Below are 144,179 nucleotides of genomic sequence, written 5' to 3'. Positions count from 1 at the left end.
CATAATACATTCATTGGCTCATGCCGAGAAGATAGATACCAATTTTGCCATATTTTGCAAACCTATCTGTGCTCCATCTTGTTATTTGTTAAAAATCTACTTTTTCAAACTCATCCTAGACCGTTTGTCCGATTTTCACCAAAATTGATCCGTATCGTCTTCAGACCATGCTGACAAATAGTTATGGATTTCGGATTGATAGACAAAACAGTTTTCATATACCACTGCAACAGAGTTGAGCCATGATGCAAAAATTACTCTTGAGGCTGTATCTCTGCAATGCTTTGACATATTGACACCAAACTTTGCATGTGTCATTGTCATCTCAATCTGACTAAACCACATCAGTTTCGTAACAGTGACACCTATTGGTCGAAAGTGATAAACCATTAAACCATTATTATTGACTGTATTTAAAATTTGACTGCTATTTTGCCTAAAATCAACTTAATAGGTCCTTAATGGCTCATTGTTGCAGTTGGCTTGAGACTTCCAGCCATGCTGGCATGTCTTGTCTTCTTCTTTGCGCTTGGCCCCGATAATGGCTGCTTGCAGCTATATTTATTATTAGGGGCCAAGCACCGAAGGTGCGGAGGCACCTATTGAAATTGTTAGTGTTCCTATTATTATTATTCTGCTTCTTCTTCTTCTTCTTCTTTTTCTTTTTCTTCCGCCATAGGAGTCTCTGGCAGCCCATAGAACCGTATGGTAAAAAGTTGTGAAATTTGGCACACTCATAGAGGCCAGTCTGAGCTGTCACTATAGCAAATTTGGTGCCTCTAACTCAATCCCTCTAGCGCCACCACCTGTCCAAAGTTTCACTCATATTTATGCTTATAACTTTTGACCCCTAAGGGCTAGAAACAAAATTCTTTTTTCATCGGATTCCTTGGCTCAAGCCGATTCGATTTCACCCTATGATGTCATTTTCCGGTATGCAAATTTTCCCGCCATTTTGAATTTTCTGAAAAACCTACTTTTTCGAACTCCTCCTAGGCCGTTGCTCTGATTTTCACGAAAATTGAAACAGATCATCTTCATAGCATGCTGACAGAAAGTTATGGAATTTAAGTTGATTCGTCCAATCGTTTTCAATAAACGCACAAACAAATTTTACGTAGAGGTTGCAAAAACACACTAAAGGCTATATCTCCACAACGCTTTATCGTATTCAAACCAAACTTGGTACATGTCATCACAAGCATGACCTGAAGCAACATGCAGCGTTTCGGCGCAGCGCCACCTACTGGTCCGGAGATACGAAAAATGCATATTTTGGCTTATAACTTCTGAACCGTTTATCCAAAAATCATAAAATTGGTCTCATTAGATTCAGGGCGTCATGCCGAGTCGACTGATATCCAATTTTACCATGTCGGCCATTTTGGATGTCGGCCATTTTGAATTATGTGCAAAAATGCTGTATTTTATGAACGCATGAACGGATTGTTACGAAACTTGGTATGGGTCATCACCACGATGCCCTGAAGTAGCCTGAGAAGTTTCGAAACAGCGCCACCTAGTGGATAATTCTTTTTTTTCAAACGCTTATAACTTTGGGTGTGAGTGAAAAATTTTGATGGGAGTAGCTTTTTTGGGCTCCTGAATCCTTGCCGAGTCCAACGATACAAGACATGCCCAGTTTCGGCATATGGTTTGCGCAGCGTTGTAATTTAGCGCTTAAAAAACATTTGCTGATATCTTCAAAACCGCTAGTCCGATCGAGACGAAACCAGCCTCAGAAGTTCGGAAACATAGGTCGATAGCTATACGCTAATGCCCAAATGTCAAAATATTGATAGTAAGGGGTAGTAAAATCCAATCAAAGTCAGGTGTCAGTCATTTTTTACGTGTTTTTTCATATAAATGTCTATAACTCCAAAACAAAATGAAATATTTTCACCAAACTTGACACACATATGTATGGGCTCACTACGAGGACACATAAAAAAATTGGTGGGATTGTGCCTCTTGGTGGCGCTATAATAAAACAAAACATGAAATTCCCATTGACTTCAATGCAGTATTACGGTTTAAAATGCTAATGCTATAATTTAAGAATGCACTAGTGTATCATTACAAAACTCGGTATGTGTCTTCCGCTCTATGTCCCGAAGATATTCAAAAAGTTTCGGGGCAGCGCCACCTTGTGGTCAAAAGTTGTAATAAAATGTACAAAAATGCTAATAACTTTTGATTAAATTAGCCTATTGTAATGAGACTGGTCATAATACATTCATTGGCTCATGCCGAGAAGATAGATACCAATTTTGCCATATTTTGCAAACATATCTGTGCTCCATCTTGTTATTTGTTAAAAATCTACTTTTTCAAACTCATCCTAGACCGTTTGTCCGATTTTCACCAAAATTGATCCGTATCGTCTTCAGACCATGCTGACAAATACTTATGGATTTCGGATTGATAGACAAAACAGTTTTCATATACCACTGCAACAGAGTTGAGCCATGATGCAAAAATTACTCTTGAGGCTGTATCTCTGCAATGCTTTGACATATTGACACCAAACTTTGCATGTGTCATTGTCATCTCAATCTGACTAAACCACATCAGTTTCGTAACAGTGACACCTATTGGTCGAAAGTGATAAACCATTAAACCATTATTATTGACTGTATTTAAAATTTGACTGCTATTTTGCCTAAAATCAACTTAATAGGTCCTTAATGGCTCATTGTTGCAGTTGGCTTGAGACTTCCAGCCATGCTGGCATGTCTTGTCTTCTTCTTTGCGCTTGGCCCCGATAATGGCTGCTTGCAGCTATATTTAGGGGCCAAGCACCGAAGGTGCGGAGGCACCTATTGAAATTGTTAGTGTTCCTATTATTATTCTGCTTCTTCTTCTTTTTCCGCCATAGGAGTCTCTGGCAGCCCATAGAACCGTATGGTAAAAAGTTGTGAAATTTGGCACACTCATAGAGGCCAGTCTGAGCTGTCACTATAGCAAATTTGGTGCCTCTAACTCAATCCCTCTAGCGCCACCACCTGTCCAAAGTTTCACTCATATTTATGCTTATAACTTTTGACCCCTAAGGGCTAGAAACAAAATTCTTTTTTCATCGGATTCCTTGGCTCAAGCCGATTCGATTTCACCCTATGATGTCATTTTCCGGTATGCAAATTTTCCCGCCATTTTGAATTTTCTGAAAAACCTACTTTTTCGAACTCCTCCTAGGCCGTTGCTCCGATTTTCACGAAAATTGAAACAGATCATCTTCAGAGCATGTTGACAAAAAGTTATGGAATTCAAGTTGATTCGTCCAATCGTTTTCAATAAACGCACAAACAAATTTTACGTGGAGGTTGCAAAAACACACTAAAGGCTATATCTCCGCAACGCTTTATCGTATTCAAACCAACCTTGGTACATGTCATCACAAGCATGACTTGAAGCAACATGCAGCGTTTCGGCGCAGCGCCACCTACCTGTCCGGAGATATGAAAAATGCCTATTTTGGCTTATAACTTCTGAACCGTTTATCCAAAAATCATAAAATTGGTCTCATTAGATTCAGGGCGTCATGCCGAGTCGACTGATATCCAATTTTACCATGTCGGCCATTTTGGATGTCGGCCATTTTGAATTATGTGCAAAAATGCTGTATTTTATGAACGCATGAACAGATTGTTATGAAACTTGGTATGGGTCATCACCACGATGCCCTGAAGTAGCCTGAGAAGTTTCGAAACAGCGCCACCTAGTGGAGAATTTTTTTTTTCAAACGCTTATAACTTTGGGTGTGGTTGACATATTTTGATGGGAGTGTGTTTTTTGGTCTCCTGAATCCTTGCCGACTCCAACGATACCAGACTTGCCAGGTTTCGGCATATGGTTTGCGCAGAGTTGTAATTTAGTGCTTAAAAAACATTTGCTGATATCTTCGAAACCGCTAGTCCGATCGAGACGAAACCAGCCTCAGAAGTTCGGAAACATAGGTCGATAGCTATACGCTAATGCCAAAATCTCAAAATATTGATAGTAAGGGGTAGTAAAATCCAATCAAAGTCAGGTGTCAGTCCTTTTTTACGTGTTTTTTCATATAAATGTCTATAACTCCAAAACAAAATGAGATATTTTCACCAAACTTGACACACATATGTATGGGCTCACTATGAGGACACATAAAAAAATTGGTGGGATTGTGCCTCTTGGTGGCGCTATAATAAAACAAAACATGAAATTCCCATTGACTTCAATGCAGTATTACGGTTTAAAATGCTAATGCTATAATTTAAGAATGCATTAGCGTATCGTTACAAAACTCGGTATGTGTCTTCCGCTCCATGTCCCGAAGATACTCAAAAAGTTTCGGGGCAGCGCCACCTTGTGGTCAAAAGTTGTAATAAAATGTACAGAAATGCGAATAACTTTTGATTAAATTAACCCATTGTAATGAAACTGGTCATAATACAGTCAATGGCTCATGCCGAGAACATGGATACCAATTGTGCCATATTTTGCAAACCTATCTGTCCTCCGTCTTGTTATTTGTTAAAAACCTACTTTTTCAAACTCATCCTAGACCGTTTGTCCGATTTTCACCAAAATTGATCCGTATCGTCTTCAGACCATGCTGACAAATAGTTATGGATTTCGGATTGATAGACAAAACAGTTTTCATATACCACTGCAACAGAGTTGAGCCATGATGCAAAAATGACTCTTGAGGCTGTATCTCTGCAATGCTTTGACATATTGACACCAAACTTTGCATGTGTCATTGTCATCTCAATCTGACTAAACCACATCAGTTTCGTAACAGTGACACCTATTGGTCGAAAGTGATAAACCATTAAACCATTATTATTGACTGTATTTAAAATTTGACTGCTATTTTGCCTAAAATCAACTTAATAGGTCCTTAATGGCTCATTGTTGCAGTTGGCTTGAGACTTCCAGCCATGCTGGCATGTCTTGTCTTCTTCTTTGCGCTTGGCCCCGATAATGGCTGCTTGCAGCTATATTTAGGGGCCAAGCACCGAAGGTGCGGAGGCACCTATTGAAACCGTTGTCGCATTTTCTTCTTCCGCCATGGAGGTCTATGGCAGCCCATAGAACCGTTTGCGGGAAAGTTGTAACGATTGGACATTCTGATAGAGGGTAGTCCCAACATTAAATACACCAATTTTGGTGTCTCCAACTCAATCCCTCTAGCGCCACCACCTGTCCAAAGTTGCACTCATGTTTATGCTAATAACTTTTGAACCTTAAGGGCTAGAAACAAAATTCTTGTTTCCTCAGATTTCTGAGCTCCTGCCAATCCGAAAGCACCCTATGACGTCATTTCCGACATTATATGTGTCCCGCCATTTTGAATTTCCCCAAAATCCTACTTTTGCGAACTCGTCCTAGACTGTTCGTCCGATTTGCACGAAAATTGAACCAGATCATCTTCAGCCAGTGTCGACAAAAAGTTATGGAATTCAAGTTGATTCGTCAAATCTTTTCCGTTAAACGCGCAAACAAATTGTACGTAGCGCTTGCGAAAACAGACGTATGGCTGTATCTCCGCAACGCTTTATCGTATTCAGACCAAACTTGGTACATGTCGGCACAAGCATGTCTTGAGGCAACCTGCTGCGTTTCGGCGCAGCGCCACCTACTGGCCCGGAGATAGGAAAAATGGCTATTTTTGCTTTTTTTTGCTGAACCGTTTGCCCAAAAATCACAAAAGTGGTCTCGTCAGATTCGAGACGTCATGCCGAGTCGACTGATGTCCAATTTTACCATGTCGGCCATTTTGGCTGTCGGCCATCTTGAATTATGTGCCAAAATGCTGTATTTTATGAACGCATGAACGGATTGTTACGAAACTCGGCATGGGTCATCACCACGATGCCCTGAAGTAGCCTGAGAAGTTTCGAAACAGCGCCACCTAGTTGAGATTTTTTTTTAAAAGTGCTTATAACTTTGGGTGTGGTTGACTTATTTTCACGGGACTCATCTCCTTAGACTCCTGAATCGTTGCCGAGTCCAACGATACCACACTTGCCAGGTTTCGGCGTATGGTTTGTGCACCGTTGTAATTTAGCGCTTTAAGAAAATTAGCCGATATCTTCGAAACCACTGGTCCGATCGAGACGAAACCAGCGTCAGAAGTTCGGAAACATAGGTCGCTAGGCACAGTCGTGAGGCCAAATCTCAACATTTTGATAGTAAGGGGTAGTAAAATCCAATCAAAGTCAGGCGTCAGGCTGAAACCCTATTGGAACTGTTCATTTCCCCATGATGCATCATTTTCCAGCTAAAACTGCTCGGGCAGACCAAACCGTAAGTCGTAGAGACTTGAAACTTTCAGGGCTGGTAGTACTCACAACCACTGCAGACGTCACCGAAGCCCGCCCCGATCGGCCTGACGGGGGCGCTACAGCGATCAAAAGTACGAAACGGCGACCAAAAGTACGAAACGGCTCATAACTCCTCAACCGTAAGGCTTAGCCTCGAGTGTCTTATATTGCTGGAATCCTTGGCTCGAGACGGACAAAATGCATGCCCCGGATTGGCTCGGAATAGTGGGAAAAAATTCGGGTATTTTGGGTTTTTTGCAAAACCTACTTTTGCCAACTAGTCCTAGGTTTTTGGCCCAACCGGAACCAAACCAGCGCAGCGAGATTCTCTGGAGTCTAATTGTCAAAAGCCATTTAAAAAAAACGGAAATTTGGGTTCCTGGACCCTAAAGGCAGCCAAAACGTTGGAAGGGGGAGTAGCCCCTTTTACTAAATTGGCTAAAACTCGTGAACGGAATGAGGTATTTTCACCAAACTCAGCACGCCTATGTAAGAGCTCATTCTGTTGCCAAGTAAAAACAGGACGTGGGGACCGGCCACTTGGTGGCGCTATAATGGTTAAAAAGGGGTCAAAATGATGTATTTCTATGGAAAATCCCATTAAAGGCCTGAAAGCGGCCCTCTTCCTGCCTGATTGGCATACAGCTTTACGAAATCACGCGTGCGCATGCGTCACGTGACCCTAAAGAGGCTTGCAGACTTTTATGGCTGCCGGGGCGCTTTAACTGTTAAATTGGTGAAAACAAATGCCCTATTATTATCCTATGCAAATTGACATTTAAATGACTAAAAATTGCCTGCTCTGCGCAGAACTTCACCAAATCGGCTGGGCATGTGCGCCGCATTATTGTAAAGACGCGTGCAAACTTTGGCGGAGATCGGGCCCTCCAACTGTTAAACTGGTGAAAAACAAATGCCCTATATTATCCTATGCAAAATGACATTTAAATGACTAAAAATTGCCTGCTCTGCGCAGAACTTCACCAAATCGGCTGGGCATGTGCGCCGCATTATTGTAAAGACGCGTGCAAACTTTGGCGGAGATCGGGCCCTCCAACTGTTAAACTGGTGAAAAACAAATGCCCTATATTATCCTATGCAAAATGACATTTAAATGACTAAAAATTGCCTGCTTTGCGCAGAACTTCACCAAATCGGCTGAGCATGTGCGCCGCATTATTGTAAAGACGCGTGCAAACTTTGGCGGAGATCGGGCCATCAGTAGAGGCATACCAGTTTAAAAGGTAAAAAAATAAATTAAAAAAACACCCCATTTTCATGATAAATGAGCTGAAAATGCAAAATTTGACCTTTGACCTCTGCGATGCACATGTCACCAGGCTTGATAAAGTTTTAGCAACCAGCAGCTCAAAACTCAAGTGCTCAAACCCTATGGTCTATTTTTTATAGGCCTTTTTATACCCTTTTTATTGCCTTTTTATTAGGGGCCAAGCACCGAAGGTGCGGAGGCACCTATTGAAACCGTTGTCGCATTTTCTTCTTCCGCCATGGAGGTCTATGGCAGCCCATAGAACCGTTTGCGGGAAAGTTGTAACGATTGGACATTCTGATAGAGGGCAGTCCCAACATTAAATACACCAATTTTGGTGTCTCCAACTCAATCCCTCTAGCGCCACCACCTGTCCAAAGTTGCACTCATGTTTATGCTAATAACTTTTGAACCTTAAGGGCTAGAAACAAAATTCTTGTTTCCTCAGATTTCTGAGCTCCTGCCAATCCGAAAGCACCCTATGACGTCATTTCCGACATTATATGTGTCCCGCCATTTTGAATTTCCCCAAAATCCTACTTTTGCGAACTCGTCCTAGACTGTTCGTCCGATTTGCACGAAAATTGAACCAGATCATCTTCAGCCAGTGTCGACAAAAAGTTATGGAATTCAAGTTGATTCGTCAAATCTTTTCCGTTAAACGCGCAAACAAATTGTACGTAGCGCTTGCGAAAACAGACGTATGGCTGTATCTCCGCAACGCTTTATCGTATTCAGACCAAACTTGGTACATGTCGGCACAAGCATGTCTTGAGGCAACCTGCTGCGTTTCGGCGCAGCGCCACCTACTGGCCCGGAGATAGGAAAAATGGCTATTTTTGCTTTTTTTTGCTGAACCGTTTGCCCAAAAATCACAAAAGTGGTCTCGTCAGATTCGAGACGTCATGCCGAGTCGACTGATGTCCAATTTTACCATGTCGGCCATTTTGGCTGTCGGCCATCTTGAATTATGTGCCAAAATGCTGTATTTTATGAACGCATGAACGGATTGTTACGAAACTCGGCATGGGTCATCACCACGATGCCCTGAAGTAGCCTGAGAAGTTTTGAAACAGCGCCACCTAGTTGAGATTTTTTTTTAAAAGTGCTTATAACTTTGGGTGTGGTTGACTTATTTTCACGGGACTCATCTCCTTAGACTCCTGAATCGTTGCCGAGTCCAACGATACCACACTTGCCAGGTTTCGGCGTATGGTTTGTGCACCGTTGTAATTTAGCGCTTTAAGAAAATTAGCCGATATCTTCGAAACCACTGGTCCGATCGAGACGAAACCAGCGTCAGAAGTTCGGAAACATAGGTCGCTAGGCACAGTCGTGAGGCCAAATCTCAACATTTTGATAGTAAGGGGTAGTAAAATCCAATCAAAGTCAGGCGTCAGGCTGAAACCCTATTGGAACTGTTCATTTCCCCATGATGCATCATTTTCCAGCTAAAACTGCTCGGGCAGACCAAACCGTAAGTCGTAGAGACTTGAAACTTTCAGGGCTGGTAGTACTCACAACCACTGCAGACGTCACCGAAGCCCGCCCCGATCGGCCTGACGGGGGCGCTACAGCGATCAAAAGTACGAAACGGCGACCAAAAGTACGAAACGGCTCATAACTCCTCAACCGTAAGGCTTAGCCTCGAGTGTCTTATATTGCTGGAATCCTTGGCTCGAGACGGACAAAATGCATGCCCCGGATTGGCTCGGAATAGTGGGAAAAAATTCGGGTATTTTGGGTTTTTTGCAAAACCTACTTTTGCCAACTAGTCCTAGGTTTTTGGCCCAACCGGAACCAAACCAGCGCAGCGAGATTCTCTGGAGTCTAATTGTCAAAAGCCATTTAAAAAAAACGGAAATTTGGGTTCCTGGACCCTAAAGGCAGCCAAAACGTTGGAAGGGGGAGTAGCCCCTTTTACTAAATTGGCTAAAACTCGTGAACGGAATGAGGTATTTTCACCAAACTCAGCACGCCTATGTAAGAGCTCATTCTGTTGCCAAGTAAAAACAGGACGTGGGGACCGGCCACTTGGTGGCGCTATAATGGTTAAAAAGGGGTCAAAATGATGTATTTCTATGGAAAATCCCATTAAAGGCCTGAAAGCGGCCCTCTTCCTGCCTGATTGGCATACAGCTTTACGAAATCACGCGTGCGCATGCGTCACGTGACCCTAAAGAGGCTTGCAGACTTTTATGGCTGCCGGGGCGCTTTAACTGTTAAATTGGTGAAAACAAATGCCCTATTATTATCCTATGCAAATTGACATTTAAATGACTAAAAATTGCCTGCTCTGCGCAGAACTTCACCAAATCGGCTGGGCATGTGCGCCGCATTATTGTAAAGACGCGTGCAAACTTTGGCGGAGATCGGGCCCTCCAACTGTTAAACTGGTGAAAAACAAATGCCCTATATTATCCTATGCAAAATGACATTTAAATGACTAAAAATTGCCTGCTCTGCGCAGAACTTCACCAAATCGGCTGGGCATGTGCGCCGCATTATTGTAAAGACGCGTGCAAACTTTGGCGGAGATCGGGCCCTCCAACTGTTAAACTGGTGAAAAACAAATGCCCTATATTATCCTATGCAAAATGACATTTAAATGACTAAAAATTGCCTGCTTTGCGCAGAACTTCACCAAATCGGCTGAGCATGTGCGCCGCATTATTGTAAAGACGCGTGCAAACTTTGGCGGAGATCGGGCCATCAGTAGAGGCATACCAGTTTAAAAGGTAAAAAAATAAATTAAAAAAACACCCCATTTTCATGATAAATGAGCTGAAAATGCAAAATTTGACCTTTGACCTCTGCGATGCACATGTCACCAGGCTTGATAAAGTTTTAGCAACCAGCAGCTCAAAACTCAAGTGCTCAAACCCTATGGTCTATTTTTTATAGGCCTTTTTATACCCTTTTTATTGCCTTTTTATTAGGGGCCAAGCACCGAAGGTGCGGAGGCACCTATTGAAACCGTTGTCGCATTTTCTTCTTCCGCCATGGAGGTCTATGGCAGCCCATAGAACCGTTTGCGGGAAAGTTGTAACGATTGGACATTCTGATAGAGGGCAGTCCCAACATTAAATACACCAATTTTGGTGTCTCCAACTCAATCCCTCTAGCGCCACCACCTGTCCAAAGTTGCACTCATGTTTATGCTAATAACTTTTGAACCTTAAGGGCTAGAAACAAAATTCTTGTTTCCTCAGATTTCTGAGCTCCTGCCAATCCGAAAGCACCCTATGACGTCATTTCCGACATTATATGTGTCCCGCCATTTTGAATTTCCCCAAAATCCTACTTTTGCGAACTCGTCCTAGACTGTTCGTCCGATTTGCACGAAAATTGAACCAGATCATCTTCAGCCAGTGTCGACAAAAAGTTATGGAATTCAAGTTGATTCGTCAAATCTTTTCCGTTAAACGCGCAAACAAATTGTACGTAGCGCTTGCGAAAACAGACGTATGGCTGTATCTCCGCAACGCTTTATCGTATTCAGACCAAACTTGGTACATGTCGGCACAAGCATGTCTTGAGGCAACCTGCTGCGTTTCGGCGCAGCGCCACCTACTGGCCCGGAGATAGGAAAAATGGCTATTTTTGCTTTTTTTTGCTGAACCGTTTGCCCAAAAATCACAAAAGTGGTCTCGTCAGATTCGAGACGTCATGCCGAGTCGACTGATGTCCAATTTTACCATGTCGGCCATTTTGGCTGTCGGCCATCTTGAATTATGTGCCAAAATGCTGTATTTTATGAACGCATGAACGGATTGTTACGAAACTCGGCATGGGTCATCACCACGATGCCCTGAAGTAGCCTGAGAAGTTTCGAAACAGCGCCACCTAGTTGAGATTTTTTTTTAAAAGTGCTTATAACTTTGGGTGTGGTTGACTTATTTTCACGGGACTCATCTCCTTAGACTCCTGAATCGTTGCCGAGTCCAACGATACCACACTTGCCAGGTTTCGGCGTATGGTTTGTGCACCGTTGTAATTTAGCGCTTTAAGAAAATTAGCCGATATCTTCGAAACCACTGGTCCGATCGAGACGAAACCAGCGCCAGAAGTTCGGAAACATAGGTCGCTAGGCACAGTCGTGAGGCCAAATCTCAACATTTTGATAGTAAGGGGTAGTAAAATCCAATCAAAGTCAGGCGTCAGGCTGAAACCCTATTGGAACTGTTCATTTCCCCATGATGCATCATTTTCCAGCTAAAACTGCTCGGGCAGACCAAACCGTAAGTCGTAGAGACTTGAAACTTTCAGGGCTGGTAGTACTCACAACCACTGCAGACGTCACCGAAGCCCGCCCCGATCGGCCTGACGGGGGCGCTACAGCGATCAAAAGTACGAAACGGCGACCAAAAGTACGAAACGGCTCATAACTCCTCAACCGTAAGGCTTAGCCTCGAGTGTCTTATATTGCTGGAATCCTTGGCTCGAGACGGACAAAATGCATATCTCGGATTTGCTCGCCCTTCAGGCGCCAATTTCGAGATATTTTAGGTTTTTTGTAAAACCTACTTTTGCAAATTACTCCCAGCTTATTTGACTGATCGGAACCAAACCACTGCAGAAATGTTCTCTGGAGAGAGACTATCAATAATTATCAAAAAAATTAAAACATTTTGATTTATGGTTGCTAAGGGGAGCCAAAATGTTTGATGTGACCGGGACCTTATTTAATAAAATGGCTATAACTTGTGAACAGAACGAGATATTTCCACAAAATTAAGGTCACGTGTGAGTGAGATCAGTCTGAGATCACATGAAAAAAATCGCAACGATTGATCACTTGGTGGCGCTATAACAGGGGAAAAACTCATGAAACTGGCAATATACGCACCCAAACATTAGTCAGATGAAAATGGGCATTCATTGTCTTTATCCTTGGTGCCATGATAGTCTATGAGGACAATGGCGTATCACAAACAAAGCATACTTCATTGGCGCAATGCCCTGAAGGAGCCTGAGAATTTTCAAGCCAGTGTTTTTCACAGTATTCACCTCATTAGACTCCTGAATCCTTGCCGAGTCCAATAATACCAAACATTCCTGATTTCACCTTATGGTTTGTAAAAAGGTGTACTTTAGCACCTAAAAAACCTTTGCGAATGTAGGAAACAGTTAGTCCAATTAAAACAAAACCACAATAGGAAATTCTGAATACTTACATAGGTCAATAGCTAAACAATAATGACCAAAACAAAGCCAAAATTTTGGAGGAAAAAAAAAATCCAATCAATGCAGCCCATGCTCTCAAATATATTTTGCTATAACTTTAAAAGAAAATTAGATATTTACAACAAATTTGACATATATTTATGGACCCCTTTGAGGACACCTAAAAAAGCTATGATATTATATTTTTCCTTATTTAATTTACCCATGAATGCTCTTTCCCATCTATGATCTAAGTTTATTTGTTTATTTGGATCCCCATTAGCCAATACCTAGGCAGTGACTACTCTTCCTGAGGTCCCAAAAAGTAAAAAATACAAAACTACATTGAAGCTGCAAGAGGAATAAAAGGGTCCTCGCAACTGTGCCACCACTACCTTGTGGTTGTAGGAACACAGAGCACGGTGGGCAATATGAATTTAAGTATATAAAAATAGGAGGACTATATCAATCATTTGTATTTGCCACACTTCCTGCTACTGGGCTGTACTCTGATCAGAGGGTGGACCTGTGCCAGGACATGACCAATGCATCCCTGAAATGTCTGAAGAGAGTTTGTCAATTAAACTCTGCCCTGTAAATGCAGACTCGAAAAGACATCCTTATAAACCTGTCTCCGGCACGACAACTCCAATCTATCAAATGATCTTACGAATATCTATTTATCTAATATGACTTCTGAACTGTAATGTTGCCAGTTTAAAAGGTAAAAAATAATCATACACTGTTATACGCAAAATAATAATCATACACTGTTTGTTCGTCGGCCAGAGGAGAACTGGCACCCCGACTTAGCCTGGTTTCTCCCAAGATTTTTTTATCTCCATCCTGGCCCTGAAGGAATTTTGGTTCCTTGCCACCGTTGCCTTTGGCTTGGCTTGCTCAGTTGGGGACACCTTAATTTCAACTATATTACTGATCTGCCCGCATTGACACTACATGATAATTGAAATTAGCTGGATAACATCACCATTTTCAACAGAGCAGTTGTACAAAATCTGTTGCATTATTTTCCTGTTAAAACTGTGAAGCTGCTTTGAAACTGGACTTGTTAAAAGTGCTATATAAATAAAGGCGACTTGACCAGCTAGTGGCACTATGAATAACTAAAATTTTGCCGAAACATCAGACTTTGTCAGGATACCACGGACATGTTCAACAAAACTCAAGATCTTTGAAATTTAACATCATTAAGTCTATTAACTATTAGACTGACCAAATATGATGTTGTTTTGGTTCAATCTTAATTAGTAGTTAATCACAATTTACTCTTGCCCACAGGTGACAATATAACTGACTAAAAATTGACATGTAGACCACCATCAGTGCTCGGGCCCTAATTAAATCCACAACAATAAAATGAAACATACAAATCCCATTAAATGTCCCTTCCTTTTAAAACTCATTTTACTTCTTAAAATATGTAATATCTAATAGTAGTTCATTCTATATTTTCATTCCGATCGAGACGAAACCAGCGCCGGAAGTTCGGAAACATAGGTCGATAGCTATACACTAATTCCCAAATGTCAAAATATTGATAGTAAGGGGTAGTAAAATCCAATCAAAGTCAGGTGTCAGTCATTTTTTACGTGTTTTTTTCATACAACTGTTTATAACTCCAAAACAAAATGAGATATTTTCACCAAATTGGACAAACATATGTATGGGCTCACTCTGAGGACATATAAAAAATGGTGGGATTCTGCCTCTTGGTGGCGCTATAATAGAACAAAACATGAAATTCCCATTGACTTCAATGCGGTATTAGGGTATAAAATGCATATGCTATACTTTACGAATGCATTAGTGTATAATTACAAAACTCGGTATGTGTCTTCCGCTCTATGTCCTGAAGGTACTCAAAAAGTTTTCGGGCAACGCCACCTTGTTGTCAAAAGTTGTAATAAAGTGTACAAAAATGCTAATAACTTTTGATTAAATTAGCCTATTGCAATGAGACTGGTTATAAATCATTCTATGGCTCATGCCGAGAACATAGATAATAATAATAATAATAATAGATTTTATTTATAATGCACTTTTCATTCCGAAGAATCTCAAAGTGCAACAAGGGGGGGGGGGGGGGGGGGGAATAACAACAGAAAATGAATAACAAGTAAAAATATAAAATACTACAAACAATCAACCAACACAGAAAACAGAACAGAAAACAGAGCTGATGGTGAACAGAAACAGAGCTGATGGTGAACAGAAACAGAGCTGATGGTGGAAGTCTCTGTTAGCTCCGCAGCACACTGTGGGCCACTCCATGTTTTACATTTCTCCCAGCGGCAGTGTCCTGATGACATCGGCGAGGCAGGACAGCTGAAGACCAGATGATTGGTCTTCATGACGATTCAAACGATGGGGATCGCCGCAGCACCATGAAGGAGGCAGAACATTTTTTCGGGCACTTCTGTGGACACACCGGGGTCGGCGCAGAAGTCCAAGCCGCTCCACGGCCGCAATGCAGGACGGAACAGCGGCGCAGCCGAGAAGCGGAACATCCCAACATCATGCCGGACGCCGATGACGATGGCCCAGATGAAGCTAGCCCGGTGCAAACTTCAGCCACCATGCAGCTTAAGCCCAAGGGAGACCACCAGTGAGCAGTCGCGGCGAGAAAGTGAAACATCAAATGTCCACCAAACCAGAACCAACCAACCGCAGCAATTCAAACGTAAACATTAGAAGCGGTGGAAAACGGCGAAACGAGGAACAACGTCCTCTCAGTGGCTGCCAGCAATCAGCAACAGTCCCAATTGTAGCTCTGACTGTTAGACTAGTCACAAACATAAGGAAATAAAATAAAATCTAAATCTAATAGTACATTAACATGATCATTTGTGGGTGGAGAAGCGGCGAACAGACGACGCCAGCGTCCTCTCCCCCACGTTGCCTAGCCACGTTGCCATAGATACCAATTTTTCCCATATTTGGCAAACCTCTCTCCCCTCTATCTTGTTATTGGTTAAAAACCTACTTTTTCAAACTCGTCCTAGACCGTTTGTCCAATTTTCACCTAAATTAAATCGTATCGTCTTCAGACCATGTGAACAAATAATTATGGATTTCGTGTTGATAGACAAAACAGTTGTCATATACCACAGCAACGCAGTTGTGCTCTGATGCAAAAATTACTCTTGAGGCTGTATCTCTGGAATGCTTTGACATATTGACACCAAACTTTGCATGTGTCATTGTCTCCTCAATCTGACTACACCACATCAGTTTAGTAACAGTGCCACCTATTGGTCGAAAATGATAAACCATTAAATCATTATTATTGACTGTATTTAAAATTGTACTGCTTTTTTGCCTAAAATCAACTTAATAATTCTTTAATGGCTCATTGTTGCAGTTGGTTTGACAATTCCAGCCATGCTGGCATGTCTTGTCTTCTTCTTTGCGCTTGGCCCCGACAATTGCTGCTTGCAGCTATATTTCTGCTTCTTCTTCTTCTTCTTCTTCCGCCATAGGAGTCTCTGGCAGCCCATAGAACCGTATGGTAAAAAGTTGTGAAATTTGGCACACTCATAGAGGCCAGTCTGAGCTGTCACTATAGCAAATTTGGTGCCTCTAACTCAATCCCTCTAGCGCCACCACCTGTCCAAAGTTTCACTCATATTTATGCTTATAACTTTTGACCCCTAAGGGCTAGAAACAAAATTCTTTTTTCATCGGATTCCTTGGCTCAAGCCGATTCGATTTCACCCTATGATGTCATTTTCCGGTATGCAAATTTTCCCGCCATTTAGAATTTTCTGAAAAACCTACTTTTTCGAACTCCTCCTAGGCCGTTGCTCCGATTTTCACGAAAATTGAAACAGATCATCTTCAGAGCATGTTGACAAAAAGTTATGGAATTCAAGTTGATTCGTCCAATCGTTTTCAATAAACGCACAAACAAATTTTACGTGGAGGTTGCAAAAACACACTAAAGGCTATATCTCCGCAACGCTTTATCGTATTCAAACCAACCTTGGTACATGTCATCACAAGCATGACTTGAAGCAACATGCAGCGTTTCGGCGCAGCGCCACCTACCTGTCCGGAGATACGAAAAATGCCTATTTTGGCTTATAACTTCTGAACCGTTTATCCAAAAATCATAAAATTGGTCTCATTAGATTCAGGGCGTCATGGCGAGTCGACTGATATCCAATTTTACCATGTCGGCCATTTTGGATGTCGGCCATTTTGAATTATGTGCAAAAATGCTGTATTTTATGAACGCATGAACAGATTGTTATGAAACTTGGTATGGGTCATCACCACGATGCCCTGAAGTAGCCTGAGAAGTTTCGAAACAGCGCCACCTAGTGGAGAATTTTTTTTTTCAAACGCTTATAACTTTGGGTGTGGTTGACATATTTTGATGGGAGTGTGTTTTTTGGTCTCCTGAATCCTTGCCGACTCCAACGATACCAGACTTGCCAGGTTTCGGCATATGGTTTGCGCAGAGTTGTAATTTAGTGCTTAAAAAACATTTGCTGATATCTTCGAAACCGCTAGTCCGATCGAGACGAAACCAGCCTCAGAAGTTCGGAAACATAGGTCGATAGCTATACGCTAATGCCCAAATCTCAAAATATTGATAGTAAGGGGTAGTAAAATCCAATCAAAGTCAGGTGTCAGTCCTTTTTTACGTGTTTTTTCATATAAATGTCTATAACTCCAAAACAAAATGAGATATTTTCACCAAACTTGACACACATATGTATGGGCTCACTATGAGGACACATAAAAAAATTGGTGGGATTGTGCCTCTTGGTGGCGCTATAATAAAACAAAACATGAAATTCCCATTGACTTCAATGCAGTATTATGGTTTAAAATGCTAATGCTATAATTTAAGAATGCATTAGCGTATCGTTACAAAACTCGGTATGTGTCTTCCGCTCCATGTCCTGAAGATACTCAAAAAGTTTCGGGGTAGCGCCACCTTGTGGTCAAAAGTTGTAATAAAATGTACAGAAATGCGAATAACTTTTGATTAAATTAACCCATTGTAATGAAACTGGTCATAATACAGTCAATGGCTCATGCCGAGAACATGGATACCAATTGTGCCATATTTTGCAAACCTATCTGTCCTCCGTCTTGTTATTTGTTAAAAACCTACTTTTTCAAACTCATCCTAGACCGTTTGTCCGATTTTCACCAAAATTGATCCGTATCGTCTTCAGACCATGCTGACAAATACTTATGGATTTCGGATTGATAGACAAAACAGTTTTCATATACCACTGCAACAGAGTTGAGCCATGATGCAAAAATGACTCTTGAGGCTGTATCTCTGCAATGCTTTGACATATTGACACCAAACTTTGCATGTGTCATTGTCATCTCAATCTGACTAAACCACATCAGTTTCGTAACAGTGACACCTATTGGTCGAAAGTGATAAACCATTAAACCATTATTATTGACTGTATTTAAAATTTGACCGCTATTTTGCCTAAAATCAACTTAATAGGTCCTTAATGGCTCATTGTTGCAGTTGGCTTGAGACTTCCAGCCATGCTGGCATGTCTTGTCTTCTTCTTTGCGCTTGGCCCCGATAATGGCTGCTTGTTATTATTCTGCTTCTTCTTCTTCTTCTTCTTCCGCCATAGGAGTCTCTGGCAGCCCATAGAACCGTATGGTAAAAAGTTGTGAAATTTGGCACACTCATAGAGGCCAGTCTGAGCTGTCACTATAGCAAATTTGGTGCCTCTAACTCAATCCCTCTAGCGCCACCACCTGTCCAAAGTTTCACTCATATTTATGCTTATAACTTTTGACCCCTAAGGGCTAGAAACAAAATTCTTTTTTCATCGGATTCCTTGGCTCAAGCCGATTCGATTTCACCCTATGATGTCATTTTCCGGTATGCAAATTTTCCCGCCATTTAGAATTTTCTGAAAAACCTACTTTTTCGAACTCCTCCTAGGCCGTTGCTCCGATTTTCACGAAAATTGAAACAGATCATCTTCAGAGCATGTTGACAAAAAGTTATGGAATTCAAGTTGATTCGTCCAATCGTTTTCAATAAACGCACAAACAAATTTTACGTGGAGGTTGCAAAAACACACTAAAGGCTATATCTCCGCAACGCTTTATCGTATTCAAACCAACCTTGGTACATGTCATCACAAGCATGACTTGAAGCAACATGCAGCGTTTCGGCGCAGCGCCACCTACCTGTCCGGAGATACGAAAAATGCCTATTTTGGCTTATAACTTCTGAACCGTTTATCCAAAAATCATAAAATTGGTCTCATTAGATTCAGGGCGTCATGCCGAGTCGACTGATATCCAATTTTACCATGTCGGCCATTTTGGATGTCGGCCATTTTGAATTATGTGCAAAAATGCTGTATTTTATGAACGCATGAACAGATTGTTATGAAACTTGGTATGGGTCATCACCACGATGCCCTGAAGTAGCCTGAGAAGTTTCGAAACAGCGCCACCTAGTGGAGAATTTTTTTTTTCAAACGCTTATAACTTTGGGTGTGGTTGACATATTTTGATGGGAGTGTGTTTTTTGGTCTCCTGAATCCTTGCCGACTCCAACGATACCAGACTTGCCAGGTTTCGGCATATGGTTTGCGCAGAGTTGTAATTTAGTGCTTAAAAAACATTTGCTGATATCTTCGAAACCGCTAGTCCGATCGAGACGAAACCAGCCTCAGAAGTTCGGAAACATAGGTCGATAGCTATACGCTAATGCCCAAATCTCAAAATATTGATAGTAAGGGGTAGTAAAATCCAATCAAAGTCAGGTGTCAGTCATTTTTTACGTGTTTTTTCATATAAATGTCTATAACTCCAAAACAAAATGAAATATTTTCACCAAACTTGACACACATATGTATGGGCTCACTACGAGGACACATAAAAAAATTGGTGGGATTGTGCCTCTTGGTGGCGCTATAATAAAACAAAACATGAAATTCCCATTGACTTCAATGCAGTATTACGGTTTAAAATGCTAATGCTATAATTTAAGAATGCACTAGTGTATCATTACAAAACTCGGTATGTGTCTTCCGCTCTATGTCCCGAAGATATTCAAAAAGTTTCGGGGCAGCGCCACCTTGTGGTCAAAAGTTGTAATAAAATGTACAAAAATGCTAATAACTTTTGATTAAATAAGCCTATTGTAATGAGACTGGTCATAATACATTCATTGGCTCATGCCGAGAAGATAGATACCAATTTTGCCATATTTTGCAAACATATCTGTGCTCCATCTTGTTATTTGTTAAAAATCTACTTTTTCAAACTCATCCTAGACCGTTTGTCCGATTTTCACCAAAATTGATCCGTATCGTCTTCAGACCATGCTGACAAATAGTTATGGATTTCGGATTGATAGACAAAACAGTTTTCATATACCACTGCAACAGAGTTGAGCCATGATGCAAAAATGACTCTTGAGGCTGTATCTCTGCAATGCTTTGACATATTGACACCAAACTTTGCATGTGTCATTGTCATCTCAATCTGACTAAACCACATCAGTTTCGTAACAGTGACACCTATTGGTCGAAAGTGATAAACCATTAAACCATTATTATTGACTGTATTTAAAATTTGACTGCTATTTTGCCTAAAATCAACTTAATAGGTCCTTAATGGCTCATTGTTGCAGTTGGCTTGAGACTTCCAGCCATGCTGGCATGTCTTGTCTTCTTCTTTGCGCTTGGCCCCGATAATGGCTGCTTGCAGCTATATTTAGGGGCCAAGCACCGAAGGTGCGGAGGCACCTATTGAAATTGTTAGTGTTCCTATTATTAGGGGCCAAGCACCGAAGGTGCGGAGGCACCTATTGAAATCGTTAGTGTTCCTATTATTATTATTCTGCTTCTTCTTCTTCCGCCATAGGAGTCTCTGGCAGCCCATAGAACCGTATGGTAAAAAGTTGTGAAATTTGGCACACTCATAGAGGCCAGTCTGAGCTGTCACTATAGCAAATTTGGTGCCTCTAACTCAATCCCTCTAGCGCCACCACCTGTCCAAAGTTTCACTCATATTTATGCTTATAACTTTTGACCCCTAAGGGCTAGAAACAAAATTCTTTTTTCATCGGATTCCTTGGCTCAAGCCGATTCGATTTCACCCTATGATGTCATTTTCCGGTATGCAAATTTTCCCGCCATTTTGAATTTTCTGAAAAACCTACTTTTTCGAACTCCTCCTAGGCCGTTGCTCCGATTTTCACGAAAATTGAAACAGATCATCTTCAGAGCATGTTGACAAAAAGTTATGGAATTCAAGTTGATTCGTCCAATCGTTTTCAATAAACGCACAAACAAATTTTACGTGGAGGTTGCAAAAACACACTAAAGGCTATATCTCCGCAACGCTTTATCGTATTCAAACCAACCTTGGTACATGTCATCACAAGCATGACTTGAAGCAACATGCAGCGTTTCGGCGCAGCGCCACCTACCTGTCCGGAGATACGAAAAATGCCTATTTTGGCTTATAACTTCTGAACCGTTTATCCAAAAATCATAAAATTGGTCTCATTAGATTCAGGGCGTCATGCCGAGTCGACTGATATCCAATTTTACCATGTCGGCCATTTTGGATGTCGGCCATTTTGAATTATGTGCAAAAATGCTGTATTTTATGAACGCATGAACAGATTGTTATGAAACTTGGTATGGGTCATCACCACGATGCCCTGAAGTAGCCTGAGAAGTTTCGAAACAGCGCCACCTAGTGGAGAATTTTTTTTTTCAAACGCTTATAACTTTGGGTGTGGTTGACATATTTTGATGGGAGTGTGTTTTTTGGTCTCCTGAATCCTTGCCGACTCCAACGATACCAGACTTGCCAGGTTTCGGCATATGGTTTGCGCAGAGTTGTAATTTAGTGCTTAAAAAACATTTGCTGATATCTTCGAAACCGCTAGTCCGATCGAGACGAAACCAGCCTCAGAAGTTCGGAAACATAGGTCGATAGCTATACGCTAATGCCCAAATCTCAAAATATTGATAGTAAGGGGTAGTAAAATCCAATCAAAGTCAGGTGTCAGTCCTTTTTTACGTGTTTTTTCATATAAATGTCTATAACTCCAAAACAAAATGAGATATTTTCACCAAACTTGACACACATATGTATGGGCTCACTACGAGGACACATAAAAAAATTGGTGGGATTGTGCCTCTTGGTGGCGCTATAATAAAACAAAACATGAAATTCCCATTGACTTCAATGCAGTATTACGGTTTAAAATGCTAATGCTATAATTTAAGAATGCACTAGTGTATCATTACAAAACTCGGTATGTGTCTTCCACTCTATGTCCCGAAGATATTCAAAAAGTTTCGGGGCAGCGGCACCTTGTGGTCAAAAGTTGTAATAAAATGTACAAAAATGCTAATAACTTTTGATTAAATTAGCCTATTGTAATGAGACTGGTCATAATACATTCATTGGCTCATGCCGAGAAGATAGATACCAATTTTGCCATATTTTGCAAACATATCTGTGCTCCATCTTGTTATTTGTTAAAAATCTACTTTTTCAAACTCATCCTAGACCGTTTGTCCGATTTTCACCAAAATTGATCCGTATCGTCTTCAGACCATGCTGACAAATAGTTATGGATTTCGGATTGATAGACAAAACAGTTTTCATATACCACTGCAACAGAGTTGAGCCATGATGCAAAAATTACTCTTGAGGCTGTATCTCTGCAATGCTTTGACATATTGACACCAAACTTTGCATGTGTCATTGTCATCTCAATCTGACTAAACCACATCAGTTTCGTAACAGTGACACCTATTGGTCGAAAGTGATAAACCATTAAACCATTATTATTGACTGTATTTAAAATTTGACTGCTATTTTGCCTAAAATCAACTTAATAGGTCCTTAATGGCTCATTGTTGCAGTTGGCTTGAGACTTCCAGCCATGCTGGCATGTCTTGTCTTCTTCTTTGCGCTTGGCCCCGATAATGGCTGCTTGCAGCTATATTTATTATTCTGCTTCTTCTTCTTCTTCTTCTTTTTCCGCCATAGGAGTCTCTGGCAGCCCATAGAACCGTATGGTAAAAAGTTGTGAAATTTGGCACACTCATAGAGGCCAGTCTGAGCTGTCACTATAGCAAATTTGGTGCCTCTAACTCAATCCCTCTAGCGCCACCACCTGTCCAAAGTTTCACTCATATTTATGCTTATAACTTTTGACCCCTAAGGGCTAGAAACAAAATTCTTTTTTCATCGGATTCCTTGGCTCAAGCCGATTCGATTTCACCCTATGATGTCATTTTCCGGTATGCAAATTTTCCCGCCATTTTGAATTTTCTGAAAAACCTACTTTTTCGAACTCCTCCTAGGCCGTTGCTCCGATTTTCACGAAAATTGAAACAGATCATCTTCAGAGCATGTTGACAAAAAGTTATGGAACTCAAGTTGATTCGTCCAATCGTTTTCAATAAACGCACAAACAAATTTTACGTGGAGGTTGCAAAAACACACTAAAGGCTATATCTCCGCAACGCTTTATCGTATTCAAACCAACCTTGGTACATGTCATCACAAGCATGACTTGAAGCAACATGCAGCGTTTCGGCGCAGCGCCACCTACCTGTCCGGAGATACGAAAAATGCCTATTTTGGCTTATAACTTCTGAACCGTTTATCCAAAAATCATAAAATTGGTCTCATTAGATTCAGGGCGTCATGCCGAGTCGACTGATATCCAATTTTACCATGTCGGCCATTTTGGATGTCGGCCATTTTGAATTATGTGCAAAAATGCTGTATTTTATGAACGCATGAACAGATTGTTATGAAACTTGGTATGGGTCATCACCACGATGCCCTGAAGTAGCCTGAGAAGTTTCGAAACAGCGCCACCTAGTGGAGAATTTTTTTTTTCAAACGCTTATAACTTTGGGTGTGGTTGACATATTTTGATGGGAGTGTGTTTTTTGGTCTCCTGAATCCTTGCCGACTCCAACGATACCAGACTTGCCAGGTTTCGGCATATGGTTTGCGCAGAGTTGTAATTTAGTGCTTAAAAAACATTTGCTGATATCTTCGAAACCGCTAGTCCGATCGAGACGAAACCAGCCTCAGAAGTTCGGAAACATAGGTCGATAGCTATACGCTAATGCCCAAATCTCAAAATATTGATAGTAAGGGGTAGTAAAATCCAATCAAAGTCAGGTGTCAGTCATTTTTTACGTGTTTTTTCATATAAATGTCTATAACTCCAAAACAAAATGAAATATTTTCACCAAACTTGACACACATATGTATGGGCTCACTACGAGGACACATAAAAAAATTGGTGGGATTGTGCCTCTTGGTGGCGCTATAATAAAACAAAACATGAAATTCCCATTGACTTCAATGCAGTATTACGGTTTAAAATGCTAATGCTATAATTTAAGAATGCACTAGTGTATCATTACAAAACTCGGTATGTGTCTTCCGCTCTATGTCCCGAAGATATTCAAAAAGTTTCGGGGCAGCGCCACCTTGTGGTCAAAAGTTGTAATAAAATGTACAAAAATGCTAATATCTTTTGATTAAATTAGCCTATTGTAATGAGACTGGTCATAATACATTCATTGGCTCATGCCGAGAAGATAGATACCAATTTTGCCATATTTTGCAAACATATCTGTGCTCCATCTTGTTATTTGTTAAAAATCTACTTTTTCAAACTCATCCTAGACCGTTTGTCCGATTTTCACCAAAATTGATCCGTATCGTCTTCAGACCATGCTGACAAATAGTTATGGATTTCGGATTGATAGACAAAACAGTTTTCATATACCACTGCAACAGAGTTGAGCCATGATGCAAAAATTACTCTTGAGGCTGTATCTCTGCAATGCTTTGACATATTGACACCAAACTTTGCATGTGTCATTGTCATCTCAATCTGACTAAACCACATCAGTTTCGTAACAGTGACACCTATTGGTCGAAAGTGATAAACCATTAAACCATTATTATTGACTGTATTTAAAATTTGACTGCTATTTTGCCTAAAATCAACTTAATAGGTCCTTAATGGCTCATTGTTGCAGTTGGCTTGAGACTTCCAGCCATGCTGGCATGTCTTGTCTTCTTCTTTGCGCTTGGCCCCGATAATGGCTGCTTGCAGCTATATTTATTATTCTTCTTCTTCCGCCATAGGAGTCTCTGGCAGCCCATAGAACCGTATGGTAAAAAGTTGTGAAATTTGGCACACTCATAGAGGCCAGTCTGAGCTGTCACTATAGCAAATTTGGTGCCTCTAACTCAATCCCTCTAGCGCCACCACCTGTCCAAAGTTTCACTCATATTTATGCTTATAACTTTTGACCCCTAAGGGCTAGAAACAAAATTCTTTTTTCATCGGATTCCTTGGCTCAAGCCGATTCGATTTCACCCTATGATGTCATTTTCCGGTATGCAAATTTTCCCGCCATTTTGAATTTTCTGAAAAACCTACTTTTTCGAACTCCTCCTAGGCCGTTGCTCCGATTTTCACGAAAATTGAAACAGATCATCTTCAGAGCATGTTGACAAAAAGTTATGGAATTCAAGTTGATTCGTCCAATCGTTTTCAATAAACGCACAAACAAATTTTACGTGGAGGTTGCAAAAACACACTAAAGGCTATATCTCCGCAACGCTTTATCGTATTCAAACCAACCTTGGTACATGTCATCACAAGCATGACTTGAAGCAACATGCAGCGTTTCGGCGCAGCGCCACCTACCTGTCCGGAGATACGAAAAATGCCTATTTTGGCTTATAACTTCTGAACCGTTTATCCAAAAATCATAAAATTGGTCTCATTAGATTCAGGGCGTCATGCCGAGTCGACTGATATCCAATTTTACCATGTCGGCCATTTTGGATGTCGGCCATTTTGAATTATGTGCAAAAATGCTGTATTTTATGAACGCATGAACAGATTGTTACGAAACTTGGTATGGGTCATCACCACGATGCCCTGAAGTAGCCTGAGAAGTTTCGAAACAGCGCCACCTAGTGGAGAATTTTTTTTTTCAAACGCTTATAACTTTGGGTGTGGTTGACATATTTTGATGGGAGTGTGTTTTTTGGTCGCCTGAATCCTTGCCGACTCCAACGATACCAGACTTGCCAGGTTTCGGCATATGGTTTGCGCAGAGTTGTAATTTAGTGCTTAAAAAACATTTGCTGATATCTTCGAAACCGCTAGTCCGATCGAGACGAAACCAGCCTCAGAAGTTCGGAAACATAGGTCGATAGCTATACGCTAATGCCCAAATCTCAAAATATTGATAGTAAGGGGTAGTAAAATCCAATCAAAGTCAGGTGTCAGTCATTTTTTACGTGTTTTTTCATATAAATGTCTATAACTCCAAAACAAAATGAAATATTTTCACCAAACTTGACACACATATGTATGGGCTCACTACGAGGACACATAAAAAAATTGGTGGGATTGTGCCTCTTGGTGGCGCTATAATAAAACAAAACATGAAATTCCCATTGACTTCAATGCAGTATTACGGTTTAAAATGCTAATGCTATAATTTAAGAATGCACTAGTGTATCGTTACAAAACTCGGTATGTGTCTTCCGCTCTATGTCCCGAAGATATTCAAAAAGTTTCGGGGCAGCGCCACCTTGTGGTCAAAAGTTGTAATAAAATGTACAAAAATGCTAATAACTTTTGATTAAATTAGCCTATTGTAATGAGACTGGTCATAATACATTCATTGGCTCATGCCGAGAAGATAGATACCAATTTTGCCATATTTTGCAAACATATCTGTGCTCCATCTTGTTATTTGTTAAAAATCTACTTTTTCAAACTCATCCTAGACCGTTTGTCCGATTTTCACCAAAATTGATCCGTATCGTCTTCAGACCATGCTGACAAATAGTTATGGATTTCGGATTGATAGACAAAACAGTTTTCATATACCACTGCAACAGAGTTGAGCCATGATGCAAAAATGACTCTTGAGGCTGTATCTCTGCAATGCTTTGACATATTGACACCAAACTTTGCATGTGTCATTGTCATCTCAATCTGACTAAACCACATCAGTTTCGTAACAGTGACACCTATTGGTCGAAAGTGATAAACCATTAAACCATTATTATTGACTGTATTTAAAATTTGACTGCTATTTTGCCTAAAATCAACTTAATAGGTCCTTAATGGCTCATTGTTGCAGTTGGCTTGAGACTTCCAGCCATGCTGGCATGTCTTGTCTTCTTCTTTGCGCTTGGCCCCGATAATGGCTGCTTGCAGCTATATTTATTATTCTGCTTCTTCCGCCATAGGAGTCTCTGGCAGCCCATAGAACCGTATGGTAAAAAGTTGTGAAATTTGGCACACTCATAGAGGCCAGTCTGAGCTGTCACTATAGCAAATTTGGTGCCTCTAACTCAATCCCTCTAGCGCCACCACCTGTCCAAAGTTTCACTCATATTTATGCTTATAACTTTTGACCCCTAAGGGCTAGAAACAAAATTCTTTTTTCATCGGATTCCTTGGCTCAAGCCGATTCGATTTCACCCTATGATGTCATTTTCCGGTATGCAAATTTTCCCGCCATTTTGAATTTTCTGAAAAACCTACTTTTTCGAACTCCTCCTAGGCCGTTGCTCCGATTTTCACGAAAATTGAAACAGATCATCTTCAGAGCATGTTGACAAAAAGTTATGGAATTCAAGTTGATTCGTCCAATCGTTTTCAATAAACGCACAAACAAATTTTACGTGGAGGTTGCAAAAACACACTAAAGGCTATATCTCCGCAACGCTTTATCGTATTCAAACCAACCTTGGTACATGTCATCACAAGCATGACTTGAAGCAACATGCAGCGTTTCGGCGCAGCGCCACCTACCTGTCCGGAGATACGAAAAATGCCTATTTTGGCTTATAACTTCTGAACCGTTTATCCAAAAATCATAAAATTGGTCTCATTAGATTCAGGGCGTCATGCCGAGTCGACTGATATCCAATTTTACCATGTCGGCCATTTTGGATGTCGGCCATTTTGAATTATGTGCAAAAATGCTGTATTTTATGAACGCATGAACGGATTGTTATGAAACTTGGTATGGGTCATCACCACGATGCCCTGAAGTAGCCTGAGAAGTTTCGAAACAGCGCCACCTAGTGGAGAATTTTTTTTTTCAAACGCTTATAACTTTGGGTGTGGTTGACATATTTTGATGGGAGTGTGTTTTTTGGTCTCCTGAATCCTTGCCGACTCCAACGATACCAGACTTGCCAGGTTTCGGCATATGGTTTGCGCAGAGTTGTAATTTAGTGCTTAAAAAACATTTGCTGATATCTTCGAAACCGCTAGTCCGATCGAGACGAAACCAGCCTCAGAAGTTCGGAAACATAGGTCGATAGCTATACGCTAATGCCCAAATCTCAAAATATTGATAGTAAGGGGTAGTAAAATCCAATCAAAGTCAGGTGTCAGTCATTTTTTACGTGTTTTTTCATATAAATGTCTATAACTCCAAAACAAAATGAAATATTTTCACCAAACTTGACACACATATGTATGGGCTCACTACGAGGACACATAAAAAAATTGGTGGGATTGTGCCTCTTGGTGGCGCTATAATAAAACAAAACATGAAATTCCCATTGACTTCAATGCAGTATTACGGTTTAAAATGCTAATGCTATAATTTAAGAATGCACTAGTGTATCATTACAAAACTCGGTATGTGTCTTCCGCTCTATGTCCGGAAGATATTCAAAAAGTTTCGGGGCAGCGCCACCTTGTGGTCAAAAGTTGTAATAAAATGTACAAAAATGCTAATAACTTTTGATTAAATTAGCCTATTGTAATGAGACTGGTCATAATACATTCATTGGCTCATGCCGAGAAGATAGATACCAATTTTGCCATATTTTGCAAACATATCTGTGCTCCATCTTGTTATTTGTTAAAAATCTACTTTTTCAAACTCATCCTAGACCGTTTGTCCGATTTTCACCAAAATTGATCCGTATCGTCTTCAGACCATGCTGACAAATACTTATGGATTTCGGATTGATAGACAAAACAGTTTTCATATACCACTGCAACAGAGTTGAGCCATGATGCAAAAATTACTCTTGAGGCTGTATCTCTGCAATGCTTTGACATATTGACACCAAACTTTGCATGTGTCATTGTCATCTCAATCTGACTAAACCACATCAGTTTCGTAACAGTGACACCTATTGGTCGAAAGTGATAAACCATTAAACCATTATTATTGACTGTATTTAAAATTTGACTGCTATTTTGCCTAAAATCAACTTAATAGGTCCTTAATGGCTCATTGTTGCAGTTGGCTTGAGACTTCCAGCCATGCTGGCATGTCTTGTCTTCTTCTTTGCGCTTGGCCCCGATAATGGCTGCTTGCAGCTATATTTAATTATAATTCTGTAGAGCCGTGTTTCGTCGTGCGATGACTTAAGGATGAAGCACACAATCGTTTTGGGCCTGGTGTCTATAAAAGCTTTTCTTTGACTAACAAGGACGTTTTCAGCTCTGAAACTTAAAGGATAATCTTATATTGCCATGACCTTTTATATATCTTAAGCTCAAGGAAAGGTTGATTTCTCAATTCATCACCCCTTTAAATATACATAGATTTATAAGAAAATAGAATGTGCGTCAGATCTTAAAGTGACAGCAGCCTATTAAACCCGCTGCTGTGATGTCTGTCGTTAATGCTAATCACAGAAAAAAATACTTACTGAAAATCACTCACTGCTCTTGAACGAATAACATTTGTAGCTTTAATATGGATTTATTTATATTTGATTTATAATTTCTGCAGTGAAGACTCTTTCACATTTAAGAAGTTTTGACAACTTTATTCCATTTCTGTATATTTTCTACCTGTTAGACCAATCTGAAAATATTAAGAAAACCCTGAAATTCCTAGCACAATTTACAAGGTTACACGGGTCAAAAAACAATGAAAACAATAACTTGTTGTGCATTATGACAGGGCAAGTAAAAATCTGAACTGGTCTGACTGGGCCAATAGAAAAAAATTGAGCCCTGATATACTGAAGGGCACAGCTAAATGTGACATTTTATTATAATGGGTTTATGTGTTGTTGTTTTAAGTTCACTTCAATTAAAAGTTATTACATTATTTAGTTGTTTCTATGTTAATTTGGAGATTAAATTAATCTATTTAAAATAAATTCAAATTTTGATGATCATGAAACCATCAAATAGACGTCTGAGCGACATGTGTGGTATCAGGAAAGCATTGCATAAAGCATTGTTTTCCCAACAGACACACAACTAAACTCACACTATTTTCAAATGCTGCACTGCTAGATTCAGTGTCTGGTGCAATCGCTGGGCCATTGAACATTTTCCTCCCCCTCGTGCTCTCCATACTCTCTTTCTTTATAGTGACATATTGATCAGACATAATGGGGGGTGGGGGGTGGAGTTGTGGTCACTAGGGTCAGCGCCATGGCTAGACTCCCTTACCCCTACGCATGACCCCCACCCCCTCCCAACATGTCCTCGCTGACCCCAAGCTCCCCCTTTCCAGACTGACCACTGATCAGCCTCAGCCACCACATCCATCTGACATTGGCAGCTGAGTATATGGATAGAATGACAGTCGATAGTCAATGCAGGACATGTTGGGGAGGGTGGGGGAGGATCCAAGTCGATCAAAGGATGAATGAGGGAGACTGTAACATAGTACAAGGGTTGAAAAAATGTCATCGCTTACCTTTATTTGTTTTCCTTCTGTAGAAATTTAATAGAAAATAGTTAGAAAAAAATGCTCAAAAAATTCAGTTAAGCTTGTTCAATGAACAAATGCTCCACAGCAAAAATGGCTGCCCACTGCTTCGGATATGTGTGTGTGTGTGTGTGTGTGTGTGTGTGTGTGTTCACTACAGCTTCTAATGTGTGTGCAATAACACGGGTTAAACGCAGAGGACAATTTCTGAGTATGGGTTACCATACTTGGCCTGTACGTGTCACAATTAGTTTAGGCCAATACAACAAGACTAAAACAAGTTAATTTAAAAAGAATGTTTTGCTAAATATTCTTGTGTTAGATAACAATAGCATGTTAGAATGAAAAAGACAGTTGCATTCATTGCTATATGTAACGAGATGAGCAAGTAAGTAGCAACTGATATCATTATGTACGTCTTAGTACATACTACACTCTAAAAAATGCTGGGTTAAAAACAACCCAAGTTGGGTTGAAAATGCACCGACCCAACAATTGGGTTGTTTTAACCCAGTGGTTGAGTTGTTTTAACCCAGTGGTTGGGTTAAATGTTGCTTAGGACAACCCAATTGCTGGGTAAGAACAACTCAACCATTGGGTTAAAACAACCCAATTGTTGGGTCGGTGCATTTTCAACCCAACTTGGGTTGTTTTTAACCCAGCATTTTTTTAGAGTGTACTAAGTATAATTATCTGGTTGCTCAATGAGTGAAGCAACAAACATCCTGAAGATGTTTCTTCAGCACAATGGTAACGACAAAACCTCAAAAGAATCAAAACTCTTCAAAGGATTCATCAGAAGTGAGCATTAAACATTAACAAGAATTTCTCTTTACTGAAAAATACATTTCAATTTTAATTTTAACATTTCCTCTTCTTATGCAGTCTTCTGGAAAGCATGCTAGGAACTACAGATCAACTGCTCAGTTAACTGTCAACAAAAATGATTGTAGTCCCAACGAATGATTTACAAATTTACTCAAAATAATGAAATTGTGACAAAATGTTACTTTAGCTCATTTTACTAAATAACTTGAACACGCAGCATTTTTTGTTGTATTTGCACTGGAAGCTTCAGCACCAAGAAAAATTCCTTGTGTGTGAAAGCACACTTTGCAATAAAGCTCTTTCTTATTCTGATTCTGTTTCTGAAGTCAATTAGCCTGGGAAAACCCAAATAACTTCCGACAAATTTAGATTTGCTCTGAAAGTAGTCTGGCAAAAAGCCCATTTAAGCCCACACTGTAAAAAAAAAAAAAAAGTCTCCAATTGAAACATTTTTAGTGACTGATCACATCAAAATGTTTCAGTTGGACCGAATTGAAATTCTATGAACTGATACAATTTAATTCACAAAAATTAAATTCGGCCAACTGAAAATTTTCGATGTGATCAGTTACTTGAAAATTTTCAGTTGGAATTTTTTTGACGACAGCACAGTGGCGGTGAAGCAGATTTTGTACATTACAAAGATGGATGTTGCCGTGGAATATCACTCGTTTGAATCAGCTATCGCGTCTGTTTTAAGCATTTTAAACTTTTCCTTTTCATTAAAACCCGAGCAAAGAGCAACACTCAGCTACCAGATGTGGATTACACCGGCTACTTTGATGGGGAGGATGATCATGTGCTAACACCACCCAGCAGCTCTGGATCTGGCCTTTCTGTACTTACTTCCTCACACTAGATCTGTAGTCATGTAAAAATTGTAAAGATTTGTAAATAAATAACCAGCGTAACTATGCTCAAGTCTTAACATGTTCTAACACATCTGAAATTACTGAATTTGAATAAAGTTTGTGAGACAACTTTCCAAAGACTCATCAATATTACTTTATTTTCAAAATATTGTAAATTGCGTTCTAATCGCAATACAAATGCCTTACAACGGGGGCAAATGCGATCAGAGCTTGATGTTTTCTGTTCGACTGTCAATCCGAGATGTTTCAGTCGGTCTGAGATGCTATTAGGTTTTTCCAAAATTTGCAAAAATGTTGATGGCAGTGGACACCAGCTATTACCATATTTTTTTTACAACAACGACAAAAGTCGTCAGAAGCCATTGCAACATCTTTCTTGAAATCACAAACAGACCCTGCATCCCAATTCACATACTATCCATACTAAATATAGTATAGAATTAGTATGTCCCAAATCATGTTGAAAAGGGTATTCCAAAGATACCCGGATGGTTTACTATTTCCAGTCAGAATTTGAAGTACAGATTGACGCACAATGACTGATATTGCTTACAAACAAGGAAAAAAGTGTTAAGCTACAAATATGACGGATGTGCGAGTCCAGCGGTTAAGTAGAGAGGTTTAGATTAAAGGCTTGAGTGATCAATTATCAGTATTTAACCTGACTAAAAGATGTTTATTCCATGTTATCCACATTATATTTCACCTGCAGCAGCATTGCGAACTTTTGTAATGAAACATTTGACCATTAACTTTTAAATGCATCAAGTATATTTAAACTGCAAACACATGAGGAGTCTCTGCATTAAAGACCCACACATGGCAAATCAACGTGCGGCTACATTTCTCTCCGATACGGTAGGAAATTAAACTTTGATTTGAACTGTAACAATGATTGACAGGGCAGTTTTAAACGGTGACGGGAAGCATACAAATAAGCGACAGAGTCCATTATAGATGACAAAGTAGTATGTCCCAAAGCCCGCATTCTCTTCTTCTACACACTCTAAAGTGCATACTTTTTCTTCAAAAAAAGAGTACATACTTTTAGGTCGTAGTATACGTAGGCGAATTGGGACGCAGTATCTCAGATGTTTCTCCGTCGCTCTGCATACGTCATCTCCATTGGTTTTAGGTCTATCCAATTGCGCCCAGAGGCATGTGAGCGACATCCGTTGGTGACGTCCCTTTAGAAATGATTTGCCTATAATGCTTTGTCTTTAACCAGGCTAGAAGTCCATAGTTTTGGATATTACTTTTGTGTTACCTAAAAAGAAAGAATGCCCCACAGGTTTGTAACAACATGAGGGCGAGTAAAGGATGACAGACTTTTCCTTTTTGGCTGAACTATATCTAAAATATTGTATTAGCTATTTTAGTGTAATGGGTTAATGGAAAAACATTGCTTTTGACAACTGAGAAGCAAGAATCCATGAAATATAAAGGCAAAACAAATGCATACGAGTAACAATTTTCAATCTCCCTCATCATTTAGCCCAGTAAAAAGCAAACAAGAGCACAGCGACCCTACCTGAAAAACATGGTGGGCTTTCACTCCATTGCTTTCCACTGCCTACAGTTATCTCAGTTCAGTGAGCTTGAAGGCAATAAAACAGGCCAGAGACAGTACTTTAAAAGCACTGGGACGTAGCAGTGGTGTGTCTGAGCTGAGTGTGTCTTGTACACTGTTAGAAATGCTCCTCCATTTTGGCAATCAAGCCAATGTCTGGGTCCCTGTGGACACCCTGATGGACAGACAGAGTGCTTCAGTACATTATGAGGATTGAGGCACATCAGATACCGCTGCCGAGGCTAAAGCAACATCCTCCTACCAGCTGAAAATCTTTAGTGATTGGATAACAGCGGTGTGATAATGCTAAATGACCATTTCAATATACAACAGTAAGAGTCATTCATAACAGTGGAGAAGTTAAAAGGGGATCGTTAGGATTTCAGGTGGTTCAGCCTTTGCCTGAAGCAAGCCATAGGTCTTCTCTCATTAATTCTCGTCTCGAGTGACATGCAATATTTCTGTTAGGCAGTTTGTAAATGCACCCTAATGACATTATTATTTCAACATTGACTGTAGCGGGGTTAAGTTACACACAGATAAGCCCCTGCAGTCTGCTACTGTTATGTTATTAGAAACGTCTTCGAATGGGCTCCTACACTTTCATTAGTGCATCTTAAGTGCTTTTCATCATTAAGTGTGTACCATCCTTTACTTTCATTATTTGGCCTTTTACTGAAAATATGATCTTGTCTAGTTTGACATGAATGGGTCAGCGCTTTATTGCAGGAGAACTGCACGATCAGAATGAACAATCCTGTCCATGAGCTGAGATACCAATCAGAAAAAGAGACAAATGCTGCTCCGTGAGCCAGTGAATCAATACCAACCATCTTAGAAAGGACTGCATGGGGGAGCGAGCGAACGACTAATGGAGGAAGACAAGCCAGAGAGAGGAAGAGTAAAGAGATTAATGTAAAAGAGGATTTCCCTTGAAAATGAATCAAAGTCGGTCACTGGAACAGAAGGTCAAATGTAGTGGGATTAATGGAGATAATTAACCCAACTCTTTTTAAAATGAACTCTTTTTAAAAGGCAGCAAAGATATTATTGGTTAATTTCAAACAAACTATTATGCTCATAAATAAAAAAATACAGTAAGACTGTAATGTTGTTTAACATTATTACAATTACTATATTAAAGGTGTCATGAACTGGCTTTTTTATACTGTTGTCTGAGGTCAACTAATGACGTTGGTTTTGTGGTTTTGACATTCAAAAACATCATAACTAATAAGTAATAGGCTATTTTCTACACTGGTTTTGAGGCTCTCTCCAAAAGGCTGGGTTCTGATGGGCGTGCCGCACTGGAGACTTGGAAGTAAACGCCTACGGCTAGGATTGGATAAGATTTGCATATTAAATGAGCTTCAGCTCCGCTGTCATATCTATGCCCGTCAGTTCAGTTCACATGAGGGAGGGATTGTTTTGAAAGCGGCAACCGGAATGATTAAATTACGTCTTTATCAAACAAACACAATGATTTATTTCTCATCCACCCGCGATTGATTGGACTATTATTTTTGTATTACATAGCCCGCACGATTGTTTGATATAAGCACGAACCGTGCACACACACACACACACACACACACACACACACACACACACACACACACACACACACACACACACACACACACACACACACACACACACACACACACACACACACACACACACACACACACACACGTGCGTGCGCCCGCGCCCTTCAAACGTCATGTCGAGAGAGAGAGAATAGCACAGAACAAGAAAGGAATATTACTAGATGCATTGGCCTGTCGACAGGCTTTCGTTTTGGTAGCTTGTCTGGAAACACACAGCCCTGGGACGTTGGCCTTTGCGAGCCTTGGCCCAATGTGCTATATGTTCTGTTAGACACGATTCGATGAGTCGGGGGCGATGGGCGGGGCTACTGTATTAAACGTGCTTTTTATTCTGTAGAGGCGGTGTTTCGTCAGTCGACGACGTCAAGATGCGAACACGATCGTTTTCTGGGCCTGGTGTCTATAAAAGCTTTTCTTTAAATAACAGAAACTGAAAACTTAGCTCAGAAACGTACAGGATAATCTTATATTACCATGACCTTTTATATATCAAAAGCTCAAGGGAAAGTTGATTTCTTAATTCATCACCCCTTTTAATGTAATTTATTCATGTGATTTCAAAGCTGTCAAAATTGTCAGCATCATTACTGCAGTCTTCAGTGGCACAGAAGTATAATATGTAGTAGTTTTTTTTGTGGCAAGACAAGCAGCTTTTTAGATACTTAAACTTTCAAAATGTTAACTGGAGCATTAGTGCAGTCACATTATGATTAGGCTGCAACATTTTGGTTTAGTGCTAGTACAAAACGATCCAAAGGTAGTCAGGTGATGTCACACTCGTGAGACCCAAAGTGCATTATGGGTGGAGCTGCCATTTGTAAACAAGGTATCAACTGCTATTAATGCTGGGGTGTTTTCTTTTGCTGGAGAGTTGTGTATTTGATTAATTTATTTTCAGTGATAAAACAGTACGTTCTTGTGTGATATACTGTAATAGTAAGTCTCATGACAGAAAGGGTCAAAAGATAAACACTGGGAAATGTTTTTTTTAGCTTTCCCACTTTGAAGAAAGGACATGCACACAATGTATTAGACATAACAACGGAGGCGTCGGATGACCTGGGTTGCAGCAGTGCAACGCAAAAACATCATGTAATATAATAATGTAATGTAATATATAATAAAATATACTAATAAATTCTACATACATCGATTTACTTCCGTAATGTCAGACAGTTTGTGTCATGATTATAACTTGTTTTTTTGGAACAATGTTTTATTGTGTTAGGCATTGTGGTTTATATAATTGATTAAATAATGGAAAAATGCTTGACAATTATTTTAAAACTTAGTATTAAATAATTTAAAATATTCCTACTCGCTGCACGCTCAAACTAAACAAACCATCCTTAACCATTAAAGGTGCACTATGTAGTATGTTTGCTGTAAAATATCCAAAAACCACTAGGCCAGTGTTATATATTTTTTTCAGTTGAGTACTTACAATATCCCAAATGTTTCCAACTATTTGTAAATTGTGAAAAAAATGCTATTTTAACCAAGGAGCTGAGACATCTGAGCATATTGTCTGAGGGACTTTCCTGTCAATTACATCATATCTGCGTTACCCTCGGTTTCTGTTTTTTTCTGCAAAAGCCCTTTACTCTTAGCAGTGTGAACAAGTGTCATATTATTCGCTGAGAGGACGCACAGAGTAACATCATAACATAATTTTCAACACACAAAAATATATCTAATATGATAAACAAAGCTACGTTACCTCATACTCATGAGTTGTGACCGAGTCATGACCGGAAAAGCGGAAATAGTGCCAGCGACTGTGTCCCGTCATAATAAAAGTCCCGCTGCTTGCGAGGCATCTGTTGTTCATCTCATTAACAATCACTCCAGCAGCCTTGCTCAGCTCCACAACACTCGGTCCTGCTCTGCTTCATACTAAAGTAATGTTAATGTACCGCATCCATGAACATGATTTCTGCCAGAGTCCTAGCACGATTCGTTTCCACCGGCTGTGAGGCGTCATCAAACTACACCTTGGTTTTGAATAGCCCTCTAGGGACAGAAAAGTTGCATAGTTTACATTTAATTAATTAACTTATACAGGTCGTTCTCAAAAAAATTGCATATTGTGATAAAGTTCATTATTTTCCATAATGTAATGATAAAAATTAAACTTTCATATATGTTAGATTCATTGCACACCAACTGAAATATTTCAGGTATTTTATTGTTTTAATACTGATGATTTTGGCATACAGCTCATGAAAACCCAAAATTCCTGTCTCAGAAAAATAGCACATTCCAGCCGACCAATAAAAGAAAAGTGTTTTTAATACAAAAAAGTCAACCTTCAAATAATTATGTTCAGTTATGCACTCAATACTTGGTCGGGAAACCTTTTGCAGAAATGACTGCTTCAATGCGGCGTGGCATGTGATCAGCCTGTGGCACTGCTGAGGTGTTATGGAGGCCCAGGATGCTTCGATAGCGGCCTTAAGCTCATCCAGAGTGTTGGGTCTTGCGTCTCTCAACTTTCTCTTCACAATATCCCACAGATTCTCTATGGGGTTCAGGTCGGGAGAGTTGGCAGGCCAATTGAGCACAGTAATACCATGGTCAGTAAACCATTTACCAGTGGTTTTTGCACTGTGAGCAGGTGCCAGGTCGTGCTGAAAAACCAAATCTTCATCTCCATAAAGCTTTTCAGCAGATGGAAGCATGAAGTGCTCCAAAATCTCCTGATAGCTAGCTGCATTGACCCTGCCCTTGATAAAACACAGTGGACCAACACCAGCAGCTGACATGGCACCCCAGACCATCACTGACTGTGGGTACTTGACACTGGACTTCAGGCTTTTTGGCATTTCCTTCTCCCCAGTCTTCCTCCAGACTCTGGCACCTTGATTTCTGAATGACATGCAAAATTTGCTTTCATCCGAAAAAAGTACTTTGGACCACTGAGCAACAGTCCAGTGCTGCTTCTCTGTAGCCCAAAACCTGGGGAATGCGGCACCTGTAGCCCATTTCCTGCACACGCCTGTGCACGGTGGCTCTGGACGTTTCTACTCCAGACTCAGTCCGCTGCTTCCACAGGTCCCCCAAGGTCTGGAATCGGTCCTTCTCCACAATCTTCCTCAGGGTCCGGTCACCTCTTCTCATTGTGCAGTGTTTTTTGCCACACTTTTCCTTCGCACAGAGGTGCCTTGATACAGCACTCTGGGAACAGCCTATTCGTTCAGAATTTTTTCTATGTCTTACCCTCTCGCTTGAGGGTGTCAATGATGGCCTTCTGGACAGCAGTCAGGTCGGCAGTCTTACCCATGATTGCGGTTTTGAGTAATGAACCAGGCTGGGAGTTTTTAAAAGCCTCAGGAATCTTTTTCAGGTGTTTAGAGTTAATTAGTTGATTCATATTATTAGGTTAATAGCTCGTTTAGAGAACCTTTTCATGATATGCTAATTTTTTGAGATAGGAATTTTGGGTTTTCATGAACTATATGCCAAAATCATCAGTATTAAAACAATAAAAGACCTGAAGTATTTCAGTTGGTGTGCAATGAATCTAAAATATATGAAAGTTTAATTTTTATCATTACATTATGGAAAATAATGAACTTTATCACAATATGCTAATTTTTTTGAGAACCTGTTTACCAGTAGTTAGCATGACACCATTACAGCGAACCCACCTTTGCTGATACTCTGTTGCCGCAGTTCTTCGGTAAATAAATCCTGTTCAGCCATTGGTGAAATGTCCGTGGGCTTCAAGAGATTTATAGTTTTTAAATTATTTACTGGTATTTGCTCTTATACACTAAAATATAGCTGACATTGTCGAGGTATGAGGATAGTAGCCTAATGCGGAGTCGCTCCAACTTTCTTCAGTCAGCTTGCATCTATGTTCTGAGTGGATAACAATTTCTCCAAATAACGGCATTTTTCTAGCTTATTTTTCTCGCGGTGCTTTTCCTTCAATGTTCTTCTGCTTCTCCCGTTATGCGAGTTATTGAACGATATCTACTATTATAATCTCTTCGATAAGAGTAGTGTTACCTCAAAAAATGACGCCGTGGTGACGTCACACACAACAAACCCAAGTTATGCAGGGTTATTGAAAGCACATCCAGTTGCATCTAAACGACAAAAATTTTAGAGAACTTGGATTTTTTTTAAACCAAAAGGGTTGAAAAGGGGTAACAAGTTGGTATTGCCATATAAAATAATAAAAAAAAGTGTTCCAAGGGACCTAGTAGTATGTACTTGTGAGAAATGAGCCGTCATTCCACAAGGGGGAGTAACACTGATTTAAGAGTTTAATGGGTATATATATATATATATATATATATATATATATATATATATATATATATATATATATATATATATATATATATATATATATAATAACATTTGAAAGTGTTTTTAGAAAGGAAGTTAAATTTCTATTTATTTATTATTAATTTAAAGGTGATTGTGAGATGCTGAATAAATTATCTCCAGATAGTATCTGTTCTTACATTTAAAAAAAAAAAAAAAATATAGATGACCACAATGTAAATAAGCATTTGGCTTTCTTGCGTATTTTATCCTTGACAGCTTTGTTGTTTGAACAATCTGTATACAATATATTTCTTGTCTAATTAAACAACCAAACACATGATCCTTCAGAAAATATTTCTAATGCTGATTTGCTTCCCAATAAACATGTTTTTATTATCATCAATGTTTAAAAGAGTTGTATGAATAGAAATTTCAAAAGAACAGCATTTATTTGAAATATTTATTTTTGTAAATATTAGTCTATCTATCTATCTATCTATCTATCTATCTATCTATCTATCTATCTATCTATCTGCATTGCTACCTTTATTGCAAAATATAGCAAACATAAGTAAACAAAAGATATCGTTTAAAGAAAACTTTGACAGAAATTTGACAGAGATATCTTTGATCAGTTTATGTAGTGTTGTGCTGTTGTGTCATTGTAAAACAAGGCCAGGCATCACTGCAGATGTTTTAATGTACTTATTTGCACAACTTTAGCAGTAACAGACAAAATTATAATGCTGCTTCCATAAACACCTTATCATAATGATTTCCACTAACATATCTTATTTTCATTTCTTATCAACAGCTTATTCTTGAAAGCATGATCACTAGGGTCATTTTTGAGATAACACAAAGTTAACACGTTCACAAAAAAGTCTTTATTATCTATGTTGTGTTGCTTTCTTTTCCTATAACAGATATGGCCATGTCTTTTTGTATACTACCTAATTCATTGCTGTCATCTTCCATCACCACAGCTTTCCATGATTCCTGATGAAGCTTTTCGTTCATTTCAGTTATCTGGGGTGATGGGGGGACTGTTGCCACCAAAGCAGGAGGAAGATGTTTGAACTCCTCCTCATTTATATCAAAATCCTTCATTTTATTTTCAAGCACCCACCAGCGTCCCGCAAATCCCACATCCAGCACACGTTTGGGCAGCTCTGTCCAGGGCACAGAGATTGCTGAACAATGTGCCTCATACAGGCTGGATTCAGAGTTGTAGTCTGTGTAATAAGTCAAAGAGGCAATGCCCAAACTGACATAGCGCAGTTTGCCCTCATTTCGCAGTTTCACAAGGCTCTGGACGTGGCCATCTGAGGTGGCACTGCGTATCCATGGTGACAGGAGAGCCAGCCGGTTAGAGGTTACTAGCAGGCTGGTCTCAAAGGAGTCATCATCTGGGTTGGTGTAAAAACAGGCGTACATTCCTCCCAGAAGACCCAGGTACACTGAAGCTTTGACAGGTCGCTCCCTGGCCCCCAAAACTGCCTCACGACAAGCCTCCTTATAATCGCTTAAAAGGCTACGGCACCATACACCTGGAAACAGTGAAAATAGCAGAACTTTTTCCCTACTGACACATACGTAAAACATGCACTAAAAAAAACATGCAGTACGGAAGCATCTTCATCACGTGCAATTAAAAAAATTGTTAGCAAACTAATACACAGTTCTATTTGTGTATATACAATTAACATGCCTGCACTGCAGTAATTTCTATGATTAACGTAACTAAAATAAATGTAACGTTACTTGCGTGACTGACCACCTAAAGGTAATATGAACTCTACTTATGTGGGAAGCAAAAAAGAAAACCGTAACGTTAGTCTTACCTGCGCGACTGTTAATGAGTCTTTGCCATCTTGTGCCCTTGGTTGTCACCGTGGCTGCTGTGGAGCACCATCTCTTCAGCAGCCACGAGGCGGCCATGTTAGCAAATGAACTCACGAACTGTGACAGGTCACAGTTCACGGTGGCTATAGCACAGGAAGAGATTCCAGCAGGTCGTTTACAAGGCTGGCCCAACCTTTCTTTTACTGTCTATGGGCCCAACGTAGAAACGTTGGCGACGGTGAAACCGAAGGAGAAGAGCCAAAATGGCGAGACGTAAGGCCAGCGTACGGCACGTGAAATGTTATTGGTCCGGTGAAGAAACACAAAATCCCGTTTTTCCGTTCCACCATACAAAAATACAAAAGAGGAGAGGGATATTATTTGTCAATATTTTGTTCAACTAGTGTTTTAAAGCGTTATCATTTTCAATATTTGGATCTGTAATTGTGGGATTTGGCAAGAAAATATTTTTATGCGCTATGAAGATTTTATGACAATTTTATATAGCCTTGTATTGATAAATATATTTTGTCAAAGTATTTAATTATTACATAACCGTCAGAAAATGTTATTTATTTGATCAAAGTAGTCAACAGCAAAAAAATAACAGGACACAGAGGTTTTATTTCATACAAACCCTTTTGGTCTAAGATAATACAACATGCCTTGACGATCTTTAATCCGGATTTGTTCCGGTCACGTGGTTATGTTTTGACGCACCGGAACCCTGCAGGTGACGTGGAATATGGGGAAGATAATGTTAAATCCCTGTTTATTAAGACGGTCTCACATCTATTCTGGCTTCAATCGAATCGGTCAATTATTTTAAAATATCAGTTGATCAAAAGATAGTGTTAAATAGCATCCAGGCTGACGAAACATATTTTTTTACCTGCTTCCTTGAAAGAAGCTCGATTGTTGAAGTTGCCAGAAGGAGTCAGCGTTTGCATAGAATTGCCATATTGTAGCAGCCAGGTGAGTGAATTAGTCTAAATCTGATCTGATTTTATTGCTGACGGTTGTCGAATGATTTTTTGTTATGTTTATGCCCCTTTTTCTCCTTCGCAGATAATATTTCTATGAGAACTCCCTGAGAGAACTTGTGATCTCCAGTAATGGCTAGTCCAGATGATTTAAAGTTTCAGGGTAATGCCACTGCTATGTGCCACCTTGTTCTTGTCTCACTGTCTATCTGCTTTAATCTCAGTTCTGCACGTTTTCAGAGTTTGAGGAAGCCACCGATCTCCTGTCTTCAAATCCTGGAGCCTCAACCCTCAGTTTATCCAGCCCCAGCGCTGCAGCCTCCTCTGCAGAAGTTAAAGTTGACCTGTCAGATGATGAAGAAAATCAGCAAGAGGGTTCAGAGGTGAGCTGCAGAACAAAACTGGCAAATAAGGGTCACAAGTAACTGCGTGTTTCATATGCCTCTTAGTTTATATTCAGTGGTGTAAGCCAGTTTTTTCATTATTCCCACAGTTGCTTGGAGGTGAAAAACAAACAGGTGGTTTTTGGACGTTTGAATACTATCAGTCGTTCTTCAACATAGATACAGTGCAGGTACATTGTTTTCTTACTTCTTTCATTCTTTATATTCCCAAACAATTAAAAAATCTGGGTTCAATCAAATTGATCCCAACTCGCAACTGCATTCAGTATACTTTACCAAAATTACACTACGGGGTAAAAACAGTAAACCTTTAACATTAACACACAAAAAAAGTTTATTCAACAAATGTATGTGTGTATATATATATATGTATATGTATGTATGTATGTATATATATATATATATATATATATATATAAAGGGGGACCCTGGTTGCTTGGTCATTTAAAGGGTTAGTTTATCCAAAAATGAAATATGTCATTAATTATTCATCCTCAAATCGTTCCAAACCAGTCTACTTGGAGCCACCACACTTAAGTGTGAACATCAACTATTCCAGGGTCCTAGTAATTTTGTGCTGTCATCTTTATTATTGTAGGTGCTGGATCGCATAAAGGGCTCAGTTATGCCTTTGCCAGGTCGGAATTTTGTCAAACACCACATTCGAAGTAACCCTGACCTATATGGTAATGTATCATATTATTTTTATTCACTCAAAACATCTATTCACAACACATTTAAACTATTTCAGCATTGCTGGATTATCACGATACTCTCAGACAGTTTTTGTTTCCCTTCCTCTGTCAGGTCCTTTCTGGATATGTGTGACTCTAGTGTTCTCAGTGGCCATAAGTGGAAATCTCTACACATTTCTGACTGAGATGGGAAACACAGATTATCACTACAGACCTGAATTCCACAGAGGTGAGAGGGCAGTAGGGACAGGAATTTGTAGAAAATGATTCTACTTCTCATTTCCTGATAATTTTCATAACTTTTAAGAGTAATTGGACCTAACTATATACTTTACAAATATTTTGAACAAAATATAACTTTGTTAACATTTATTTTTAATATTAATATATGAACATTCAAATTAATTTTTCAGTTTCTGTCAGTCGCTTATGAATATACTAAACTACTGGTTTTGTTCTGTTGTAGTTTCAATTGCAGCAGTCGCTGTGTTCCTTTATGCATGGCTGGTGCCTCTAGGAGTTTGGGGCTTCCTAACATGGCGTCAAAGTGTTGAGAGGCAGATCAGCGGTTACACATTTTTAGAGACTGTGTGTGTCTATGGTTACTCTCTCTTCATTTATATCCCTACCTCGGTAAGTTTGATACCATGTTCAAAAGCACATCATCAGGTCATACTTCATCATGTTAGACCCAATAAGTCATACTTGATCTGTTTTTTTTAGATATTATGGACCATTCCCCTCTACTGGCTCCAGTGGCTGTTGATTGTCATTGCCATGGTGATATCTGGCTCTGTGTTGGTCCTGACATTCTGGCCGACTGTTCGCGATGACACAAAACTAACAGCTTTTGTTACCATGGCAGTTATAGTGTCACTTCATGCCCTTCTGGCTGTTGGCTGCAAGGTAAGAGAAACTCTTCAGATTACTATTCCAGGTCATATACTACTTAAAGGAACACTCCACTTTTTTGAAAATAGGCTAATTTTCCAACTCTCCTAGAATTAAACAGTTGAGTTTTACCATTTTCAAACCATTCAGCGGATCTCCATGTCTGGTGGTAGCACTTTTAAGCATAGTTTAGCATTGATAATTCAATCTGATTAGACTGTTAACATAGCACTCAAAAATGACCAAATAGGGTCGTACTTTAGATATTTTTCCTATTTAAAACTTGACTCTCCTGTAGTTACATCATGTACTTAGACCGTCAGAAAAGTTGCGATATCTAGATCGATATGGCTAGGAACAATACTCTCATTCCTGAAAAATGGCTAACTCCTGTCAACATAACCAACGTGACAACCTGCTTGCACAAGGAGCGTGCTTGGGGACTATTTTCTGGCGCTGCATAATATCATTGCGGCTGGTGCACTAGTCTAGAAAATCACAACTTTTCATTTTATCACACAATGTAACTACAGAAGAGTCAAGTTTAATATCGAAAGTCTTCGGTAATTTTTGAGCGAGATGCTAACAGTCTAATCAGATTCAATGACCTATGCTAAACTATGTTAAAAGTTCTACCGCCAGAACCAGATTGGCTGAATGGATTAGAAAATGGTACAACTCAAGAGTTTAACTCTAGGGGAGTTGGAAAATGAGCCTATTTTCAAAAAATGTGGAGTGTTCCTTTAAAAGCAATTAGCTACATCACAGATAATAACCCTTACTCTTTGAGCAGTAAAGTTCCTTAAATTGGCCTCACTTCTAGGAGCAATTATTGGTTATGCATTGCCGTAATTCCTGTTATCCATATGTGAATATGAAGGGAAAGTAGCCAGGTTTACTTTTATCGCTGGTTTTGGCTTGCGTTGAAAAATTGAATATTATTTTACACAGAAACCAACTCTTTCACACCAGTCTTATGCTAACACTTTTAATTTGAAACAGTTTGATAGCACTGTGAATAAACATTTAATTTTTTTGTGCTTTCTTTCAAGTCTTGTTACTTTTTTACAAATCAAATGAGTCCATATTTTCTGTAATAACTGTCAACAGATGCCGTTGATTTAAGGTCAGGTGATTTATAATCTGGCATACACTACTATTAAAGTTAACTATAAGTTTGGGGTCAGTATAAAAAATAAATAATTAGTATCAATTAATTTATTCACCAAGGACAAATTAAATGGATCAAATGACAGTAAAGACATTTTCAATATTACAAAATATTTCTATTTCAAATAAATGCTGAACTTTGGTTTCCACAAGAATATTAAGCAGCACAACTGTTTTCAACATTTATAATAATAAAATAAATGTTTCTTGAGCAGCAAATCATCACGTTAGAATGATTCCTGAAGAATCATGACACTGGAGACTGGAGTAATGGTGCTGAAATATATATGATATATATAATATGAAATGTATTCCTGTAATGTCAAAGCTGAATTTTCTGCATTGGTGTCATGATCCTTATATAATAATAAATAAACAGTAATGGTGATCAACTAAATGCAGCCTTGGTAAGCATTAGAGACTTAAAAACATTTAAAAAATATTACTGACCCCAAACTTTTGAACGGTTCTCTATCCTTTGAGAATATCTGAAATATAAATGAATCATAAACAAACTCCCATTCCAATTGTACAGTGCCAGTCATTATTTCTTCTGGTAGATAAACTCAGATTTAGTATTTAATACATTGCTTCTCTCATTTTAGCTCTACTTTTTCCAAACGGCATCACACTCTGGACAACAGATTACCCCAGCCTCAAATCACACAGCACTTACTGTGGGAAAACCTCTATGACCAACTGAATGGGAGCCGAAGAGTCTTTAGATTCAAAGGACATGGAATATACTATGAAGTTATGAAATGGAGTTCTGATAAGCGTGCTAACTCTAGACGCACACATGCATTCCCAGCAAATACATCGAAAGTGTTTCTAGTCTGTAACTAACCCAGCAGATGAAATAACCTCCCTTAAGTCAAATCACAGGAATGATTTACTGATTACTTTAATTTGTACAATTTTTTTTTTTTCTAAAGTGACCAGCTTGATATTATTTTCCTTAAGTGTTATGGTCACCTGTTCATTTATCATATTTTAATTTGGTTGGGTTTTGATCAAATTAAACTTAAGTAATTTAAAAGTAATAATCTTGCTTTACTTTGAACTGATTTGAGGTTTGCCTTAACACCTGACTGCTCTTCTTTCAAGGCTACTTTCTCTCATTGTTGTGTAAAATTGAGAGATGAAGAACATGTATTTAAGTATTAAGTATTTAATTTTGCTTTCCTGGGCAGTTTTCTGTTTGATGACATTGTGGATTAAATAATTATTGTCAGAGTGGACATTTTAATTGAGCTTTTTTGGTATGAATGTATATGAAACTTACTTTGTTCCTCACATTTCTAATGATGTATGCTTTGTGCATATACAGGTGCTGGTCATATAATTAGAATATCATCAAAAAGTTTATTTATTTCACTAATTCCACTCAAAAAGTGAAACTTATATTGATTCATTACACATATAAGTGTGTTTTACACTCCTTTTGCCTGAATTACCGCAGGAATGCGGTGTAGCATAGAGCCGATCAGTCTGTGGCTCGGCCCAGGTGTTATGAGAGCCCCGGTTGCTCTGATAGCCTTCAGCTCTTCTGCATTGCTGGGTCTGGCGTAAATCGCATCTTCCTCATCACAATACCCCATAGATTTTATATGGTTTGCTAGCCAGTTAAGAACAGTGATACCATGGTCCTTAAACCAGGTACGGGTTGCTTTGGCACTGTGCAGGTGCCAAATCCTGTTGGAAAATGAAATCGGTATCTCCATAAAGTTGGTCAGCAGCAGGAAGCATGAAGTCCTCTAAAACTTCCTGGTATAAAGCTGCATTGACCTTGGACCTCAGAAAACAGTGGACCAACACCAGCAAATTACATTGCACCCTAAACAATTATTGGAAACTAAACAATGGACCTCAAGCAACATGGGTTGTGCCTCTCCTCTCTTCCTCCAGACTGGGACCCTGATTTTCCAAGGAAATGCAAAATTTTCATTCATCAGCGAACATAACTTTGGACTCAGCAGTCCTTTTTTGTCTTTAGCCCAGGCGAGAAGCTGTCTGTTGTTTAAGAGTGGCTAGATACAAGGAATGCAACAGCTGAAACTCATATGTCTGTGCATAGTGGTTCTTGAAGTACTGACTCCAGCTGCAGTCCACTTTTTGTGAAGCTTACCACATTTTTTTCCCCCACAATCCTCTCCAGGGTGCGGTAATCCCTATTGCTTTTTTCAACTACATATTTTTCTTCCCTTCGCCTCTTTATTAATGAGCTTGGACACAGAGCTCTGTGGACAGCCAGCCTTTTTTGAAATTTTCTTTTGTGTCAATGCTTGTCTTTTAAACTACCGTCAAGTCAGCAGTCTTCCCCAGATTGTGTAGCCAACAGAACTAGACTTAGAGACCATTTAAAGGCCTTTGAGCTAAAGGTTTTGAGTTAATAAGCTGATCAGAGTGGCAATAGGTTTCTTCAAATCTGATTTTTTTTCACAATATTCTAATTTTCTGAGATACTGAATTTGGGATTTTCCTTTGTTGTCAAATATAATCATCAAAACTATAAGAAATAAACTTTTGAAATATATCAGTCTGTGTGTAATGCATGAATAAAATATACATAGTTTACCTTTTTGGATGGAGTGAAATCAATCAACTTTTTGATGATATTGTAATTATATGATCAGCACCTGTATAAAGCCATGCTCTAGTCTAGTAGAGTAGTTTAACTAAAAACAAACTCACTTCATGTTATTCCAAACACATGACTTTTTCTTCTTTGGAACAGAAGATATTTTGAAGAATGTTGGTAACCAAACAGTTTGGTGCCCAATGACTTCCATTATATTGTATGACTAAAAGATAGTTAACCCAAAAAATGAAAGTTGTCAACACTTACTCCCCTTAAGTTTTTCCAAACCGGTTTGAAACCGAGTTTCCTCCTCCTGTTCAACACAAAAGAAGATATAAATAATGTTGGTAACCTGAAAGTTGATGGAAGCCGTTGACTTTCCTACTATGGAAGTCAATGGCTACCATCAACCGTTTTCTTACCAACATTCTGTAATATATTTTCTTTTGTATTTAACAGGAGCAGGAAACTCATACCGGTTTGGAACAACTTTAAAAAGGATAGCTACTCACAAATAGTTATCTTGTCATTCCCAAAACCTCATGTTGCTCCAAACCTTTACGACTTTCTTTCGTCCACTGATCTAGTCCAATCTGCTCATCATGCAACAAATATAAACAGTGACAGTAGCTGACAAGCAGAAAGTGCCTTAAAATTTGTCCCCATTACTATAAGTTTTTAAAAAAATAAAAAAAGGTGAACAAAAAAATACAATAGCTTTGTGTGAAAAACAGACAAAAATTAATGTACTGGCCATTCAAATTATTAAAAAAAAAAAAAAAAAAACCTTGCTTAAGCTGCAAAATTTCTCTTTTTGTGTTTTAGAAAATATTAAGCTAAAAATGATGTGCAACACTTTACAATAATGTTCTGTTTTATTGCAATGGCTAGCATGAACTAAGAATTTTTTTGAAGCATTTATCTGGGTTCATATTAATTGCTTCATATTTTATACACAATTTCAAATTGTATAAACTAACAACATATTAAACACACAAATTAAATAACGATAATATATTTATAAATTGACATTAACATTGATTAATAAATGCTGTAAAATAAATTGTTAGTTCATAATACCAAATGCATATTAACAAACTGAACATCAGTGTAAAGTGTACAGAATTTATTTTTTTTTTTAAATCTGTTCCAAAATCTGCTTCACTGGAAAGCAGAAACTCTATAGCCATCTACAACCTATCCAGATCACGATTCCTCAAACTAAGTTTGATTGTATACTTGTTTTACACTCACCCATAAAACAACAAACGCTACTGTAAGTAGCCACACGTAGGGACTTCTCCATCAACATTTAATTTGCTCCTTTTTTTGTCTGTAGCTTTTTTGTGAAAGGAAACCAAAACAAAAAGTTAATTCTACAAACTAACAGACACTTTTTTTTCCATCTCATGATCTCATGAAAGTTGCTATTTCAAACCAAATGAACAGAAAAAAAACAACTGACTGGAAGCGGTGCATTCGTCTTTAAAGTCTTTGATGGGGTTATCATCATATCCCCGGTGTGGGAAGGGAAGGAGAGAGAGGAGGAAATGAGGAGGAAAGTTATAGCTAGTCAGGCATCACTTGATCTCCTCCATTCCTCAACGAGTCTCACAACACACAGAAGTTGACAAAATAAAGGTTCAAGGGATGTAAACTAGGATACTGCAATTCCAAACAGTTGTCCTGCTGCAGCGGTCAGTGTGTCCACAGACTCCACTGTTTATATCATTCATCTTTCTGTCTTCTCCCCCCTAGTTGCCGACTGTCCTTCCCAGCACGCCGTCGTCCTCCTTGGCTGGTAGTGGAGGGTTTTTTGCTGGTCTTTTTATTCCCGAAACCTTTTATGTCCTTATAATTGACTGAGAATGAATCCGCCAATTTATAAGTCAGATTTGCTTCGTGTTGGAGTCGGAAGGGGGTCAACAGAAGCGGTCTCGATAAACCATGCTCAGAATTCACCTCAGGGAACACCAAGCAAATACATAAATCTGGGACTGCACTACATTAAAATACAGTCAGAAATGGAATGAAAAGTAAGACGATCTCTATCTATGCTATGTTTGTCTACAGGCAGGATCCAGCGGTACTGTGCTAGTAGCCGTAATGAACTCTGTGAGCATCTACAGCACGTGTCCATCTCTTCTGGTGAGCGATGAGAGGTCGTGAACATTTAGGTGAGTCAATGTGGCCGTCAAAAGCCCATGCTGAAAGAATCAAGATGCAATGGCCAGTCGATGTTGAAACGTAAAAAACCAGACAGTGAAGAGTAGGTTCAACATAGCTGGACTTGTTAGGAACAGTGGCAAGATCCTGTAATAGATCTAAAATTCATATCAATAGTCAGTCAATGATGGCATACGTGCGGCTAAAAAAAAACTGGGAGTTCATGAAGTTAAAGGGGGAACATGTGCACATTTGTAAAGCATTTATATATTAAAAAAAGACGTGTCCCGACGACAGCGTTTCTGCGACCGAGTCCTTTCCGTTGAGTCTTGAGTCTCTGGTTTGTGCTTTTTCAGCATGCTTACAGACAAGTGCTGCCTCCCAGTGGCTGGTTGTGGAGCAGGCGCTGCGTGAGGCTAGGGAGGGGAAGAGTAACAATGACACATCTCAGACGCGTTGAACTGGCCGAATGCCTGCGCACGCTCACGTTATAGGGCCGCGGGACGGATATGTAAGAATAAAACACCAGTGAGATAAAGAGAGAGTTTAGAATATATATATGTATACATGTATATCTATATATATAGAGAGAGCGAGAGAGACTATAAAGTGATGGTCAGAGACTGGTGCACTGGTTTTGGTATTCTGAATTTGGCTGCGGTTGATCTGCAGGGGTGGGGGGTAGGGGGGTGGGGATTGGACATGCAGAGGCCGATTCTTGGCCTTAGCTCCCGTAGTGCATGGTGTTGCTGGGGATGGCCATAGGAGATGCCATGGAGATAGCCGGGCCGCCCATGGTGAACTGGTTGGTGACGGGGTAATGAGGACTGCTGCTGCTGGGACCCTGCTGGGCAGTTGTGGCCCCTGAGAAGAGATAAAAGCAATAAGCAACATTACATCCTTTGCATTTATAACACTTGGAATCCAAGATGTTGAAGTCATGGGTAAGGTGTGCAACTCCGCATTATGTAAAATTTGTCTTCAGCGTAGTTTGCGTGTACGATAAACCATGTATGTGTGCAGCTAGATTTAATTGTGTAGCTTAGCTCACACTTCTATTTTTGTGCACTACTGGAGACAACAACAATTGATGCCTGTATTGACGAGGTGGTAAAGAGATACCTGCAACTAGAGGTCTGCAAATAGACCAGATCAGAATTCTCGCGGTGCGGGAGTCAATTTCCAAATCAAAGACGGTAGCGGTCGGTAACTCTGGTGTACTTTGGATGGGAGCGGGCAGGGCAGTCAGACAATAGCCCGGCCGCTCCCGACATTCTCTGAAAACAGCGTATCTGCGCTTAAACTTGAAGTAAAAAAAAAAAAAAAAAAAAAACTTTATGCAATGTAGCCATTCAAACAGTTCCCGGTTCCCTGCCCTGAACCTGGCAATATACATTTTTTGCATCCTGTCCACGAGAGAGAATATTCAGCCTTTGTGGTCATAATTTTGGAGGAGGTACGTTTGGTAATATGAAATATGTCATCAATCAGCGACATTCTGTTCTTGCATGGATGTTAAAAATATTTAATTTTGCAGTAGCTATAGCTAAAATGTTTGTTTATTTGTATTTTTGGCTTATAATTTTGAGTTACAGATGTCATTTTTGATTTAGCCTATTGTTCTCTGTGACATTGTTTGGGGTGCTGACAGTATCCTAAGACAAAAATGACTGTATAGCCAAAATGTTATATTGGTTATCCCCAGTTACTGTCTTTCTTTAGGTGAAATTTAAAAGGATAGAATTTTACATTTTTGGGTGAACTGTCTCAATTTACTCGCCCTCAAGTTGTCCCAAACCTGTTTGAGTTTCTTTGTTCTGCTGAACACAAAAGATATTTTGAAGAATGTTTGTAACGAAGCAGATAAAGCAACCATTGGCTACCACAGTAGAGAAAACATACTACGATAGTCAATGGTTGCTCTATCTGCTTCGTTACAAACATTCTGCAAAATATCTTTTGTGTTCGGCAGAACAAAGAAACTCATATAGGTTTGGAATAACTTGAGGGTAAGTAAATTGAGAAAGAATTTAAATTTTTGTGAAACAAGGTCTAAATGTAGTGGGATCAGTCGGGTCAGGAAGAAAAGCGGGTAAGCAGGTGAACACATTGAATTTTAAGTGGGAGTGGGTGGGTGCGGAACAGAACCTAGCGGGATGGAGAAAAAAAAAACAAAACAGTCCTGCGCAGACAGTTACCTGGAACTCAAGTGCAAATACAAAAGATTTTTAACAATAATAACTCCTGGAGAGAAATAGCACAAACACTGGAGAATGCTTTGTAAAAGTGCTCACGCCAAACAAATTATGTATACTTTGGGATAAGGAGAACAAATTAAAGATCAAATCACCATTAGGGTGCAATACTATTTTTTTTTTTTGTTTTGAACTAGCTATTTAGTATTTACAGTAAAACACTGATTAATTAGCCTGGTTTCAGGTTCACTTGACCCTGATCAGATATTTCTTGTTGGGCTTTATGCAAGATGCTTTAAAAAAATAAAATAAAAAAGAAATACAATAAAAACTGAACACAGTGGACAGGAATAGAATGCCGGAGACATGGGATTTGGAACTCTGTCTTTTTTTACTGAACAAGGCATTTTGAAAATACAACCCACACGGTCTGAGAATTATACAATATATCTATCTGCAGGCACCTAACACACACTACACTGTAAAGGCCTATTCATATCACACCAAGAACAAACGTTTAGTGCAACTGATGGCCTACCAGCCTTTCTGCTCAAAAGCTGTGCAGAAGAACTATCAATGGCTTGGTGCCCTATTTTCCAGCAGTCGTTGGCTACTCATACTGTCCCAACTCTGTGGAAGAAATCAATTATAACTCCATTGCCTAAAAAAACAGGCGCCTCAGAAAATAAAGATTTTCGTCCTATAGCTATAACCTCGACAGTAATGAAATGTTTTGAAAAATTCGTTGTGTCTTTACTTATGAAGGATGTAGAGTCAAAACTAGATGTGTACCAGTTTGCCTATAAGCAAGAACGCAGCACTGATGACGCAATTCTATGCATCTCTCACTTTATTTCTAAACACCTCGAAAACATAAACGCTTATGCTAGAATCTTGTTTGTCGACTTTAGTTCAGCTTTTAACACAGTCCAAACTCATGTGCTTTTAGAGAAGCTTAAAAACATGAACGTTAATACTATCTTAATTAAATGGTTTTATTCTTTTTTAAACAACAGGGCACAGCAAGTGAGGGTCAACAGGACACTATCGGAGGTCAAATACTGTAACACAGGAGTTCCTCAAGGTTGTGTAGTGTCACCAATACTGTTTACATTGTACACCAATGACTGTAGGAAATTTCACGTTAACAACTATATAATGAAATTTGCAGATGATACCGCGATCTTGAGCCTTTTATACAAGGATGTAGACTCCTCTATGTTCCAAGATGAAATAGATACATTCGTTAAATGGTGTGACAGAAATTATCTATTTTTAAACATTCATAAAACAAAGGAGATGGTCTTTGACCCGAGGAAAGTTACAGACCACAAGCCAGTGGTCATTAAAAACCAGGAAGTAACTCAGGTGTCCTCATACAAATACTTAGGTGTCCACATCGATAATCTTCTCTGCTGGAATACACATGTTGATAACCTGTGCAATAAACTGCAGCAGAGGCTTTATTTTCTGCGGCGATTAAGGTTGTATGGAGTGAGCAGTCAGATCATGATGATCTTCTACCGTGCAATATTGGAGAGTGTCATCAGATATGGAATTAGTGCTTGGTTTGGCAACTTAACACTAAAACTGAAAAACAAGCTTGCCAACATGCACAAAACGGCTATGAAAATTATAGGAAGGAGAGACTATGAGCCTATTCAGATCCTGTATGATCAGACAATTATGAAACAGGCTATGAAAATTAAATCTGATCTTAAACATCCCCTCTTCCTTGAATACGAAACCCTGCCATCAGGAAGAAGACTCCGTGTACCAAAATGTAAAACGAATCGCTTAAAATTATCATTTGTGCCAGCCTCCATTAAGCTGCTGAACAATGTAAAATAGAGCTGTGTCCAAAGGGAAAGAGGAAGAAAGGAAAATAAAGAACTTTATATATGATTCCGGTGCTATTAGGGCAACGTGCAATAAACATATAAGCACTTTAGCACATGCACTTTCATTCATGGACCTGAGTTGTCATTAATGTTTTTTTTTTTTTTTTTTTTTTTTTTTTTTATGAATTACCTTTGCCTTATGCCCAAGCAGTATTTGTGTGATCTGTGATGTCTGTGGTGTTTTTTATGTTTGTGATGTTCTTTTAAGAAGCAACTATGCACTGTGCCCAAGCAGAATTTCCCCTCGGGGACAATAAAGTAACCAAACCAAACCAAACCAAACCAAACATGATTATTTTTTTGGGTTCACTCTGTGAGAAAAAAAGCAAATGTTCATCTTTAGAACACAAATTAAGATTTTTTCTCTCATCACAGGAGTTCAAACCAATGAGGCTTTTCTCTTATGCATGAAGCAACATCAACAGCTTGCATCAATCAATGTTTATATTAGTGCTGTCAAATCGATTAAATCGCATCTAACTTAAGTTTATGTTTGCATTAATATATGCGTATGTACTTATTATTATGCATATATAAACATTAATGTATATACTTTATATATTTAAATACAATATTAAAAAAATCTTAAATATGTACACGAGTTTGTGTGCATTTATACATTATTATACACAGCACATGCATAAAGTTCTCAATCAATCAAATTTGACCCAATTTACTTTGTTAGCACATATTACAGGTCTTAGGGTGAACAATTAAAACGTGCTAGGTAATACACAGAAAAAAATAGTTTGTCGTGGTAATTTTAAAAAAAAAAAGTAACTTCCGTTCTGGAAACGGCATTCCTTCTCAGATGACAGTAGTTTGACAGCTTTGGTTTTAAAACGCTACACCATTCCCCTCCAACCGTGATTCTGCTATGAGTGAGAGATGGAGAGGAGCGCTGAAGTCAAACCCTGCCCTCTATTCAATATTCCGTTAACCTTGGAAATACATCACAGCACTGAAGAAAACTCACTTGCTACTTCCAGTTTACTGGGACTTGAAAAACATGAGGTTTTATTTTGGCTGTGATTAATCGATTTGGCAGAACTATATGAATAAAAGCCCAAATTCAATCTTTTCACTCAAAAAGCATTCAATGCCTCTTCAAGACTTCCAATATATGGACAAAAACATTAAAAAGCAAAAACAAAATTCTTAAGTTTAGAGATTAAAAAAAGTATATGTTACAACATGGTGAGTAAATGACAGAATCTTCCTCACTGGGTGAACAATTGCTTTAATCTGTAAAAGTGTAGGTCTTGTTTAGAGAAGAGACACACTCACCCTGGACGATTCCGGTGCTCATTATAGAGCCCATTCTGGAGTGAGTGTGGTTCACAATCCCCGTGTTCACTGGAGGGGAAAAAGACAGACAACTCTCTTCAATTTATACACAAACAAAATGTGATTACCAAAAAAAAAAAAAGAAACTTGACATGAAGCTGAAGGAGACTGACAGTACTGTAGTATAGAAAATCTTAAATGATATACAATTATTTATTGTCATGTGAAGGGTTTTAGAAAAGATAAATAATATAAGCATGTAGGGCTGGGCGATATGGCCAAAATTTCATATCCCGATATAGCTCATTTGATATCCCGATAACAATATGCATAACGATATAGCAACCTTTCTATTAATTCAGTTTATGAATAGTCTATACAAAATTGCAATGTGGAAATGCAGTTTGAAATGATATACAAAACAAATAAAGGTAGTATGGACTACATTTTTATTTTATTTAGAACCTTTTTTTAAAGCAAGACTGTTAGTAAAGTTAACACCTGCCTAGGGATGTTTACCGATGAACGTTTGACCGATGGCTGACCGTATCAACGTTAACCGATCAAAGTTGTCGGTTAAAATAAATAAAAAAGTGATCTCTAAATTAGGCTATTATAGACAGTGGACTAAACGCTACTACAGTTGGCCGTCTCATTCCAAAATCTTTGTGTGTGATTGAACATATCCCTCGCACTCAATTTTTCATAACTCGCCTGTTTGTGCTTAATAAACCAATAAAAACATTTGGCGCGAGGTCACAGCGTTTGGGTTTGCGCGCTCACAAGGTTTGCAAAAAGTAAACACTCGAGGTTAGAGCCAGAGCAGACGACAGTATTAAAGGGTTACTTCAGCGATTAGCATATGGCTTTGTATCAGTAGAAACCCTGGAGTAAATTCAAATTATTGTGCTTTCCCCCCTCATATCTCCCTGAGACGAGAGATTTATGCATTTTATTTCTGGAAAAATTCCTCCTATGATGCAAATTGACGATTTTTGCATCATAGGAGGAATGTTTGCCCAGAGGCTAAAGACTACAGCCAGCAGAGGGAGCCATTTCCGCATGTTTTGAATCCGCGCATGGGGGATGGGAGATCACACTCAGCTCGCAGGTAGAGCTCAGCTGGCAACTACAGGCACTCATTTAAACGGAGCTATGGTGAGCAATGTAAGTCTTTTAACTTCTCAAATTAATTTCTATGAAAGTTAAGCTTGCAAAGGCATGAACTGAAACGCGCCAGACTGAACTCGCGTTATGAATTTATGCCGCGAGTGTAGTCGCGATTACCTCAGCTCTCATCACTCCTGCAGTTAGTGCTCAGTGCTGTGATATACTCGCGCGGTGACTCACTCATTATATTGAACAGACACGTTCAGTTTTTAATTGTAGTGTCTTCTCTAACTCAGTAATGAAGTTGGTGGCGTTGGGAATGGCCTCACAGGGCAGCGAAGCATTCTGGGAATTGTAGTCTTTCATCCCCATGGGACAAAAATACATTTTCTATCTTTTCTCAGTCTAGAAGTCACCAAATTCAAAAATAATTTCACATTTCTACTGCATTGATGACCCAGTTTAAATACAGATTCATCTTCCCAGCGCTGAAGTACCCCTTTAAGCGTGCATTTCGCTTAAGATGGGCTTACATTTGGAAATATATTACATCTTCATTTCAGTGGTAACACATAAGGTGTTGATCGTCTTTCTTTATTATTGTTAGCACTACCTCAAACTAAAGCGGCGTCTCTTCGGAGCTGTCATTTTCTTAAATGAGCCGCGGCAATGATTCAAATGAGCTTCTAAGGCTGGACAAACGCCTTTATTTTCAACGCGATCACCTTGTACCCAAACCATTTCGAAACTAAGGAGCCATTTGTCCTCTGATTACAAACAAGCTCCTCTGCGGCGCGTTTGCGGGACTCGTGTTTCGCGCTGTGGGGGATTTTAAAAAAGTGACGTGAGTGGAAGGGAGGCTGCAGCGCGTGTGTGTGTGTGTGTGTGTGTGTGAGTGAGAGAGCGAGAGAGAGACAGAGGGAGCGCGTTTATGTATTGCATGGGCATGCCGTGGCGTGAGGTGCATCTTGACGTAAAATTCTGCCATAAACGCCTTATCGTGGCGTAAGCGATAGAGCCTTATATAAAACGATAGACATTTTCTATCGTCCAGACGATATATTTCGTCATATCGCCCAGCCCTATAAGCATGTAATGAACAGCATAAATTAAAGGGGTCATAGATTTATTTTTCCCCCTGATGTCCCATTATAAATTGCATTTTCTGCACCAAAGATGTTTTATAGCCAAATTCAACTCTTTCCCGACATCCCCAGTAATATATAGAATACATAAGCTCTCGTCTTAAAAGCTGTTGTCCTTCAGGATGTGGCCCCTTCAATATCGTAAACCTTTTTTTTTTTTTTTTTTTTTAAATCTCTGCATTTCGTTTTTTTAAAGGGATAGTTCACCCAAAACAAATGAATTCTGTCATTTACTCACCCATATATTGTTCCAAACCTGCATTACATCCTCAGAATATAACTAAATATATTTTTATATATTTATATTATATTCACTCATTTTTCATTTTTGTCCATCCACTGAAGTATCAAAGTTTTGGATGTGTCCAAAAAGACATTGTAAAAGTAATACATATACTGTGGTTTAATCCAAGTCTTCCAAAACTTTATACCAGGGGTTCAATTATCAATTTAAATCACCCAGTAGAGCCTACAACCTGTTTTGTATTTAACTGTTCTCGCACTGTAGTGAATCCAAAACACCAAAAATTTTAAGGATGACTAATTTTAACCCCTGGAAAATAAAAAAGGCAACCATTATCTGAATATTTTTAAGTTAGCCTGCATGGGTAAAATTGGAATTTGGTGTAAACATCATTACTAATCTTTAGAGTTCAGTTTGGTTTACTTTGTGCTTAGCTGACAAATTTGCTACATCCGAATCCATGACCAATCAGATGTTGTTTTCGGCTGCAAACTTTCGCGGTTGGTTAGTTCTACAAAGGAAATGCCCATATTTGGACAGCGCTGTGTGTGAGACTGAGAGCTTTATAATGATACCAGGCATGACATGTTTCTGTGAATGGAGACGGCACGGGAGCTCGCGTTAGAGTAACTTTGGATGATTTCCGGTAGAAATCTAAAGGCGCACGGTGACAAAATATAATGAAATAACCACCTTAAATATGTAATGTTGCCTTTTTTTTATTTTGACATGAAAGCTTGCATGTTAAGGGAGTAAACTGGCCCAAAATCTCAAAATTAACTATGTTTTCACCTGTCTCGCCTTAATAAGTAAAACCTAACGTTAACTCGCTAGCTAACAAGCAATACAGTCATGTAACTCAAGTGTTACAACAGTGGATTCACAAACCTGTAACACTTTCGTCTGACGCAGAATCTCTCTCTGGCCGGTGAGGTTTAGTGTTCCTTTTAAAAAATGTGTAGTGTCCATGTTAACTACAGTTAACTACGACGCCGGTGAAATACAAAAGCCCGCCAATACCTGATGACAACGACGAAGATGATGATGTATATTCTTCTTCGTTAGTTTTTATTGCCAGTTGGCATTGGCAAACAAGCTGAGTGATGTGCGATGCATTGCCGACCGTCCGCCACACACACGGTAATACAGCTTTTGTTTCATTTTTTGCCGCTCCAGTCTGAAAGACTGAGAGGAAATGATACAAAATTACTTTTATTTTTTTTTACAAAAAGATTCGGGGCTTTTGACAAAACATTCGGGGCTTAAGCCCAATTAGCCACCCAACCCCCAAAAATTTGAGTTCTCTTTCAAGTAAGTCTTGCGCTTAAATGGACAAACTCGCACAAAAAGTATGTCAACATGTCCATCTTGATTAGTATCCAAGCAGACATAGTCTGAATATGCCTCAAGAGAACGTTATACAGTCGAGAAAGAAGAGCATATCCCTGCACTAGGTCTTAAAGGGGCAGTAGCCTTTACTGCTGTCTGTTTTATGTCAAACAAAAGGACATCACTCACTGCTCTTGAATAGCTTTTGTAAGTTTAATAAGGATTAATCTATAATTTAAACAGTTAAAATATGCAGTTATTTTACATTTGATTACTTTATTTAATTTCTGTACCTTTCTGCAAATCATTAGGCCTGTACATTAGCTATTATTAAATGTACACATGAGTGATCAAGTTAAACATTTTAGTTGTAATTGTATTTTATACTGTGGATTGTTGCAATGTGCTAAATAAATATTTGCATAATTTGTAATTGATTAATATTTGAAACTTTAATATTAATTTATGCAATCGCAATGCCTTGATTTTTAGTAAAGTTACACAGTCACAGCATTAGCCATAAATGCAATGGTACTAATAGTTGGCATAATTTCGTTTGGTGTTTCGGTTTCGGCCAAGAATTTTTATTTCTGTGCATCCCTACTGACAATGTTCTGCTCGGTGTGTCGTCAACACGCTTCAGAAGATGCCAAAACGAATAGTTTTTAATTGTTGGGACTAAAAACCTAAAACTGGAAGCCATAAAAGATCACGAATCATCCAAATGCCACATCCAGGTAAAAAAAAAAAAGCGCACAGAGCCCTACTCATTTAATGAAATGTATATCAGTTCATGGTTTGTGTGTGTATAAGAGAGATAGAGAAAATGTCAGTATTTCATTGAGACTTGAGATTAAATAAACTGCTTAAGTATTGTAGAGCTTGTAGTATTAAATTTTCACATGCAGTTGCACATTGTCGTTTAAAAACAAGAAAGTGGCTGGTAAAAACATGGAGTGGCTGGTAGATTTTGAAATCCACCAGTCACAGTGGCCGGTGGACAAAAAAGTTAATTTCCATCCCTGATAAAAACCATAGTGGACATTATTGAATGCATTCATTCTATCCCACATTGCACAACAATAACAAGCATAGAGCCGATGTACACACAACGGCTGTCTGAATTCATTCATTCACTCACTCCTTTAAGTGAACTGTATTAGTGGACTAATGTAGGGAATAGTGATTGAAGATAGTAAAAGAGAGGGTTTAGGGCGCCATTTCGGATTCAGCCCCAGTGTCCTGCAGACAGAGTTTAGCGCTAACCTCTGCAGGACAGGGAAGAAAGAATATTACAGATATATTTGTGCTTCAAAGATGAACTGAAGTTTTATGGATTTGGAGAGACAGAATTTTCATTTTTGGGTGAATGGTCTCTTTAAATGAACCACACCAGAGCTCATTTCACTCAGCATATGTGTGTATGTGTGAGTGTGTGTGTGTAAATATCCATACGTGCGTGTGTGTCTGTACCAAGGGGGATGAGATTGTTGTGGGATACTGTTGTCCCACCTCCGCCAATGACAGTGCTGAGATCATAGGCTGTAGGCATCCCTGACAGACAGAGAGAGAGACAGAAAAACAAAATCAGTGACATTACTCCAAATATCCAAAAGCAAATGCATGGGAGGAATTGTGGCCAACTAATGTAAATGTGAAAAGAAGTCAGGAATGACTGTGTAAGAGCTACCCGACACAGCCATGCCTTGGCTCATGCTATAGGTTCCCCCAGTGTTCCACATGTTCTCTGAAGGGGAGGAATAGTGTGACCCTGGGGGTGGGGTGGGTGTTGTGCCCGTGTACCTGCAGAACACAGCATAGCGTAAGCAACATGTTTCAGACAAACTCTTATCAGTTTCCAAGGTTTCATCTCACCGGAAGAAAGGGTTCTTCAGATCAAGTAGATTACTGGACTTGGAGCCTGTCTGGTCCACTTGAGCAACAATACTAATGTCATAGCTTTGTCTGCAAGAGGAAGTGGAAACAAATGAAAACGTTAACCACCTGACATTAACAACCTGAGGGTTACCATAAAGAATTGTGTGTGTTCACCTCTTGTTGGCGATTAAATGTGCAGTGCCTGACATTGTGTCCCCTGCCTTGGCAAAGAGAGGAGACTGCAGCAGACAGCGCACCTGGTACCAGTGAGTGAGGGGTTCGGTGGGGGCCGTAGAGAGCCACACCGTCATCCTGTACACAGAGACACAGCACAAGAGCACACCTGTCACAATATTCTGATTAGAAATCATTTCATTTTTCCCCTCACTAGGGCTGGGCACCGAACGGCAATACTTTTATGGTATTGAACGAAAAACAAAGATACTATGAATATCGAAAAATTATTTATTTTTCTGTGCCAAATTTTGGTTCCAAAAGCAAAGCGGCTGTCTGTGTGAGCCTGCAGCATACTTGTATGTAAGGACCTAAAGCACTGGTGATTTGCTGTCCACCACCACGTGACGGAGAGGATTTCTGAAGATACTCACAGTCACACTAAACACAGCACAAGTGTAGTTGTTTTTTTTCTCATGCGTTCTACCTTGTCGTTTTACAATGCCAAAGCGGTCTAAAGTGTGGCTACACTTTATAAACGTAGATGCAAAGTGCATTATTCTATAAGAGCATTGCAACCAAAGGCGGCGGTGTACTCACACTAGGCGCTCTGAACTGTGCCTAAACGTGTTTGAGCCCCAAAGCCGGTTCGTTTGACAAGTGTGAGTGCTCCGTTCCGTGCCCTGGCACGGTACGTTTGGCCCTGGTTTGTTTAACAAGTGTGAGTGCTTCGTTCCATGCTCTGGCGCGGTTCATTTGGCCGGCCCTGGCCCGCTTGGAAGAGGTGAGCCAAAGCGCGGTTCGTTTGGGCCAGAGCGCGGTTCGCATGCAGTGAGCACTAACAGTGTAAGAGCACGCAACAGCTGTGGCGCTACTGTCATCATTACGACAGCAAACACCTAATTATTACTACTTGGATACACTTTTCGAATAAATCGTATATATTTCGATTTACAACGGCCCTGGTTATCACCTTATTGATTAACATGAATTGTAGTTTGCGAGTAAAGCTGTTTATTCCTCCATCAAAGTCATCTGCCTCCTTAATAATCTTCTGATATGTGCAGTGCAGTCAAGTGGAAATCGTAGCGCGGCAAAAATTATAAATCTATTAGGCAGTCTATTAGTGGAAGCGCTTTTCTTCTGTTCTTCTTCAAAACAAAACGTTCCATCATGAATGGCAAAGTATCGTTAGGAACCGGTATCGAAAACTAAGGTATCGAAATTGGCACCGGATCGAAAGATTTTAAACAATACCCAGGCCTTACCCCTCACATACAAATATTAATTTCAAAATCACAAACATTATCATATTCCCTCAAAAAAAAAGAAAAGAGGAAATGTAATATAAATGACCACACAATTACCTACAATTGATGTAAATTTTCAGATATATTAATAATCAATTTTCTTTCTAATTAACTATGAATTAATCATTATCGTTAATTCCACAAAACACACATGGAGAACTCCAAATATAGTAGCAACTTTAACTAGCAAAGGCTGCAATAGTACATGCATCCTGTTATACTTTCCGTGTGCACAAGGGTCCACATGACGTAAAAATTGGAGTATTTATGTTATATTCATATACAAATTGAACAGTATTTATGTTATGTTATATTTATATACAAACTGAACTGTATTTATGTTATTTTTTTTAACCTCATATCAGACGAATCGCCAGATAAGGTCAAAACCTGGCGCGATCATAGATATATATATAAACCTCATCAGTGCCTATGCAGATCGGTTGAATGAGGCATCTATGTACACATTTCTATGATTGCAACGTCATTTTGACCTTCTCTGGCGGAAGTAATGGCATTGGGAACACTGCATGAGATTTGTCTGATATGAGGTTAAAAAATAAATACTTTCTCACAATAAACGATTGTTTCGTGTCTTAAGACATCAATGTATCGTCACATGCCATGGAGTTTAATATGGATTCCTATGTGTATGTGTTGTTTAATCTAATAGTGGCTCTCAAAAAAAAACATCCCTTTGACATGCATTATATGACTGGCAGAGTGCGACGGTTGGAGTTAAAAATCTTCATTTGTGTTCTACTGAGGAAACAGACACACCTACATCTTGGATGCCCTGGGGGTAAGCAGATAAACATCACACTTTCATTTTTGGGTGAACTGTCCCTTGAATATACATTTTTTTGATATTTTTTGATTTTTTTGATATACAGATTTTTTACAGTAAAATGTTTTTGCAATCTCACTAAATAAGCATTTAATGAGCTTACTTCGTTAAAAAAAAGTTTTCAACTTACATTAAAAGTGGGACAGTCCATTAAAATACATCTCATGAAAAGAGGGGTGACTTATAAAGAGAATGTGTAGGAACTTACACTGATCCAATGAATGCGACGTCAAACCAAAAAGCCAGCCCATGTACAAGCCCTGAATGCATCATATGGAATTTGAAGGGGATTTCTATCCTAGGAAGAGCAAGAAAGAAGAAGAATATTTTAAAAAAACTGACAGGCAGACATGCTTTTTTTTAACCATATTTTTATATAAAAAGGCTGCATTTAAATGCAATGAAATGATGCATTTGGTGGACCCATACTTGTAAAGATCCTCTTCTTTAGCATCTAAAAAGTTGACTGTGTATTTCACTGATTTGGCCATAAGGATCCTGATATCAAAAGTGTCCTGAAAGAAAACAGAATAAATGAGAAATGCAAGACATCCCAATGTAACACGGAGTCATGCATGCGGAGGAGGATGAGGCGGGTCAAATCAAACAGGACGATGCGCTGTGAGGCCTCTTGTCAAGGGCTGAGCCACAGTTAATCAGACTCAGTCCTAGCTCAGAGGGCTCTCCTGCCTTAGCCTGAACTCTGGAGGATGCTACAACAGCCCCCCCTAGAGCCAGACCACAGCAGGTCACTGTCCCAGCAGTGTAACACCATTACAGACACCATGAATGCCTGAACAGCTGACTACTGCTGGATATAAACCACACACGCAGAATGTAAATTATAATTATGATGTGTAGAAATCAGTGGACTGAAAACAGAGCACACAATTGACATGTTAATTGGCGTCTCAAGGGCAAGGGAAAAAGTAGCTCTGATGGATTTCAAAACACTGCGAGGATCCAACAACTAAAATTGCATGCGTTCTTGTTCACATAAAGACATGCTTCATAAACCTTCCTTGATGGACCTAAATTTATTGCATACCCCTTGACCACACACAAACAGTGAGCTCAGAAACCCAGACCACAAAACACCGGCCTTTCATCACGGGCACAAAGCAAGCATACATACTTCTCCGTCTCCTACATAAAACTACATTGAATACATTTGCCTAATCCATGAAGCATGCTGCCTTTCTCCATTTCCTAGAAACATCCTCACCGTTCTCATTTGGGCTTAAGTACGTAACTCAATCCTGTCCGTATTTACCCTCAAGGCCTCTATAGCCAGCGAGGAGACAAATCTCCAGTTACCTTCATACTTCACACACTATTTATCAGTATAATCTTTCCTCTGAAGGCACAAACACAAGCTAATGTGTTTTTATGGCTTTCTGCCTTATGAACTTTCCAAACAGTGGCTAAGTCTAAAAAGCTAGCATGTACTAACGAATTCACTAGCGCACACCCTATCCGCTGGTCATTCCCTTCCATTTCTCACCACAATAGGCTGTCTGAAGTATTCATCAACCGCAGCTCCTCTCAGTGCAGACAAATCCACCCCATGGAAAGATGGCTGGTACCTGAAAGACAAGAAATGTCAGTTTATCAAGTATAAACACAAAAGAAATCATCTAGTTATATCTTAGTCATCTGCTAAAGTCCTAAATGACAGTTTATTTACACTTTGAGTTTGTCATTTAACATCTGCTACCCGTTACATGACTGCCTGCTTATTTACTCACACTCATACATTTTGTATCTTCACTCCCTCCCAACCCAATGTCCATATCCTCTTTTTAGAAAGCTCACCAGAAATTGGCCTTCGTAAACTGCTCCATGTAAAGCTGCTCATCTGTAAAAGGAGCGAGGTGAACGTCTCCAATGGTGGGAAACATTTTGCCTGTAAAAGAAGAGGTGTGATATAAATATATATTGATGAACTATTAGGCGTTTGACTGTACCAAACAAACACGCTGTTGTTTTAACCACTGCACGTGCAGAGCACCTCTGATCTATATAAAGTAGAGGAATCTCACAAAACTTGCGAGTATGACATTTAGATTTTTTTTGGCTTACTGCGCTAAAACAGTCAAATACACAGCACATTTTGTATAAAAGGTCTGTGCAGATGCTCTTAAAGTGACAGCAGCCTTGTAAACCTGCCGCTGTCTTCATGTTAATCAAAAAACAAAATCACTGCACTTTTTGTAAGCATTAAATGCCATTTAATTTTTACAATGAAGACTTCAGTATTTTTTTGTACTAGATTAAGTATCATTTCTTACCTGAATATTACATCTGTATTTATTTCATTTGTATATATTCTACTCTATTTAAGCTATCGTTTGCAAACTGTTTAGTTCTTATTTTAATACTGACTGTTTACTTGTCTTTTTATTTGTAAATTTAGCCATACCTGTGCTGTGTGAAGGTTATTGCAACAAAAAAAGAAAATCATGAGATGATAAAAACATCTATATGGCAGTTTTCCCTGTGGTATAGAAAATCTAATAATTTCAAGGTATCATATTAAAGAAATTCCAATATTGTGACAAACTAATCATAAACCTATGTGGTTTGCCCTACTGTCAGGTGCATGTGTTATTTGAGATGCGCTTTCGTCAGTCCACAACTTGCATCTAATACCCAAAGTATACTTCGGTTTTTATGCGTACGTGAGGGTCCACGCACTTTGCGCAAATATCAGCAACAGAATAGTATGCATGCCTCCAGATTTTTTTGTAACCCGAATATAGTATATGCAGGTAGCACACACATTTGATTTTGTATTACGCTAATCAGTTGTTCCACAAGGTGCAACAATGGCCTGGGCCGTTGTTTCACGAAAAGAGACGGAACAAAATACTATTATAAGATAGCAGCAAAATAGCAAAGGCACTAGAAACATCAAATATAAGGAGTGGATTAGAGCACAATAATTCTTACCTTATTCTAAAATATTTTGCATTCAAAAGTGTAAACACTTCAAATCCCCTAAATTACAACAGCACCAAAAAACTGCAGTGGGTGTTGCGGTCATTCACTCATCAAACCACGGTTTAACTCAATGAGTTAACTTGTCATTTGAGATATACAGCTTTCAGTGTTATCAGCTATATAGTAGATAGCATTAGATTAGTATGCATCTCCTTAACAAGTACAGAATTCTCCAGATCAAAACACAAAGAAGAAGCAGAAACGAGCAATCTCATATGCAAGCAGATGTATATGAAAAAGTATGCGATCATAAACAAACAGCATATGAATCTGCAAATAAATGTTATTGAATGAAATAGGGGTGACCCCTAATAATCGAAGATTCGATGCATGGATATGCAGGCCCAGATTCGACCACTGATCTCCTGGTCGAATCTTCGCGGGTGTTATGAAACGAGGATCATACCATTTTGGCAATATGGGGGTGCTCAATATTAGCGTTATAAAGATGTGTCGCGGCGCTGAGCGATCGGCCCTTTTAGGGCACTTAGCTTCGCACCGGACGCGCCGCGCCTTTAAAATCTGAACACATAGGCTACACACTGGCGGCGGCATTCGACGCCTGTCCGCGGCGATTAAATTTATATTTTCCCTCAAATCGTGAATGTACATACTGATTTCACCCTGTGCTACAAAATACACTCATCGTGCAGCTCTTCTTTTAGAAGTCAATTCAAATTTGAGCTTATGCGTATATAATGTTCACGTCTGCCTGGTGTGAAATAAGTTACCTGAGACACGGCGCTGAGCTTCAGTCCGGTGTGTGCGACCCCCCCGCACTCAAAGTGTTCATTTCCTTTCTAGGCAGGTATATTTTTAGGTTTATTTATCAAAATGTTCTTTTAACTTTATACTTGTGTGATGTTCAGTGTTTCGATCGCGGCTTTTAAATGAGAAAACGGTTAATTAACGAGTGTCTAGTGTAGCCTAGTTTTGATCACTTTATTAAAAGTGGTGGCTGTGTGCCGTGTGTAAAGTAAAATAAAAATAGTCTTAGCCTCCTGCTGACTAGTGTCCTGCCCTTCCCAACCCGTTTATACAGTTTCATTTTTTCTGGTCTGTGGTTTACACACACAAAGATGATTCAACTATCGGTCGACTATAGAGAGATTCGAAAATTCTGATTCGAATGTGTAAATCCTTAGTCGGGGACACCCCTAGAAAGAAATATTGACCCAGGGAGTGGTATATGACTGTGGAAACTTTGGGGGTGTTGATGGACTAGATCTGCTCCATCTGTGTTTTGATCACCGTTCTGAATCCGATCTGGATGTAGTCTGACAGAATTTTTTTTTTTAGCTTTTTGCTCAAAATACTCACATTTAAGTGTTAATAAAAAATAAAAGTAAAAATAAATGAATGAAGCTAAAATATTTTTTGTTTGTTTAAAAGCAGGGTCTTTTCTTTTTTTTGATATATTGCATGTTCAGATATTCATACATCAAAATATTTTGGGAGATATTAAACTTTTGAAAAAAAATGACTAAAAACACTGGTGGGGAGAGAGTTAATAATACAAAAAAACCTTAAAATTGTTCCACCTGCTGTACTGAAAACATACAAAACCATGACTTCAAAACCAAGGTACATAGTGTGTTTTCGTGTTCTGTAACACTCTTAGTAACCAAGCATGTTCCAATCTTCAGCTGATTGGTTCTTTTTATCAAATTAACCTTTTTCTCTTACCGTTAGGCTTGAGGAATTTCTTGGCATGTAGATAGCTCTCTAGCATCCTTTCGTTGAACAGCATGTAACCCATGGGTTCCGAGATGATTATGTCCACCTGCTCGGGCAGGGACACTTCCTCCACTTTCCCAGGAATCACCACAACACGATCTGATAGCCTGTTACTGTTCACAAGAACCTGTGGACACAATTTTTAGTACTACTATCACTATTGGAATGACTTGTGATTATCAATATAAATATTTTGGCTTTGGCATAATACCACATTTTCGGTTTCCGTTTAATACTAAAACATGTTTGTCATGCATTCTGATCCTTTTTAGGGGAGTAAAAATGATTCTCTCCATTACTCAATACTTAATAAAATATTTTAATAATACAAATATTCATTGTATCCATACTTATTTTAGTACCAGTATACAGCAAAACAATTGCCTGTACATTTATTAATGATTAAATGTGATTTTTGATGTATACATATAACTTTGGGTCAGTACGATTTTTGGAAAGAAAATTATAGCAACTAAGGATGTATTACATAGATTAAAAGTGACAAAGAAATGTTACAATTTTTCCCAAATAACTGAACTTTATTATTATTTATTAAACTTTATTCAAGGAATTAAATGGCTTCAGTACTGATTTAATTTGTCTTGAGCCCCAAATCATTATATAAATTCAGCTTTGCCAAGAGACTTCTTTTCTTAAACATTACTGACCTCATAATACAGATTAATCTTTCCAATGCTGAAGTATCCCTTTAAACATTACTGACCTCAATAATGAATGGCTAGTGTTTGTTAATGACTGAGGAATCTGTATATGAATACATCATACCTCTGCATGTTGAGCCATGGTGCTGGCCTCCACAGCATACACTTTACGGGCACCAGCCTGAGCTGCAAAAAATGATAAAATTCCAGAGCCACAACCTACATCCAGCACCACCTGAGACAAGAAGGACACAGAGAGAGGAATGAGAACAAGAATCAATGCATTTAGATAATAATGCTTTCAGAGAAGCATTCACAAAGGAATAACCTTTTTTATAGACTCAAGAGCCTTTTTTTACTAAATTGTAATAAGTCAGCTGTTCCAGTTTCAGATATTTTGGTCTGGACATTAAAGCTAAAAGTCAAGGTCATAATAGCCCCAAAAAAAATTGAATAATAACAATAAAAACAGAACAAAAAATGCTATAATGAGCACAGATATAGCAGTTCTGAAACCACTCAACTTTCTGCCAAGTACATTTAAAGGGGTAATGAATTGAGAAAAAAAAATGTAATTGATCTTTTGACATGTAATTATGCTATAAAAACATCCTTTAAGTTTCAGAACTCAATACATCCTTTTTAGTCCTAACTGCTTTAATTGAAACCAAGCTCAGAAAACAACTTGTTTCAGAGTTTGTCACATTATGACGTAATAGTGTGACCAAAGAGCATCTCTGCAAAAGAATCGGTTATTAAATTGTGATTAAATCCTGTACAGAAAGCGGTCAACGAATCTTCCCTTTAAAATAGCTGGAGCTGTCAATCCCAGCGCAAGTTTACCAGTAACAGTTCTGGACTCTCACTAAACCTTCAGTGTCCACACTGCACAATGAATCTCTTATTTACATTGTGTTTGTACAGTAAGTTGACAGAAGCATTTTGTTGCAATGATTTGTGATCACTGCATTCATGTGCTCAACAGACATGTCTATCATCGGCTGCAATGTGCATTGCTGTAACCTTTCATTCCACAGGAGTAGACCTAAATATAATGCTATAATAAACAATTTTCACAAGGTTAGTTAATCTTAACAGCCATAATGGTAAAAAGTTAGTAATGGTTTTCAAGAGAGTTCCATGTAATACTGATTTCATATGCAAAGATGTTAGCCAATCACAGCAGTGGGCCTTTACACTGAACACAGCAGACACACCCCTTCAAACAGAGGGCTAAAATCAGGCTAAAAAATGACCTTTATTTTCTAAATTGAGATTAAAAAAATACAGTACTTTATCCTTGAAGTCAGTATGATTCTGGAGAATGGCTCGTTGATATGTTCCAGTTCGCACGTAATCCTGCATCATGTTTTGTTGCTGAGAGAGGTAGCCATAAAACTGAGAGAAAGAAAAAGAAAAAAAGAGAAATATATTCATAACATAACACTTCTGTTTATGCTAGACCATAAAAGAGAACATTAGAATTAAAACAATAGTTTGGATGACTGTTACTTATTAAAAAAAAGATCTCTTGAGGTTTTAAGATAAGTAAGAACAGGTTCCTCAAATGCCCGCTTTCCATATGCCTGTCAATTTGAAGCCAAACAAACCTGGAAATACTGTACAGCTGAGGACTCCTCCGTCCTCTCACTGAAGACTGAACGTTCGCCCCTGTGTCCACGGCAATTCTTCAGAAGGTTATAGAAAGAAGAGAAATCTGGCAAACACAGCAAAAGTGGACACATTAGATAACATGCTTCATAACACTATCCCTTCATTCAGGTTTGCCTATAATCATTTAAATGTGATTGTAAACCATGAGCGACTGCAGCTGTGCTTGTCTCAATGTTTCAGCGAACTGATAAATCACTGTAAAGGGCGATGCACTTGCAAAAGGAGGTGAGCTCTACCTGCTGGAGATGCAAACTGCAGAAGGACACTGTTACAGCCCAGAGTAATGATGAAGGACTGCTTCCCAACACGACTGCATTCTGTCTCCCGCGATACAGAACACTTAAAGACACATGTCTCCTCATCTGTGGAGAAAAGCAATTGCATGGATATAAATATGCATGATAATTAATTCATACTGTTAATATAAAGCAAACAGACAGTCCCTTAAACAGAATGATGTTTGATATCCATTATTTGACAAATTATTATTTGATATCAATTATTTGACAAACAGTATTTAGAAGAATGTTTCAACAGATTTTTTCCAAACATCGGAAGCCAAATTTAATGTGTGTGTGTGTAGCAAAATAAAACAAGAATGTCATACATGTTAACAGGCGATTTATTACTTTAAGCTGGGACAGGAGAAAATGTGTTTAATAACAATAAAAACAACTACAACATACACTTCAGCTTTAATATGAACTACACTAGCTCCTTAAAGGTTACTACTACAACATAAACAAAAGTGAAGCCAAGCAAACTAAATTAGTCAAAGACATTAACCTGGCCTTCTAATTCACTGCAACAGTATGCAGTAATGCCAGGATTAGGGATTTTGACATTTATTTCCCCAGATGTTGTAGGATTAGGTCAGGCTTTCTTTCCATAAACAGATTAGGCTGGTATTTATATAATTGAGTTGAAAACAAAAAGTCTCTACAGCAGCTCAAGAAAATGCCTCTGAAACGAGGAACAAACAGTGGCACTGAATGAAAATCTGAGCTTTAGAACAGAAGTGATTCTTGGCATCAACTGTTCATAACTGAAGCCTTTGCTCTTTGGACTCCAAAAACAACCTAAACGACTAAAAAAAAACAACTGTTCACAACAAGCTAAAGAGGCAACCGGTATACCACAGTGAAAGCGAAAGAAACAAATTGCTATACAAACGTGAATTAACCACAAGTGTGGAAGAGCATATACTTCCTTAAAGTTTCACGCAATTAGTTTTGTTTTGTTTATGCTTTGTAAAGGACCTTAGACACTGTGTACAACACATATACATTTATCATGTTTAACCCTGTCAACTGAACAACAAGATCGGCCATGTGATGTCAACAAAGCAGCTAAAGGGGCGACCTGCTGCATGTACAACAAACGACGCGTTTCACACGAGTGTAAATCATTTTAATATGTCCATAAAATAAACATTTCTTTGTGAAATAACAAAGAGAGAAAAAAGTCCAGTACATTTACCATCTCTGTATAATGTTTACGCAACATTGAACATTTAAGAGCTCGCGTTCATGCATAAAAACGCCCAAAATCCCTCTCACACACTCATATGAATTTCTCTTAAACTTGGTCTTTCGGTGAAAAAAAAACAACAACGCTGAGGGTGCAGCTGCAAGTGGGGCTCAAAGAAATAAAACTTTAAAAAAAATTCTATTGGATGTGGGTCACGCATGTGTTTCAGTAAGACATTCATCTCATCCACGGGACATCGGCAGCATGAGGCTCCAAACAAAAGCCCTGAGCACTGAATGAACAGGCGGGACACTGGAGAAAAGGAGGCGGGGGACCCGCTATTGTTCCCCGCAGAACAAAGATAAATGACCAAACGGTGCTACCGTAAGAAACCTCCGAGTAATTTCACATTACTTTCATAATGTTTTCTGCACTTTGAGAAAGAGAACCCGGGCTGTTTGGTGGTACAGTATAGTAAAAGTAGAGAGTTGGCGCAGAACTGCGCGCCTGGGATGTGCGCAATCAATCAAGTAAACTCGCAGCATCCATTCAGCGCACCATCCAACCAGGTTAAACAATTTCAATAAACAAAATGTTTACACAAATAAAGCACGTGCATAACACAACTGAATGGGTTTCTGTTGCACTTTCTGAAGCGTAACAGTATGACTGAAGGTTTAGACTGCGGCTAACTATGTAGGCGCCAATCAACATTAACGTTATCCAAACCCTTAACGTTACATACTGCCAGCTAAAAACGTCTGGAAGAAAGTCTGGATCAACAGGACATGGATCTGGGAAAAACCTAATGCACAGAAAATGTATATTTAAGAATGTAGAAACGCACTCAGTGCTGAATTGTCGAGGCTCGTGCGTTTAGCTGGGTAGCAGCTAACTATAAGCAGCTTAACACAATACGAAGTGTTTACGGATGCTAACATGCTACGATCAACGTGGTTTGTGGCATGCATGTTTCAACCAAACCCCTGGCACCCGCAACTTTACATGTTTTAGAGAGCATGCACGGGCACGATGGCCGTATCTGAGATCACAACTCAAAAGCCAGGGGTTGCAACACACGCACATGCCGCTCGCACAACACTCTCATTAAGCTAAGCTAGGATACACCGCTCAGCTGAGGCCGGATGCAAAGTGTTTAAAGGCAGCATCTACTTACTGTTCGAGAGGCTTATGAGAGCCGCGTCCTGGTTGGTTTTGATCTCTAGTCGCAGAGGCTGCTGCTCTGAATGTCGCTGTATGTCTCCATTGGCGTCTCCGATGGAGAGGAGACGCACGCCTGAGAACACGGACACCGCCATCTTCGATCTGGGGAGAGTCATGCAGGCAGCTCGCAGCGGCTCAGATCTCCCCTGGAGTCAATGGTCAAGATAGGCCTGACTTACTACTGCCTCCACATGGCCACATTTTTTTTCTCCCTCTCTCTCTACCCCAGCTGTAGTTCAATTTCAATATGTGATATGGGTTTCTAAGAAAAAAATAGAAATATATTGATTTACTAATAAATATGATACATGGAATTACTTGGAAACAAGATTTATTGTAGTGTGTGAAAAGCAGAAGACCACAGGTTAAATAACTAAGATACAACCATAATTCCCAAGTTGATTAATCACGGTACAATAAGATGGCTGTTTTGTACGCTAGTTAGATAATAAAATTGCAGTAGCTTCCACAGAAGTAGAACTGTTGCTTTTAATATCAGAAAATTAAAATGTGATCAGAGGAAGCTTTTTTTATAGACTCTCATTTTTATTTAGTTTTTGTTGTTGTTGTTTCAATTACATTTTGATTCAGTCTTGTAAAGAAAGGTATAGCATATAGTTTAGTATACAGTCTAACTGCACACAAGTCAGATGGCACACTCACGCTTAAAAGGCAAGACATGCATGAGGTAAACAGACTGAAAAAGTCAACAATGCAGGGCAGCAGTAAAAACCCTCATGTACAAATGACATTTGCATGAACGTCCAGTGATAAAGACCCAGTACAGATTTTAAACGAGATAAATACACATGCAAGGACAGAGTATATGCAAAAACAGGCCAGCTTATATGCTCAGTCATTGGTGTTCAATTCATAGACTAAAGGTGCAATGGAAAGGCAGCATCCTTTCATGAGCAAATATCAGTAAAAAAGATAATTCTGCACTTGAGTCTCTTGTGTAAACACTGTTTAACATTTATGAAACTTCAAAATGATGCAGAAACCATTACCCACCAGATAAGAGAAAACACATTTGAACATTAAGTAGTACCTCATTCAGAAATTAAGAAAACTGAATATATCAGAAACACAGCATCTATCTTTATCAAAAAGAACCTGAGATTCAATACATCTCTCTCCTTCAATGGTTAAAACAATACCTTAAATACAGTTTCTTGGCAACAAGTGTCGATGTATAAGACTAATCGTATCAATAAACAAAAATAGGGATTTAGTGTTTCATCATAAACTGAACACATTACAAAAACATTTTTTTTCTCTCTATATGGCTGGTATTCAAATTGACTTGGCTACACAGTAAAAAATGTACTGAACATTTTTGCATATTTGCCATCACTTCTCCAATGGACTGTTTGGCTAACTGTGCACTTTAATTTCCTCCTGAAACCATATACTAGTGTACGTTTTGCACTAACATGTCCTTTATTAACAGTATACAAATTAAACACTTTTAAAATCATCATTCAGGGTTTTTTTCTTCATAAATCACATTATTGAACGTGCAAGACTTCAGGTCACAAATGCAGATTACAAATAAAACAATTTAGTGTAATAGTGATGATTCGGCTCTGCTGTAGGGTGAAGGGGAACTAAGGGTAGCGTAGTGAAAAACTTTTGTGTGAAAGAGGAATGTTCAGTTTCTCCAGATTCTTCTTGACTCCTTTAGAAGGAAGAGAGAGACAGAGGTTCATATTCCTGCTCACATTCCTGTTAAACAGGAAATGTACAGAAAAAAATAAATAAATAACACTGAGCTGATTGTTGGTACCTCAGAAGAGTGCACATGATTTGGGGGGTCGGAAGGGGTTGTCGCTGGATGGTACCCCCATGAGGAGTGGGTCCTTATGGGCATTTTGCAAGCAGAACGCCTTCAGTTCTGTCGCTGCTTGAGAAACCTAGGAGGAAGTAGAGATTAAATAAATAAAATAAAGACAGACAGACATATTTACATGTATTTGTATGCATATATACAGAAAAGGGGTTGGTGGGGCAATAAAGGCTTTATTGACTATCACATTTTCCTTGAAATCACGCGCTTAGAAGTTAAGAGTTTATTTGATTCAAGATAAATTTAATAATAACACATAGAGCCGTGTCTTGTTTTTTAGAATAGTGTGCTTTGGGGCCAATGGTAACTAATATAGATTTAGATTATTCCGGCCAACAAATGTGAGACTGTCTCACACTCACAATCAACAAAGAACTCCACTGTGCGGTGCGCGCGACACCACAACACGCAGCAGTGGCGCGCGCACGCTACTGCCTGAAGTGGACAGTTTAAAATCATTTTTAATTTGCTATGATGAACTATGATTATCATACATTTTACAAACGTATTGACATATTAGGTTTGGGTGACGACGTTTGATAACACCCGATTAATTAAAGAAAGTTGTCATTCATTGTTGAAAACGAAGGTAATTGCACAACAAGCCATTGCGGTAGAAGCTTGCAAACAGGTAAACATTATGTATTATGCTTCATTTATAGTCATTAGATATGTTATAAAAGCTCTCAGAAGAATAAAATAAAGTTTAAAACAGAATGATAATTACACAAAGTAGCAGGATGTTCGGACAGGACCGACAAGTCTGTCAAGTCACACCCTGTTAGCAAAGAGTTCCAATCTTTTAGACTTTTTGTTTATTTATTCCCACTCACCTTAATTCTGCGAATTCCTGCTTCGAATCGCAGCTGTTTGACGCTTTTCTGCAGGCTCAACATACTGCCTGCGCTGTTACTCGACATGTCTTCTGACAGATCGTGGAAAGTTTGCAACAAATGTCAAGAGACTGACTTTGGCAATAATGGGCTCAATTGCGCCCCTATCTTCGAAACTGATGCGGGGTTTCATACCGCGACGGCGCAACTCTCGCGCAACAAATAATAAATAACCTGAAGAAACCCGTTTGACTTTTATTATTTTATAACGAGTTCCTCATGTTTTCTATTTTCCCCACTTTTTCTACATTTAATTAATGTTTATATTTCTCAATTTTTCTGGTGACGTTGATTGATTTGTCTACAGACGAATGAAAACTTAAGTTAGGTGAGTAAATTCATTATTAATAATAATAACAACTTAATAGTTATGCCAACAAGGCAATTTTCACCGTAAAGTTGCTTTACACTAATTATAAAGGTAAGATTATGAATAATGTCTAGCTCTACAAAATTGCGCCATCTAGTGTTCGCGTCTAGTTTCATCATGTGACAGTGGACCCGATTCACCAGAGCCACTCCTCAAGAGGAGATTTCAAAGTCAGCTAAACCGCGTCGGTAGCTTTCCTATTCTGTTTAAATGAAGGCAACGGGGACGATGTGTCAGTTTAATTGATTTTATTTAGGCCTACCTATAGTTTACCAGTCCCACTCAGATTAAAACAATAGAGTAGAGAAGGTAGCAAAGACAACCTAACAAGATTAAAACAAAGGCTACAACATGAATGATATAAACACTCTCTTCCCATTTGTCTTGGACCCTTACCATTTCTTCATTGTATGAGGAACTCCCCCTAAATAATTAAATGTTATTATTATTATTTTTTATTGATTAAATTAAATACAAATATTATGATTATTTCTTTGCAATATGCAATCATCAAAATCATTTAACTTGAATATAAGTTTTCCTTCTGATCAAATTTCCCATATCCACCCCCCAAAAATGTATTTACAATTACAAAAGAGATGGAAAAGGCATTTGCAAACGAGGTACACTTTCTCGACTTCCCCATCTCTCTCTTAAATGAGAGAGTCTCTGGCTTCACTATCAAGCTGCCGAATATCACATCCGGGTCAATAGGGGTCGCGTGAGGGTTGCTCAACAGAAACATGCTGTTACGTGTAAGTATTAAACTGCCTTCTGTAAATTATGTAACGTTAGATTTATTTAAAAATGTGTCAATGTATGTGAAGCAACTCTTACGATAGTATAGAAGCAATGGCATTTATGATAAACACGCTGTTGTACAACTATTAATTTGCTAGTATAATTGCTTTATGAAAATTACGTGAAATTACGTGGTAACGTTATGTATAAGTTTATGACTTTTGAAAATCTTAAATCTCGTTTTCATAAAATGTGCGTTTTTCTAATGGACACGTAATGTCATTAGGCTAATGTGTGCTCTGTTGAGTGTCACTGCGATGTCAAGCTCGACACTAAATATTTTACAACGACCTTGAATAAGTAAAATAATGTTGCCTGTCTTTTATCATCACTATAACTGTCATCTTTCTAGAGGGTCTTACATTGTGGTGTTTCTGCACTCAAAGTCAATCGGTCCATTCATCAGAGTGCGCCATGGAGAAGTCCACTCATACCTATAGTTGTAGAGCAGACGGTGAGGGCACATTAGAAGCACGTTCATTTTTCTTAATTACTTGTTTACTTTTTAAAGATGCAGCTTTCAGTGTTGCAGGAACTTGACAGCTACTTGAAGTCTTTCGTCTGTTTCAGGGACGCGGAGAGCGTGCCTATGACATCTACTCAAGGCTGCTTAGAGAGAGAATCATATGTGTTATGGGTCCAGTAAGTTCAAATGCAAGGGATAACACACAATGATATCTAACATTATATTCAAAAGTATTTTCGGTAGTTTCCAGTCCTACATGCTTTCTGTCTTTCTCTTTATCTAGATCGATGACTCCGTAGCTTCTCTGGTAATCGCTCAATTGCTATTTCTCCAGTCAGAGAGCAATAACAAGCCCATTCACATGTACATCAACAGTCCCGGTGAGAGATACATAACTGCATTGATGGGGGAGAAAAAGATTGTAGCAGTTTCATATTCTAATGATCAGGTTTATTCAACTGGTGGCCCATAGTCAAAATGTGTCCTGCTTAATTTTTTTTTTTTGAGATTACTTGAATCCTGTTTGGGAATTCACTGTCACAGCAATAGGGAACTGTAAATTTGATGACAAATTGTGGATCAAAGGCGGGCACTGCAGTTTATTTCTGCTGTATTTTTTCCTGATGGTCAAAAATTACATTTTAATTTATGTATTGCTATTTGCTGTATGGAAACGACACTCACCTAAACTGGGTAAACCCAGCCTGATTTGCCGGCGATTTAATTTCGCCCAGCAACTCAGTCTGGAAACCTGTACATTCATACAGGTGTTTGACTTCTTCCTAGCAGTCAAAGCGGCATTATGTTGTGAAAGTGCGGACTCGGATGAAGACCGTGAGGGTTTAGGGTGCCATTTGGGACAGGGCCATAGAGAAACGATGGGTCGTTGCCTGTTGATCACACCTTTTGTGGTCTATCCAATTGCCTACAGTTATTTGCATAATGCACACATATTAATCTGAAATAGACAGATTAAGAAATATAACAAAAGTGAATGATTTTTTTTTGTGTTTGAAGCCAGCAGTCTACATTTCTGGCAATTATTTGTGTTACTTTTTGTCGTCTTGCAGGTGGTGTGGTTACGGCTGGACTTGCGATCTATGACACTATGCAGTACATCTTAAATCCCATCTCTACCTGGTGTGTGGGCCAGGCTGCCAGTATGGGCAGTCTGCTTTTGGCCGCAGGAACCGCAGGCATGAGGCATTCCCTGCCCAATGCCCGAATCATGGTGCACCAGCCCTCTGGAGGGGCAAGGGTAAGAATCGGGGATAAAAGAAGAAAAACAAGGCCGCTTTCGTAACTTTGCTGAAAAATGTAATCCCGCTATTTAAAATTTCAGGGACAAGCAACAGATATTGCCATACAGGCAGAGGAGATTCTCAAACTGAAAAGACAGATCAACTACATCTATTCCAAACACACGGGGCAGAAATTGGAGACAATAGGTAATTTTGCTTTTTCAAACCGTCTGTTAATATTATATTAACTTTATTTTATATTGGATAGTTGTGTATGTATTGTGACTTACTGACTTCAAGTTTTGTAATCCTCGCTTAGAGGGCGTGATGGAGAGAGACCGGTACATGAGCCCAATGGAAGCACAGGATTTCGGGATTATCGACAAGGTCCTGGTTCATCCACCCCAGGCTGGGCAGGACGAACCAGAACTTGTTCAAAAAGAACCCTCCAGCCCTGCAAGCACCTCCACCTCCCCTCAGCCTCAAACCTCTGAGCCAGGCCAGACCGGCAACAACCCTCCATCCTCATACAAACCTGAGCCCTGAAATAGACTCCCAGCAGGAGCGAGTAAACTACTGGTTCAGTCTCTTTTGGCAGATGTTTGAGGGGGACAGACACCAGCTGACACATCATATCTGAACCCTGTGATCTTCCTTTTGTATCTTTTATTTTATTAAGTCTCAGTAAGTCTAGTCCTGAGATGCAGTACTAGAATCTGGGGATTACAGGTACAAGTATGACGACACTCAGTCTGCCCTCATATTTGTATGATTCAAATATATCTTAGCAAAAATTAGTTTCTAACTAGATCGGGATACAAGACTACGGGACAGGGTTTGATTTGGGCAGACTGTGTTACCATGTCTCACAATATACTTTGTATTGTAAATGTTCCCCTCAGTTTACTATAATCCCTGTCAAAATGATTTGAAGCAAAAGTGTTTATAGATTTTATTCAAATAAAATTTGGTGTAAATAAGGATGGTTTTTCTGTCTTTTTACCTTTTGTAATATTACTAAACTAGACAATTCAAATTGTGGAAGTTCACAAATATCATGAAGCTCATGAACTCATGAGAATAGTTTACCAGTCAAGCCACCTTTATTTTTATAGCGCTTTATATGATACATATTGTTTCAAATCAGCTTTACAATGAATGATAAACAGGAAAACGATTCAGTGGTCCAAACAGAGTTTGTTTCTGCTGTAAAAAAGCTCTAAAACGAAATGGTATATTCAGTGTTAATCCAGTTCTGTTGTGAAGATCATCAATTATTAAATTTGTCTGTTTAATCTATAAAGAAGTTCTGCTGAGAACAGGGACATCATCATCTAGCTCACTTCAGTTCTCATTAAATCATGCCAGTGCAGTCAAATTAATAATGTAGAATATTATTAGGGACACTATCATTTCAAACAAACATGTAAGCTTATTAGACTTATTTCTGAAGGATCATGGGCAACTGAAGACTGGTGTAATGAAGCTGAAAGTTCATTATATCTGAATTTTTTATCAAATGAATGCAGTCTTGATAAGAATGAGACAACCTAATTTCAAAAACCCAAAAAATCTTACAGACGACTCCAAATTTTAAAAAACACATCAATGAAATGTGTGTGATGTAACTTTTATGAATTCATGGTTGCAACATAAAACTAATTCTAGAATACAAAATCAAGAAATATGAATAAATGCAATTACACAAGTATAAATTGTATCATGTTTCCTGAAGGTAAACGTTTGTCAGACTTTATTTTTGTACTCAACCTTACAGATGAAAAGTATACCACTCATAAACTAGAAATGCTCCTTCTATACATTCACCAATAGAAACCCTTAAACTATTATGAACAATATAGCAAAATATGTAGTAGTATAAGATACTAAATAACCTCATTAAGTATCTAAACATAATGCTATCCATGCCCCCCCCCCCCCTTTTTTACTGTAGTATTTAATTACAAATGAATGATCCATTTAATTACATTTCCATAGACAGGATTATTTAAAAATCTACAGATATGAATAAATGCATAAAATTGATTAGTGTATTTGAACAATGGAAGTTAAAATGAGCGAATTATTGTCAAGTAAATGGCCTCTTTCTCACCACAGAAGCATCCCGAAGAAGCAGCTTATCTCAATGCTGACCTCTGGTGGCGTTTTGGATTACATCACCATTGTAAACTTAAAGATAAGGTTTGTGTTGCAGGCCAAACTCACTGCAGCCAAACACTGGTAAAATCAAAGGCATATGTTTTTGGTTCCCTGGCTGCAATCTGCCAGAATCAGACACACAACAGCCCTCACATAATAGAGCATCCTGCCCACCCCTTCTTCTTGGCAGTGGTGGCCCAGCGCAGCCAACTGAGATTGCTTTCAGTATAGGGGGGGTAGCGTAGCACATTGACGCGCTCCAGCCCCCAGCCCCTCAGCATGCAGCCACGCTTGTGACTGAATGTCTCAAAGCTCCAGCGACCATGGTAGTTGCCCATCCCACTGGCACCTGGTCCAAACACAAATAAAAAGTCAGATTTCGCCTTCACTCACCCAAAGAAATGCATTGCTGTTGTTACATTAAAGAAATGCAGACTCAGATTCAGACTCACCCACTCCGCCAAAGGGTAAACCAGGAAGTGTCATGTGAGCTATTCCATCATTGGAACAGAAGCCTCCGCTGCTTGTCCCCTCCAGAACTGTAGTAACAACCTTAACAAATAGATATGCATCCCTTAACACTTTACGGTCTTATTCAAGTCAATGACTTTTGTTCTTTCCTTCTTACTTACTTGAGACTCATCAGAGAAGGCATAAATTGCCAGGGGCTTTTCCCTCTCGTTGACAAAACGGATTGCTTCATCAAGAGATTTGATGGTCAGAATGGGGAGAATAGGGCCAAAAATCTCCTCCTGCATTAAAGCATCTGACTCCTTTACATCCACGACCACAGTAGGGGCTGAGATAGTCCACGGAAAAGCAAAAGAGAGAATTCAGAATGTAATACTAGCTTAGCTACTTTTTATGTAAAAGTATACTGCACATTTTAGGAAATTCAGTAGGTCATCTGAGAAAAAGTTTCACAACATACTGCAGCAATAGTAAGAGAAGTGTATTAGTATGACACAATGTACTGAATTTGTATACGGTTTAAAAGTGTTGGGAAAGTAAAAAAACAACAACAAAAAAGCTCAACCAGGCAGCAGTTTTGTTAGTGCCTATATAATTCTTACCAATGTACTTGATCTCTTTGACACTCTCTCCTCCAATCACTACCTTTCCCTCAGACTTTTTTAGCAGCTCAACCAGTCGGGTCCAGTGCCTGTCTGTCACAATACGTCCCATGTCTGGGCTTTTCTGGGGCTCAGATCCGTAAAAGCTCTCAAGAGCCTCTTTGATAAAAGGTAACAGCATTTCTCTCGTCTCAGCAGTGCATAAAACATAGTCTGGAGCCACACAGCTCTGTCCAGCATTGAAAAACTTGGCCCACACCAGCCTCTTAGCAGCAGCTTTCATGTCTAGCCGGCCATATATTAAACAAGGGCACTTGCCACCCAGCTCCAGAGTAACTGGGGTGAGGTGCACCACTGCGGCCTGCAGGATGCAACGAGCCACTGACTGTGAGCCTGTATAAGAGAAGACATGAGATGTTGAGGCAAATAAATATGGAAAGATGAATCTGTCTCTTGAATCTGTCATAGATAAAAATGAAAACTGTAACCTGTGTAGAAGATATGATCAAATCTATTCTCCAGCAATGTCTTGGTCTCTTCTGCTCCACCACAAATGACTGCATAACAATCCTACAGGAGAAAACACACGGCACACATTACAGATCTTATCATGAACACTCTAGCACAATGAGAGAAGTGGGCCTTTCCAAAAGATTACCTGGGACAGGTACTTTGGAATGAGTTCAGCAAGAAGTTTTTCGGTTGCTTGACTTATTTCTGATGGCTTCAGAATAGCACAGTTACCTAATAAAAACATATGGCCAAGGTAAACATATTGCATATGTGATTTAAGGCATTGTGCCTCCCTAGGTTTTTGTGTTCATGGATTTTTAAAGTCACCATTGAATCAAAATGGACAATTCTTGTTTTTTATGAAATATTTCAGTATTTATTAAAAAAAGATTAATCCGTGCACATCATTATTTATTCATGAGCCCTTTCAAAATAACTGTCCCTCCCGCTCGTAATGGCATAACTTTTCTTGGAGTGGCATAACGTGTTTACAACCTGTCCAACAACAACCATATTTAATTCCTTTAATTTTTTCTTGTTCAAGATTTCTTTACAATAATTTTTACAACATACCATTTTACAATATACATCACAATAAGGAAGAAAAGACTATTGCAACTTCTTTTTCATGCCCACATTAATTCAACTTCCAAAATACAAAAAAAAAGTATTATTTTTTCTCAATTTGATAATTGAGCTTCACAATAATTGAAGGTTAAAAAAATATGCCCCAAAGTCATAATTTTTTGGTGAATTTCACAATTTTCTAAGCCAAAATATGTAATTTTGCTTGTGTGATTCATGCAGAATGGTGGGGGTTTACTTATGGGTGGTTAGGGAGAATTAGTTCAACATTTTTGGAAAAATATAAATTTGTCGACAACTTTTTAGCATTTAATTATATTTGTATTATATACCAATTTCAATGTCAGCCTTTTGTGAAAATGAAACCTGTTAGGGAATCACAATCAGCTTCCAAACACAGAAATAAGGTGCAGTTAGCCTTGCATTGTGTCCATTGTTGATGGTTAAAAGGTATTTGTTTTTATAAGTGACAGCAAAGGTATTAAAGGGTTAGTTCACCCAAAAATGAAAATGATTTCATTAATTACTCACCCTCATGTCGTTGGACACCCATAACACCTTCATTCATCTTTGGAACACAAATGAAGATATTTTTGTTGAAAGCTGATGGCTGAGAAAGGCTTCAGATAGGCCTCCATTGGCGTTCAGTACATTCCCACTCACAAGACCCATAAAAGCCACTAAACACAAAGTCCATCTCACTACAGTGGCTGTACAATAATTTTAAGAAGCGACAAGAATAGTTTTTGTGCGCAAAAAAATCGAATGACTTTATCCGCCAAGTTATTGTTTTCCGTGTAGGTCTCAGACGTGAACTCACGCGATAGCGGCACTCCTCTTTGTTTCTGGGTCATGTATCGAACAGCGGATCTGCGTCATATTCTCGCGTATGCATCGAGTTCACGTCAATAACTTGGTGATAAAGTCGTTATTTTGATTTTTGTGCGCACAATAACTATTTTCGTCACATTGTAAAATTATTGTACAGCCACTGTAGTGAGATGGACTTTTTAACAACGTTTTTAGTGCCTTTTATGGGTTTGGTGAGTGGGAATGGACTGAATGTCAATGGAGGTCTATCTGAAGCGTTCAGCTTTCAACAAAAATATAATTTGTGTTCCAAAGATAAACGAACGTCTTAAGGGTGTCCAACCACATGAGGGTGAGTAATTAATTAAATAATTTAATTTTTTTGGTGAACTAAACCTTTAAAGAGCTATGTTCTCGTTTCGGTACATAATTCAAAAGTGGCAGATATAATTGGGTCTCGCTGGTTTCCATACATTAAATTGCTATACGATGACTGGCAGTTTATTATCAAATTTATATTATAATCTGATTTTAACCCTACCCCAATGCATTTGTTTTGTTTAGTTTTAGTTTAGTTTAGCTTAGTTTTTTAAATTACACCACTAGACTATCATGACTCACAGTTTTAGAAGAACTGTGACTAGTGCAGCCTCAAAAAGAACTAGATGCATGACGCCTCTGTATATAATGGCCATATAACAGAAAAAATATAAATGTTACCTGCAGCGATTGCACCAATCAAAGGTGACAAAATTAGCTGAAGAGGATAATTCCACGCTCCAATGATCAAAACGACACCTAATGGCTCCCTGCGAACAAAACAGTCATCCAGCTTTGTTGCCTGAAATAATTAAATGAGGGAAGGAAACAGATTTAAGTATTTTCAGAGATCATCCTCACATCTGCGTTGACTTTTAGAAGGTTTCCACTTAACTATATTTTTTGGAGCTCAACATTTACGGTGTAATGAAATTGTATTATTATCTCACCAAGTTTGTGCCAACATAAGAGTGCTGCATCCAGGATTGCAGGTTGCTGATGGTGTAGCAAATGTCATTCACCACTATCTCAATCTCTGACAGCACTGCCTCAAACTTGGGCTGCAGGACAGAGAAGATTAAAGCATCACTTGTGTGTCAAATTTACAAGTACTTGCATTTGAACCAGTTGACGACATTACCTTAGCAAGGTCTTTATGCATTGCCTCCAAAATCTGTGTTTCATTGTCTTCAAACAGTGACATCATGGCCTCCAGTTGAGTCAAACGAAACTGGACTGGACGGGTCACACCTGAGCGGAAAGCACCCCGCAGCCTCTCCAGCACCTGTTTCTGGCTCTCCATAGTGAGAACACCTGTGTTGGAAATGGGGTTACAGAGGAGGCAAAATTTTGTGTGTACAGAATATTTAGAATGAGAGACTTTCTAGATAAAGCACAACATGTCTTGGAGATGTACGCGTGGGTTTCTCCATGGATGCATTGGCCTTTGAAAACCAAATTAAGCCACATTTGTATTTTATTCTACTTACAACTGTAATAATTTAAATGTGTTATTTCCCTACTACCTGACACAAATGAAAACATGCAATAACAGCTGTTTACAAATCATTACCCAGCAACCACAAACCACTGTGATTAGTCCATCCTGACCAGCGCTGAGAAAAGTAACAGGAACCAAGTAACAACACAGTTGACGTCAAGTGCGTGGTCGTCTGTCTGGACTATTGATTAAATAACGGCAACGTGAAAACCTATAGAGAACTGATAATATGAGAATTATAGACAATTCGCTCCACAACTTCCGGGCCGCGAAGTCTCGCCCATTTAGTTTACTTTAGACACGTTTACTTTATTTTACATGCTTTCTATATCTCGAGTAGCAAAAGAATCATGATCATGATTATTTTGCTACTTCAGAATAAAGGCTCTTGTTTTTTGATCAAAATCCCGCAACACAACAAGAGGAGAGATGAAAGTCATATGGTATCAAATGTCGCTTAATCATAATTTGTCTCTCAACGTAACGTTAACGGTTTACACATCGGCATCGGCTATTGTATATTTTTTTTGCTCATTAACAAAGCAATGAGCAATGATATACAAAACGGAACCTAGCCTCAACAGCACAACAAAATATGTATAAATCCGAACTGTCGAAGTGTGACAAACTTTACATAGCGAGGATACAAATAATCTTACAAACTAACCTTTCTCAGAAGATAACTCCACTTTCTGGTAGTCTACCTGTTTTTCACTAGCACGTGAAGACTATTTCCGGGTTTTTGTGTTTCATTCAGAAAATTCAAGTTTGTCGAGTTTGGCATCTTAGTCAGATACTGCAGCCCGAAAAACCTGCTGTTTCGCCATAAGTTTAATAATCATAGTTAACACTTCAAACACACACACACACACACACACACACACACACACACACACACACACACACACACACACACACACAGTAGCGCGACTTTGTTATCGCGTGGAAACGATAAAAAAATGCAGTTAAATGAGAAAGTGCTCAATACATTAGGTAGGCTACATGGAGAGAGTATATAGCTAATAAAATAGGAGTTTACGTGGAACTAAACCTATAAGAAATTGTGAAAACACTAGGCGGCAGCACAACCATTACCACAGGAGTATCTTGATGAACGCTTTAATCAATAGGCCGTTCTTATAACCTAAACAATTTTAGGTTATGAGAACGTTTCCCTAACGTTCCCATTAAGTTATAAAAACGTTTTCTGAATGTTCTAGGAACGTTTAAATGTTCAGTTTGTGGAACGTTGTATTAACATTCTCAGAATATAAGAACGTTAAATAACGTTCTTATAAGGGTGTGGAGTAGGCTATGATCAAATAAAATATTCCTGTTTTCTCCTTAAAGTACTTGTTTTTTTTATTGACATCTTATTATTTCTTTAAAAAAAGGTAAAACCACTCTTATAATTGACTTTTATATTTATATTAAGTTTAGCCTATATTTAATACATAATTAGTTTACTAGATTTTTCTTCTGATTGTAATATATAGGCTATATATATATATATATATATATATATATATATATATATATATATATATATATATATATATATTAAAAAAATAGCATGGTGTAGCTGTAGGTTATGACTAATTTCTAAAGACATACTTTTTTAATGTAGTGTAGTTTAATGTAGTTTTTAAAATGTTCCACTAACAATGTAAGAATAACGTTTTATAGCTAACATTTTTAGAACGTTACTCAATAGCAAAGAACGTTGGCACAACGTTCTAATAACATTACTGCAAGATATGGACTGTGGAAAACTGTTCTGTGGTCAGACAAATCAAAATTTGTAATTCTTTTTGGAAAACTGGGACGCCATGTCATCCGAACTAAAGAGGACAAGAACAACCCAAGTTTTTATCAGCGCTCGATTCAGAAGCCTTCATCTCTTATGTTGCATGAGTGTGTGTGGCATGGACAGCTTGCGCATCTGGAAAGGCCCATCAATGCTGAAAGGTATATCCAAGGTGTAGAACAACATTTGCTCCCATCCAGACATCATCTCTTTCAAGGAAATATTTTCCAACATGACAATGCCAGGCAACATACTACATCAATTACAACATCATGGCTGCATAGAAGAAGGATCCGGGTACTGAAATGGCCAGCCTGCAGTCCAGTCTTTCACCCATAGAAAACATTTGGCGCATCATAAAGAGGAAGATGTGACAAAGAAGACATAAGACAGTTGTGCAACTAGAAGCTAGCCTGACAAGCCAGACTCACATCAAGATATTTGGTCTGGAAACTCACCATTGACAGTGCTCAATCCGAGGGGTGTGATTAACGGTTGTCTTTTAAACTCCCTCTGCACTGCGTAAACACAATAGGATAGCGCTACAACTAACCAGAGCAACGTGAAGCGGAGCTCGTTGATAGATTAAACATTCGCTGTATCCGGTCGGCAAAACTCCGAAAACATCATGTTTTTTTACGAATGACTTAAGTGCTGTTCTTTGTTCTTTTCTCAGAGTCCAAGTCTTCCAGAGTCGCGGTCAAAGCTGATTCGAAAGACTGCCGTTCGCCAGTTCGCCAATTGCCGTTCCGTCCACTAATGGTCGCCTATTCAAAACAAAGGTGTAGTATGATGACGCCAAGTTTGAGCGCATCATCTTGGGACGTGGTCTTCACCTCACAGCCGGTGGAAAATAGGACTCGGGCAGAAATCACGTTCATGAATGCGGTTATTAACGTTAGTGTAAAGCAGAGCAGGGCCGAGTGTTGAGGAGCTGGGCACGGCTGCTGGAGTGATTGTTACACAAACACCCGCCTTGCGAGAAATGGGACTTTTATTATGACGGGACGGAACACAGTCGCCGGGCGCCCGCACCATTTCCGGTTTCCGGTCATTGGTATGAGGGGATGCAGCTCTTTTTCTATCATATTAGATACATTTAAGTGTGTTTAAAATGATGTTATGACGTTACTCTGTGCGTTCGCTCGATGGCTGCTGTAACATGTTCACACTGCTAAGAAAAAAGCGCTTCTGCCAAATAAAACCAGAAACTGGGGGTAACGCAGATATGACGCAATTGACAAGCGACTCCCTGAAACGCAATGCTGGAATTTATGATTTATTTTCATTGGTTAAAATAGTAATTTTCTCACAATTTACAAATAGTTGAAAACATTTGGGATATTGTAAGCACTTAACTGAATAACAATGGCCTGGTGTCTTTTGGATATTTTACTGCAAAAACACTACATAGTGCACCTTTAATAAGGGACAATGGAACAAATAAATATGTGATAGGAAAATGATTTTAAGAATTTAAGAAATATATTTTTGTGATACCATTATCTGAAAGCAAAGCAACTGATAATGAATTAATGTGTTTTTTTTATATCAATGATCAAATGCCCTTGACAAACGTAAAAATACTATTTATAACTGAATCATGAATATCAGATTTGCGCAGTAGCTCAAGCAGAGTGACAGAGAGCGGGGTCAATGCATGCTGAGGTGCACAGTGCACAGAAGTCACCAACTTTCTGCAGTCAATACAGACCTCCAAACTTTGTGTGGCCTTTAGATTAGCTCAAGAACAGTGCTTAGAGAACTTCATGGAATGCGTTTCCATGGCTGAGCAGCTGCATCCAAGTCTGCATCCAAGCCTTACATCATCAAGATAATATATATATATATTATATATGTATAATCTTGATGTTGTAAGGCTTATATTTTATATAAATATAAAATCAATATTATAAAACTGCTTGACCAGTTTATTGTGGATAGTTCAATCCCTACTATACTAGAAATTATTGGTATATTACATTTGTTGCATCTTATACTTATGTTTTTGTTATTGTTTTATTAATATTATTTAATGTTTATATTTAATATACTATTTTTATGATTTTAATGGTTTTGTTACAGATACATTTTAATGTACATTCTTTTAGAATTCATGAAAATATGTAAATATTATAATTAAAAACAAAATACAATGTAAAAAAAAAGCTAATACACAGGTGCATGGCACAGCTGTTAATGTTTTGATTAACAAAACAGTTTGGTTTTACGCTTGAAAGGTTCACTAGTTTTAAGGCAGTTTCAGTGAGCTGTAATAAGCTTTGGCCATGTATTCTCTTGGGTAGACATGGTGTCAGGACTTGCCCCAGGGAATTTTCACTTTGACTACTTCGAGTGGGCTGAATTTGTTTATTTCTTTTTGCATTATCATATGGTTGTGTCAGTATTATTTTGATGAAATTATATGCCTTCTTTATCAGGTTAAATTTCAATTTAATCTCAATTTAATAAATTTTCTAAATATATATTGTAAGTCATTCTTACTTTTGAATGATGGGATGGAAGAAGCTGCTTTATCACCAAAGGCCAAATATGTTTCTGTTTCTTAATTTCCTATTCTAACTCTAAATGCATCACACAATGACAACTTGTCAGTCCCTAAATGGCTGTTGTGTTAAACAATTGCTTCCACTTTTGGAGATTTAAGTAGGCAAACAAGAATTAACAGCTTTTTGAATTGAAGATTTGAAAAGCTGTATAAAATGATGCCATGTGAGATACTTATTCATTAAAGTATTTAGAATGTATGTTACAAATCTATACACGTCAGCAGCTCCAACAGATATTTTGATACTCCCAATAATTACAATTCATAAAATTCAACAAAATGTAGTCTAAATATTTTGAAACAGCCATTTATCTTTTTTTTTTTTTTTTTTTTAAATCTGCTTGATGTCCCTACCCTGAAATTGGCATGGATTTAATCAGTCATCCTCCACTGCAACGAGGGCACTTCATTGATTCATTAAAACATATCCAACAACCTGCTTTACCTTTTGCTTTTACTGGCCTTTTCAAGTGTGTGTCATATTGTCAACCCTTCTACCATCTCAAATTGTACAGTAGAAATTGTTGTGTTTTTATTTACATTTTATTTTCTATTACTCAATATGAGTAAAAGGTCAGAATAGGAAGTCCATGTCTTCTGGATCAGTGTTAAAGCCTGGGGAAACTCTGAGTCTTTCCTGTAGAGAATCAGGATTTACTTTCAGAAGCTACAAAATGCACTGGGTCATATAGCAACCTGGGAAAGCTCTGATTTGGATGGGCCGTGTCTGGGGTAGTGGACAAGGACATGCCTATGCCAAAAGTTATGAGGGAAAAATAGAAATGACTAGAGACAATTAAAAAAACATGGTGTATCTGAAACTGTCTGGATTGACAGAAGATGACAGAATGTATTTCTGTCCAAAACAAGCACAGTGTCATGAATCTGTGTGCAAATGATACTAAAACTGCACACAGGTACAGTGTAAAACTGCAGTTATCATTTGTGTCAGTAGAGTTCAGTAGAATCCTACAAGTCAACAAGAAAGTCTCATTTTCTTTTAAACACCTTCTCAGGCGTTCTACAACATGATAAACATTTTTATGGTTCTTTAAAAGATATTTAAAAAAAAAATTGTTAATTAAGGTCACTGTTGCAGAGGTCACATTTTTGTTTTGAATTTATTAACTTTTATTATAGACAAAAAAAAAGCTGTAACATTCTGAGTGTATATTAAAACATGAAGTATAATAAATCACTAACAAAGCTACAATATGGTGGCCTTTTTTGGTTTTCCATGAAGAATGTCAGTCATACAGGTGTATTGCATGAGGGTGTGAGTAAATGATGACAAAATTATAAATAAAGTTACAAGTGAAGTCAACAGTAAAATGACAAATTCTCTTTTAAACACTCTCAGACATTCTGTCAACATTATGATAATTTTGTATGGTCCTTAAAAAACTTTCACTAAATTTCATTTCATAAACAAAATATATAGATACAAACATTTCATACCATTCAAATAATGAAATTAAAAATGTAATCAATGTTCCCTTTCGGGGAACTCGAGCTGCGTCGAAACGCTGTGAGAACGCCTCTGCGTTAATGCGTCGTGAAGCGCGTGTAGAACCATTCCATCGGAAGATCGATCGATCGTCGGCGTGATGACGTCATCGACCGGAAGCTATAAAGCGTCCGTGAAAACAAACAGGAACTAGCTTCTGTGCCTTCAGCAAGCGATCTGTGTGAACCTGTCTGTCTATTTGGTGTTTTTGTCTGTCTATTTAGAAGATTTTTCCACCCTTTGTTAAATATATATCATTATATTAACAAAAAAGAGAAAATAGTAGATTGAAAATGGCGAGTGAAAGCAGTCAGTTCAAGAGGTGTGTTCATCTCTGTCCATGCTACATCACGGGTGGGGATACACACGCTCTTTGTGTTGCCTGCTTGGGAGCGCAGCATGCCCAGGCAGCCCTCGAGGGGGCTGCTTGCGAGCACTGTGAGAGACTACTGCTGAGAACGCTGCGCTCCCGCAGGGCACTCTTCGAGGAGGGTGCCTCGGCTCGTGTTCCCCGCGGCTCTGGTCCCGCTGCTGCTGAGGCAGAGCGGAGGCTGCAGTCATGGGGTTCACAATTGGACGTTGCAGAGGGGTTTGAGACGGGCGCTGCCTTATCTCTGCCCTCACCTGCACTGTCCAGTGGCTCTTCTCGGGGCATGGAAGCACGCATTGCGGTTTCTTCCCCCCCGAGAGAGTCGCCGGTGCTCCAACTACCCTGCTCCGAGGAGGTGGACGTTGAGAGCATCGCGACTGAAGATTCGCCACTTCAGTCCCCTGCGAGTGAGGAGCTCGTTGAGGTTTTGACGCGAGCAGTGGCCAGATTAAACATCGACTGGCCCACTGAAAGATCAGAGGCAGGAAGAAAACGATCTAGTAAATTAGATGAGAGATTCCTGCCCTCTCGCGCTTCAGAACCTCAGCGCCGGGGCCTGCCGTTCTTCCATGATTTGCACACCGAGGTGGCAAAGTCATGGAAGAGACCGGCATCATATCGTGTGTTCAGCCCACAGACTTTGGTCTACAGTAACATCATCGGGCTGAAGCATTACGGTTATGGGATTATGGTAAAGGTAGAAGAGACACTTGCGAGCCATCTCTCGCCTTCCTCGGCATCGTCCCTGAAGGCCCCGACTTTGCCCACCAAACCATTGAAAACAACGTCGGCATTGGTGGGCAAAGCGTACTCGCAGCAGGTCAGGCTGCTGCATGCCTGCACACTATGGCAATAATGCAGGCATATCAGGCTGACCTGCTTAGGGATCTTGATGGACATGATGAGGTGGGGGGTGATATAATCAATGAGCTCAGAACGGCAGATCTTGCTCTCCGGGCCACCAAGGAGACGGCCAGGTGTGTGGGCCGCTCTATGGCAGCCTTGGTGGCTACGGAGAGGCATCTGTGGCTCAACCCCACCGAAATCAAGGAGAGGGAGAAAAGCTTCCTGCTAGACGCACCGCTGTCTCCTGGCTAAAGCAGTTTCTCCCTCTCCGGGTCCAGGTCCCTGGGGCTGCTGCTGACACCAAGCAGCCCAAGCCGAGTACGAGCTCCACTCACAGGGCTCAACAGAAGCAGAGCGTTGCTACCCGAACTCCCCCTCAGCGCGGGGACGAGGGGCAGGGCTGATCTGAGGACAGTCCTGATCGCCAAGAAGGCCTCGTCTAAGCGTCAGGACGCTAAGGGTGGTTCCCCCCGTAGGGAAACGGTGTTTACCCCTGCCAACGGTACCCGTTTCCCTGCGGCACCCTCATGGGGCCGCGCAGCCAACCCCGCCGCAACGCCGGGGCGCAGTCGGTCCTCGGGGGGCTCCCGAGCAGTCAAGTCAGTTGTGCCCTGCCGGTCCGCCGCTTCAGGGCGCTGTGCTTGCTGTTCAAAGTATACCAGAGGCCAGCCTCGAGAGGCTGGTTCCCTTAGTAGATTTTCTAGACGAATGGAAACGTCTGTCAAATATATCTCGTTGGGTCCTGCAGATAATCGAAAGGGGGTACGCCATTCAATTCAAAAGGCGGCCACCTCCTTTCAGCTGTGTCCTACCCACAGAGGTGGGCCCCGGAGCAGGCTCTGGTGATGGCACAGGAAGTAGAGACACTCCTGCGAAAGGGGGCTATAGAGAGGGTTCCTCCTCCCGGCAGGGAGTCTGGGTTTTACAGCCGTTACTTCATCGTGCCAAAGAAGGATGGGGGCTTAGGCCCGATATTAGATCTGCGTCTATTAAATTGCTCAGTGGCCAAGCTCAAGTTCAAGATGCTCACACTCAGACAGATTGTATCGCAGATCAAATCGGAGGATTGGTTTGTCACCATAGACCTCAAAGATGCGTATTTTCATGTCTCCATCCTTCCACATCACAGGAAGTTCCTGAGGTTTGCCTTCAGGGGAGAGGCATACCAATATCGGGTACTTCCCTTCAGTCCAGCACTGTCACCCCGCACATTCACCAAGTGTGGATGCAGCTCTGGCGCCGTTGTGTCTGCAGGGCATCCACATACTGAATTATATCGATGACTGGCTGATTCTAGCGCATACAGAACAGATGGTGGTTCAGCATCAAGATGCTGTTCTCGCACACATGTCGAAATTGGGGTTGAGGCTGAACGCCAAGAAGAGTGTGCTTTCTCCGGCTCAGAGAACCACTTTTCTAGGTGTGAACTGGGACTCGGTAATTATGCGGGCGCAATTATTGCCAACACGCATAACATCGATCCTGGCAGCAGTCAAAGAACCGAAGCTAGACCGTGCCGTCACTGTGAAACAGTTCCAGAAACTGTTAGGTCTCATGGCAGTAGCGTCCAACGTAATACCTTTTGGCCTACTGAACATGAGGCCGCTACAGTGGTGGCTCAGAACAAAAGGATTCTCCCCGAGGGGAAATCCGCTCCGCACGATCAAAGTCACGCGGCGATGCCTATGTGCTCTGGTCCTGTGGAAAAACCCGGGGTTTCTGTCCCAGGGTCCCGTGTTGGGGGCTCATGTTTGTTGTGTATCGCTAACGACAGACGCCTCTCTCACGGGCTGGGGTGCGACCATGAGTGGCCGTTCATCCCAGGGTCTATGGCAGGAACACCAGCGACACTGGCACATAAATCGGCTAGAGATGCTCGCTGTGTTTCTTGCACTGAAACAGTTTCTGCCCGACCTCAGGGGCCATCATGTGTTAGTCAGGACAGACAACACATCGGTGGTCACCTATATAAATCACCAGGGGGGTCTGAGGTCCCATCCATTGGACAATTTGGCACGTCGGATCCTCCTGTGGGCCCAGGGGAAACTGCTGTCCATCAGAGCAATTTATATCCCAGGGGTCCTAAATCAGGAAGCGGACATCCTGTCGAGGCAGGGGCCGAGGCCCGGGGAATGGAGACTCCACTCCGAGGTACTCCACCCCAGGCACTCCTATGGCAAAAGTATGGGAAAGCAGAGACAGACCTGTTTGCTTCGGCAAAGAATTCTCACTGTCCTCAGTGGTTCTCTCTGTCTCATCCAGCCCCGCTGGGGTTGGATGCCATGGTACAGGAGTGGCCGAGGCTACCCCTGTACGCCTTTCCCCCGATTGTCCTGCTTCCAGGAGTTCTGGAGAGGGTACGCCGGGACGGGGCCCAGGTACTTCTAGTGGCTCCGTACTGGCCAACCAGAATTTGGTTCTCGGACCTGATATCTCTCCTGGAAGGCTCTCCAATGGAGATTCCGACCAGGAGGGATCTACTCTCTCAGGCGGGCGGGAGATTCCTGCACCCACGCCAAGAGTTGTGGAAACTGTGGGCCTGGCCTCTGAGGGGGCTAGGCTCATAGGGGAGGGTCTCTCGGCCGAGGTCGTAGAGACCATCCTTCACTCCAGAGCTCCATCCACGAGGAAGCTGTACGCTTTGAAATGGAAACTTTTCTCAGCATGGTGCAGCGAACGCCAGTGGGACCCAGTTAACTGCCCGATTGGTACAGTGCTGGAGTTCCTGCAGGCAAGGTTCTCGGCAGGGTTGACCCCCTCCACAATAAAGGTGTACGTGGCGGCCCTGGCTGCCTTCCACGTCCCTTTGGGTGGAGTGTCTTTGGGAAGACACCCTCTTATTTCACGTTTCCTCCGTGGTACCTTAAGGTTGAGGCCGGTTATGCACTCGAGGGTCCCGGCATGGGACTTGGCCATTGTTTGGCGGGGCTTATCTGAGCCTCCGTTTGAACCCTTAGAGGAGGTTTCAGAGAAGTTCCTCACCCTAAAGACCATCTTCCTTTTGGCCATTTCGTCTCTAAAGAGAATAGGAGATATTCAGTCCCTGTCGGTAGGGCCCTCATGCCTAGAGTTTGCGCCTGGTATGGTAAAGGCTTTTCTGCATCCCAGGCCAGGTTACATCCCCAAGGTTCCTATGAGCCCTGGGGGCCCCATTACTCTACAAGCCTTCTGTCCTCCTCCTTTCATGACATCAGACCAGGAAAAGTTAAATCTGCTGTGCCCTGTCAGGGCGTTAGATACATATGTCCACAGAGCTGCCCTGTGGAGAAAGACCGATCAACTGTTCGTCTGTTTCGGAGCCCAGAAAAGGGGGGCTCCAGTATCTAAGCAGAGAATGAGCAAGTGGGTGGTCGAGGCCATCTCACTTGCTTATGAGGCGGTCGGGCAGCCGTCTCCACTGGCTGTCCGGGCGCACTCTACCAGGGGTATGGCTGCTTCATATGTCCTTCCCATTTTGGATTCTGGTTATCATCTTGGTAACATGGCTAATGGTTATCTCAGTGATCTTCCATCATTTCCTCATTATGCAAATTCAAAATCCATTATGTATTTATATGCTGCTGAATTGAGTGATGCAGTAAAGTCTCATCAACACTCACAAGATGATGAATATACCCTTAATACTAATTTCGTTCAACCTGAACTGTGAGTTCCTGAAGGATTTTAAAATGTGTGTGTGTGTGCGTGTGTGTGTGCGTGTGTGTGTGTGTGTGTGTGTGTGTGTGTATAGGTGTGTATGTATGTATGTATGTATGTATGTATGTATGTATGTATGTATGTATGTATGTATGTATGTATGTATGTATGTATGTATGTATGTATGTATTCCAGGAAGAAAAAAAAAACTCAAAAAAAAAAAATGTCAAAAAAATGTCCATTGAAAGCACAGTTCTGAAAAAGCCTGGAGAAACTCTGACTCTGTCCTGTAGAGGATCAGGATTCAGCTTTGACTGTTGTGCCATGCACTGGATCAGACAACAAGCTGGAAAACCACTTGTTTGGATGGGACTGGGCTACAGTTCGGGAAGTGGACATAAGGCAGAATCCTTGAAGGAAAGACTTGAAATCACCAGAGATGATTCAAAAAGCATGATGTATCTGAAACTGTCTAGACTGACAAAAGATGACTCAGCTGTGTATTTCTGTGCAAGAGATGCACTGTGACACTAACATATGTTTAAATGATACAAAAACTGGTTTAAAAAGACATGACACACTTATATTCTAAAACTGCAGTTCCCAAGTGTGTCAGTAGGTTACAGTAAAATATACTGTATAAGAAGTGAAATTGTCCACTACACAATGACAAATAAAAAATAAATTAAAATCAGGAACTCTAGCCAGTCAACATGCTTATGGTTCCTATTAACTGGATAAAGTTCCCTTCACAAACACTCTAAGTAATTTAAGTACACATGACTTCATAATGCACATACTGTATAAGCTCATGTTTGTCAAGCAAGATTCACACTGTAGCTTGCATTTTGTTTGTGATTTATAATACATGTTTTTAAAAAATGTTTAAGCACTTAGCTACAGACAAATAAATTCATGCTTTATATATATATATATATATATATATATATATATATATATATATATATATATATATATATATATATATATATATACACTGTAAAAAAATATTTTAAAAATAAGTTACCTGGTTGCCTTAAAATTTTGAGTTCATTTAAATTAAAAATTTGAGTTAATACAATGAATTGTGTGTTTTATTTGTGATGATGCAGTGAAACATGCCAAATTATGCTATTTATTTATGCTATTTATATGATTTATCACATTTTTTATGTGGTTCTGATACAATAATTTTTGAGTTTATATTTATTAACCAATTTCCCTCATTGTATCAACTTGCATTTTTTATTTCAATTAACTATAAAATGTAAGGCAACCAGGTTATTTATTTTTTTAAGTTAAACCAACAATATATTTTTTTACAGTGTATGTATGTATGTATATGTATATATATATATATATATATATATATATATATATATATATATATATATATATATATATATATATATATATATATATATATATATATACATTTAAAATTGTAGCCTCTTTTGTAGGTCTTCTGCTGTTGTAGCCCATCCGGCTTAAGGTTGTGCGTGTTGTGGCTTCACAAATGCTTTGCTGCATACCTCGGTTGTAACGAATGATTATTTCAGTCAAAGTTGCTCAGCTTGAATCAGTCGGCCCATTCTCCTCTGACCTCAAGCATCAACACTGCCTTTTTGCCCACAGGACTGCCGCATACTGGATGTTTTTCCCTTTTCACACCATTCTTTGTAAACCCTAGAAATGGTTGTGCATGAAAATCCCAGTAACTGAGCAGATTGTGAAATACTCAGACCGGCCCGTCTGGCACCAACAACCATGCCACGCTCAAAATTGCTAAAATCACCTTTCGTTCCAATTCTGACATTCAGTTTGGAGTTCAGGAGATTGTCTTGACCAGGACCGCACCCCTAAATGCATTAAAGCAACTGCCATGTGATTGGTTGATTAGATAATTGCATTAATGAGAAATTGAACAGGTGTTCCTAATAATCCTTTAGGTGAGTGTATATATAGTAGTCAACCATGAAACCTGTCATGTGTTTTATAACAAAACTTAAAAAGGTTTATGGAAGTTTAATAAAACGTTTTCAGACATGACTTCTGTTGTCTGTATAAATATACAGTCATCTTTACTAATTCATTAATAATATTACTAATACTGATTGTAACGCAGTTCGTTTGTATGGGAAGGAAGGAGGCGGGAACCGGCAAACGTACAATGACTTTAATAAACAAACAAACTGAAAGTACTGTGGGCAACACCTCACAGATGACTGCCCGCACTAGGCATGTGCCGATATCAATTTTTCATGTTGCGATTAATTGATGAAGTTTTATCACGATATACGATATTATCACGATAATGAAATAAGTTGCAAAAAAAAGGTGTTGCCATAGCATTTAAGAACTAGGCCTATTTTTGTAAGAACAAAAATAACTGAATGTTTAAATACAATAATGCACCAAAAATATATACAGCTCTGGAAAAAAATTAAGAGACCCCTCATTGAGAAATCAATGTTAAGTGGTCTCTTGATATTTTTTCAGAGCTGTAAAAGTACAATTTTCAAACAGATTAAAGTGCAAAAAAATTAGGCTATAAAGAACAACAGGTAGGCTTACAAATTACAATAATGTCTCATTATTTAATGCATTAACTAAGATTGAGCAATAGCTACATTTGGTACAGAAAATAATGTTTTTGTTAATGTTAGTTAAGAAATACTGATCATTGTTAGTTTTATCTTAGGTCCATTAACAAAGTTATGTCTCAAAGTTTTACTGAACAATAACAGAACGTTCTAATTATTAGGGCATGTTGTAGTCCAGATTAAAACATAAAAAAAATTTAAGTTTGAAAATAAATAGCCTATTAAGTATTTGGTGCTTTGGTGAACAACATTGAGATTACAAAAACAAATGGATGTTTTAAAAACTACAGGCGGTTTTTGTTTGTTTGCGGGGTTCCCGGGGTAACAGCCGCATTCTGCAGTTCATCAGCGCCCTCTGCTGTCACTGAGCGGCACTTCAGCAGCGCGTCTCCTTCACCGGTTCAGTCATGTGCAAGCGCACGTTGGGCTTGTTTATATCCAAACCAGTCTCATATAAAAATGTACCCTGACTACGTTGGTCCAAAGTGCAAAACGTAGAGGGTTTACAATAATGGCCTTTAAATTGTATGACTGTTACGTTTTTTTGCCTATTCTTTTCTTATTGTGCGTGTCCCTTTGACGCAGAATACAGCGGTGTTGAGCATTTATACGGTTGATGGGCAAAGTATTCTTGAATGCATTATAAAAAAAATATAAATTGTTAATAAATTATTATTTACGATATTTTAAAGTGCCCACGATAACAATATAGTGCATATTCATTATCGTGATAAATCGCATTATCGAATATCGGCACATGTATAGCCCGCACACACATCCTCTCTCGTCACTGTCGTCGCGCTTCCTTTTATCCTCCCATCACTCCTTTGTGAGACGAGACTGGTGTGGCGCGCAGCTGGTGCTCATTACCACGGGTCACCTCTCACTCTCATGGTCCCTCGCCTCGCTGCTTGCTACATACCCCCAACGCCCTTCGCAGGCCGCGATCACAGTGGCCGTGGCACCTAGGGGTAAGGACAGAGAGACGAGACAATGGAGCCAAGAGCATGAGGAGCAACAAAATGAGAGAGAGGACAGAGGAAAAAAGAGAACAAAAAATTCTGGTCCGGTTCCCCGACACACTGCCGTTGGGCCCTCAGCCAGCCGAGAGGTTCTTCATCGCGGTGCCATGCGGTGGTACTGGGCGCCTGGTGGACAGCTCGATCCTCCTCAGCCCCCTGGCAGCTGGCGGAGGCTCCACCTGCCAAAGGCAGTTGGCAGCGCGTCCCGCAATCCCTGTTCCTCCCCATCACGGCGGACGGCAGCAGGCTCCGGCTCATTGCAAGCGCCAGCAACTACGCGCTCTCCGCTCTCACGGTCCCTCGCATCGCTGCTTGCCACACTGATTTAACAAAGAAAGTTGCCCTGTATGATTGTCTTTATTGTTTAAAACACAAAAGAAGATATTTTTGAAAATGTAACAGTGAATTTGTTCATTCGGGTCAATAGTGTTTATTGTAGTTTTGGATTATTTACTTTTATCATAGATACCTCTTCAGAATGTCTTTTTTTTTTTGTTCTGCTGAAGAAAGTCAGTCAAACAGGTGTATTAGGACATGAGGGTGAGTAAATCATGACAAAGTTTTGAATTTTAAGTTTACTGTCTATTTTAGGGCTCATACAGTTATTTCTTATACAGCAGAACATTTAACTCATCAAAATCATAGATAAAGCTATTAAAAATGAGTAAACAGTTTTATGAACCTTAAAATTACATGACAGTCTGTTCTATATTGTGTTGGTTGTAAGCAGTGACATTGAAAAGCATATTTCAAAATCCCATGGTTTGTCCCAGAAACACGTTCCATCAGACCTGGCATTAAGTTTGCAACATCTTTTTTTTATTTTTATTTTTATTTACTTTTACAGCCCAACATGCTGTTAACTATACAATTACTTTTTTACATTTGTGATACGAACAACTCTCAACCCTTTATTAGACCCTTACTGACATCAAATCAGTATAATGTGAAAGTATGTCACGCTCCTATAATGCTCCTATAAACACTGTCTGCTTGTTTTTAAAGTCATCCTTCAAATAGGCCAAAAGTCAGAACATGTAAACCTCATTCTTAGCCTCACATATGTGGTGTATATAGTTCCCAGATAAGCTTATTATGGTAATAACAGGAAATGATCAACTGCAATAAACAATATACAGAACTTTTGCCATAAAATTGTTTTGGACCATCACATATCTCAGATTTTAAAAAAAACAATTAATAAAAACAGTTGAATAACAATATTAATCCATTCCACAGTGATTTTTACAGTGAGGAAAATAAGTATTTGAACACCTTGCTATTTTGCAAGTTCTGCCACTTAGAAATCATGGAGGGGTCTGAAATTGTCATCCTAGGTGCATGTCCACCGTGAGAGACAATCTACAAAAACAAATCCACAAATCACAATGTATGAATTTTAAACTATTTATTTGTATGATACAAATATAAATAAGTATTTGAACACCTGAGAAAATCAATGTTAATATTTGGTACAGTATAGCCTTGCAATTACAGAGGTCAATATACGTTTCCTGTAGTTTTTCACCAGGTTTGCACACACTGCAGGAGGGATTTTGGCCCACTCTTCCACAAAGATCTTCTCTAGATCAGTCAGGTTTCTGGCCTGTCACCAAAGATTCTCTATTGGGTTTAGGTTTGGAGACTGGCTAGGCCACGGCAGAACCTTGATATGCTTCTTACAGAGCCACTCCTTGGTTATCCTGGCTGTGTGTTTGTCATGTTGGAAGACCCAGCCTCGACCCATCTTTACTGCTCTAACTGAGGGAAGGAGCACTGTAAAAAAATTTGGTTGGATTTTGTTGGTTTAACTTAGAAAAGTAAGTAACCTGGTTGCCTTAAAATTTTGAGTTTATTGAAATTAAAAATTTGAGTTGAGACAATGAAGGAAATTGGTTTAATAAATAGAAACTCAAAATATTATTTTATCTGAACCACATAAAAGATTTGATAAATTATGAAAATAGCAAAATTTGGATGCGTCATCAGAAATAAAACACACAATTACCCAATATGCTTACAAAATCGTTTAATAATATTTTAATAAAGGTTGTTGATTCTCAAAAAATGTTGTATTGTATTAACTCAAAATTTTAATTTCAATGAACTCAAAATTTTAAGGCAACCAGGTAACTTTTTTTCTAAATAATTTTTTACATTGAGGTTGTTACCCAAAATCTTGCAATACATGGCCCCGGTCCTCCTCTCTAATACAGTGCAGTCGCCCTGTCCCATGTGCAGATAAACACCCCCAAAGCATGATGCTACCACCCCCATGCTTCAGAGTAGGGATGGTGTTCTTGGGATAGTACTCATCATTCTTCTTCCTCCAAACACGTTTAGTGGAATTATAACAAAAAAGTTCTATTTTGGTCTCATCTGACCACATGACTTTCATGTGACTCCCATGAGTCGTTTTAGGAAGATGCAAAAGTTTTTCACTCCTGGCTTTAGGGATCCTCTGCCAGTCCTCCTTACAGATCCTCTCCAGTTCTGTCTGGTTTAATGGTTAACATTGGTGCACAGCTATTTTCAGGTCACTCCTTCGTTATTTTAGCTGTGGCTTGGGTGGCGTTATTTGTTGGCAAAGGGTGGGCCTTCGGCCCAGTCTGAGGTCTTGAGCAGGGTCCAAGGTTTTCATCCAGGATGTCCCTTTACTTGGCAGCATTCCCTCGATTGCAATCAGTCATCCTGTCTCTGCAGCTGAAAAACACCCCACAGCATGATGCTGCCACCAGCATGATTCACTGTTGTGAATGTATTGGACAGGTGGTGAGCAGTGCCTGGTTTTCTCCACACTTACCGCTTAGAATTAAGGTAAAAAAGTTCTATCTTGGTCTCATCAGACCAGCAAATCTTATTTCTCACCATCTTGGAGTCCTTCAGGTTTTTTTTTTTTTTTTTAACAAATTCAATACAGCTTTCATGTGTTTTGCATTGAGAAGAGGCCACTCTGCCATAAAGCCCCGACTGGTGGAGGGCTGCAGTGATGGTTCACTTTCTACAACTTTCTATCTCCCGACTGCATATCTGGAGCTCAGCTACAGTGATCTTTGGGTTCTTGAAGAGCCTCTCCAACCAAGGCTCTTCTCCCCTGATAGCTCAGTTTAGCTGTACGGCCAACTCTAGGAAAGGTTCTGGTCATCTTAAACATCTTCAATTTAAGGATTATGGAGGACACTGTGCTCTTAGGAACCTTAAGTGCCACAGATTTTTTTGTAACCATGGCCAGATCTGTGCCGTGCCACTATTCTGTAGATAGTTCCTTTAACTTCATGATTCTTATTTGCTCAGACATTTTGATTAATAGACTTGATTAATAGACTTGATTCTATTTTGATTAATAGACTTCAGGATCTAGTAGGGATATCTGAATCAGCTATAAAATGGTTTACCTCTTACCTTTCTGGTAGAAGTTTTAGTGTCTTTATTAATCAGATCATGTCAGATACTGCAGGTTTATTGAGTGGTGTACCACAGGGTTCTGTCCTGGGACCAATTCTTTTCCTGCTGTACATACTGCCGCTAGGACAGATAATTGGCCAGTTTACTGATGTTTCCTATCATCTGTATGCAGACGACATTCAGTTGTACTGCTCTTTTAATCCTACTGAGTTACATAAACTGTCTTCTTTAATCAGCTGTCTGACCAGTATCAAGCAGTGGCTAAATGATAACTTTTTACTTCTGAATTCAGCTAAGACTGAAACACTGATCATTGCCCCTGAGCAAAGCATCTCTCCGATTAAACAACATATCGGTGCCCTAAGGTCGTCTGTCCAGCCGAGTCTTAGGAGCCTAGGTGTTGTTTTTGATTCGGCCATGTCCTTGGAGAAACACTCGAATCAACTTATTAAAAACTGTTTCTTTCAATTAAGGAACATTTGAAAAATAAGAGCCTTGGTGTCAAAGGCCGAATTGGAGATATAAAGCATTAATGCTTTTATTTCATCCCGTTTAGACTATTGTAACAGTATTTTTATTTGTCTAAATGAGAAAGATTTGTGTCACCTCCAGACTGTCCAGAATTCTGCTGCAAGGCTTTTAACCCACACCAGTAAAAGAGTACATATCACACCGATCTTAGCTTCCCTTCATTGGTTGCCAGTTAAATTTAGAATGCATTTTAAAATTTTGGTTCTTAATTTTAGAGCCCTACAAGGACAGGTGCCTTGTTACATCTCTGACCTGTTACAGCTGCGTACGTCTTCACGTAGTCTAAGATCAACAGGTCAAAGATTTTTAGTTTACACACACTTTAAAACAAGAGGGGACCGTTCATTTCAAGCTGTGGCACCTAGACTGTGGAATGCATTGCCTTCTTCCTTACGCTGCCTGGACTCAGTGGAAAATTTTAAAACACAGTTGAAAACTCTTCTATTTAAAGAGGCTTTTATCTTGAGTGTAGGGTGGTTTGGCTGGTCTTTTGTGTATTTCTGTTTATTTTCTTTTATACTTATTGTTTTTGTTACTTATTTTGACTAGAACTGTACTTTTTTATGTTGTGTATTTCCTCTTTTTTGTTGCGAAGCACTTTGTGATTTTTAAAGTGCTAGACAAATAAATTTTACTACTTACTCACATGCACTGTAAGCTGTAAGGTCTTATATAGACAGGTGTGTGACTTTCCTAATCAAGTCCAATCAGTATAATCTAACACAGCTGGACTCAAAGGAAGATGTAGAACCATGTCAAGGATGATCAGAAGAAATGGACAGCACCTGAGTTAAATATACGAGTGTCACAGGAAAGGGTCTGAACACTTAGGACCATGTGATGTTTCAGTTTTTCTAGTTTAATAAATCTGCAAATATTTCAACAATTCTGTGTTTTTGATTATACAAAATGTATTTTTTTATTTAGTACTGTCCTAAATAAGATATTATACAACGTTTATAGTCCATAAGACAAAAAAATTAAATACAAATTAGCTGAATTTATTTAAATGGATTTTGTCTTATTTTTTTCTGCCCTTCAGAAGCAATAGAAGATCCCCGGCTCTTAATGCATTACGTTGTCATAAAATGTCATAAAAATTTCTAATGACAGTAATACATTATATAAATCGTAACATATTTTTAGCATGTCGACTTGTCCAGTAGCTCTCTATGTTTATGTAAATCATCAGTTGCATATTTAAACAGCAGACATGAGTCAGTTTATACATTCATCTGATCACTAGAGGGAGGAGAGAATCACTTCAGATCATTCAAACACACCATGATCTCTTCATCTTTAGTGTTGCTTCTGGCAGTAATATCCTGTAAGTTTAGTCTACTTTTCTGTGATACATCAATTTGTTGCTAAAAATCATGTTATCTGTCTTTAAACTTCATGCTATTTTACTATCTGTTATTATTTCATTTGATACAGGTGTTCATTCAGAGGAACTCACTCAGCCTGCGTCTCTGACTGTCCGTCCTGATGCCACTCTAACTATCGACTGTAAAGTCTCCTATTCAGTTACTAGCTATGGTACAGCCTGGATTCGTCAGCCTGCAGGAAAAGCTCTGGAGTGGATTGGAGTCATCTGGAGTGGTGGAAGCTTCGCCTATAAGGATTCTCTGAAAAGCAAGTTCAGCATCTCCAGAGACACGTCCACTAACACAATAACACTGCAAGGAAAGAATATGCAAGCTCAAGACACAGCTGTGTATTATTGTGCCAGAGAATCACAGTGACAGACGCCAACAGACTCCCTGTACATATTCACGTTAGGGTAGTTATCATTTTGTCTTTAAAGGTTCACAACCAATATTTATAATATTCATCATTGATATTCATTTGCTGAATCAGTTGAAAAAAAAAGTTATCAAATAAATAAAACGCATAATAATTTGTAAACTATCAATTAAAAAAACATTATATGTTTAAATAGAATGTCTGGCCACAACTGTAAAATCCAGTCAGTTGGTCTGTAAAGCAAAAAAAAAAAAAACTGTGATCCTGTGAGCTTCACTAATGGTTTATTTAAACTCTAAAGAACCAAATTAAGGTCTTAACAAATTGCTAAACATATATAATTGTAATTATGCTTTAAAATGTAAAAAACAAAAACAACAACAACAACGAAGCCTAAAGCCTGAAGTCCAGTGTCAAGTACCCACAGTCAGTGATGGTCTGGGGTGCCATGTCAGCTGCTGGTGTTGGTCCACTGTGTTTTATCAAGGGCAGGGTCAATGGAGCTAGCTATCAGGAGATTTTGGAGCACTTCATGCTTCCATCTGCTGAAAAGCTTTATGGAGATGAAGATTTGGTTTTTCAGCACGACCTGGCACCTGCTCACAGTGCCAAAACCACTGGTAAATGGTTTACTGACCATGGTATTACTGTGCTCAATTGGCCTGCCAACTCTCCTGACCTGAACCCCATAGAGAATCTGTGGGATATTGTGAAGAGAATGTTGAGAGACGCAAGACCCAACACTCTGGATGAGCTTAAGGCCGCTATTGAAGCATCCTGGGTCTCCAGAACACCTCAGCAGTGCCACAGGCTGATCGCGTCCATGCCACGCCGCACTGAAGCAGTCATTTCTGCAAAAGGTTTCTCGACCAAGTATTGAGTGCATAACTGAACATAATTATTTGAAGGTTGACTTTTTTTTGTATTAAACACTTTTCTTTTATTGGTCGGATGAAATATGCAAATTTTTTGAGATTGAAAACCCAAAATTTCTATCTCAAAAAATTTGTATTCAGTATTAAAACAATAAAAGACAATAATTTGTATCATTACATTATGAAAAATAATGAACTTTATCACAATATGCTAATTTTTCGAGAAGGACCTGTGCAAATACACTTTTGCTTACTTTTTACAGGCCCATCACACTTATCCTTTTCCATATTTTTGTGTATATTTTTGTGTAATTATTATTATTCAAGTTTATGTTGATCTGTATTCAAATAGCCTACATATAGGTACAAATAAGCAATGGCAATTAATTTCATATTTTCCGTTCAATTCACATTTATTTGTATAGTGCTTTTCACAATGCGTTTCGTTTCGAAGCTTTACAGAAAATGCATGCGTCTACAATTTAGAGTGATCTGTTATTAGAGGAGACTGTGTCTTGTGACTATGCTGATGGACATCCCAAAATAAAACAGAAAAGCAAAAGGAAAATAATTAGCATAGCTTCTTTTCTAATTAAGCAAAGATGATCATGTGCATTGATATAACTGGAGTACTTGGCTTTTAATTTAGATTGAAACTGTAAGAGTGAAGCCCCGAACATTGACAGGAAAGATTATTCCAGAGTTTAGTGAGAAAACGCTCTCCCTCCTTTAGTGGACTTAGATATCCTTACCAGAAGGCCGGAGTTTTGTGATCTTAAAGAGTGTGATGTAGGGCAATAGACAACAGAAGATCAGTTAAATACACAGGAGCTAAACCATTTAGGGCCTTATAGGTTAGTAGCAATACTTGATAATTGAACTTAATAGGCCAGTGCAGATATTATAAAATTAGCTTAGATTGAATGAACACTAGCAGCGGTATTTCAGACTAATTGCAGTTCTAACTTCTAGTTCTAGAAGTCATGAATGCATGAACTAATCCTTCTGCATCAAAAATAGCATGTTGCATAGCTTAGCAATGTTTCTGAGGAGGATGAAGTCTGTTTTATTATTATTATTATTATTATTATTATTATTATTATTATTACTACAACATATAAAATACGATTTTCGAAAGACAAGTTGCTATATAAAACCCAGGTTTTTTTTCTTTCTGTAGGCAGACTGAAGGAGGAGTCCATGCAAAACTGTGAAGAATATTTCCCATAAGATGCACTGTTGGAGTGTGTGTGTTCACTGACTGTAGAGGAATCAATCAGCAATGACAACAATAATCAGTTCACTCCTGTTATTCCTGTGTTTACATGGTCTGTAACTCATTCCAAAATAAAAATGTATAAATATTTTTAATAATTTTAGCAAGGTTTACATATTGCCTTTTTTCCCTTCTCTCTCTTCTACAGATATCCATTGTCAGACCTTCACTCAGTCTCAGGCTGAGGTAAAAAGGCCTGGGGAATCTTTTCGGCTGGTCTGTACCGCCTCTGGATTTACATTCAGCAGCTACTGGGCAGCTGTGGTGAGACAGGGTCACGGTAAAGGACTGGAATGGGTTGCAACTATCAGCACATCCAGTTCTTCTATCTACTATTCCCAGTCAGTCCAGGGAAGGTTCACAGTGTCCAGAGATGACTCCAGCAGTCAACTGTACCTACAGATGAACAGCCTCAAGACTGAAGACTCTGCTGTGTATTACTGTGCTAGAGAGTCACTGTGAATGAGTTCAGGGTCAAAGCAATACAAAAACCACTTCCTTTCCTGTTGACTTCACTTATGATCAGATACTGCTGTACTTCCAAGTGGTGGCGCTCTTGTCACACAGTCTTAGCTGACTGTTTTGAGCATCACTCCATGAACTGTTGTTTTATTTGCTTTCTTTATACACACACACACACACACACACACACACACACACACACACACACACACACACACACACACACACACACACACACACACACACACACACCTATTGCATTGATCAAAGCTGACAAATATATATTTGAAATTGACAAATATTTGTATTTAAAAAAAATCTAGACCAAAGGAAAAAAATGCAGAAACAAATAAACACTTTAAATATTTATTTATTTATTTTACAAACACAATAATATATTTTGTGCTTAAGCTAATGTACGGGATTTGTATTAAGTAATGTAAAAATATATAACTTCATACATTATTCAAACATTATTTTATTTTATATTCCTGTAGGCTACAAAATGTAGCTAAAATTGATTTTTGAATAATATTTTTTAACTAGATTTACTTTCATCAGACACCTGACAGACACGTTTAGATCTTAACAAAACTTTAAAGCAAACAAACAAATAGTCATACATGTTAAAAAAATTCTACAATGTTGCATCTTTCCAGTTTTCTTCATCTGTTTATGTGGTCACAGATCTTGTCATCTTTTGTAATCAATTATTATCTGCCAAATTAGTGACCAGCTGCAATATCTTGGACATCTGAAGAGCTGTATGCAAATTCTCGACTTGCTCTCTGTACAAAAGAAGAGTATCTGCTTTGTGGATCAGTAGGAGTTATAAAGCAGCGTTCACTTCAAATCATGATCTTCTCATCAGCTCTACTCCTGCTGGCCGCAGCTGCATCCTGTGAGCTTCACTGATGGTTTATTTCCACTAAGGGAATGAAATAATCTTCATAACTGTCAACAGAAGTTTTGAGTCATAATTAATAACACATTGTTCCATTGTTGTTTTTTTCAGGTGGTGTTTACTGTGTTGAGCTCACTCAACCTCCATCTTTGGTTGTGAAACCTCAAGAATCATTTTCCATCTCCTGCAGGATTTCAGAATCAAGCTACTGCATTAACTGGATACGCCAAACCACTGGAAAAGCACTGGAATGGCTGGGATATCTTTGCCATGATGGTAGCACTGGCACTGCAGACACTGCAGTAAAATACAAGATCAGTTTCACACTGGACACGTCCAAAAACACAGTGTTTCTACAGGGAAAGAACTTCCAAACTTAAAGAGTTAGTTCACCCAAAAAGTCATCTGAGGCATGATCTTCTTTCAGACGAATAAAAGTTGAGTTATATAAAAAATGTCCTGGCTAATCCAAGCTTTATAATAGCAGGGATTGTTTCTCTGTTTTTGAAGTCCGTAAAAATGCACCTGTCCGTCAAATAACGCCTCTAGATGCATATGACATTCTTCTTCTGAAAGAAAGATGTTATATACACCTAGGATGACTTGAGGGTGAGTAAATCATAGGTTTTAGGTGAACTATCCCTTTAAGACACTGCTGTGTATTACTGTGCAAGATACACACTCACTGAACACCTATTTTTGGATGAAAGGGATGAATATCAAACTAATACAATCTGAGTTATATAAAAAATGTCCTGGCACTTCCAAGATTTATAATGGCAGTGAATATGAAGTCCATAAAAGTGCATCTGCCCATCACAAAATTAATCCATACAGCTCTGGGGGGTTAATGAAGGCCTTCTGTAGGGAAGCCATGCACTTTAGGCAAGTACCTCAATGACTTCTGGTTGCGGGACCACGTGCATATATGGGCCTGTAATGGCCCAGCTTAGCAAATTATGACAGAACTAACGACTTGAACCTGAAGACACAAGAGGTGAAATAATCTTTCCAGGGAACAGACGTGATAAATGTGAAGTGACAAAAGAAAGAACTATTCTGATTCGAGGTGAAATAACTGCCTGCAGACAGCTAAGCAATTAATTAGTAATTTCTTTCTTAAAGATTGGCCTTGGCTGCATTATCTTTTATTTTTTTTATTCCAAATGTGATCAACGTTTGCATAAGAACAAGATGTGTTGGGGAATGTAATGTGACATTTTACTTATACAATTAACCAATTTCGAATGATAAAGAATTTGTTCATTTTGCTTAATGAGATTCAAAGATCTGAGCCCATAAAATGATCTGAACTTCCCACTACTGCAGAATAATTACCCCAGATAAGATCATAGGAGTATCGCAAATGTTGACGTCTCTAGTGGTTCACACAAATAGGAATGGGCAACAAACTCAAGCCTCTCTTCTCTTATATCGAAATCCTCCGGCATATCTCTTTAAAAATTCTCGTTTTAGACTTCCAATTCATGGCCAGTGTTTTGTTTTGTTCCATCCTCTACGCTTCAACGTTTGTCAATACACATGCGTCAGGTCAGTGATTACCCTTTCGCCGTAAAACGATGCATACGGCTGTCTGCCGGAGATAATTTATTTGATAAAGTTTTAAATACGGATATTTTTCTCACACAAGCGCAAGGCTTTGCTTCAGAAGGCCTTTATTAACCCCATGTAGCTGTGACAGGTTAAAGGAAATGCTATGGGCTAAAAGGTTCTAGTAAATTAGCAGGATGTGAGTATCTTAAAATATCTAAAGTTAAAAATAAGGATAAAGGTAATAAGGAGTGGTACAATTCATATTTGTGTTAAAAAGTTCAAATCTGAGATGTACAAAGGGTAAAACTTGTAAGAGTAATATCTAAACATTATATTAATTACTTCATGTTGTTGTGCCAAATTTAAGGGTAAAAAGTGTTAATCTGTGATCGGCAAAGTGATCTTAACCTATATGCGCCCGTGATCGATTGCTTTTGTCTTCGACCCCTTTTCTCCGGGGAAATCGCAGTCTTTTCCTCATAACACTAAAGTGTCCAGTAAGGAAACAGCAATATCACTCTTGTGATTATTTCTCCCCTTTTTCAGCGGTGTAACATTAGCCGTATGGATTACTTTTATGATTGATAGATGCACTTTTATAGCCTAGAAATCTAGACGCACCCTAGTGGCAGCAAATCTAATCTGCCCAGTGTCGTCTCGTCTAGCAACATAGTCTCACCCCTACTCGTCAAATGTTGCCGAACGGTCAAGGGACCCTGACGTCAGCTGTTGACGCACAGGGTACCCCTAAATCGCCATTTTTCGACGTACTGGGTAATCCACTGATTTCAATGAGAAACCTAGGACGTCATAAACAGACGTGTTGGGCATGTGAATGTTATCGTCATGATGGAATTTATTGGGTTATAATTTTTCCATTATGGCATGTTGGAGTGTGATTCTCAATTTAATCAGCCAGCACAATTGTATTTACATTTATTTACGCTATGATACACGTTTGAAACAGTAGTCAAACCCCACCCCGCCCTAAACCTACCCATTTGCGTATTATATGATATAAAACACAGACTGTAACAGACAACAGGCACACTTTATTGAAAAAGTCCAACTATTCCGAGGCCAAACGATTGAATAGGGCTTGGGCGTCATGACGTCATTACTTGGCGTGGCGGCCATGTTGATGGCATCCTTTACTACTCGGACTACTGTGCACTGTTTATAGACGTACTCCCTCTCAGTCGTGTGTCTTAATTTGATTATTTTGGCGTTATTTCAACTATGGTAAACCGTTGCTGCATTTTGGGGTGTAACAGCGCAACACATAATCACCATGGGAAATGTCGAAAATGGATTAACTTTCCACCGCTTTCATGCTTGGAGGCGCAACCACGGACAAGAAGTAATAACAGTACGATGTGCAAAAAGCAAGAATTGTCACACAATCAGATGTTTTTTAGTGTTTATTTGCAAGTAGTGCAACCTGAGAACACAGAAATGTGGAATGCTTCAAGGTAAAAGGTTACAAATAAAAAATGAACACAGAAAACGGAGTGCAATTTCTTGCACTTTATATAACGGAGTGCACTTTATATAACAATAATAAATACACGTTTTAAAAAAATTAATTATTTCAATAATATATAAGCAAATAAATAGGTATCTATAAAATAACAACAAAAGATACAGAAATGGAGGAAGTGCAAATTATAAATATAGTAAACAATAACATTGCAATAACAAATAAAAACGGAGGCAGAGCAATTTCTTATATAATAAAAATAATAATAATAATAATATATACGTTTCGGTTAGACTTTATTTCGATTGTACGCTTTAAACATTCTACTACCTATGTACGTTTTCAACAGCATGTCAACTAACACTGATTAGAGTATTAGTAGACTGTAGGTTATGGTTATATGTGTTGGGGTTCGGGTTAGTAGAATAAGTTGAATTGTAGTTGCAAAGTTACTTATAGTCAGTAGAATGTCTGTTGGGGACCAACAAAAAAAAGTTTTCGTCGTCGTCGGTGCTCCGCTCTTTCTTTGGAAATGCATGTGGATGCATTGTTTTTTTTTTTTTTTTTATTGTTCTTCTACTACAAATGCCACGTTGGAACTACACTAGTAATTATTATTAAATATTAACAACTGTTTAAAGGTCTATAGCACATCACGTGACAGTGTTAAATTACCCTATTAGCAAGGTGTGTTTATTTAGAAAGCAAAGAAATGCAAAGCCTCAGTGGAGATGATGACAGATACAATGCAGTGACTGAACATGATCGATAACGACAAGCAGAAAATACTTTATATCAAATATTAGGACATAATATGTATGACTACTCACCAGCATGTGGCACACGTGATCTGATGCCAAACATCGCGATGTGTTCTGAATGAGACTTCTTCAGTGCGATTTCATACCGATAGAATTGCCGTCTAATGTTGACGCCAAAGGTTTCCCACTGAAAGCAATTGGGTTCCCAGTTCGTCCATCGCGTGACGCCGAGGGGTCTACCTGTGGCGTCTTCAGTGTGACGCCGGGGCGCGAGGCGCGGCTAGAGACGGTGATTGCTTTTGGGTCTTTTCTTCACACAATTCAATCGTTTGGCCTCGGAATAGTTGGACTTTTTCAATAAAGTGTGCCTGTTGTCTGTTACAGTCTGTGTTTTATATCATATAATACGCAAATGGGTAGGTTTAGGGCGGGGTGGGGTTTGACTACTGTTTCAAACGTGTATCATAGCGTAAATAAATGTAAATACAATTGTGCTGGCTGATTAAATTGAGAATCACACTCCAACATGTCATAGTGGAAAAATTATAACCCAATAAATTCCATCATGACGATAACATTCACATGCCCAACACGTCTGTATATGACGCCCTAGGTTTCTCATTGAAATCAGTGGATTACCCAGTACGTCGAAAAATGGCGATTTAGGGGTACCCTGTGCGTCAACAGCTGACGTCAGGGTCCCTTGACCGTTCGGCAACATTTGACGAGTAGGGGTGAGACTGTGTTGCGTCTAGCAACTCTCAATACCCTTCTGAGCTGTAAATGCCAAACTCTTGTCGGGCCAATCACATCGTGTATAGAGTCGGTGGGCGGGGCCACAATGATGACGGCCGAGTTTGCGTGCTTCTAGTAAACACAGAAACTGGTGAACGGCGGTCTTTCGAATCAGCTTTGTCCGCGATTCTGTAAGACTTGGAGTTAAGCTTTTCTCTGAGAAAAGAACAAAGAACGGCACTGAAGTCATTCTTAAAAAGGGAAGATGTGTTCGGAGTTTTGCCGACCGGATAAGGCGAATGTTTAATATGTCAACGAGCTCCGCTTCACGTTGCTCTGGTTGGTGTAGCGCTATCCTATCGCGTGCAGAGGGAGTTTGAAAGACAACCGTTTATCCCGCTCCTCGGATTGAGCCCTGTCTATGGTGAGTTTCCAGACCAAACATCTTGATGTGGGTCTGGCTTGTCAGGCTAGCACTTTGATGGACATCAAAACTTCACATTCACTGCTATTATAAAGCTTGAAAGTTAGGACATTTTTAATATAACTCTAATTGTAGTCATCTGAAAGAATAATGTCATATACACCTGTATGATGACTTGAGAGTGAGTAAATCATGGGCTAATTTTTATTTTTGGGTGAACTATCCCTTTATGTAATGTAAGAATATTTAATGTACTTCATACTTTATTCAAACATTATTTTATGAAACTTCAAGAGTGAAAGTTTTGATAAAAGTATTGGTAAAATAATTATCCTGTGAGCTACAGGCTGTAGCAAAAAAATTATCTTTGAATAATATTTTTTCAAAATTACATTTAACCAATACTTTCATCAGACACCTGACAGAGAATTTTAGACCTTAACAAAACTTAAAAACAAACAAACAAACAAACAAACAAACAAAAAAGTCTTACATGTTGTATGTCTTAAATGTTACAACAAAAATCATCAAAAATGTCTTAAATGTTGCATTTTCCAGTTTTCTTCATCTGTTTATGTGGTCACAGATCTTGTCATCTTTTGTAGAAAGCAATTATTAAATTAATGACCAACCACAATATCTTGGAAATCTGAAGAGCTTTAAGCAGTTCTCGACTTTTTCTCTGTACAAAAGAGGAGTATCTTCTTTGTGGATCAGTAGGAGTAATAAAGCAGCGTTCAGTTCAAATCATGATTTCATGATCCTTCAAATCATTCTAGCTTTAATTAAAAATACTGAATTAAAACTCCAAAATTTCAATATTAAAACCTTCACACTTAAAACTTCTAAAACTAATGTACTCCAGAAAGACGCATATTCACATTCACGTCTTCTTAAATAGTTTGTCCCTTCAGTCATGATTGTATCTTGTGACCCTCCCAATGCAAATGAAATCCTGTCTGTTTGTTTAGTATTTATGTGCTTCTGATCGGATCTGGAGCGTCACACTTTCAAGATGAAGAATGTACTCTGTTTGCTGCTGCTCTCCTTCAGCATATACCGTGAGTTCTCATGAGAAACATTTGTATTATCAATTCTAATACATATTTCAAATGAAATCTGTCTTTTTCAATCTTCCTTTAGGTACACAATGTCAAAATATGGAGTCCATTGAAAGCACAGTTCTGAAAAAGCCTGGAGAAACTCTGACTCTGTCCTGTAGAGGATAAGGGTTCAGCTTTGGCTGTTGTAGCATGCACTGGATCAGACAACAAGCTGGAAAACCACTTGTTTGGATTGGACGCGTTTATAGCGATGGCAGTAGCCATGACTCCGCAGAATCCTTCAATAGACGAACTGAAATCACTAGAGATAATTCAAAGAATATGGCATATCTGAAACTGTCTGGCCTGACAGCAGAAGACTCAGCCACATATTACTGTGCAAAACAAACACAGTGACACAAAGTTCTTGCACAGTTGAACAAAAACCACATTGAGTGTTTCATCTCGTCACTAGAGTTCAACAGGTGGCAGCAGAGAATGAAAAATCCACAAAATACAGCCCAAAGAGAAGATAAACCATCATCACTGATGAAGTCATTCTTAAAAAAGGAAGATGTGTTCGTTTTGATGAGTTTTGCCGACCGGATACGGCGAATGTTTAATATGTCAACGAGCTCCGCTTCACGTTGCTCTGGTTGGTGTAGCTCTATCCTATCACGTGCAGAGGGAGTTTGAAAGACAACCGTTTATCCCGCCCCTCGGATTGAGCCCTGTCTATGGTGAGTTTCCAGACCAAACATCTTGATGTGGGTCTGGCTTGTCAGGCAAGCACTTTTATGGACATAAAAACTTCACATTCACTGCTATTATAAAGCTTGAAAGTTAACACAGCATTAATATTGTTTGTCACATGAAGAAAAAGATGAAGATGAACTGAAGACTGTATACAAATACTCACATGGTTTATTAAAATAAAAAGGTAGTCAAGACAGGCATAACGAAGTGAACAGAAAGCAACTAAGGCCTATTCCACATGTTCACGGGTATTTTTATAACCAGAGTTATAAAATATATAAAAATAAAAAATAAATTTATAACCAGCGTTTGCATGTGGACGAACAGCCAAACCGTGTAGAAAAAGCTGCGGTTTTGAAAATACCCGTGTTCGTGTGGACAGGGCCTAAATACATGGGTGAGGAACTAAATGACAAACAGCTGTGATGAATAAATCTCCATGGTTACTGATGAGTGGAGGGAAAATCAATGTGCCATGAATGAAAACAAACTAAAGGTCAATGAAAATGAAAACGAATTGAACATTAGTGTAACAAATACAGCCTATTATATTACCGTTACATTTACAGTGAAATACACTACACTCTAATATTACACAGCGCAAAGGCCCATCTTACTGCTTTACTACAGCAAATATTTTTTGATATGTAGATTTGTGGAAGTGGCGACATTTTACAGTGACAAACTAAAAAAGTATGTTTGACTCTTTTAAGAGTCTTTAAGTGAAAGCGACTCTGGGACTGAAGGGCACACTGTAAAAAATTTTTTTGCGATTTTGTTATTTCAACAAATTTTTTTCAGTAGAGATAACTAGATTGTCCAGACAACAAGGCATTTTAAGTTTTCTTGTCCTCAACTAGACTGAAAGTTAACTGAACAAGTATAATTGTTGTTTTAACTCAAAAACATATGTTGAAATAACTAAACTAGATTTTCTGTTGAATGAACAAGTATAATTGTTGTTTTAACTTAAAAACATAAGTTGAACTGTTCTGGATTTTACTCCAATTATACTTTAGTCTATTTATTTAACTACAGTAAACTAAACTTAATCTACTATGTGCAGCTGATTTATATACAACACTCTAATTATATAGATATGAGCACATTTATTTAACTTACCGTATTTAATACGTAGCCTACCATTCCACACCATATAAACCAACCCTGCGTCCCAATTCGCATACTATCCATCCTAAATAGTATTCGAAAATAGAATTAGTATGTCCCAAATCGTAGTATGTTGAAAAGAGTATTCCAAAGATTCCCGGATGGTTTACTATTTCCGGTCCGAATTCACAGTATGGATCGATGGGCACTCTAACGGCTGATATTGCCCACAACCCACTGCGAGTTGGACGAGGATTCGATTAGAACTACAAACGCGGATAAAAAGCGTTAATAAACTACAAACATGACGGATGTGCGAGTTCGACGGTTAAGTAGAGAAGTTTAGATAAAGGGGTTTGAGTGACCAACTATCAATATTTAACCTGACAAAAATATATTTATTCAGTGTTGTCCACATTATATTTCACCTGCAGCAGCATTGTGAACTTTTGTAATGACACGTTTGGCCATAACTTTTAAGTGCATCATTATATTTAAACTTCAAACACATGAGGAGAGTCTCTGCATTAAAGATCCACAAATGGCAGATCAACGAGCGGCTACATTTCTCTCCGATACGGTAGGAGATTAAACTGAATGTGAAGGATTTGAACTGTGACGAATCTGACGATGATTGACAGAGCAGATAAACGGTGACGGGATGCACGTAACTAAGCGACAGAGTCCGTTAAAGATGGCGAAGTAGTATGTCCCGAAACTTGCATACTTTTCTGCTACACACTCAAAAGTATATACTTTTTCTTCACAAAAAGAGTACATACTTTTAGGACGTAGTATAAGTAGGCGAATTGGGACGCAGCACAAGTCTTAATTCAAGGAGTCAATGAGTAAAGAGTTTTTGTATTAACACGGCTAGTGAAAACAGCGCCATCTGGCGGAGAGGATAATTATGTACATCCAGGAAATGCACGTGCTGTATGCGCGCGCCCCCGTATCCCCTCCCCCACCGACTGACAGACCAGACGCCATTTCCATTCAATCGCAATGCTGAGCAAATGAGTAGTGTTTACACCGGCATAGTGTTTTATCTCATTAACAGTATGAAGTTTATAACATTATATTGTGGTAGGATGGTATGTGTGTGTGTGTGTGTGTCCGTGCGTGCGCACCTAAACTTAGAGATATCTTCTTTGACTCGCGGTGCAGAGCGGAGGATAGAAACAGGCGACTGAGGCGAGAGAACTTTTTTACAGGGAAATATTATAAAGTAAGTGTTTTATCTCATTTACCATTTTTTTTCATAATTTATTGATTTATACCAATATGTAACTTATATGCTGTGCGCGTTTAAACGAGCCAAAATTTTTCTTTCAGGGGACATGACTCACCGTGCAGTGCAGACATGGAGTTTACTTTTAACCAAGATAACACAAAGTAAGTTACGTGTTTAACCTCATCTACAAAGTGTATTTATGACATTATATTGTTTTATAATTATATTTGTGTGTGTGTGTGTGTGTGTGTGTGTTGTGCTCCCAGAGCTGTTGAAATACAGAGTTCCTAACGTTACACGCTTTTACCTCGCGGGGTTCATGGAGCTCTCAACAACTCGCGCCGTCTATTTGTTCGAATGGTTGGAGGTGGACAGCAGTTTCACTATATTTGCTGCAATTTCTGGTAAATATTAACTTTATGAATTTAAATAATATCAAATTGTGAAATTTGAAGTATTCAGCCCTAATTAAATCACATTGAGTCATTGTACAGTGTAAACATTGCAACATGTTGTCAATAAGCCTATAAAATGTTTTTTTTTTTGTTTTTTTTTTTATGTTTTTATCTATTGCTCCTTGACAAGAAACTGAACTGGTTTACGGATCGGATGAAACTACATCTCGCTTCACTGCATGGTCTCTCTCTCAGATCGCCATCAGATACAGATAAGTTTCATGAAACTCCTTGAAAATTATTAAATGTGAGTTTGAATCGATACAGGTAAAATAAATAACTATTAAAGGGTATGTTCACCCAAAAAGGAAAATTACCTCATGATTTACTCACCCTCAAGCCATACTAGGTGTATTCCAGACGAATACAATCAGAGTTATATTTAAAAAAAATCTAAAGCATTATAAATGGCAGTGAATGGCAGTCCAAATTTTTAAGCCCAGAAAAAAGTGCATCCATCCATTGTAAAAGTAATCCACATGGCTCCAGGGGGGTTAATAAAGACATTCTGATGTGAATCGATGGGTTTGTAATGTAAAAAGTTATAATGTAAAATATGTAGCTTCTGGCGGGACGGCCTTCCGTATTAAAGTTACGGAAAAAGTGTAACTGGCACGGCGATGTCGTCGGATGTAGAGGGGAAGGAAAACGCAACTGGCGCAGCGACGGCATCGGACATGGTGTAAAAAAAACGTAATTGCCGCGACGATGACGTCGGACGTGGCGTAAACCTTTTGAACTTCGAGAGACATTACACTTATTTTGTAAGTTGAGGGCGGTCCGCCAGAAGCCTTTATTAACCCCCTGGAGCCTTCTGGATTATTTTTATAATGGATACAGGGCTTGACATTAAGCATGTTCATGTGCTTGTCCGGAAAAAAGTTTGATATTTTGTGTTTTAAATATAATTTATTCTGAAGCAATATGCTGACCAGTATTCAATCAGCTTTGACATATTTAAATCTGCATATTTGTGAATTTTTTAATTATTATTTTTTACCTTATATAAAGGGCATTTCCCCTCTAATCTTATTAAATATAGGCTATGCTTCAGGTTTCATTTTATATTGTAAAATTTGATCTATACATTAATTTAAAATAAGACACTATAAGGGCTGTTACCAATCACATTAAATAATTTACACTGAAAAATTTAATTTGCATTAAATAATGTTTTGAAATTTGTATTTTTGGATAGACCAATAATGTTTAAACATCAAACCAAACCTCCAGTAGGTGGTAGCAGGTGGCCATTTTAATGAGTGAGTCATTGAGTCGTTCATTCAAACGATTCATTCAAACGCTGAATCGTTCAGTAACACACATGTTGCTGTGACTTGTTGCGGTTCTGCTGTGAATGATTTTCACTGCTGAAATAGAACAAAACATTAAATATTGCTTCTTAAATGTAAGTGACTTTAAGGGAATGTTAATTTAAGTGAATGTTAATTAATTGTTTTGCTATGAACTGTCATATGAAGTCAGTGTCATTTTCAGTCGTGGTGGTATTCAGGAAAACAGGTCAAGTGTTGTAATGTCTTCTCTAGAGGCTGCACAAGTGTCAACAGCGCGACCTTGTTATCGTCAGTTCATTATATATTATTATCCACTATCAATCGCCACTTACACTAAATTAATGCAATCATTCTTGCATTTTGGTGATTCGCTAGCTATTTTTTGTTTTAATCAGGTCCATCGGGCAAGTAAAATTCTCTTTCACTTGTCCCTTCGAAAAATCCACAAGCGTTAATGTCGAGCCCTGGGATAGATGCACTTTTTTTCTGGGCTTCAAAATTTTGGCAGCCATTCACTGCCATTTATAATTTTTGGATTAGCCAGAACTTTTTTTAATATAACTGATTCAGGGCTCGACATTAACGCTTGTCAGGGACAAGTGAAAGAGAATTTTACTTGCCCGATGGACAAGGGCCTGATTAAAACAAAAAATAAACTAACGTTAGTGAATCACCAAAATCCAAGAATGATTGTGCATTAATTTAGTGTAAGTGGCGATTGATAGTGGATAATAATATATGATGAAATGACGATAACAAGTTTGCGCTGTTGACACTCGTGCAGCCTCTCGAGGAGAAATTACAACACTAGAGCCATTTAAGCTGTTTCCTGAATACAATCACGACAGAAAGTGACTCTGATTTCATATGACGGTTCCATAAACATTACATTAACATTCACTTAGTCACTTACATTTTAGATGCAATATTGAGTGTGTTTGTTCTATTTCAGCAGCGAAAATCGTTCACAGCAGAACCGTAACGCGTCTCACAGCAACTGAACGATTCAGTGTTTGAATGAATCGTTTGAATGAACGAATCAATGGCTCACTCATTAAGACGGCCACCTGCTGCCACCTACTGGAGGTTTAGTTTCATGTTTAAACATACTTTCTAACATTTGTATTTGTCTATTCAAAACTACAAATCTCAAAACATTATTTAATGTAGTTGTGATTTTTCAGTGTAAATTATTTTATTTGATTGGTAACAGCCCTTATATTGTCTTATTTTAATGTAATGTATTGATCAAATTTAACAATATAGAATGAAACCTGAAGCAGAGCCTTTATTTAATAAGATTAGGGGGAAAATTCCCTTTATAAAAGGTAAAAATATCCTACATTTCAAATGATTCAATATTTTTTTTTTAAATCACAAATACGCATATTTAAATATGTCAAAGCTGATTGAACACTGGGGAGAATATTGCTTCAGAATAAATTATATTTACAACGCACACACGCACGGAAAAACAAAAAAATATCGAACTTTTTTCCGGACAAGCACATTTTTTATTTGGCCAAGTTTGAATGAACGATATGAAACAAAAATGTAATACACCTAGGATGGCTTGAGGGTGAGTAAATCATGGGCTAATTCTCACTTTTGGGTGAACTAACCCTTTAATATGACAGTGGTTTTAAATGTTGTTTTTGTTGCTTTTTTGCATTTGAATATTGCACTTTACTAGTAGATACAGCATGAAATAAACATGTATGAACATCAGAGAATATGTTTAAAGATACAGTACAATGTATGAAATCTGTATTGTCTCATGTAATCGCAGTGTTTCAACTGCGCAAACGTTAATAAAGGTCAATAAATAGCTTTTAAGCAATGTCATGTCACATTTACCTCAGAAAAAATATTCTGTCAGCTAGAAAAAGTATATTTACTATATTGCATAGTTATTGTATTGCTGTTCTTTAGTATTTAATGTATGTTTGAATAAATATTTTATGACAGCACCACTTAAAATTTGTATCTGTGTCTCATTTTTTTCCAGCCAGATGATGATGAGAGAGACATTGTTCATGGGGTTAATTTAGGGCATCTTGACCATGAGTGAGGACATCAGACATGATAGTGCCTTCCCAGATGATGTTGTGGATGTGGATGTCATACTAGACGGAGATTGGGGTCATGGATCTAGAAGATGCCCTAAATGCCTTTGCCACACTGTTTGGGCTCGAGCTATGAGGTTATCCAACTTTTTATTTTTATTTATTTTTAATCTAGGTTTAATGGTTGGGGAGAGCTGCAAAGCTGAAAAAAATGCAGTGAGGTAACACTGATGCATATGTGCTGTTTATGCTCATTGATAAATGTACTGAAGCTTGAGAGCTTACACATTGTTAATTAAAATGAACTTAAATTAAGTTTAAATTAAAATTAAATTAAAATGGTATAAAGCCAAATCAGAGGTGTTTAACAGTCTGTGCCGTTTCTTTTTGCAATTTTCTGAAGAAAGGACATTTCAGACATTTCATTTTCTTTTGTGTGGTTGTTTTTGGTGTTTGTTTTTGCAATAAATATCAATGTGTACTGATATGTGTTGCTGTGATTTTAATTTGCTATAGGTTTTATTCTAAATCAAATGTAATTTACAAATCAATATAGTAATGCAATTAATACTTATTAAAGCAGCTTTGCAACCAACTGAAGTGAAGTTATGATGACTAGAACATTTAAGTTCAGAAAACTAAAGTGAAGTTATGATGACTAGAACATTTAAGTTCAGAAAACTAAAGTGAAGTTATGATGACTAGAACATTTAAGTTCAGAAAACTAAAGTGAAGTTATGATGACTAGAACATTTAAGTTCAGAAAACTGAAGGGGAAGTTTTTATAACTAAATAGAATTAGTTCAGATAACTTATCCAAATAAGTAAGAGAAACTTAAAAAAACCAATGCAAAAAGATAACAAAATATATTAAGTTAAGTCAACAAATAATTTTTTACAGTGCAGAATATAATAAATATCAGCATCTTACTGTGCAGGAGAGAGAATACAGTTAAAACTACAAGCAGTTCTGTTAAATTTTTTTTTTTTAAAATTTAAAAATTTAAAATTCCTCTACCATGGGATTATAAAACTGCATATGAAACCAAACTAAAATTATTATTTTTTCTGAGTAAGATTTTAAGTCTGCTTTATTATTACAGTCAAAAGTGAGGCCTTTACACTCTAATGCGGGAACAGAACCGTACAACTGACACTAATGCTATTGTTGCTTGTTGCTGCCACTTTTATGTCTGTACTGGAAAATAAAAGCAATACATATACACCATAACAAATATTTTTTTTAGCATGCAGAGTTGATCAGTAACTGTTTATGTAAATCATCAGTTGCATATTTAAACAGCAGACATGAGTCAGTTTATACATTCATCTGATCACTAGAGGGAGGAGAGAATCACTTCAGATCATTCAAACACACCATGATCTCTTCATCTTTAGTGTTGCTTCTAGCAGTAATATCCTGTAAGTTTAGTCTACTTTTCTGTCTGATACATCATTTTGTTGCTAAAAATCAGGTTATCTGTCTTTAATCTTCATGCTATTTTACTATCTGTTATTATTTCATTTGATACAGGTGTTCATTCATATGAACTCACTCAGCCTGCGTCTCTGACTGTCCGTCCTGATGCCACTCTAACTATCGACTGTAAAGTCTCCTATTCAGTTACTAGCTATCATACAGGCTGGATTCGTCAGCCTGCAGGAAAAGCTCTGGAGTGGATTGGAGTCATCTGGTATGATGGAAGCTTCGCCTATAAGGATTCTCTGAAAAGCAAGTTCAGCATCTCCAGAGACACGTCCACTAACACAATAACACTGCAAGGAAAGAATATGCAAGCTCAAGACACAGCTGTGTATTATTGTGCCAGACAATCACAGTGACAGACGCCAACAGACTCCCTGTACAAAAACATCATACCATTGTACAAATTAGGGTATTCATAATTTTTTCCTTCAAAAGTTTTATATCGACAGATAACAGATTTACAGAACAACAGATTTACAGAACAACAGATTTACAGATTAAGTATTTCAATGAAGACAATACAATCAATAATCTCTTCCATCTGTCACATTGGCTTTGCTTTCTTTAAGATTGCCAATAAGACAGACTCAAAGAAAAGTTTAAAATATTTGTATGGTTTTGCCTGTTGGTGAAAAAAGTTTTGACAGTATTTATAGTTTACCCAGTGTTACTGTTTCAACAGCACATATCTGTGTCAGTCATTGACCTGAAGCACTTCATCTTTTATCTGTGCGAGTTGCCGTATTGGCTAAACACCAATAGATGGCAGTAATGAATTACTTGAATTGCTCTTATCTCATATTTTATTTTTTAACATTTTTTTTTTTTTTTTTTTTGTGGTTTTAAACTTTCAGTGTTGTGTTATTCAAAACATGTAAACGTACTGTTCTTGTAATTTCATACTTAATAATATTCACTTCTAAATTTCATATATTATAATTAAAAACAATTACATTAAATCCACACAGAATTTAAAATGAAAAGTAATAAACAAAAATGACTTTAGTTTGAATAAGTCTGTTTATACAGATCGCAAACATTTACAATAAAAATCAAAATCTAGACCAAACACGTCAGTCTTTCATACCATCAGTTCTCTGATTTTAATATATGCAAATCACCTTCCCATTTTAAATGTGATGGTGCATCTTTGTGTTCTAAACAGACATCTGAACTCTAGGATCAAAGTCTGTCTTTCTGGTTTAAATTAACACACACCATGTTTAAAAAGATTCTTGCATTTGTAATCCTGGCTGTTTTACCATGTAAGTCATTAGGATAATCATTAAGAGTGCAACAATGTGACAGTATAACAGATGATATTTAATATTGTTTCTTTTTCCACAGGTATTGAATGTCAGACATTCACTCAGTCGGACGCAGTGGTTAAAAAAACAGGAGAGTCTCATAAACTCACATGTACAGGAACTGGATTTACATTCAGCAGTCTCTATCTACAGTGGGTCAGACAAAGCCCCGGAAAAGGTCTGGAGTGGATTGCGTACATCAGCAAATCCAGTTCTTCTATCTACTATTCCCAGTCAGTCCAGGGAAGGTTCACAGTGTCCAGAGATGACTCCAGCAGTCAACTGTACCTACAGATGAACAGCCTCAAGACTGAAGACTCTGCTGTGTATTACTGTGCTAGAGAGTCACTGTGAATGAGTTCAGGGTCAAAGCAATACAAAAACCACTTCCTCGTTCACATACAGATGATCACAGAATCACAGTGACACTATTGTAAGCTTCCCTCGGTCATCAAAAACAAACTAACTAAAAAATATAGGCTACACAAGCAAGAGGGCTGTATAGCACAGTTGGCCTACAGAACAAAGGCATGATTGTGATATTGATTTTTATAAACATTAAGTTAATTTTACGTAGCTTATATTTTAGACAGTATTGGAATTTACTTTGCATATTTTTACTCCATCAATAAAGATATTTTCAAACAAAAGCACAACAAAATTGATTATTGTGTCTCTGAGCACTTTAAGGTTGAATGAATGATTAATGATTTACTCATAAACAGTCACTTGACGCTGACATAACTGACAGATTTACTCTGCAGAAAGAGTCTGCTCCCCCCCCATCCCGTCTGGATCGAGCAAATGCGTGATTAAAAAAAAAAAAAAATCAAATTCAGAGAACATATGTTCGAATAATTTAAATCAACATAGTTATTATCTTAAACATGAAATCATTTCCAGAGAAAACCGCTTTTAACTGATACAGAGGTCATTAGTCGTTCACTGTTATTTTTAAATGAATAAAATATAGAACATTTAAACATATTGACAAAACTGTATGCAAATATTCTTTCTCCTCCTCTTTGTTTGAGTATTAAGGCAAAAGAAGCAGCTTACTCTCTCACTTCTCAAACCATGGTCTCCTCATCTATCTGGTTGTTTCTGCTGCTAGCAGTCGTCTCTCGTAAGTCTTCATACTTTTCATAGCAATAATTCATAATAAAAATCCCTTATGGTTATACAAAATGTTTCCATGTCTCTAACATGTCAGGTCATATTTATTTCCCCAGGTGTCCAGTGTATTGAACTGACCCAGACTGATTCTATGGTCTTAAGGCCTGGTCAGGTTTTGACTCTGTCCTGTAAGGTCTCTGGATATTCAGTGACAGACAGCAGCTACTGCACTCATTGGATACGACAGGCTGCAGGAAAAGCTCTGGAATGGGTTGGACGCATATGTGGTAGTGGTAACACATATTACAGCGATAAACTGAAAAGTAGATATCAAGTTAGCAGAGACTCTTCCATCAGCACAGTGACTCTACAAGGACAGAATATGCAGACTGAGGACACAGCTGTGTATTACTGCGCCAGAGAGTCACAGTGACACAGAGCAATTACTGCCTTGTTCAAAAACAACATCAACACTCAACAGTCAACACACAAATAATTTCAGTTCCAGATTATATTCAATAATAAAAAAATGACAGTCTATGTTTTAACCTTTGACATTTGTTAGAAAAAGTTAAAATAGAGATATTTTTTATTTAAACGGTACAAAAGCTCAGTACACTCATGATAATTGTTTTATAAGTGAATTCTTGGCACATTTCACAAGAGGGTGCAATGTTCACACGTGTAGTCAAATCACAGTACAATCTGACGATTCTCTAGATCTCGCTTTCAGCTTCTGAACCATTATTTTATCGATTATATAAATAGTGGTCAATAATTAATCTACAGGAAGTCTAGATACAATAGATATAATTGCTGATACTGTCCTCACTCAATTGTTTATTTATTGATCCATTCTCATGAAGCTCATGACTATGAAAGCTTGTTAAGCAGAAATGCTAATAATGCACGCTTATTGATGTTTTTATCTGTGAACTACTAGAGTATGTGTTGTATTTCTGTGTCTGGCATCAGCTTTTCTACTAACTGAACACAACATGCAGTGTATATTCTAAGATAATATAATGATGAATCCGAAAAGCCTTAGATATCCGCATAGAATAAAAACCAGGAGACAAAAAGGCTGCATTTAGAAAAAAGGAAAAAAGAAAGAAAATAAATGTGTGTTCATATCTTTGTAACATATTTAACGAGACTAATAAAGACATGTGCAATTTTAAATAATAATGATAATAATAAGGATTACTATAATTGTAACAAAAGAGATATATGGAGACAAGAGTGTATATTAAAAAAGTCTCATTTACTGACGCGTTCCTCAGGAAACACCTGTGTTTGGTTCTTGCCTCTAAGGATATAAGTGAATTTGCATGAATAGTTTCATAAGATTTGTTTAAACTTTACAACTATAATAATTCATATGGGAAACCACTAACACACATTTATTTAAAGTAGTATCTCACTCAAACATAAATGAAAGACAGTACAATCAAGAAATTGTTTTTTTAAATATTCTCAGCAAATGATATCAGAATCAAATATAATCTAAAATATATTTTTTAAAGATGATATGATGAAAAGATAAAAAAACCTGAAACTGCTAATTAAACTAAATTGAGTGTGGATTAACTGGAGATGATTCATTTCTCCTCACTTGTATTTCTGTCTTCAGCCTCTCAATCTCCCTCCACTATGAGCTGCTCGGAGAGGATCTTATGTTGCCTTTAGGTTGATATGATGAGCTGTATCCACTTTGACCTGTTCCACTGCTTTCTGACCCAATCATATGCATTTCTGGGTTTTGTTTTTTGCCCATCAATGTTGTCAAAAGATAGTTCAGAGGAAAAACAAGTGACAAAATTATGAGAGACTGATGAGGGAAGCCCAGAAAAAAAAGGAAGGTTCCAACACCCGTGAAGACTGAACATTGTTAGAGCAACGACTGGCACAGTCACGGAAACCTTTATCGATTAACTTAAATTATAAATTTGAATATAGACTAACATGATATTCCAGAAAGAAACGTGCTTAACTCACCTTTAACAAACGTGTCAAAGTATTGAGACCCAGACACAAGCAGTTGCAAAACATGATGTTTAACACAGAGCACACATTCTGTTGACTTTTCCTTTCAATTTCACCCCTTACACGACTGAGAAGTTTAATTTTATTTCAAGCACCACAGTTTATCTGGCAGTATCTTGTCAGAGAATCTCATTTGTTTTGATGCTCCATTCTGTTCACAAAAACGAATCAGTGAGACATTCTTAAACAGCAGCGTCCTTCTGTTGTGTGTGTGCATGTATTCTCTTCTTTTGCATATGCAGTTCTCTTATATTGTTCTAAATGTGACGTTCAGTGCATCTGGAAAGTATTCACAGAGCTTCATTTTTTCCACATTTTTTTATATTACAGCCTTATTCCAAAATGGATTCAATTCATATATTTTTTTTTAATTCTACAAACAATACCCCATAATGACAATCTGAAAGAAGTTTGTTTGATATCTTAGCAAATTTATTGCAAATGAAAAACAAAATAATCACATGCATTCACAGCCTTTACTCAACACTTTGCTTAAGCACCTTTGTCACCAATTGAATACTGAAACCCACATTTGTCCTCTGTTGTTCATATAATATGTAGAGGGACGTTCAATACTGGTTATTCTTGGTCACACAGCAATGCTACAATGAGGACATTTGGGACTTTAACAGAATGTTCTCGCATGGCCCTCTTGTCATATAATAATGTCCCTTATATGACTGTAGGGAGACTGACTGTCCATATTGTTTATTCTATGTGTGGCAGGATAAGTGCATTATTTGGCCTGCCTGGATATGGCTGGTAAACCAATAAGGTGCAATTGGCCATAGTATTTAAGGACCCTTATTTTGGCGGGTTTGTACGGTCCTGTTAATTCTGGGATCTCTCTCTTTTGTTTGCGCATGGCGTTGTTTTTCTTCCTCTTTTTGTAGTTTGCTTTCTTTTTGCTAATAGTGACATTTTGTTGCCCGTTGTTTGGTTATTTGTTTTGTTTGTTGATTTGTTTTTGATTAACGTTTCAGATTATTAATTTATTTTCTTTTACAGTATATTATAGCACTTTGTCATGAAAGGTGTGTGATTTTCTTTAAATCAGTCATTGTCCTGTTATCCTGTGCCTTTTAGGCACTTCCACCTGCTTTTGCTGTAGGTGTCGCCAGGGAGCCTGCGCAGTGTCTGCAAACTCGTTTTAGGTTTTATTTTACTATTCAGTGTAATTTGAGTATATTTTCTTTTGTGATTTTTTTGTTAATGTGTTTCTTTTCCCTCCAGAAGCCAGTGCAGACTCAGTGTGAAACAGGGCACACTAGCTGCTTCCTTCGGTGGTGTGTTTCACGATGTGTCTTCCTTATGGTGTGTGTGTGTGTGTGTTTGTGTGTGTGTCTGTCTGTGTGTGTGTCTGTGTGTGTGTGTGTGTGTGTGTGTCTGTGTGTGTGTGCAGTGTCTGATTTGGTGTGAATTTGAGGTAGATTTGACCGACCCCCTGAGTTCCAGCCATCCTGCCTTGTTCCCACAACACCTGGCCCTGGAGAATTATTGTTGATGTTGGGCATGTTAATGAGAGAGAATTTGAATGCATTTATAATAAAGTATATATTTGTAACAATACTCCCTTTCACTATACCCTTGCCTTCAGTTGGTAAAACTTTACTTGTGTCCTTATTGGGATTATTTCCCTGGTCCTCCACCAGGTTGGAGATTAATTTAACTGATTCATGTTTCCCACCATTTGGTCACACAAAAATGTTACAAAAAGGATATTTGGGATGCTAACAGAACATTCCCACATTGTCCTCTGTTGGTCATATGTTCCTGATATGACTTTAGGGAGATGTTCCATTTTGGTGTCACACAGCAACGTTACAAAGAGGACTTTAGGGACATTAACAGAACATTACCATGTTCCCTATTAGTCAGATGGGGACATTTCATTCGGGACTGCACTGCAACTTATCTTGTTTAGTGCAATGGTCTCTACACTGCATTCCCATAATTTTTCCAGGCCCTTTAATGGATCAACCTACAATTTGATCCTCTGAATTTGTCTGTGTGAATCTGTACATTGGGCTGTTTTGCAAATAAGGGTCATTAATTTAGATTTGCACAAAAGTTGACACTGCTTTTGTGGCTAAAGTTACATAAATCTTGCCTGACAAGCCAGACCCACATCAAGATGTTTGGTCTGGAAACTCACCATTGACTGGGCTCAATCCGAGGAGCGGGATAAACGGTTGTCTTTCAAACTCCCTCTGCACGCGATAGGATAGAGCTACAACCAACCAGAGCAACAAAGGTGAAACAGAGCTCGCTGATAGATTAAACATTCGCCGTATACGGTCGGCAAAACTCTGAACACATCTTCCCTTCTTAAGAATGACTTCAGTGCCGTTCTTTGTTCTTTTCTCAGAGAAAAGCTTAACTCCAAGTCTTCCAGAGTCACGGTCAAAGCTGATTCGAAAGACCGCCACCGTTCGGCAGTTTCTGTGTTTACCAGAAGAACGCAACGCAACTCGGCCGTCATTATTATGGTCCCGCCCACCAACTCTATGCACGATGTGATTGGTCCGGCGAGAGTTTGGCGATTACAGCTCAGATGGGTATTGAGAGTTGCTAGACGACACTCGCAGGCAGATTAGATTTGCTGCCGTTAGGGTGCTTCTAGATTTCTAGGCTAACATAAATTATGAAGTTATTCTGAATTTGATAGGTGGTGAGATTTTTCGGGCTAAAAATAAAACGGTCTCTGTGAATACAGTAAGAGACAATGGTAACTTTGACCACATTAGCACATTCAGAATTTGCAATCTGCAAACACACACATTTTTTTTTTTACAAATGCCTTTTTTTTCACACACAAAGGTAACAAGCAATGACAGACTGGGGGAGGAGCTCATGCAAAACTGTGACGTATATTTTCCATAAGTTGCATTGTAGCGTATCTGTGTTCACTGTGATTCCTGTAGATGAAGAATCAATCAGCAATGACAACAATAATCAGTTCACTCCTGTTATTCCTATGTTTACATGGTCTGTAAATCATTTCTAAATAATAATTTGTGAAAGTTTAATAAATAAGAAAGTTTACATTTTGCTGACTTTTCAGTTTTTTCTCTCTCTTCCACAGAAATCCATTGTCAGACCTTCACTCAGTCTCAGGCTGAGGTAAAAAGGCCTGGTGAATCTTTTCGGCTGGTCTGTACCGCCTCTGGATTTACATTCAGAAGCATCGCTGCAGCTGTGGTGAGACAGGGTCGCGGCAAAGGACTGGAATGGGTTGCGTACATCAGCACATCCAGTTCTCCGATCTCCTATTCCCAGTCAGTCCAGGGAAGGTTCACAGTGTCCAGAGATGACTCCAGCAGTCAACTGTACCTACAGATGAACAGCCTCAAGACTGAAGACTCTGCTGTGTATTACTGTGCTAGAGAGTCACCGTGAATGAGTTCAGGGTCAAAGCAATACAAAAACCACTTCCTTTCCTGTTGACTTCACTTATGATCAGATACTGTTGTATTTCAAAGTGGTGGCGCTCTTGTCACACAGTCTTAGCTGACTGTTTTGAACACACACACACACACACACACACACGCACGCACGCACGCACACACGCATACACACACACACACACACACACACACACACACACACACACACACACACACACACACACACACACACACACACACACACACACACACACCTATTGCATTGATCAAAGCTGACAAATATATATGAAATAAATACAAATATATATTTGAAATTGACAAATATAAGTATTTAAAAAAAATCTAGACCAAAGTAAAAAAAATGCAGAAACAAATAAACACTTTAATTATTTATTTATTTATTTTACAAACACAAGAATATATTTTGTGCTTAAGCTACTGTATGGGATTTGTATTAAGTAATGTAAGAATATATAACTTCATACATTATTCAAACATTATTTTATTTTATATTCCTGTAGGCTACATAATATAGCTAAAATTGATTTTTGAATAATATTTTTTAACTAGATTTAATTAATCAGACACCAGACAGACACGTTTAGATCTTAACAAAACTTTAAAGCAAACAAACAAATAGTCATAGATGTTAAAAAAAATTCTACAATGTTGCATCTTTCCAGTTTTCTTCATCTGTTTATGTGGTCACAGATCTTGTCATCTTTTGTAATCAATTATTATCTGCCAAATTAGTGACCAGCTGCAATATCTTGGACATCTGAAGAGCTTTATGCAAATTCTCGACTTGCTCTCTGTACAAAAGAAGAGTATCTGCTTTGTGGATCAGTAGGAGTTATAAAGCAGCGTTCACTTCAAATCATGATCTTCTCATCAGCTCTACTCCTGCTGGCCGCAGCTGCATCCTGTGAGCTTCACTGATGGTTTATTTCCACTAAGCGAATGAAATAATCTTCATAACTGTCAACAGAAGTTTTGAGTCATAATTAATAACACATTGTTCCATTGTTGTTTTTTTCAGGTGGTGTTTACTGTGTTGAGCTCACTCAACCTCCATCTTTGGTTGTGAAACCTCAAGAATAATTTTCCATCTCCTGCAGAATTTCAGAATCAAGCTACTGCATTAACTGGATACGCCAAACCACTGGAAAAGCACTGGAATGGCTGGGATATCTTTGCAGTGGTGGTAGCACTGGCACTGCAGACACTGCAGTAAAAAACAAGATCAGTTTCACACAGGACACGTCCAAAAACACAGTGTTTCTACAGGGAAAGAATTTCCAAACTTAAAGAGATTGTTCACTCAAAAAGTCATCTGAGGCATGATCTTCTTTCAGACGAATAAAAGTTGAGTTATATAAAAAATGTCCTGGCTAATCCAAGCTTTATAATAGCAGGGATTGTTTCTCTGTTTTTGAAGTCCGTAAAAATGCACCTGTCCGTCAAATAACGCCTCTAGATGCATATGATATTCTTCTTCTGAAAGAAAGATGTTATATACACCTAGGATGACTTGAGGGTGAGTAAATCATAGGTTTTAGGTGAACTATCCCTTTAAGACACTGCTGTGTATTACTGTGCAAGATACACACTCACTGAACACCTATTTTTGGATGAAAGAGATGAATATCAAACTAATACAATCTGAGTTATATAAAAAATGTCCTGGCACTTCCAAGATTTATAATGGCAGTGAATATGAAGTCCATAAAAGTGCATCTGCCCATCACAAAATTAATCCATACAGCTCTGGGGGGTTAATGAAGGCCTTCTGTAGGGAAGCCATGCACTTTAGGCAAGTACCTCAATGACTTCTGGTTGCGGGACCACGTGCATATATGGGGCTGTAATGGCCCAGCTTAGCAAATTATGACAGAACTAACGACTTGAACCTGAAGACACAAGAGGTGAAATAATCTTTCCAGGGAACAGACGTGATAAATGTGAAGTGACAAAAGAAAGAACTATTCTGATTCGAGGTGAAATAACTGCCTGCAGACAGCTAAGCAATTAATTAGTAATTTCTTTCTTAAAGATTGGCCTTGGCTGCATTATCTTTTATTTTTTTATTCCAAATGTGATCAACGTTTGCATAAGAACAAGATGTGTTGGGGAATGTAATGTGACATTTTAATTATACAGTTAACCAATTTCGAATGATAAACAATTTGTTCATTTTGCTTAATGAGATTCAAAGATCTGAGTCCATAAAATGATCTGAACTTCCCACTACTGCAGAATAATTACCCCAGATAAGATCAGTATCGCAAATTTTGACATCTCTAGTGGTTCACACAAATAGGAATGGGCAACAAACTCAAGCCTCTCTTCTCTTATATCGAAATCCTCCGGCATATCTCTTTAAAAATTCTCGTTTTAGACTTCCAATTCATGGCCAGTGTTTTGTTTTGTTCCATCCTCTACGCTTCAACGTTTGTCAATACACATGCGTCAGGTCAGTGATTACCCTTTCGCCGTAAAACGATGCATACGGCTGTCTGCCGGAGATAATTTATTTGATAAAGTTTTAAATACGGATATTTTTCTCACACAAGCGCAAGGCTTTGCTTCAGAAGGCCTTTATTAACCCCATGTAGCTGTGACAGGTTAAAGGAAATGCTATGGGCTAAAAGGTTCTAGTAAATTAGCAGGATGTGAGTATCTTAAAATATCTAAAGTTAAAAATAAGGATAAAGGTAATAAGGAGTGGTACAATTCATATTTGTGTTAAAAAGTTCAAATCTGAGATGTACAAAGGGTAAAACTTGTAAGAGTAATATCTAAACATTATATTAATTACTTCATGTTGTTGTGCCAAATTTAAGGGTAAAAAGTGTTAATCTGTAATCGGCAAAGTGATCTTAACCTATGCGCCCGTGATCGATTCGACCCCTTTTCTCCGGGGAAATCGCAGTCTTTTCCTCATAACACTAAAGTGTTCAGTAAGGAAACAGCAATATCACTCTTGTGATTATTTCTCCCCTTTTTCAGCGGTGTAACATTAGCCGTATGGATTACTTTTATGATTGATAGATGCACTTTTATAGCCTAGAAATCTAGGCGCACCCTAGTGTCAGAAAATCTAATCTGCCCACAAGTGTCGTCTAGCAACTCTCAATACCCTTCTGAGCTGTAAACGTCAAACTCTTGTCGGGCCAATCACATCGTGTATAGAGTCGGTGGGCGGGGCCACAATGACGACGGCCGAGTTTGCGTGCTTCTAGTAAACACAGAAACTGGTGAACAGCGGTCTTTCGAATCAGCTTTGACCGCGATTCTGTAAGACTTGGAGTTAAGCTTTTCTCTGAGAAAAGAACAAAGAACGGCACTGAAGACATTCTTAAAAAGGGAAGATGTGTTCGGAGTTTTGCCGACCGGATAAGGCGAATGTTGAATATGTCAACGAGCTCCGCTTCACGTTGCTCTGGTTGGTGTAGCTCTATCCTATCGCGTGCAGAGGGAGTTTGAAAGACAACCGTTTATCCCGCTCCTCGGATTGAGCCCGGCCAATGGTGAGTTTCCAGACCAAACATCTTGATGTGGGTCTGGCTTGTCAGGCTAGCACTTTTATGGACTTCAAAACTTCACATTCACTGCTATTATAAAGCTTGAAAGTTAGGACATTTTTAATATAACTCTAATTGTAGTCATCTGAAAGAATAATGTCATATACACCTGTATGATGACTTGAGAGTGAGTAAATCATGGGCTAATTTTTATTTTTGGGTGAACTATCCCTTTATGTAATGTAAGAATATTTAATGTACTTCATACTTTATTCAAACATTATTTTATGAAACTTCAAGAGTGAAAGTTTTGATAAAAGTATTGGTAAAATAATTATCCTGTGAGCTACAGGCTGTAGCAAAAAAATTATCTTTGAATAAAAATTACATTTTACCAATACTTTCATCAGACACCTGACAGGGAATTTTAGACCTTAACAAAACTTAAAAACAAACAAACAAACAAACAAACAAACAAACAAACAAAAAAAGTCTTACATGTTGTATGTCTTAAATGTTACAACAAAAATCATCAAAAATGTCTTAAATGTTGCATTTTCCAGTTCCCTTTCGGGGAACTCGAGCTGCGTCGAAACGCTGTGAGAACGCCTCTGCGTTAATGCGTCGTGAAGCGCCTGTAGAACCATTCCATCGGAAAAAAGATCGATCGTCGCCGACGTGATGACGTCGCCGACGTGATGACGTCATCAACCGGAGACTATAAAAGGTCCGCGAACACAAACAGGAACTAGCTTCTGAGCCTTCAGCAAGCGATCTGTGTGAACCTGTCTGTCTATTTGGTGTTTTTGTCTGTCTATATCCAGAGATTTTCCACCCTTTTGTTAAATATTGCAGTATATATTAACAAACAAAGAGAAAATAAAATAGATAGAGTAAAATGGCGAGTGAAAGCAGCTTTAAGAGGTGTGTTGTTATCCCTGCCCACGCTACATCACGAGCGGGGATACACACTCTCTTTGTGTAGCCTGCTTGGGAGCGCAGCATGCCCAGGCAGCCCTCGAGGGGGCTGCTTGCGAGCACTGTGAGCGTATGCTGAGAACGCTGCGCTCCCGCCGGGCACTCTTCGAGGAGGGTGCCTCGGCTCGTGTTCCCCGCGGCTCTGGTCCCGCTGCTGCCGAGGCAGAGCGGTGGCTTCAGTCGTGGGGTTCACACATGGACTTTACAGAGGGGTTTGAGACGGGCCCAGCCTTATCTCAGCCCTCACCTGTATCGTCCAGTGTCTCGTCTCGGGGTTTGGAAGCCCGCTCTGCGGTCTCTTCCTCCCTGGGCGGGGCACCGGTGCTCCAACTATCCAGCTCTGAGGAGGTGGACGTTGAGAGCATCGCGACTGAAGACTCGCCACTTCAGTCACCCGCTAGTGAGTTGAGGTTCTCACGAGAGCTGTGGCCAGGTTAAATATAAAAATAAGAAATGACTGGCTGGCTGAAATATCTGAATCCCATCGAAATCAGAGAGAACGAAATTAGATGAGCGATTCCTGCCCTCTCGTGCAAAGCATCAACGTCCGGCCATTCTTCCCTGACCTGCACACCGAGGTGTCTAGGTCATGGAGGAAACAGGCGGTATCATATAGAGTGTTCAGCCCACATACATCTTCATATAGTAATATATTTGGGCTGAGACACTATGGTTATGGGGCGATGCCGAAGATCGAAGAGACGCTTGCGAGCTATCTCTCGCCTTCAGCTGCATCGTCCCTGGCATTTCCCCTCCGAAGGAAATCGGTGCTTACCTCAGCACACGGTACCCGTCTTCCTTCGGTGCCCACAGGGGGCCGCGCTGCTAACCCCGCCGCAATGTCAGGGCGCAGAAGGTCTCCGCGGGCCACCTGAGGGTGGTCCGCCCCCTCCTCGGAGGGCATGCGAGCAGTCAGGTCAGGTGTTCCCTGCCGGTTCGCCGTTTCAGGGCACTGCACTCGCTGCTCAAATTACACCAGAGGCCAGCCTCGAGAGGCTGGTTCCCTTAGTTTCCCCTCCGTGGGAAGATGGTGCTTACCTCAGCATACGGTACCCGTCTTCCTTCGGTACCCTCAAGGGGCCGCGCTGCCAACCCCGCCGCAATGTCGGGGCGCAGAGGGTCTCCGCGGGCCACCTGAGGGTGGTCCGCCCCCTCCTCGGAGGGCAGGGGAAACAAAAGGACGCTGAGGGTAGTCCCCTCCGAAGGGAAACGGTGTTTACCTCTGCCTACGGTACCCGTTGTCCTGCAGCGCCCTCTGGGGGCCGCGCTGCCAACCCCGCCGCAATGCCGGGGCGCAGACGGTCCCCGCGGACCACTCGAGGGTGGTCCGCTCCCCCTTCGGGGGGCTCCCGAGCAGTCAAGTCAGTCGTTCCCTGCCGGTCCGCCGCTTCAGGGCACTGTGCTTGTTGCTCAAAATACACCAGAGGCCAGCCTCGAGAGGCTGGTTCCCTTAGTAGATTTTCTAGACGAGTGGAAACGTCTATCAAATATATCTCAGTGGGTCCTGCAGATAATAGAAAAGGGGTACGCCATTCAGTTCAGAAGTCGGCCACCTCCTTTCTGCGGTGTCCTACCTACAGAGGTGGGCCCGGAGCAGGCTCTGGTAGTGGCACAGGAAGTAGAGACACTCCTGCAAAAAGGGGCTATAGAGAGGGTTCCCCCTCCCAGCAGGGAGTCTGGCTTTTACAGCCGTTACTTCATCGTGCCGAAGAAGGATGGGGGCTTACGCCCGATATTAGATCTGCGGCTATTGAATCGCTCGGTGGCCAAGCTCAAATTCAAGATGCTTACACTCAGACAGATTGTAGCGCAGGTCAAATCGGAGGATTGGTTTGTCACCATAGACCTCAAAGATGCGTATTTTCATGTCTCCATCCTTCCACATCACAGGAAGTTCCTGAGGTTTGCCTTCGGGGGAGAGGCATACCAATATCGTGTACTTCCCTTCGGTCTAGCACTGTCACCCCGCACGTTCACCAAGTGTGTGGATGCAGCTCTGGCGCCGCTGCGTCTACAGGGCATCCGCATACTGAACTATATCGACGACTGACTGATTCTAGCGAATACAGAGCAGATGGCGGTTCAGCATCGAGATGCTGTTCTCGCCCATATGTCGAAGCTGGGGTTGAGGCTGAACGCCAAGAAGAGTGTGCTTTCTCCGGCTCAGAGAACCACTTTTCTAGGTGTGAACTGGGACTCGGTAATTATGCGGGCGCAATTATCGCCAACACGCATAGCATCGATCCTGGCAGCCGCAAAAGAACAGAAGCTAGGCCGAGCCGTCACTGTGAAACGGTTCCAGAAACTGTTAGGTCTCATGGCAGCAGCGTCCAACGTGATACCTTTTGGCCTACTGTACATGAGGCCACTGCAGTGGTGGCTCAAAACAAAAGGGTTCTCCCCGAGGGGAAATCCGCTCCGCACGATCAAAGTCACGCGGCGATGCCTACGTGCTCTGGTCATGTGGAAAAACCCGGGGTTTTTATCTCAGGGTCCCGTGTTGGGGGCTCATGTTCGTCGCGTAACGCTAACGACAGATGCCTCTCTCACGGGCTGGGGGGGCGACCATGAGTGGTCGCTCATCCCAGGGTCTATGGCAGGAACATCAGCGGCACTGGCACGTAAATCGGCTAGAGATGCTCGCAGTGTTTCTTGCATTGAAACAGTTCCTGCCCGACCTCAAGGGGCCACCATGTGCAGACAACACATCGGTGGTCGTCTATATAAATCACCAGGGGGGTCTGAGGTCCCGTCCGTTGGACAATTGGCACATCGGATCCTCCTGTGGGCCCAAGGGAAATTGCTGTCAGTCAGAGCAGTATATATCCCGGGGGTCCTGAATCAGGAAGCAGACAGCCTGTCGAGGCAGGGGCCGAGGCCCGGGGAATGGAGACTCCACCCAGAAGTGGTGGAGCTCCTATGGAAGGTATATGGGAGCTATTTGCTTCGGCGGAGAGTTCTCACTGCCCGCAGTGGTTTCTCTGACCCATCCAGCCCCGCTGGGGTTGGATGCCATGGTACAGGGGTGGCCGAGGCTACCTCTGTACGCCTTCCCCCCGATTTTCTTGCTTCCAGGAGTTCTGGAGAGGGTACGCCGGGACGGGGCCCAGGTACTCCTAGTGGCTCCGTACTGGCCGACCCGAGTATGGTTTTCGGACCTGATATCTTTCCTGGAAGGCTCTCCGATGGAGATTCCGACCAGGAGGGATCTACTCTCTCAGGCGGGCGGGAGATTCCTGCACCCACGCCCAGAGATGTGGAAACTGTGGGCCTGGCCTCTGAGGGGGCTAGGCTCATAGAGGAAGGTCTCTCGGCCGAGGTCGTAGAGACCATCCTTCACTCCAGAGCTCCGTCCACGAGGAAACTGTACGCTCTGAAAGGGAAACTTTTCTCAGCATGGTGCAGAGAACGCCAGTGGGACCCAGTTAACTGCCCGGTTGGTACAGTGCTGGAGTTTCTGCAGGCAAGGTTCTCGGCAGGGTTGACCCCCTCCACAATAGAGGCGTACGTGGCGGCCTTGGGTGCCGTCCACGTCCCTTTGGGTGGAGTGTCTTGGGAAGACACCCTCTGATTACACGTTTCCTCCGTGGCACTTTAAGGTTGAGGCCTGTTATGCACTCGAGGGTCCCAGCATGGGACTTAGCCTGTGTTTTGCGGGGCTTGTCCGAGCCTCCGTTTGAACCCTTGTAGGAGGTGTCGGATAAGTTCCTCACCTCAGGACTATATTCCTTTTGGCTATTTCATCTCTCAAAAGAATAAGAGATATCCAGTCCCTGTCTGTAGGGCCCTCATGTCTAGAGTTTGCGCCGGGGATTTCTCATCCCAGGCCGGGTTATGTCCCCAAGGTTCCTACGAGCCCACGGGGCCCCATTACTCTTCAAGCATTCTGTCCTCCTCCTTTCACGACGTCAGACCAGGAAGATTAATCTGCTGTGCCCTGTTAGAGCACTAGATACTATGTCCACAGAGCTGCCCTGTGGAGGAAAACTGATCAGCTGTTTGTCTGTTTCGGGCCCCCTAAGAAGGGGCCCCAGTATCTAAGCAGAGGATGAGCAAGTGAGTGGTCGAGGCCATCTCACTTGCTTATGAGGCGGCCGGGCAGCAGTCTCCACTGGCTGTCCGGACGCATTCAACCAGGGGTATGGCTGCTTCTTAAGCACTTTTGTCGGGGGCTTCCCTCCACGATATTTGTAAACGCGGCCGGATGGTCGTCTCCTTTAACTTTCGTCAGGTTCTATGAACTAGACCTGGCATCTACAGTTGGGGCACAGGTACTCTCGTAACCGTGTGCGCTTCGGCTTCACACATACGAGACACTTGGTCCTATGGCGATGTGGGTATAAGCGTTCTCACAGCGTTTCGACGCAGCTCGAGTTCCCCGAAAGGGAACGTCTCAGGTTACGTATGTAACCCTAGTTCCCTGAGGGAACGAGACGCTGCGTCGCTCTGCCATACTCCCGGCGTGTCCGTGATCACTTACTTCAGGCTTTATCAGAAGCTAGTTCCTGTTTGTGTTCGCGGACCTTTTATAGTCTCCGGTTGATGACGTCATCACGTCGGCGACGTCATCACGTCGGCGACGATCGATCTTTTTTCCGATGGAATGGTTCTACAGGCGCTTCACGACGCATTAACGCAGAGGCGTTCTCACAGCGTTTCGACGCAGCGTCTCGTTCCCTCAGGGAACTAGGGTTACATACGTAACCTGAGACGTTTTCTTCATCTGTTTATGTGGTCACAGATCTTGTCATCTTTTGTAGAAAGCAATTATTAAATTAATGACCAACCGCAATATCTTGGAAATCTGAAGAGCTTTAAGCAGTTCTCGACTTTTTCTCTGTACAAAAGAGGAGTATCTGCTTTGTGGATCAGTAGGAGTAATAAAGCAGCGTTCAGTTCAAATCATGATTTCATGATCCTTCAAATCATTCTAGCTTTAATTAAAAATACTGAATTAAAACTCCAAAATTTCAATATTAAAACCTTCACACTTAAAACTGTTAAAACTAATGTACTCCAGAAAGACGCATATTCACATTCACGTCTTCTTAAATAGTTTGTCCCTTCAGTCATGATTGTATCTTGTGACCCTCCCAATGCAAATGAAATCCTGTCTGTTTGTTTAGTATTTATGTGCTTCTGATCGGATCTGGAGCGTCACACTTTCAAGATGAAGAATGTACTCAGCTTGCTGCTGCTCTCCTTCAGCATATACCGTGAGTTTTCTCATGAGAAACATTTCTATTATCAATTCTAATACATATTTCAAATTAAATCAGTCTTTTTCAATCTTCCTTTTAGGTACACAATGTCAAAATATGGAGTCCATTGAAAGCACAGTTGTGAAAAAGCCTGGAGAAACTCTGACTCTGTCCTGTAGAGGATCAGGGTTCAGCTTTGGCTGTTGTAGCATGCACTGGATCAGACAACAAGCTGGAAAACCACTTGTTTGGATTGGACGCGTTTATAGCGATGGCAGTAGCCATGACTCCGCAGAATCCTTCAACAGACGAACTGAAATCACTAGAGATAATTCAAAGAATATGGCATATCTGAAACTGTCTGGCCTGACAGCAGAAGACTCAGCCACATATTACTGTGCAAAACAAACACAGTGACACAAAGTTCTTGCACAGCTGAACAAAAACCACGTTGAGTGTTTCGTCTCTTGTCACTAGAGTTCAACAGGTGGCAGCAGAGAATAAAAATATCCACAAAATACAGCCCAAAGAGAAGATAAACCATCATCACTGATGAAGTCATTCTTAAAAAAGGAAAATGTGTTCGGAATTTTGCCGACCGGATACGGCGAATGTTTAAATGATTAAATACTCGAACGCAATGCTTCTTGGTTATTGTTTTTACATGAATCAATTTCAACATTGATTGATACAAAGTATGTAGGCTACATAAACACAAATGCATAGTCTCACACTTTTTTTTAAAAAAAAGTCAGGAATTATGTGCTGATAATGTATATTTTATTCAAGCGTAGTTCACTCAAATACATACTCAAAATGTCATACATCCCCACACTATCGACGGTGAATCGGCACAAAATAAACCCATAACACAGAATGAGTGAATAAAGGATCACAATAACACGTTATACTGTCTGTGGCTCAGCCGCGGCGGAGTGTGACGGCCGGTCGCGGATCCGTCAGACTATCAGCTCGGAGAAACCGCGTGAGCACCGTAACTGAGGCGATCCGGGCGAACACACACGAGCGTTCGCGTTAAAGAGAGACTGGAGACTCAAAACAGAGACTCAATGTTGCTGCTAGCTTTAGATAGAAAACATTACTTGTGTGCAAATGATTTGTTGAAAAGCATAGAACAGCAGCCTTTTCAACACAACCAGAGAGGGAGTGAGAGCGCACGTGCGTATACGTATGTGTGTGTGTGTGTGTGTAAAAAGGCACTGTAATGGTTGCAGCAACTGAACTATAGCATATACTCATAGATTGTTGTGCATGATTTGGCAATAGGGGACAGCCATCCCAGCTAACAATTTTAGGTTATAAGAACGTTTCCCTAACGTTCCCATTAAGTTCTAAAAACGTTTTTGAATGTTCTAGGAACGTTGAAATGTCCAGTTTGTGGAACGTTGTATTAACGTTCTCATTAGGTTCTAAGAACGTTAAATAACGTTTTTATAAGGGTGTGGAGTATGATCAAATACAATATTCCTGTTTTCTCCTTTAATGTACTTGCTTTTGTTTACTGACATATTTCTTAAAAAAAAGCTAAAAACACTTTTATAATTGACTTTTATATTTATATTACATTTATATTTAATACATAATTAGTTTACTAGATTTTTCTTCTGATTGTAAAAAAAATAATATATACACGAAAATAGCATTTAAGTGCCATTAAGTTGTATCTGGATATACAAATCATGTATCTGAAGTTTGAGAAAAAAGCTGTGTGACTAATTTGTAATGACTAATACTTTTTTAATGTAGTATCATTTTTAAAACGTTCCACTAACAATGTAAGAATAACGTTTTATAGCTAACGTTTTTAGAACGTTTCTCAATAGCAAATAACGTTGGCACAACGTTCAAATAACGTTACTGCAAGAACGTTTTTTGATAACTTTGAGAGAACTTTCAGAGAACGTTAGCCAACGTTCTGAGAACGTTAGCCAACGTTCTGAGAACGTTCCCTGTTAGCTGGGATGCTGGTGAAAATCAAGCCGACTCCCGATTTTTTTGATTTTGTATGTTTAAAAAAATATCGTTAGAGAGGGAGGTGCGAGAAACGTGCTCAGCATGTGTTTTTCCTCACATGCTGCGAGCCACGGCCATATAGCATCCACAATGTCCACGCGAGGGAAAAGCATCGTCTGCGAGCTCATATGTCAGCAAAAACAGCACCGGGTAACGTTATGCCCCGCGCCCGGCTTTAACATCTAATGTGGACGGCGAGTAACTTAAGCCAGATGGTCTGAACTTATTATTAGTTTCTGTTATTGGTATCAATACACCTAGATGACCAATAGCAGCTTTGCGATTGCCTGATACATAATTATCTGCGAAGTATTGTAATCTGAGCACAGTACAATGTTATGAGCCAACTCTCTCACCTGCTCTGTTTTCCACTGTTTCTCCTCACACAACAACTCAATTCATCTCCTCTAATCGTTGTTCTGTCTAATCCTGGCCTGTCCCTGATTGTGTGTCATAATTGCATGGCTGTGGTCTGCCATATGAGTATTAATATACATATATACAAATAAACATTTATAATTTCCTCAGCGTCCGAACTGCCATTGCGATCCATTGTTTTTCTATGGTTGAAAGTCATGGCACTCCCTTTCGTTATGTCACTTCCGGTTTGCGCATTTTTAGATGCTGAAGTAAAATTTTCTCACAAAAACGATTCAAAAAGCCTTATTAGCGTATTTACAAGTATATTTTTAAGAAATTCTAGGACCTA

General features: G+C 39.3%; 6 protein-coding genes, 1 long non-coding RNA gene, 1 other non-coding gene and 1 gene segment (V, D, J or C); 4 read left to right on the top strand and 5 right to left on the bottom strand.

Annotated features, from left to right (window-relative positions):
- Positions 1–40,197: 40,197 nt before the first annotated feature.
- LOC137053466 (mitochondrial import inner membrane translocase subunit Tim29-like) lies at positions 40,198–41,848 on the bottom strand. The gene is made up of 2 exons (XM_067428955.1): positions 41,518–41,848; positions 40,198–41,223 (listed from the first exon to the last, which is right to left on the bottom strand). The coding sequence occupies exons 1-2, from the start codon at positions 41,612–41,614 to the stop codon at positions 40,568–40,570; spliced, it is 753 nt and encodes a 250-aa protein (XP_067285056.1). The 5' UTR covers positions 41,615–41,848; the 3' UTR covers positions 40,198–40,567.
- Positions 41,849–42,221: 373 nt separating this feature from the next.
- Positions 42,222–46,981, top strand: LOC137041398 (protein YIPF1-like). The gene is made up of 9 exons (XM_067417645.1): positions 42,222–42,493; positions 42,587–42,664; positions 42,742–42,884; positions 42,995–43,075; positions 43,504–43,591; positions 43,713–43,829; positions 44,067–44,233; positions 44,324–44,506; positions 46,267–46,981. The coding sequence occupies exons 2-9, from the start codon at positions 42,634–42,636 to the stop codon at positions 46,354–46,356; spliced, it is 900 nt and encodes a 299-aa protein (XP_067273746.1). The 5' UTR covers positions 42,222–42,493; positions 42,587–42,633; the 3' UTR covers positions 46,357–46,981.
- A 2,556-nt stretch (positions 46,982–49,537) lies between these two features.
- On the bottom strand, positions 49,538–73,767 carry LOC137041384 (histone-arginine methyltransferase CARM1). Of its 4 annotated transcripts, none has more exons than XM_067417614.1 (16): positions 73,552–73,767; positions 71,141–71,266; positions 70,841–70,947; positions 70,524–70,628; positions 69,355–69,465; positions 68,518–68,695; positions 65,644–65,734; positions 65,333–65,414; positions 64,258–64,343; positions 64,037–64,126; positions 61,672–61,809; positions 61,495–61,584; positions 61,325–61,422; positions 61,075–61,173; positions 55,792–55,860; positions 49,538–51,272 (listed from the first exon to the last, which is right to left on the bottom strand). In XM_067417614.1, the coding sequence occupies exons 1-16, from the start codon at positions 73,712–73,714 to the stop codon at positions 51,133–51,135; spliced, it is 1,773 nt and encodes a 590-aa protein (XP_067273715.1). In that variant the 5' UTR covers positions 73,715–73,767; the 3' UTR covers positions 49,538–51,132. The 4 variants fall into 4 exon arrangements, with proteins under 4 accessions (XP_067273715.1, XP_067273707.1, XP_067273731.1 ...); XM_067417606.1 differs by having other exon boundaries at positions 61,310–61,422; positions 73,552–73,766; XM_067417630.1 differs by having other exon boundaries at positions 61,093–61,173; positions 73,552–73,766.
- On the bottom strand, positions 64,447–64,644 carry LOC137057125 (small nucleolar RNA SNORA74). Its single transcript, XR_010900432.1, has one exon. It is a non-coding gene; the product is annotated as a small nucleolar RNA SNORA74 (small nucleolar RNA).
- Positions 73,768–74,731: 964 nt separating the features above from the next.
- On the bottom strand, positions 74,732–76,431 carry LOC137041379 (guanine nucleotide-binding protein G(I)/G(S)/G(O) subunit gamma-10-like). The gene is made up of 3 exons (XM_067417593.1): positions 76,281–76,431; positions 75,388–75,514; positions 74,732–75,279 (listed from the first exon to the last, which is right to left on the bottom strand). Exons 1-2 carry the CDS (start codon positions 76,365–76,367, stop codon positions 75,389–75,391), a joined length of 213 nt encoding a protein of 70 aa, XP_067273694.1. The 5' UTR covers positions 76,368–76,431; the 3' UTR covers positions 74,732–75,279; position 75,388.
- Positions 76,432–77,349: 918 nt separating this feature from the next.
- On the top strand, positions 77,350–80,199 carry LOC137041376 (ATP-dependent Clp protease proteolytic subunit, mitochondrial-like). The gene is made up of 7 exons (XM_067417579.1): positions 77,350–77,465; positions 77,864–77,965; positions 78,082–78,153; positions 78,261–78,357; positions 79,048–79,235; positions 79,320–79,425; positions 79,538–80,199. Exons 1-7 carry the CDS (start codon positions 77,454–77,456, stop codon positions 79,762–79,764), a joined length of 804 nt encoding a protein of 267 aa, XP_067273680.1. The 5' UTR covers positions 77,350–77,453; the 3' UTR covers positions 79,765–80,199.
- A 603-nt stretch (positions 80,200–80,802) lies between these two features.
- LOC137041370 (aldehyde dehydrogenase family 3 member B1-like) lies at positions 80,803–86,934 on the bottom strand. Its single transcript, XM_067417564.1, has 10 exons — positions 86,567–86,934; positions 85,540–85,712; positions 85,349–85,459; positions 85,080–85,200; positions 83,110–83,195; positions 82,940–83,021; positions 82,452–82,844; positions 82,011–82,177; positions 81,831–81,930; positions 80,803–81,727 (listed from the first exon to the last, which is right to left on the bottom strand). The coding sequence occupies exons 2-10, from the start codon at positions 85,699–85,701 to the stop codon at positions 81,528–81,530; spliced, it is 1,422 nt and encodes a 473-aa protein (XP_067273665.1). The 5' UTR covers positions 85,702–85,712; positions 86,567–86,934; the 3' UTR covers positions 80,803–81,527.
- A 22,475-nt stretch (positions 86,935–109,409) lies between these two features.
- On the top strand, positions 109,410–109,838 carry LOC137048989 (Ig heavy chain V region PJ14-like). The segment is given in 2 exon segments: positions 109,410–109,455; positions 109,570–109,838. Coding segments are annotated over 2 exon segments (315 nt in total).
- Positions 109,839–117,377: 7,539 nt separating this feature from the next.
- LOC137053445 (uncharacterized) lies at positions 117,378–122,694 on the top strand. Of its 3 annotated transcripts, none has more exons than XR_010899946.1 (5): positions 117,378–118,549; positions 118,657–118,716; positions 118,822–118,959; positions 119,141–119,257; positions 122,314–122,694. It is a non-coding gene; the product is annotated as an uncharacterized lncRNA (long non-coding RNA). The 3 variants fall into 3 exon arrangements; XR_010899947.1 differs by lacking the exon at positions 122,314–122,694 and having other exon boundaries at positions 117,378–118,380; positions 118,489–118,549; positions 119,141–119,898; XR_010899945.1 differs by lacking the exon at positions 122,314–122,694 and having other exon boundaries at positions 119,141–119,898.
- The last annotated feature ends 21,485 nt before the right edge of the window (positions 122,695–144,179 follow it).

The sequence above is a fragment of the Pseudorasbora parva genome, chromosome 2 (assembly GCF_024679245.1).
Source record: "Pseudorasbora parva isolate DD20220531a chromosome 2, ASM2467924v1, whole genome shotgun sequence".
Lineage (NCBI taxonomy): Eukaryota > Metazoa > Chordata > Actinopteri > Cypriniformes > Gobionidae > Pseudorasbora > Pseudorasbora parva.
Note: the sequence above shows the minus strand (reverse complement) of the source record. Positions and strands in the feature narration are given on the sequence as shown.

Coding starts and splice junctions, on each gene's coding strand:
- LOC137053466 (XM_067428955.1), bottom strand. CDS start 41,614: ATGGCCGCCTCGTGGCTGCTGAAGAGATGGTGCTCCACAGCAGCCACG. Junction 41,224..41,517: donor ACTCATTAACAGTCGCGCAG/GTAAGACTAACG, acceptor CACTGTTTCCAG/GTGTATGGTGCCGTAGCCTT.
- LOC137041398 (XM_067417645.1), top strand. CDS start 42,634: ATGGCTAGTCCAGATGATTTAAAGTTTCAGG. Junction 43,076..43,503: donor TCAACATAGATACAGTGCAG/GTACATTGTTTT, acceptor TTATTATTGTAG/GTGCTGGATCGCATAAAGGG. Junction 43,592..43,712: donor AAGTAACCCTGACCTATATG/GTAATGTATCAT, acceptor TTCCTCTGTCAG/GTCCTTTCTGGATATGTGTG.
- LOC137041384 (XM_067417606.1), bottom strand. CDS start 73,714: ATGACTCTCCCCAGATCGAAGATGGCGGTGTCCGTGTTCTCAGGCGTG. Junction 70,948..71,140: donor GCAGTTTGCATCTCCAGCAG/GTAGAGCTCACC, acceptor TGTGTTTGCCAG/ATTTCTCTTCTTTCTATAAC. Junction 69,466..70,523: donor ATACTGACTTCAAGGATAAA/GTACTGTATTTT, acceptor TTCTTGTCTCAG/GTGGTGCTGGATGTAGGTTG.
- LOC137041379 (XM_067417593.1), bottom strand. CDS start 76,367: ATGTCGAGTAACAGCGCAGGCAGTATGTTGAGCCTGCAGAAAAGCGTC. Junction 75,515..76,280: donor CAGGAATTCGCAGAATTAAG/GTGAGTGGGAAT, acceptor ACTTCCTCCTAG/GTTTCTCAAGCAGCGACAGA.
- LOC137041376 (XM_067417579.1), top strand. Junction 77,966..78,081: donor CTATAGTTGTAGAGCAGACG/GTGAGGGCACAT, acceptor CGTCTGTTTCAG/GGACGCGGAGAGCGTGCCTA. Junction 79,236..79,319: donor AGCCCTCTGGAGGGGCAAGG/GTAAGAATCGGG, acceptor TTAAAATTTCAG/GGACAAGCAACAGATATTGC.
- LOC137041370 (XM_067417564.1), bottom strand. CDS start 85,701: ATGGAGAGCCAGAAACAGGTGCTGGAGAGGCTGCGGGGTGCTTTCCGC. Junction 82,845..82,939: donor TGATCATATCTTCTACACAG/GTTACAGTTTTC, acceptor TCTCTTATACAG/GCTCACAGTCAGTGGCTCGT. Junction 82,178..82,451: donor CAAAGAGATCAAGTACATTG/GTAAGAATTATA, acceptor GGACTATCTCAG/CCCCTACTGTGGTCGTGGAT.